Below are 144,179 nucleotides of genomic sequence, written 5' to 3' on the forward strand. Positions count from 1 at the left end.
TATTATCCTTCAGTGACTACAACCTAATTAGAATAATTTTCGCATATTTTTTTAATCTAATATTTATCCATTATTGTCTTTGCTGAAGGCACATACTATTGCAATCACTTGAGCATAACTAGTGATTAATTCTTCCTACTTCAACTAATGAAATGTAAGTATTTTTATAATTAAGTTAATCATTTGATTTTTTCTAATGTTTATAAGTCAAATCTTAATTTCTAAAATAATGAAAAATATTTTACTTTAGTTTGATTGGCTCATATCATTTGAGTCTTATAGGAGCGAATTTCTAGGAACCACTACTATAGGATGAAATATATAAAATATGAAACACCTAAGACTTATATCAAACTCATAAAACTTATCAATTTTTTTTTGGCTATAATAGTTACATATTATAAATTCAAAAATATTTTTATATTAGAAACTATTATTTAATAGATGTAGTTTGAATGATAATTGTTTTTAATCTTGACAATTTAACATTACACTTATATGATTTTTTTTTTTAATCATAATTTTTTTAGAAATTATTATTTTTCAAATATTTAAATATGTATGAAGATAGTTTTTTTTAATCTTAAAAAATATTGATTAAATTATATTAAATATCATTACAGCTTAGCTCACTATTAAATTTGTATTCTTAAACTATTATAACTTACCTCAACTCACTATTTTCTAACTATTAAATTTTTAATCTTAAACCATTAAAATTTTTGGATAATACAAGCCACTAAGTGGCACTTGTTTTATATTAGAATTAATATTTTTTTTCAAATTATTATATTTAATTTTTAGATTCTAATTTCTAATTACATTAACACTATAATCACTACATGGCACTTGTTTGTAATTATTAACAAAATATATAGATGCATAATCATTTGTAGATAAATATTATTCTATAAATCTTAATTTATTTATAATTAAATTTTCAACATAAAATGTGAAAAATTAAGTGTAGTTTTTTTATGAATAGTCTTTTCTATTAATAAATAATAAATAATATACTTAGTTACAATTCACAAAAAATGGGGTCGAGATAGCCAAATCAACAACAATTCATTAAAAAGCCAATTATTTTCAAAAAAAATTTTATATATTTTACTAATGAATAGTTTTTATACTTTTTCTTATAAATCACAAACTCTAAGACCTTGCATATAAGAGTGTAATTTGATTTTTATAATTGAATTAAAAGTGTGATGAGAATAATTGTAATTTAGCTTGTAACATTTCTAATTCAAACTTATGACTAATCTAATGTTAAATTTAAATCACTATTTAATCAAAAGTCTAATTATGATTAGTTTGAATATTTAAGAACTTATAAAATACACAAATATTCTATCTTTAGGAAAGGAAGAAAAATTTTACAAATATGAAAATGTTGATAGATAATTGATTAAAACTAGTTTAAAACAAAGAATTTAATCACTAGATAAGACTAACACAATATTATTTTACATCAAATATCTATAACTCAAAATAGATATAAAATGTAAAGATTCACATCAGAAAACTCTACTGGAAAAGAGCAGATTTCAAAAAGTATAAACCTATTGTTTTAAAAAAGTATTAATATAAGTTTCAATATTAATTTTTTGATAAATAATTAATTAAATAAACATTTTGAATCTTATAATGGACCAAATTGGATATATTTTTTCAAATATAACTAATCATCTTTCATTATAAAACATAAGATTGCGTATAAAACTATGTGGATGATAAGGAGGAGTAAAAAGTTATAATATTAGAATATAACATATAAATTATTGTCATTATAGTTCATTGTTATAGTTTATCAAAATTAATTTTTATATTTAATTAGTTGTTTATTGTTTGTAATTTATAGTGTTATATTATAGTTTTATATTGTGTATAATTTTTTCATATTTAATTAATAGTTTACGATATATCATTTAAAAAAGAAAAGTGAACTATTTTTTATTGTGAAAATAGAGTAGCTATTTGTAGTTTATCATATCTATCAATTAAAAGATAAAAATGAAATTTTTTTATTGCAAAAATATAAGATTATAATGTGAATTTAAAATAATGAATTTCTATAATTAGAAATTTCAAATTGTATATTAGACTTTCTTTCATCTAAAATATTAAATTTATTATAAAGTAACTATATGAATATAAATAAAATTTAATAGCATTTAATAGTAGCTGGCAAGTGAATATAATAGTATTGCCTACACAACAAGTACAATAATAAAGATGGATTTAAAATTTAAATTTAACTAAAGAAAAGGTTGGATCTATTAGAAAATACTTACTATTGTATGTAAAGTATAATGATCAAGATATATAACTATAAAAGAAATATTTTACTATTCATTATTTTTGAAATATTTTTTAAAAGGATATAATATTTCAAGACGTCATAATATTTCATTATTCCACATTTAGATTAAAAAAAGTTTTAAAAAATAAATATTAACTTTTTCTATTTATTAATTTATTTTCAAAACATATAGTTTGAATTTTGTTAATACAAATTGTATAATATTTTTAAAAATTATGTGAAATGATAAAATTACTCACATATCTATATAAAACTAATTAATAATATAAAATAATACTATTACATTTACAATGAATCTTATTTTTAATATTGAATGATATACAACATATTGTCATAAATTTAAAAAAAGTTTGACTTGAATGTAAGTTTTGTTTTCCAACCAGGCGTAAATTAAACGGCATGTACGTGTCAAACACTTTCCGTGATGAGAGGTACTCTCACAGCACAGTTTCTACATACCACAAAATTTGTAAGGTAGCTTGGAGAGCGTAAAAAACTTGAAGCAATAATAGACAAATTTGTTTTCGAGTGCGGAACATTTGTGGAAGTAATTCAAAACCTTTTAACACGGCGCTCGGGAAATTTCCACATTCGAATAGATATAATTAAATGTGTAAAGAGACATTGTTGGTTTTGGACGGCCATTATTCTTTTCTACAACATGCCGTGTCCGCGGTGCCTGTTCATTATTTTCCACGCTACGAAGGCTTTGGTTTTGGCCGGACTTTGAATATATTCTACAACGGGCACTGTCGTACTGCTAGGCTATCGCATCCGGATTCTATCATTTTGAATGGAATCTGTTTGTAATGGGCCCCTACCTACCTCTGCCTTGTTTGACGTGATTGTTGAAAATGAATTCGTCATCTCTTTTCATGACTGTCATTCTTACTTTCAACATCTGGAGAGAACCCATTTCACACTTCTATTATTTTGGAGAGAACCCATTTCACACTTCTATTATTTAGTCAAATTCAACAATAACTCTAGATAAGAAATATGGTAGCCCTTGAATATGCGAACAGAGCTCTTCGGAGTCTGACCATTTCTCCTTTTCAGCTATTATCTTATTATCTTATATCTATTAAACTTAGAAATTATTAAATTTATTATTAACTAGCAATCGCACCTTAGTGTGCAATAGGTACGCCGTAGAGGTAGGGAAGACCATTTAAATATTTCTCCTTTTTCAAGTCTCTTCCTGCCATACTCTTTATATCTCATTATCTCTTTATCAGTATATCTTACCATCTATATCTCTTCATCACCATCTCTCCCTCTTTATGTCACCCTCTATATCTCCCTACATCTATTTCTATCTTTACCTCTCAATATATCTCTATCTCTCTATATAGTTTTCTCCCATCCTCACAATGTATTCATCTATATCTCTATCTTCTTCTCCCCCTCCATATCAAGATGCATTTCCCTATCTTTATCCATCCACTCTTTGCATCATCCCTTCCCTTTACTTTTAAATCCCTTTATCTTTGTATTTCTCTCCCCATCTCTCCCCGAATATCTATCTCTATCTATATCGTGTTATCTATCCCTCTCTATCCTTATATGTCTCCCCCTTTCTACATTTCTCTATATTACTTTCTACCTCTCTCATTCTCTCTTCTTTATATGTTTATATTTTCCATCTATACTCACTCCCACTATCTAGCTCTTTCTCCCTTTGATATCACTCTTATTCTCAATCTCTATCTCCTTACTCTCTCCTGCTCTTCCCTCTACACCTCTTGCTCTTTCTACAACTCTCTCTCTCTCTCTCTCTCTCTCTCTCTCTCTCACACACACACACACACACACACACACACACAATACCATCTTTCTTTGTCCCTATAACCCTCCCTCTCTATCTCCCTTTATATATATCACTTCCCATCTCTATTTTCATCTTTCACTCTCTACTACCTCTCTTCAACCCTTACCCCTCTCTTTATCATTCTTTTCTTCTCTCTGTATCCCTCTCTTTTATATCCATTCATATTCTTACCTACCAAATATATGTATTTATTATACATGTCATTGTTACAACATAATAAACATCTTACACCCACTATATAATTATATTATATAAAACTGAATTCAAAGACTCATTAAAAAAAGAATTTAGAAAGATACCCCTAAATCAAAATGACAAATTATTACAATGAACTCTAACCAAACAAAATGAAGAGAAATCTCCAGATGCTCGAATTGTGAAAATGTCTAATAGAAATCCTAAAACCTAATAATGTCTCAAATGACAAATCACATGAAAATTACATGTAGATACACTTTTGCTCTACTAGGCAAAATAAAAGTAAGCAAATGCAGCAAACCCAATATCAATATCATCATAAAGATAATCATCGATATTGCCTTCATGACCTAGAAGTAGCTCTCGATGAAATCCCTTTTCTACTTTCATTTGGTTCAAATCTTAACCCACCTAGTTGAAAAGCATCTAGAAGTATGCATCATGTCTTGCAATATTCTCCTTCAATACATAGAAACCTCAGGTTTCCGACCTTTTTTTACTCAATTGAAAAATTCCACTAAATTGGTATCTATAGGATGGTCAATACACCATTGGATCCATATATAATCATATCTTCCTTTTTCAGGAATATAAATATAAATTCACAGCCCTTTGTGCCTCTATTGTGGAATGCTTGTCAATCTTCAAGTTTTCCTAGGGACTCTCTAGAAAGTGTGAAAGTGGCTCAACCAGGTCGACCTTGTGAAATGAATGAGAAGAAGATGCACCTTGATAGGAGGTTATGCGAATCACTAGAATTAAAATTGATGGCATGTGATCTTCAGTATCAAGAAATTATGAAGCTCGTGACTATTCATTTACACTAATCGGCCCCCTGATATATCCTCTGCACATTTGTTAGCCACTTCTGTTGGTTTAGCAGCTTCTAGTGCATTCCTGCACTATTTCCACATAAGAAATTGTCCATTGGAAATGTTTGCAGTAGGTGTTACAAAGTGAGTTCCATTCTCATTGGATCCTTTAACAACATCCTGTGGCAACCCCATTCTTGTGTTTTAATTCTGGAGACACTTACACCGCCAACTCCACAATCGATGGCACTTAGATGGGCTTCATCTCATCTCTTCGTATTTTGGGGAGAAGGAAGAAATTTGTTGTTGTTTTGCACGTCCTTGTGGTGAATGTGTCCATAGTCTCCCAAAATACCATCTACAAGTGCTTCCACATTTACTCCTTTCTTATATCAATCTTATTTTACATTTTCCCCTCTGGTCTCCTCTTGCCACATTTTTTGCGCGCTGAAGAGTGTTCTATCATCTAAATCCAATTCTGTCCCTTCCCCTTCAAATTCCATTTCAATACAACACATCAAAATGAACTCCAGAGCATGAACATTACTGACTTCTCTTGAGTGTCTGGGCATCTCGTTTAATTGTCATAGTGAGGACAAGTTGTATTCACGATATCCAGTGGATATCATGAATAGTAATAAAAAAGTTGTCTTGACAGCTGCCAATCCACACTTCTCTAAAAAAAAAAAATTGTGAACAACAATAATTTGAACGGGCTAGATGATTTCAATGGTCGTCTACCCTTATCGAAGGCTTTGATTCATTGATCCTCCATGTGAATTTTTTTTGTACTCCAATCCATGATTTGGGTTCATCACTTTTTAACTACAATTGAACCCTTTGAAGATATGCCATTTTGACTACTGATCTTCCTCTGGTTCCATGCTTGTCATCAGGTTTATGACCATATTGGATTTTTGAACAATTCATAATGTGTCTCTTTCCACCATGACTGAGCTCATGCTTGGTTGTGTGACTATCACAGTGAACAGCTACACATAGATCCTGCAATTCACTTATTATTTGATTATGAATGGCATCGTGTTGCATCATTGGATGTCCAAACTATGTTGACATTTTGTCAAACAGTCTACCTCTATCCTTTTAGGGACTATTTCTTAGATTGATCTATACACATATTCTAATCCATGGATGATAGACTAAGTGTCATAGTATTCAATTGGGAATTGTGATAGTTGAGAACTATCCTTTCTCGGGACATGTAGCTCCTTTTTTGCGATAGTGCCCACCCGCTACTTTATTTGACTTTAGCAAGTGAGAGTTGTACATTCACATGTTTAAAACTATGGGACACCCTTGTGGAGCTTGCAATATAAAGAAAACGTCCAATAGAATCTGATCAGATATGAATCGACTAGATTAATTATTATTTTTCAACAGTCATGTGTCAAATCAAATCAATCAACGCTTAACAATACTTCAATGGTAGTCATTTTGTCTCTAGGATTCTCCACTGTTGGATGAAAATTTTGGCTCCTCAACTTCATATAAGGGAATGCCTTCGGCGTAAAAATAATATAATTATTAGTCCCACCTATAAATAGGCTGAGACTATAGTTTTCCTGCCTATAAATAGGTCGAGACTATAGTTTTCATATGCTTCTTTACAATTAATCAATATTTTGAAATCTGTGCTCAAATCCTTTAACCTATGGTCTCATGAAATAATTCTATTAAAATATATTTGTATGTGTTTATTTCTATTTTATAATTGGTTGTGACTAATTTTGTCATAGTATTTTATGTTTTTAGCTTAAAAAAATTGGGAAAAAGATTAATAGTCCATGTACCTAAAAATTATGGACAAGTGGAAACTTCAACATTAAATAGATGTAAACCTAAAATTAATGTGGCTGGATATGCTTCATCATTTTCCATGTATGCTTGTTTGTGTTTTTCAAGTTATTTAGAGTCAAGGATACATAATATTAATAGATGGCATGAATAAGGAAAAAATAAAGCTTAGAAATTATAGATTAAACTTATGAGAGTATGAGCGATAGCACTTCTTATTGAATGCTTAGTGTGATAGAGTCTCCATTTTGATATCAGGTTGGATCACCTTCTTAGTAGTAGAAAGATGATAGTGTGAAATGGTGAAGTTTGTAGTGGGAGTTGGGCATGTCATAAATGTAGTTTTCTTTTGATGATTTTAGTCTAAGATAGAGTGGAAGGCAACATATTCCAGAGTTACTGTAACTTTGTCATAGGTATGTTTCCATTACACTCACTCAATGTTATTACTGCCAAGTTGGAAGTTACTAATAGTCAATACACTACATAAATTTTGTATTCTCAATAGAGAAGAGAAACATGCACAAAAAATTATTCCAAAATAACTTTTACTCGTGAGAGACCATTAGATGGGACATGATATAAGTAGTACCTAAGGATTAAGGAATAAACAATAGTGTCAAGTTTAAGTAGAATTTTATACTGTCATTTGCGTAAATAATACAGCTTCTAAAAGCACCGAGAGAGCTACTAGGAATGCAGATAATTTGAATCCCGCCAATTTGATATAATTATGTTCAAAGGAGAAATTGTAGGTGACAAAGGTGGACAAAGGGAAGATAGAAGGAATGAAGATTGATTAACTCTTTTAATGCTAATGGAGTACTTTGAGCTTATTTAAACAAAGTTCCTTTCAAATGCATCATATTTTGTGCTTCTCCACTTCCTTCTTTCTACTACTCATTTTGTGGTTGTATACTTTTCCATCATTTGGTATCAATTTTATTAACCCAACTCAAGAGCACTCGTGCAACATTTATGGATCTTTGTTGATGCTCTATTATCAGATCTCAACATTGTAGAGATATGGGTAATTTTAAAATCATTTGTCGAATATGTCTCTAGATCCCAAAATTGTTGATAGAAATGAGAAATGTGAAACTTTTGGACATCTAAGAAAAGTGACAAAGGGAAGGTAGTGCAACACCAAGAGCTAATAGATGTAGCATTCATTATGAGACACTTGAGGAAACACTTTATTTTACAATAGTGAAGCAATGAATACTTGTATGATCATCTAAGGAATTAGATATTCAATTATTATGGTAATAGAAGAGAAAAGGAGCTGAGACAATATTATTTGTATAAAAAGAATAAGTATACTAAGTATAGCCAAATAAAACACCAAGTGGAGTGTCCAACATATAGAAGTTTTAATTGATTGTTTTGTAATTTAGGCAAAAAATTTGGGCAATATTATTGGTTTCTTTCAAATAAACTATAAAGTTATTTTTGAACATAATAATATTTATTATTCTAATTTTTACCTTGTATCTAGGAAGGGAATTAATTATGTAGCTTTCAAACAAAAAAGGTTTTTTGTTTGACCAAATGAAGGTTATCTTTGTTCACATTTAATTGTTGCAATGGTTAAATGGATTTTTCAAATTGTGGAGAATGAAATTATCCAGCATTTATTGTTATCCTAACTACAAAATTTTGTTGGCAAAAACTAATCTATAGGCTTTTTATGTGTTGTAAATTTTATATAGAGTATATCAAAACAAAAAATTCAACTATTGAATTTTTATTATAGATAAATATCAAAATTAAATATCAAATTATCTATAGCCATAAGTGCTTAGCATTTGAAAAATATTTTTTGTTGGATTTCTTTCTAATTTATATTTTCAGTTTAAGACCGTAGTGATAAATTAGTATCCAATGAAATGTCAGCAAATGTTCAAGATCTATTTGCATTGATGATGTATAGTTCAATATCTTCTTTGAATCCATTTTTGAGTCCATGTGCTTGATTGTGGAAATGTAATAGCTTGAATGTCAAAAGATCAATATTCCATGATATTAAAACCATTATTTTGCATTCAAAAAATAGATTAAGAAATGTTTCAAATCCATAATACTAGGTGTGTTTTACAAGTGCATACAACATGTGTCAAAAAAGATGGGAAGTCATCATGTAAAAATCCCTCTAGAAACATTATTGTGAATCTAGTATGGCAAAATTAATTTTTGCATGTGAGTGAATGGGGACAGTTTAAGAGTTTCTTTGTATTCAAGAAAAGAATGCTTCATGAAGTATGGAATGGAGGATGAAGTGAAGGACAAAAGACCACTGATAATACCTTTGTGATGTATTTTGGTAGATTATGAATAAAGAAGTTGTAGGTTATTAGCAAATTGTTTAACTCTTATCATTTTTTTGAGCGGTCCTTATTTTTTTAGCAGTCCTATTCTTGAAATGTTTACTACGTAGGCTGCAAGTTTACATGTATTGGCTAATATTAGTAGTCCTTACATCATATTTATTAAGAATTTTGGTTCATGGTCTATGTGCCTATACTTGTATCTCCTAGAAACAATAATTCACAAGTCCAGGTTATAGTGCATGTAATAGAGCCATAGCCTTGTTTATGCTCATACATTCTGTTTATAAAACAATATCTCTATTCCTTTGAAAAATTTCATAGTTGCAGGTGAGACTATTGTTCTAGCATCCGAAATTACAAAAGTAGCTTCTATATTATTTTGATTGTCTCCTACCAATCTTGCACAAATTTCATGAAGTCACACCTCATTTGTGTGCTTCCATACTTTTTTGTCAAAAAATTTATATCAAGTTGTGTTTAAAAAAAAATCTCTCTATTCCTTTGAAAAATTTCATAGTTGTAGGCGACACTATTGTAAAGGTTCTAACATTCAAAATTACAAAAGTAGCTTCTATATTATTTTCATTATCTCCTGCCAATCTTGCACAAATTTAACAAAGTCACACCTCATTTGTGTGCTTCTATACCTTTAAAAAAAAAATGATATTTTTGTCCCTTTATGCATGTGCCATGTTACCAAATGACTCTACTGTAAAGTTATTGCTGGGAACTACTGAAATTATATACATTGCCTCTACTTTTTGTTGGTCTCAAATTGGTTTTGACATTTTAGTGTCAACACACTTAACCAAATTCTCAAGATGATGACAAGTATAGTAAAAAATCCAAGCTATAGTGTGTATATGTGAAAATGTGGCCTATACTAACACACCACTTCAACATGGTCCTTATTTGCAGGTTCATCTCTGAATGAACATTGGATTGTTCATCCAAAAATCAGCTAGCAAGGCGACCTATTGCCTTCTATCTAAAGGGATTTTTCTTGTTATATATCCTCATATTTGAGGTGTTAAGCAACTAGACCCTCTAAGAATGAAGGATTTAAGAAATGAAATTAATCTATATGATTGTGCAAAGTAGTCTAGAATGAAAGATGCATTCTAATCTAAGAACATATAAAGTAAATTAATCTAAATGTATGCAAGATTAAATCTAAATGAGAACTAAGCTAACAATGAAAATCTATGAGAATGTAATAAGCTTAAATGAGTATGCAATTCGGCAGCAATTCAATAGCAATTCAATTCATCCTCTAAAATGAAGAGATGAGGGTCTCTTAAATAGATTTTCCTAGAATCCATCAACAGTTGATATCAATTTCAATCAGTGGTCAGGATTAAAGGTGAAGTTCAGTCATAAAGGAAGATTCCCAAATTAAAGGGAGTTAACTAACTCAGATCTGAGTGTAAGAGTTAGTCAGCTCAAATAGACTTTAGTGTAAAAGCAAGTGATCTGGGTCATTTCTAATTTGACCAGCAGTGAACTAGAAATTTCTCTTTTTCGAACTGAAGAGAGATTTTGGAGAGATATTTAATTTAATAAAATGAAATATGCTCTCATAATTACCTTTTCTTATTTATTAAATAATTCTATTTAATAAATTAGAGACACTTTTCTTATTTAATTAAATAACTTCATTTAATTAATTAGGAATGGCTTCCCATTTAATTAAATAATTTTGCTTAATTAATTATAAGTAGCTTATCCATTTAATTAAATAATTTTGTTTAATTAACTAAAATAGCCATATTTATTAAATTAAATAAATTTAATTCCATAGTACATTAGCCTTAGGACATAATTTAATTTAATTAAAGTGTAAATACTTTAAATCAAATTAAATCATAATTAGTAGGTTTAATGTAACTAATATGACTCAATACTTTAGGAAATAAATAAAAGATATGATGAATGCAAATTATGGTTTTCTGCATTTGACAATTAAGTTAAGTAGCGAATATGAGAATAAGAATTGCCTAGTGACATAGGACTTAGAAATCGATCAGAAATAGACCAGAATTGGTTGAGATGGCAATGAGCCAATTTTGGGGTATTACATTTTTTCCCTCTTTGAATGAATGTGTGAGTAGCACGTTCAACTCAAAGAAAATTACAAAGCATGATGCGAGGATCAAGAAATGAGATTGGTTCCAAAATTGATGATACGAAGACCAATTGATAAGCTTTTAAGGACTATCTTTGGAATAGAGCTTAATCCCAAGGAATCCAAGCAGAATACCTCGATACCTAAAATTGATAAGCATTTAAAAGGTTTCTTCATAATGAAGTTTGACCTTTAAGGATCTAGATAGAACACCTAGATACCTGAGATTGATAGCATTTAGAAGATTATCCCCAGAACGGAGCTTAACCAAGTCAAGGATCCAGATAAACACCTAGATACCTGAAATTGATAGCATTTAGAAGACCATCTCCAGAACAGAGCTTAACCTTCAAGGATCTAGATAGAACACCTAGATACCCGATATTGAAAGCATTTAGAAGATTATCTCTAGAATGGAGCTTAACCTTCAAGGATCCAGATAAAACACCTAGATACCTGAGATTGATAAAAGATAACAAGGTCCAATCATGAGTCATAGAATCATCCCCAGAACAAGGCTTGATCCTCAAGAGTCGGGGTTTAGATTGTCCCAATACCTATCCATCAAACTTTGAGAAGAGCTATTATAAGGTTGATCAATTTGATGAAAAGATAAGATAGATGGAAAAGATGCCAGATAAGAGGGAGCAAGATGCCCTGAATGATGAGATGCCCCAAGTGATGAGGACATAAGATAGGAACAAGATGCCCCAAGGAATGAACATTCAAATTGATTTGAAATTCAAGTTCAATGATGTAATCATCCTACCCCCTCGGGAGCAAAATCAAAAGATGACACACCAGAAATATGATATGTAGCAAAATATCATGAGATATAGAAGAAATAATATGAAGAGATCAGAACAACCTGAAGAAATTTGAAAGTTGATCTGAAGTGATTTTGAGGTCCAAAAGACCAAGTTTGACCAATAGTTGACTAGAATTAAGCAAAGTGGACTTGAGTTGAAGATTTTCAAGATGAACTTTGAACATATGAAGAATTTAGAATTGAAAGGGTTTCAGGAATCCCAAGATATCAGATAAATTTAGACTACACAAGCATTTGATCGCGTCGATCCCCAAAACTTTAAAACGTATTTTTGAGGTACTTAGGTGTGTTAGATTTTGAATTCGATCCCGAAAAATGGATTTAGAGTGACCAAAGTAGCCAAGAGGGTGATTAATCAATCATTTGTGTAGTTCGTGAAAGAACATGATTCTTTGAAGAGATCAACAATCCCTCATCAGAGAAGGTGAAAGTAGATTTGCAATTGAATTGCATGCTTATGCAAGTGAAGAATGTAATGCAAGACTAGTTGAAATACAACCCTAGGTCTGGTTACCAAGCCTCGACATTTTAATCATCACCAGATATAGAACAAAGCTCGTAGGTCATACAATTTCCACTGACATTGCAATCATGGAAATATGAATATAACATACGTTATTGGTTTGTTGGGATTAAATGTAAACATTCGAGGCACAAGAAGCTAGAATGACCAGAACATTTGTCCCTTTTAATGTAGCAAGTTAACATAAGCATAAACACTAGGATGACCTGAATGTTGCTTGCATAACAGACACACCAAACACATGGGAGATCCATCTTATGCTAAGTATTCAGTATTCATTCTGTCCGCAATGACCCTTGCATTCGTAACCTGAGACAGAAGTGTGCTAGATATACTCGTAGTGACCCATGCGTTCAGTTAATAGGATGAGTATCAGTATTTACTGTAGCATGAAGAGTTCACTCCAAAAAAAAAGGAGAAGAACCAATGTTATTGATGTATTCATATAAAAGGAGTCGAGGTACACCTGGTCATCCAATGCGAGATGGAGGCTCTTATAATGGACACCCCTTTTATAGGAATGTATCAACTTGTTGGAACTAAACCACAGATAGAAAGCAAAGAAAAGATCATGCCTCTAGTCATTACTTCTATAGTCGAAGATGACATCATCGAGTTGCTCGAGGAGACATGATGAAAGCAAAAATATAAAGAAAACAAAGAAAATGCTCAGCATATCCAAACAACATGTCATTTTAAGTTCAATGTTTTGGGATTGATGTCAAGTGTCAGTGTCTAGAATACATTCGAAAGAAATCTCTTCAGTAGGGTGACAACAGTAGGAAGACGTAGTCAGAACGATTGGTGATTGAGGTCAAAGAGGAATCTTCACGATGAAGAACCTAAGAAGGACTGAGCGATAGTAGGCAGACACAACCAAGATGACTAGTGACTAATGCAAGAGAGATCTTCCATAAAGGAATCTAGAGACATAACCCGAGCAACAGTAGGCAGACAGAGTTGAAACAACTGGTGACTACTGCGAAGGGGATTCTATGAGGAGAATCTTTGAAAAGAGTGACACTAGCGATAGTAGGCAGACGCAGTGAGGACCATTGGTGACTCTCGCGAAGGAGATTCTATGAGAAGAATCTCAAAAAGAGTGACACTGGCAATAGTAGGCAGACACAGTGAGGACCATTGGTGACTGTCGCAAAGGAGATTCTATGAGGAGAATCTCAAAAAGAGTGATACTAAGAGGGAATGCCCCTGAGCTGTGAGAAGACTCAATCTACGGATACATGAGCAGAAAGTAGGAAAAGCAAGAAAGAAAAAGCATGAAAGAGACTGTACAGAGAGTCAGAAGATGCGCTACAAGATGGAGCATTGGGAACAAGAGGCGCCTGTTTACTAGGTTTTCACCGTCTTGGCAGGATCTTCCTTTTTTGCTACCATGATGCTTGTTTCCAGGTTTTCACCAACGGTACTTTTCTTGTTTTTCAATTTTTTTGTATTTTTCTCTTTTTGATTTTTTTTTTGTATTTTTGAGATTTCACTCTTTTTTTTTTTTGGGTGTTACCAAGGAGCCCATTTGCTAGGTTTTCACCAGGGAAACGATTTTTTCAAGGCTTTTTCTGATTTTTAGATTTTTTCAAATTTTTAGAACTTTGTTAGAGATTACTAGCTCAAAGATTCCTACTAGCTCAGAGATTACTAGCTCAAAGATTACTAAATATTCAATGTACAATTTATTTTAGTGATGTTTTAGAACATTCCTAAAAGAGTTGTTTGGCTAGGGGTATACACAAATTTTAAATATGATAAGGAATGCACTTAATTTTAGATTCAAATTAGTGAAATGAGTGAAGAAGAGATCGTAGGCCAATATTGATTGTAAATTGAGGGGCATAAGATCTCTTAAACAAAATGAGTTAATGTGCATCTCATCATTGATATTTTAATCTCTTTTGATTTTCTCCAACATAATGAGTTTATTGAACATCATTATGATTAGTTCATGGACATTAGATCTTAGGTGGATTTTTTTATTTATAAGAAAACTTGAGATTTAATTAGCTGCTCAAAAATAGTTGTAAGAGAATGAAATTAAACGTGTGCTGGTAAATAATAATCTAAACACTAAACAAGATTTTGAGCTTGATTGGTACAAAAAGAAAGTGTAAGACATCAATTGAACAAGACTGATATTACAAATTAGAAGAAATTATGGAGATGCTTAGAACATTGAACATCTTCAACACATATTTGCATAAACTTATTATTAATTTATATATATGAATATTTAAATATTTTAATTTTCGTTGCATATCCAATTTTTTTTAATCATTGCTATGATATCATAAACAATCAAACATCTATCTATATGTGAACAATAATGTTATTCTAAAATATGATCATTTAATAGACATTAATGAGAAATAATATTTACCAACTAAAGTTGAACAAAAAAATGCTTGAAATGAATATATATAAATCAAATTAATTTTAATATCTATTTAATTTCATGTCATACATAGATGTCCTGTATAATTTACACTATTTAAAGTAACAATTCCAATAAATGAGTAGAAATCAAGAACACAAATTAAATCCACATGCAACCACACTTGACAAGTGAAGGGGAGGGTATCTTATGGGGGGGGGGGGGGAAAGAAGAATAAAACAACTTTATTAAAATTTAATTTTCAGAACATTTTGATCAAGAATGAAAATAATTTCATCCATGATCTTGAAGTAGTGAACACGACATTTTTTTTGGAAACATAATATTGCAATAACAATTGCAAACCCAAGTCCAAAGCTCAATCCAATTCCCACTTCCCACCATGCATCATCATACTCTTCAACAATCACACCTTCATTGTGAGTAAAATTTGGAGAAATAGAAGAGGAACAACTTGTGTTGATTTGAAGTCCACAAAGATGTACATTGTTTGAAAATGAAGTACCACTAAATGTAAGAAATTGACCTCCTACTAGTATCCTACCAGATAAATTATTATAAGATAGATTGAAATAGCTCAAATATGTAAGAAATTGTAGCTCTTCAAGAATATCTCCAATAATATTGTTCCTTGAGATATCAAGTGACTCCAATTTCACAAGATTTCCAAAAGAAGTAGGAATTTTGCCACCCAAATAATTTCTTGATAAATTAAGAGATTTTAGACCAATGAGTAACCCAATGCCTTTAGGAATATTACCCGAGAAGTTATTGCTAGAGAGGTCAAGACATCTAACCATTGCCAAAGCTTTTGCATACTGTAGTTTTTGGCCTTTGTTAACTATTTCCATTTTGTCCACATAAGGCATTGAACTAGAATTTGAAAATTGAAGGACATCTGAGCTTTCCATTTGATTTGTCATTGCTTTCAAGTTACTCAAACTATTTGGAATAGCTCCAAACAAATTGTTATTTGAAAAAACCAAGACTTGAAGGTGTTGCAACTTTGCCAATTGTAATGGTATTTCACCCATGAATTTATTTGATCCCAGTACTAGAATTCGGAGGTCAGACAACTTGTCTAACCAATTTGGGATTTTTCCTTGCATGTTATTATATCCCAAATCTAAAATCTGCAAAGACGTACACTTTTGAAGTGAAGATGGAATTGGCCCTTGTAGTTTGTTGTATCCTAACTTTAATGTTTGAAGACAAACCATGCTCTTAATTTCACCTTCGAAATGATTCTTTTCTAGATCCAAAACCTTTAATGTTGATGAACAATTACCAAAGCTTGCAAACAAGTTACCTATAAACTTGTTGTTTGACACATCCAGAACCTCTAAAGTAGGACCTTCACAAATAGAATGTGGAAAGACACCCTTAATGGTATTATTTGCAAGTAACAAATAAATGAGTTGGCTAGAGCTGTATTTGTTTGTGCTTCTTTGACTAATCCTCTCGAACTGATTCTCTGACATGTCCATAAATTGTACATTTGGATGTGGCACAAGAATATTCCCTTGCAACTTATTTCTATGTAAGTCCACATATTGAACACCAAATGCACTAAACTTTGAGGGCAATGCTCCTTCAAATTGATTGTATGAGAGATTGAGTCTCTCCAAGAGTGTTAGGTCCAACAACCATTCTGAAATATTTCCACTCAATGAATTATTGGATAGGTCTATATTGCGTATGTTGTATTGAGTGGATATGAAGGATGGAAAACTGCCATTCATATTACATGAAGTCAAATATAGATCTTGGAGCTGAAATTTAGGGATCCAATTGAAATTGATTCCTATCATCAAGAAATTGTTGGAGAGATCCAATCATTTAATTTTTGTCAAACCATATAGGGGAGAGGACCCAGTACTTGAACACGTTCCAATAGTTGTGAATGGAGTTGTTCACTTGATACCTACACTTGTTGACTTAATGTCCAATTTTTTTGACAACATTGTACTAATACTTGTGACTTTAAAGTTGTTAGTACAATGCTAACTACCTAAAATTGAATAAAATGTACCTTTAGTTATAAAAATTGACCAATGATGTGATGCCACATCAGCTGTTCAACTATGGGTACCCTTTATGCACGATCATTGGTCTCACTTTTTTTTTGGGCTATTTTGGAAAACTTGGCAAAAAGCATTCTGATGTGGCATCATAACAGGTGATGTGGACTTGAAACCTTAGTTATAAGTAGGTGACTCACCAAGTAAGCTACTGTAAAAAATTGGGAGTGATTTGAAATTTTTACATGGGGTTTTGATAAGCGTGAAGTTAGGGTGTTCAAGTACTGGGTCCTCTCCCCTGATTGAGAAAGTAAAAAAGTGCCACTTAAATGATTATTGCTGAGATAAATTCCCTCTAGGGAAGAGAGATTACTAATAATAGATGTCAGGCTTCCATTTAATTGGTTTGACTGAAGGTGAAGACTTGACAACTTGGATAGTCCACATAAAGAGCTCCATGGAATATTGCCTCTAAGCGAGTTATAAGAAAGATCCAAGACGGCCAATGACGACATATTCCCAATAGCAGAAGGGATAATGCCTTCAATTTTATTGCCCCTGAAACTCAATCGTGTCAATGATGACATATACCCAATAGAGTTTGGAATCACTCCTCCCACATTTGAATGGCCAATTGAAAGGCTTTTGAGTTGGGGAGCATGCTGCACAATGGAGGAGATGTTTACTCTGAGATCAGGGTTGTAGGGCAAGTAAAGGTTTCTCATGTGGGGAAGAGCTAACACGGTGGAAGGGATGGAACCATGGAGACTGTAGTTGTAGAGATAGAGGGTAACCAAAGATGTAAGGTTTGAAATCCACATGGGAATGGCTGGTGGGCGACGTCACTATCATCAAGGTAGAGATGGGAGAGGGAGGTGAGGTTTACAAGAGGAGAGAGAGTTGTACCTGACACCCCAGACAGCCTCAGTGATGTAAGGTTGGCGAGGGACGCAATATTCTCGACCAGTGCACCATCAGCTCCAGTTGATGTAACATTCACATCGTACATGTAGAGCTCCTCCAAGCCTTGTAAATTTCGAAGCCAGGAGCCCGATTGACTCAATTTTAGATGAGGATTGTGTTGGGTGATGTGACGCGCTCCCCTGCCCACAGGTGGTTAATTATGTGGTGTTCCATGTTCACTAACAGTCATGGCTTTTGGTGCAACGGCAAATGGGCCCAATAATTGGTATCAGAGCACGAGGTGTGCAGGTTGGAAAATCAGTGTTGAATTTTTCGAAAAGATGGAGGATTTGAAAATAGAGAAATTTACAAGCAAGAATTACAACCTGTGGAAAGTGCAGATGCGTTCCTTGCTGGTTAAGCAAGACTTGGCTCTCGCAATCGAAGGAAAGTCTAAGAAACCGTCTACAATGACCAATGAAGATTGGCAAAAGATGGATGACAAGGCGATGGCATCCATTTTTCTCTCACTAGCGAAAAATGTCTTGTTCAATGTCTCAAATGAGACGTCAACAAAAGATGTTTGGAACAAACTTCAGAATATGTATCAAACGGTGTCGGCTGCAAACAAAATCTTCATTATGAAGAAACTCAATGCTGACCATAGTGAGAGCATCACCGGATGAGGAGTCTTTGTTACTCCTTCTCATGTCTTCACTTAATAAAGTGGCAACAACTTCATCATAGGCCAGCTTTGACTTCGTAGAGCTTGAAGTACTTACAGATGTAACTACGGGATCCCAACTATCAGGTAAAGAACATAACAAGATGATTGCTTTGGATTCACTATGCTCTCACTATGTCATGAATCACTAGATTTTGTAAATTGTATTCACTTTTTCCTATTAAAAATTTATTTATTTATTTATAATTTTTCTGTTATAGAAATTATTTTTCTCAAATGAATTAATTTATAGTTTTTACTTTTCTAATATAGTTTTTTTTAATATAGTTGATGAAATCAAAATATATAAAAACTAATAATTATACTTATTTTTTCAAAATTTATTTCAAAATAATCAATAATTTGATGAATTAGAATTAATTTTTTTTTTTTCAAATTATTATAAAGATATAAAATATTAAATTTATTATTTAAATTCTATTTTCTAATTACATAAAAAACTATAATGACAATTTCATGATTTCATAAGTTTTAAATCCTAATTATAATTTTAAGAGTCTTTTGACTAGTTAATTGACTATTTTAATTTATGACTTGTTTATGAAAAATAAAAATAAAAATGCAATTATTTAAATGATTATTAGTTTATTCAAGAACTCTTTTCATTCTAAGAAAAGATTAGTGAGAGATGGTTATATGTAGTATACATAATTTTATAACATTAACACCTTATGTAAGAAATTGGTATGAATGGAGGACTTTGGTAAGATTAACCATAGGTAGAAGTAACCCTTACAATAAAGTGCACAAATGAGAATATACCTACGTCCACCAACAAACGTCCAATATTATTATCCTTCAGTGATTACAACCTAATTAGAATAATTTTCGCATATTTTTTTAATCTAATATTTATCCATTATTGTCTTTGTCGGAGGCACATACTAGAATAATTTTCGCATATTTTTTTAATCTAATATTTATCCATTATTGTCTTTGCTAGAGGCACATACTATTGCAATCACTTGTGCATAACTAGTGATTAATTCTTCCTACTTCAACCAATGAAATGTAAGTATTTTTATAATTAAGTTAATGATTTGATTTTTTCTAATGTTTATAAGTCAAATCTTAATTTCTAAAATAATGAAAAATATTTTACTTTAGTTTGATTGGCTCATATCATTTGAGTCTTATAGGAGCAGATTTCTAGGAACCACTACCCTATATTTAAGGATGAAATATATAAAATATGAAACACCTAAGACTTATATCAAACTCATAAAACTTATCAATTTTTTTTTGGCTATAATAGTTACATATTATAAATTCAAAAATATTTTTATATTAAAAACTATTATTTGATATATGTAGTTTGAATGATAATTGTTTTTAATCTTGACAATTTAACATTACACTTATATGATTTTTTTTTTTTAAATCATAATTTTTTTAGAAATTGTTATTTTTCAAATATTTAAATATGTATGAAGATAGTTTTTTTTTAAATCTTAAAAAATATTGATTAAATTATATTAAATATCATTACAGCTTAGCTCACTATTAAATTTGTATTCTTAAACTATTATAACTTACCTCAACTCACTATTAAATTTTTAATCTTAAACCATTACAATTTATGGATAATACAAGCCACTACGTGGCACTTGTTTTATATTAGAATTAATATTTTTTTTCAAATTATTATATTTATTTTTTAAATTCTAATTTCTAATTACATTAACACTATAATCACTACGAGGCACTTGTTTGTAATTATTAACAAAATATATAGATGCATAATCATTTGTAGATAAATATTATTCTATAAATCTTAATTTATTTATAACTAAATTTTCAACATAAAATGTGAAAAATTAAGTGTAGCTTTTTTATGAATAGTCTTTTCTATTAATAAATAATAAATAGTATACTTAGTTAAAATTCACAAAAAATGGGGTCGAGATAGCCGAAATCAACAACTATTCATTAAAAAGCCAATTATTTTTTTAAAAAAATATTTAATATATTTTACTAATGAATAGTTTTTATACTTTTTCTTATAAATCACAAACTCTAAGACCTTGCATATAAGAGTGTAATTTGATTTTTATAATTGAATTAAAAGTGTGATGACAATAATTGTAATTTATCTTGTAACATTTCTAATTCAAACTTATGACTAATCTAATGTTAAATTTAAATCTCTATTTAATCAAAAGTCTAATTATGATTAGTTTGAATATTTAAGAACTTATAAAATACACAAGTATTTTAGTTTTTATTATTATTAGAAATAAGAGTTTGAGAACGAGAAAAAAACACCAGAGTATCAATACGAATATTTTATTTTAGGAAAGGGAGGACAATTTTACAAATATGAAGAAAATGCTGATAGATAATTGATTAAAACTAGTTAAAAACAAAGTATTTAATTAGTAGATAAGACCAACACAATATTATTTTACATCAAATATCTATAATTCAAAATAGATATAAAATGTAAAGATTCACATTAGAAAACTCTACTGGAAAAGAGCAGATTTCAGAAAAGTATAAACCTATTGTTTTAAAAAAGTATTAATATAAGTTTCAATATTAATTTTTTGATAAATAATTAGTTTCAATATAATTAATTAAATAAACATTTTGAATCTTATAATGGACCAAATTCAATATATTTTTTCAAATATAAGTAATCATCTTTCATTATAAAACATAAGATTGCGTATAAAACTATGTGGATGATAAGGAGGAGTAAAAGGTTATAATATTAGAATATAACATATAAATTATTGTCATTATAGTTCATTGTTATAGTTTATCAAAATTAATTTTTATATTTAATTAGTTGTTTATTGTTTGTAATTTATAGTGTTATATTGTAGTTCTATATTGTGTATAGTTTTTTCATATTTAATTAATAGTTTACGATATATCATTTAAAAAAGAAAAGTGAACTATTTTTTATTGTGAAAATAGAGTAGCTATTTGTAGTTTATCATATCTATCAATTAAAAGATAAAAATGAAATATTTTTTAGTACAAAAATATAAGATTATAATGTGAATTTAAAATAATGAATTTCTATAATTAGAAATTAGAAATTGTATATTAGACTTTCTTTCATCTAAAACTATTAAATTTATTATAAAGTAACTATATGAATATAAATAAAATTTAATAGTATTTAATAGTAGTTGGCAAGTGAATATAATAGTATTGCCTACACAACAAGTACAATAATAAAGATGGATTTAAAATTTAAATTTAACTAAAGAAAATGTTGGATCTATTAGAAAATACTTACTATTGTATGTAAAATATAATGATCAAGATATATAACTATAAAAGAAATATTTTACTATTCATTATTTTTGAAATATTTTTTAAAAGAATATAATATCTCAAGGCGTCATAATATTTCATTATTCTACATTTAGATTAAAAAAAGTTTTAAAAAATAAATATTAACTTTTTCTATTTATTAATTTATTTTCAAAACATATAGTTTGAATTTTGTTAGTACAAATTGTATAATATTTTTAAAAATTATGTTAAATGATAAAATTACTCACATATCTATATAAAACTAATTAATAATATAAAATAATACTATTACATTTACAATGAATCTTATTTTTAATATTGAATGATATACAACATATTGTCATAAATTTTTTAAAAGTTTGACTTGAATGTAAGTTTTGTTTTCCAACCACGCGTAAATTAAATGGCACGTACGTGTCAAACACTTTCCGTGATGAGAGGTACTCCCACAACATAGTTTTCGAGTGCGGAACCTTTGAACACGGCGCTGGGGAAATTTTGACATTTGAATAGACAATTACATGTGTAAAGAGACATGATTGGTTTTGGATGGCCATATTATTCTTTGGTACAACATGCCGTGTAATTTATGAAAATTCTCACCATTGAGTAGACTGGTCATTGTTTTCCACACTACGAAGGCTTTGGTTTTGGTCCTTGGCTAAATAGCCGAATATATGCATCTGATTTGACAGTTTAAATAATTTATTAATTAATTTTAAAATGATAGATCATTGGTTTTGTGATTTTAAAATTAATTAATAAATTAGATAAATTGTCAAATCGGGTGCAAATTTTCTGCTGTATAGACACCTCCTTAATTTTGGCCGGACTTTGAATATATTCTACAATGGGCACTGTCATACTGCTAGGCTATCACATCCGGATTCTATCATTTTGAATGGAATCTGTTTGTAATGGGCCCCTACCTACCTATGCCTTGTTTGACGTGATTGTTTGAAATTGAATTCGTCATCTCTTTTCATGACTTGCATTCTTAGAGAGAACCCATTTCACACTCCATTATTTAGTCAAATTCAACAATAACTCTAGATGAGAAATATGGTAGCCCTTGAATATGTGAACAGAGCTCTTCAAGAGTCTGACCATTTCTCCTTTTCAACTATTATCTTATTATCTTATATTTATTAAACTTAGAAATTATTAAATTTATTACTAAAAATAATATAATTATTAGTCTCGCCTATAAATAGGCTGAGACTATAGTTTTCATATGCTTCTTTACAATTAATCAGTATTTTGAAATCTGTGCTCAAATCCTTTAACCTATGCTCTCATGAAATAATTCTATTAAAATGTATTTGTATGTGTTTATTTCTATTTTATAATTGGTTGTGACTAATTTTGTCCTATTATTTTATGTTTTTAGCTTAACAAAATTGGGAAAATGATTAATAGTCCACGTACCTAAAAATTATGGACAGCTGGAAACTTCAACATTAAACAGATGTAAACCTAAAACTAATGTGGCTGGATATGCTTCATCATTTTGCATGTATGCATGTCTGTGTTTTTCAAGTTATTTAGAGACACGGATACATAATATTAATAGATGGCATGAATAAGGAAAAAATAAAGCTTAGAAATTATAGATTAAACTTATGAGAGTATGAGCGATAGCAGTTCTTATTGAATGCTTAGTGTGACAGAGTCTCCATTCTAATATCAGGTCGGATCACCTTCTTAGCAATAGAAAGATGATAGTGTGGAATGGTGAAGTTTGCAGTGGAAGTTGGGCATGTCATAAATGTAGTTTTCTTCTGATGATTTCAGTCTGAGACAGAGTGGAAGGCAACATATTCCAGAGTCACTGTAACTTTGTCACAGGTATGTTTCCATTACACTCACTTAGTGTTATTACTGCCAAGTTGGAAGTTACTAACATCCAATACACTACATATTTTTTTTATTCTCAATAGAGAAGAGAAACATGCACAAAAAATTATTCCAAAATAACTTTTACTCGTGAGAGACCATTAGATGGGACATGATATAAGTAGTATCTAAGGAATAAGGAATAAACAATAGTGTCAAATTTAAGTAGAATTTTATACTGTCATTTTCCTAAATAATACAACTTCTAAAAGCACCGAGAGAGTTGCTAGGAATGCGGATAATTTGAATCCCACCAATTTGATATAATCATGTTCAAAGGAGAAATTGTAGGTGACAAAGGTGGACAAAGGGAAGATAGTAGGAATGAACATTGGTTAACTCTTTAAATGCTAATGGAGTACTTTGAGCTTATTTAAACAAAGTTCCTTTCAAATGCATCATATTTTGCAAAAGCATGTTCTCCACTTCCTTCTTTCTACTACTCATTTTGTGGTAGTATACTTTTCCATCATTTGGTATCAATTTTATTAACCCAACTCAAGAGCACTCACAACATTTATGGATATTTGTTGATGCTCCTTTATTAGATCTCAACATTGTAGAGATGTGGGCAATTTCAAAATCATTTGTCAGATATGTCTCTAGATCCCAAAATTGTTGATAGAAATGAGAAATGTGAAACTTTTGGACATCTAAGAAATGTGACAAAGGGAAGGTAGTGCAACACCAAGAGCTGATAATTGTAGCATTCACTATGAGACACTTGAGGAAACACTTTATTTTACAAAACTGGAGCAGTGAATACTTGTATGATCATCTAAGGAATTAGATATTCAATTATTATGGTAATAGAAGAGAAAAGGAGCTGAGACAATATTATTTGTATAAAAAGAATAAGTATACTAAGTATAGCCAAATACAACACCAAGTGGAGTGTCCAACATATAGAAGTTTTACTTGATTGTTTCATAATTTAGGCAAAAATTTTGGGCAATATTATTGGTTTCTTTCAAATAAACTATAAAGTTATTTTTGAAACTAATAATATTTATTATTCTAATTTTTACCTTATATCCAGGAAGGGATTTAATTACGTAGCTTTCAAACAAAAAAGGTTTTTTGTTTGACCAAATGAAGGTTATCTTTTTCACATTTAATTGTTACAATGGTTAAATGGATTTTTCAAATTGTGGAGAATGAAATTATCCAGCATCTATTGTTATCCTAACTACAAAATTTTGTTGGCGAAAACTAATCTATAGGCTTTTTATGTGTTGTAAATTTTATATAGAGTATATCAAAACAAAAAATTCAACTATTGAATTTATATTATAGATAAATATAAAAATTAAATATCAAATTATCTATAGCCATAAGTGCTTAGCATTTAAAAAATATTTTTTGTTGGATTTATTTCTAATTTATATTTTCATTTTAAGACCATCATGATAAATTAGTATCCAATGAAACATCAACAAATGTTCAAGATCTATTTGCATTAATGATGTACAGTTCAATATCTTCTTTGAATCCATTTTTGAGTCCACATGCTTGATTGTGGAAACGTAATAGCTTGAATGTCAAAAGATTGATATTCCATGATATTAAAAGCATTATTTTGCATTCAAAAAATAGATTAAGAAATGTTTCAAATCCATAATACTAGGTGTGTTTTACAAGTGCATACAACATGTCTCAACGGAGATGGGAAGTCATCATGTAAAAATCCCTCTAGAAACATTATTTTGGTTTTATTTTGGAATATGTTAGAGCTGACATGTATACCTAGTGCACCAAAAAAGAAAAATTGAAATTCGGCTAATATTTTTGAAGTTATAACTGGTCAAAGTCAAAGTTATCAGAAATTGATAGTTTTTTTCTCCCATCAAACTTTTTCCATCAAATCTACATTTTTTTTTTTTTTAAATTACATATTCTTGAAGAAGAATCTCTCCTTTAGTGCAGCATTAAAAATAATAATTTTTTAAAATGATTTACTATTTGTTTCTTATTTTTGAATAGACATCTTCCTAAATCTTAAGATACCTACTTGTAATATTTTTAAATTATAACATATTATCCTTAATCAAAATAATAATAAAATTATATGATCATAATCGTGACTCCGAGACCTACAAAAGTATATTTTTAGTTTTTAAAAAAACTTCAATTTAGTAGGTCAAATTGGCCTTCAAAGTGAGATGTTTACAGAAGTTTTGATTTTTGCTTGTTTGGCTGCCACATAAGATGCCACATAGACAATTTTGACCGAAACATTTTTTGCCGTAACTGTTACAGCCGAAACAGTTCTGGTTGAAACCCCCGTCGGCCAATTAAACCGCCAATGGTTAATGTCGCTATTTGATATAAAATAAAGTTTTTTTTCTTTTAAAAAAAAAATAATATACAAAACAGTGAAAATTGGAAGAGGATTTTCGAAAGACAATTAATTTTGAAACAATTTTTAGCAACTATTCTGTGGATTTAATCAATATTGCAAAGGATCAAATATTTTGAAGGTGTTTTTTTTCTCGTCTACTTATTTTTATTTTTATGTATTCTATATTGAACCATTTTTTATTTTTATGTATTCTATATTGAACCATTAGCTAATATTTAGTGAAATCTAAATTTATTTAATTTTGTTTCTATAGATTAAAGTATTCAATGGGCAGTAAAAGGAAAAGATCAAGGAAATATTATAGAATAAGAGATGACAAAATGAAAGGTCATACAAAACATAATGAAAACCAACCTACTGAAATTCCTGAATAGGATGAGATTCGTGAAGAAAATGAAAATAATGAAGAGGAAGAAATTAGTAGTTCTACTAATAAAGACAAATTAGAAGGCATAAAAAATTTGATGGATTTGGATGAAGAACTACTTTTAAACCAAATTCCATCTAAAGATATGATAAATGATAACACTATCAGAAAGCATTGTCAGAACATGTGGGATAAATATTTCAAGGATAAAAGTATATTTGGACAAGCACAATTATTTGTCAAGTTATTTAGGAGAAAAGACATGAGACCTGTTTTGGAGTTGTTGGGTGTTAATAACAGGAAAAGTCATGCACATAATATTAATAAAACAATAGTTGGAAACTTGCAAAATGCTTATAACAAAATTGACAACACAACTTAAGGAGGTGATTTGAGTAATGCACATAGAGCATTGATGACTACTATATCTAGTAGAAAATTGACACATAGAAAATAGGTATGTGCAATTTCTAATGTACTACATATATCTAGAAGAACTATCTAGAGATACATCAAGAGGAGAAATATGCTAGATGATAGCATTGAGAATAACTGGATGAATATTTGTAGAGTTCTTCAAAAAGACAGGATTTCTGAAGATGTAAAAAGACAAGTTATTGAATTTTGGACCACACATTCTCGTGTTTCTTCCAATAGGCGTGATACTATACAAATTAAAGATCAAGAAACAAGGGCCAAAATTGAACATCCAAAACATTTCATAGATATAACTCAAAGTGAATTATAAATTTCAAACATTCAAACAAGAGAATGTTTGAGAGTTTATGTCCTTCCTTTGTACACATAAATAAGATGTGTGAAACTTGTTGTAGAAATCATGTTGAATTTGGTCTACACTTGCAATCATTTATAAAAGTTATGGCAGTACTTGATCCTGATTTAGTCATCCCTAGCAGTACAACACAATTTGTGAGGTCCATATTATGTGCTAAATTAGAAGATTCAGATGAATTCAAAGTATAATGCATCAAAAATCAATGTAAAGATTGTGGAGATTTATGCAAATTTTCTAAAATTATACAAGTTGAGAATATTAATGAATCCACACCAGTTTCATGGAAGAGATATGAATATGAGACATACGAAAATAAGAGAGGAGATGAATCCAAAAAAATGTATTGAAGGAGAGTGAATTGCATTATGACGAGTTCATGACCAAGTTTCGTCCATTGATATATCCACATATCCAACATTGTCATGGTGCATGATGGCAAGCTAAATAGTTTTATGATTCCAAAAATTATTTTCCACCTGGTTGTATACTTTCAGTTGTAGATTTTTCTGAGAATTATACATTTGCACCTCATATAGATCTTCAAGGCCAATATTATCATTCTGAAAAAGTTGCAATATTTGTGCAAGTGACTTATAGACATGCACAATTTGAGATGGATGAGATAGAAAGGTTGGATAAAAATGAATGCATCATCATCAAAGAGGCTCATTTCTATATTAGTGATAATAGAGTTCATGATAGGAGTTATGTGGTTCATTGTTTTGCAATGTTCTCTAAAGATCTTTAAAATCGTGGAATAAATGTTTCAGAGCACTGGATTTGGTCTGATGGATGTGCAAGTTAGTATGTACATGAAGTAACACATTTATTTAACTTTATTTTAACTTATATTTATTTGGACATGTCTATTTTGATTTGATATATGTACACGGATAATTGTAGATACTTATCATGTTTCATGTTCACAGGACAATTCAAATCTGCAAAAGCATTTAATTGGTTAGCAATGCAACATGCTAGAACCAATGTTAGGTATTTATGGAATTTCTTTGAAAGTGGACACAGAAAAGGGGAGCATGATGGAGCAGGAGCATGTATAAAATGTGTGCTTCGACAACATGAACTTCCAGGTAAATATATGCATTTTTTATGTGCATGTTTAATACTCTAGTAGGATATATTTTAAATTTTATATATACATGCATAATAGGATAGACAGTGCAAATCAAAATTTTGAATGGTGCAAAGTTCATTTTGCTACTTGAGTTACTGAATACAATAAGCATTATTTTTGGGAGGTGAAAGGTGAACTAAGTTATATTTATTTTTAATGTATTTTTCAAATCAAGGTGAGTTTTTAATTAAATATTTATTTTGAAATATGAAAATTATTTTTTGTATTTGTAATAGATATAGATCGATCTAATCCTTACAATTGTCAAATGATTCCTAGTATTAGAAGTTTACATCAAGTGATGACTACAGGAAACCATAAACCTCCAGTAATTAAAGTAAGAGAGAAAACATGTTTTTGTGATGATTGCATTAAGGAAAATCTAGTGAGTGCATGTGAAAATATTGTGAATGGATATGTTTCACATTGGGATTTGAAGGAGATAGTTAGAAAGCCTCCTTTTGAAGATGATGACATTGACATTGACATTCATGATCCTGTATATTCAGCTGATTATCAACACATTTCTGATTTAGTTATGGCAGGTTTTTGTGCATATATACATATATATATAAATTAATATACATGTATATTTATTTTTAAATTAATTTATATTTATCTATATTTTTATATACATGCAGGAGATATTTTTACAGTTCAAGCCTTACCAGATAATGTGAAAAATGTGGGCTATTATCTTTTAAGATGCACAAAAGAAAAACATAAGTTGCTAGAAGGAACTATAGATGTTGATCAACAGTCATATCCAATTGGATCAATTGTTATTGAAGGAACATATTATCAGCAAACAAGGGTAATTGATAGTGGTATTGAATTTATTGAGTACAAGCCTGTAGGAAAGGTTTTACATTATAGTAACCATGTTATAGCAACCACATTACAATTTGAAGCAATACAAATAAGAGGATGTCATGGAAATTAAAAGTGGAAATTGCCTATTGAAGAACATGAAAAAATTCTAGAGATAATAAAAAGTAGAGAGGATCCTAACAATACATTGTTTGTGGAGCTCTAGTTTACCTATGCACTTATTATGGAGCTCTAGTTGAGCTATGCTTGTATAGCTCTTATACTTTCATATTTAATTTTGACAGGTTGTTTTTTTTAATAAATTTGTGTACATTGGATCATTTATCTTGGATGTGCAAAATTAGACATGTTTTGTTATTTTTATTTAAATTTGACATGGATATCTCATTTAAGACCACCTCTTAGGACCTCCCCTTAAGACAATCTCTTATGACCTCCCCTTAAGACCACCTATTAGAACATCCCCTTAGTACCACTTTTTAACTGACCTCTCCTTAAGACAACCCCTTTAGTATTTGTATGTATTTATATGTACATTTTTTATGTTTTCTTACATATGATTGTTAATGTTGTTATGTATTTATGTACATATAATCTTTATATGTTCTGATATGATACATTCTTTATGTTTGTATATAATCGCTATGTTCTTGTATGTATTAACTTTTATTAATTAAATATTGTAACATGCATTCTTTAGGTCATAATCTTTAATATGTTCTTACATGTATATGTTATATGAACTATGTTACATATTACATACATTATATTTTGTTAATTAAATGTTGTTAATTATAGTTAATTAAGAATGTATGTCATTAAATATAGTTAATTATACTTAGATTAAGGCATGTCATTAAATATAGTTAATTATATTATAAATAGTTAATTATAGTTAGATTAAATATATAGAACTTAATTATACTTATATTAAGACATGTCATTAAGTATACTTAATTAAACTTAAATTAAGGCATTAAAAATAGTAACATGTACATAAAGATGAATAACATATATAGAAACATGTTCATAACACATACATAAGTTATATAAAAGATTAAGACATTAAAAGATCAATAAGATACACATGTGGACATTAAAAGATCAATAACATACATGTACATATATCTAGAGAATATAATGTACCCATATCAAATTTATAAAAATAGATCATGTATCAAATGTCTGGAAATAACATATATAAAACATCAAAATCTCCATATAAACATGTATCTAGAAATAACATATAAAACATCATTTAGTGTCCATGATATAAACATGTATCTGGAAATAACATATAAAACATCAAAGTGTCCATATAAACATGTATCTGAAAATAACATATAAAACATCAAAGTGTCCATATAAAATGTATGTATCTGGAAATAACATATAACACATCAAAGTGTCCATATAAACATGTATTTGGACATAACATGTGTGTAATAAAATAAAATGCCACATATGATAATCAGCTACATCCCCCCTCCTGATCCTGGACCCTATCCCCAAAAGGGTCTATCAACTGCATTTGAACCTGGTGTCAAATGATAACTTGGACCATTTAATTATGTGTATAGACAAATCATATCAAGATCTACATGTGTGTGTGTGTGTGTGTGTGTGTGTGTGTGTGTAGTAACATACCTAGGACTCACGACGTGTAGGATATTTCGGTGTTTGCAGATCAACAAAATGTAACATACTATCACTCAAACCCTATAACACATACACAACCACACACATATATATAAATTTAAACATATAGACATATTATTTACCATAATAAAAATAAATTTAAACATATAAAGATATTTACCATAGCATTATGTAATGCTCTGCCGATTTGACTAGTATCTGAATCATGCAATGAAAAAATAGTATCAACGTCCAAGTCAATAGTGTGACCCTGATCTAAAAGCATGGAGGTAAATAGACTAGGCTATCTAGCACTAACATTCTAAGTAGGGGGGGGGTGGGTGTGGGTGTTGTAGGGTCCTAAGTCGTTGGGGCTAGTGCTGTAGCTTGGGCTTGTGTAGCAACAAGAGTAGTAGAAGGTGCAGGAATGTGCTCCTGCCTTTATGAATCCTATGGGACTATTGTACGTGACAAAATATGACTAATCTGAGAGCTCATGTCATGAAGTGGAATCCCTGTGAGTGTAGATAATTCTTGATGTGCATCTAAAAGATTAGATGCTAAATATGATCCCAAACAATGCAATGCATTCACCTCTAAGACTGTAGAAATGTCTACTAGAGAAGGTATGTTTACAACTCCATAATCATCATCAATAGGTGTGCTAGATGATGCAGCTATGGAAGCGATACCTTGAGACCATAGCATATATCTACCACACCGATCAGAAGAAATCTCGTGTAACTGTGTGGTGACAGTGGCGATGCTCAAAAAAATATGTGTCCTAATTATGTCATCAAGAACACTCTCACCTACAACAGCCATCTGTGGAGCTCTCGGCATAACCAAAAGGTTTGGTCCCACCATTGCCCATTTGTTAACAGGCGTAGGAGTATCTGCAAGTCTAAATCTATTAGAAAGTCTCCCCTAACCCTTCCCAACATGCCTTGGATAATCTGTATAGTCAACATCGTATTGTAAATGAAATTTTGCAAACAATTATTTGTAAAAATATAGAGGGAACTCATCCTTTTGTGGCCATCTATGATGAGTGGCCAACCAATGAGGATACATGAATGGTGTGACGAGTGGATCAATACACTTTGTTGCTAAGTAGCCTCTGACTCTGTGATGATCTGCATAAGATGGAAACATGGATTTCACCATGCTGGTGGAAACCTCAGTGTCAATCTATCTATACTTCATAGTGCTTGTGACACTGTGAGATAAAGAAGAATAAAATGTTTTAATGCTCATATCATCAAAAGGGTTGTATGGTTCAATGGTCTGAATTATATGAAATAACTCCTCTAGCATCGCTATTACCTTCTCCCTATTAGGGAGGGTGGTAGAAGAGGAAAGCGAGGTATCCAAAACCTACATAGCACGAGATAATCTTGCAACTGTATTTCTAAATAACTATTGTCTATCCTGAGTGGAGGAGGTTGATCTGCGTGCTGTACCAGACTCAACACTCTAACCACCACCATGGACACTAGCATCCCCTAAGGATGCAAGAGCACGATCCCCAAAACTACATGCCATAATGTATATATGAATACAAATATGAGGATATGAATGTGAAGCTACAAGAGTGATAAATATCTAGAGATCTGCACATGCATATATATACAAATATAAACATACAAGTGTATTTAAATTAAAATAATTATAAGTTAAATTTAATTTGAAACACACGTACATATAAATACACAACATTAAATGTATGGTGCTATTCAATCATGTAACATGTATGTATTTTAAAACAAATTATCTTAGAGAACATAAAAAAATTAAAATTTCTTGATTAAATGATAACTAAGTGTACACATGTATATGCAATAAAAAAATATAATTTTTGACTAAATTCTAGATTTTGATGTAAATGCTTTGATGATTATGGGGAGTGTAGATGAGAGTTAGGACATAGGGATAGAAAAATTAGTAAGCTTAAACAAATAAACTACATTGATTAAGTATAAGTTATTAGGGAGTATGTTAATTAGTATTGTAGTTCTTACTTAATCAAAACTATATTTGTTACTAGATAAGTAAATGAGTTTAGTTAGCAAATGTTAGTTTACAATTTAGAACTCATGACTTAATTTAGTAGTTTTAATTAGAGTTAAGAATGTTAATAAAGTAAATGGGATATAGTTTTATTAAGGTTGATAGTAAGTAAGGTCTATTATGTGCTAGTAAACATATGAATACCTATTAGAACCTACAACAGACATAATGACCTAGTAGGAGTCCCCAGGTCCCCTTAACATATCTATGGATAAAAATACCTAGAAATGTATCATAAGAGGTCATTATGTGTCATTTGGTAATGTAAGAATCATCATTACCTAATAAGACCTATTATATCCTAATAATACATATTAAGACTTATTATAACTTATAAAAAATAGTATGACCTATTACAACTCCTATGTCCCCTTAAGACACACATGTATGGATAACGTACCTAAAAACATATCATAAGTGATCTTAATGTATTTTTTGGTAATGTAACACTCATTATTACCTAACAATACCCATTATGTGCTAGTAAACATATGAATACCTATTAGAATCTATAACAAGCATAATGCCCTAGTAGGAGTCCCTAGGTCCCCTTAACATATATATGGATAAAAATACCTAGAAATGTATCATAAGAGGTCGTTATGTGTCATTTGGTAATGTAAGAATAATTATTACCTAATAAGACCTATTATATCTTAATAATACATATTAAGACTTATTAGAACCTATAAAAAATAGTATGACCTATTACAACTCCTGTGTCCCCTCAAGACACACATGTATGGATAACATACCTAAAAACGTATCATAAGTGATCTTAATGTGTTGTTTGGTAATGTAAGACTCATTATTACCTAACAATACCTATTTTGTGCTAGTAAACATATGAATACCTATTAGAACCTATAACAAACATAATGACCTAGTAGGAGTCCCTAGGTCCCCTTAACATATATATGGATAAAAATACCTAGAAATGTATCATAAGAGGTCGTTATGTGTCATTTGATAATGTAAGAATCATCATTACCTAATAAGACCTATTATATCCTAATAATATATATTAAGACTTATTAGAACCTATAAAAAATAGTATGACCTATTACGACTCCTATGTCCCCTTAAGACACACATGTATGGATAACATACCTAAAAATGTATCATAAGTGATCTTAATGTGTTGTTTGGTAATGTAAGGCTCATTATTACCTAACAATAACTACTTGTTAAAATGAACATCATGAATATCTAAGTGTGGTTCATTCAATTAGTAAAGTGCCTATGTTATGGTTAGAATGTGGTATAGGTTATGATTGTAGTTGATAGAGGGTTATGTTAGAAGGTGTATTTAATGTCAAAATTAATTTCACCATAAGAGATTATTGTTTCACCTAGACCCATCAGGTTATGTTAGAAATTGAACAATGTGCCCTAAAGTTTTGCTACATTTTTACCTCATGTTTTTCTACATTTTAAACTAATTTTTTTGACATTTTTACGTAATGTTTTTCTATATTTTTACCTAATGTTTTTCTACACTTTTAACTAATGTTTTTCTACGTTTTTACCTCAGGTTTAACTACATTATTGCTAACAAATTAATTAATACAAACAATTTTAATATATTAAAAAATAAACAATTCTAAATATTTCACTCACAAAATAGGTAAAAAACAAATACTTTAACTATGATTAACATTTACTAATCAAAAAACATGTTAAAAAAAAATTTAAAATGAGGAGGAAAAAACCACTAACTAGTTATAGTCGAAACACCTGAATTGCTCTCCAAGAACTTTGGAACCGCAACAGTGAAAATGATAGCCGCAAGAGTGTTGAGATAATGGGTATTGCACACATTGCATAATATTGTTATTTTATTATTTTATTTTATTATGTAACGTTGTACCTAGATGGACGTGCAACATGTAAATATTTCCATGGAATATTCTTGATGAGTTGTATTGTAACATTGTGATAATATTTCATGTAATTATTTAATATTGGGGAAAAGAATTAAATGCCCAATATTAAATGTGGGGTCAGCGGGTTAGGTAGCACATGGTTTTAGCACATGGTTTATGTAATACCACTTGGTGGTTTTGTGGGACTTGCTACTATATAAGTAGCCAAAAGGGTAGTTGTTGTATATAGAGAGTGACAAGGAGAAGACAAAAGGCAAGAGTCGAGCGGGACAAGGCTTGACAGGTTAGCCAAGGGAGCATTTGTGAAGGTTGGAAGCATGGCATGGGATGTGTGGATTCATGCTTGTTCACATAGTTTTCTCAGTTGTGGCTATGTCCATGAAGGCTTCCATGGATGTATGACAATGGTATTTTTTGCTAAATAATACATAGTGATGGATGCTTTTGGAGGCTGGGTTTTTCCCTCAATGAGGGTTTGCCAGGGTATATCTTGTGTGACAATTTTGTGGGTATGTTTTCTATTCTCTTGCATGTAGATTTTTAATTTCGTATTTATTTCAAATTTATGATGGGTTATGTGGAAACGGTTATATTCTTTATTACCAAGTTTCCTTACAAGTGGTATCAGAGCTATGGTTTTATTATTGTAACCCTAGATTAAATCCATGGGAATGCATGAGAGGATAAAAGAAAAGGGCAAGATATATGAATGATTTATTATAGATCTGAGGGTGTTGGGTTTGCTGTTATGATGGGATGTTAAAATATTTTGGGCATGTGAAATTGTTGGACAAAAAGAGTTTTTCGGATGTTTCATTTAAATGAGGGTTTTGGGGGGTAGCATGCAGAAATGACCTCCTGGGTAAAAATAGACCTCACCATTGGATCCGGGTTGACATTTTCATAAATTTTGATATATATTATGCCCTAGTTTGGCCATGTTCAGAGGAAATGAAAGAGTTTTTTAGTTTCAGCCCATGATGGCCGTCAAATTTAATCCTGTAGGAATTTTCGTCTTTGAAAAAAATAAAAAATGAAAAATCGTACTGAAAATGGTAAAAAGACTGTCTTAGTAAAATGACCATAACTTTCTCTCAGAATATCGGATTTCAGAGTTCTTATAGGCGTTGGAAAGCTAATTCAAAGCACTACAACATGGTATAGGTTTGATTCTATGATTTTGAGATTTTTTTAGGTTTTAAGAGCCCTAAAGTTAGATGTTATTTATTTTAAGCACGGATTAGGGCATAACTTGGGCATACGGAGTCGGATTTTGGACTTCGAGTAGTCAACGAAAAGATCTTGGAGAGCTCTACACATTGGTTCAGATTTGATGCAGGTTTGGCATGATTTATTTGTTGATACATTGATCTGAATAGTTTATAGATATATTTTGACTATGGTAACATTATGAGTTTATGGCATTGGAGATTTAAGATTTGATATCATTGTATACTCAGTTCATATTTCAGATTGGTCTCATGATGACTTGTTGGGTCTACAAGTTGTGCAGTGTTGTAAGGGGTCTATACTTACAGGTTGCATTTATAGCTTGGTTATGGGTTGTCTTTGCCCATTGATCTTTCATTATTGATGCATATTCAGATTGGTGGCTTGGATTTGGGTTGTCTATGCCCTGAGTCACATGATTTGTTGATTTTATTCTTCATGTAGAAGGGATGAGATGTTGTTACCAGGTACAGTCATGGCAGAGGATTGCGGTTGACTATTTTATGCTGACAGGTTAGACATATTGAGAGCTAGATGCTCGGTTCACGGATGTGATTATGGTGTCATGGATTTTGGCATGACATGATTGGATATACAGGTACACCCTTGATGTTTATTAGCTTGGATTTTTGATTTAGTTATGGTGGTATATCTTCTTGGTTGAGGATCATAGTTATTTGGTTTCTTTTGAGGAGCTCATGATGTGCACTTTGAGTTCTTTGATAGTTTGATGCCTTGGTTGATTCTCATGGTTAGAGGATGGTTTTTCATCATGATTTCATAGATAGCTTGGATACACGATTTAGTGGGAGCCTGTGACAGTGTAGGATTAGTTCCTGGTTTGGTTTGGATCTTCAAGTAGGAGATGGATTTTATGATGCCATAAGTGACTTGGTACCACAGTTGAGTGGGAGTTGTTGGCATTGATATATTTATTGAGTGTTTGCAGATGTTGGAGGTTTGTCTTAGATCCTGTTGCTGCAGAAGCATCTTTGACATTTGCATGGTGTACTTGTTATCTTCATGGTGTATGAGGATGGTTAGATCTTGAGGACTCATGGAGTTCTTGGTTATCTTCATGGTATGTGGAGATGGTTCTTCCTGGTATGTGGAGATGGTTTTCTTCATGGTGTGTGGAGATGGTTGCATCTTGAGGACTCACAGGGTTCTTGGCAAAGGTGTGGTTTATGCTTTTATTTGGCATGTTATCCTTGGTATGAGGATGGTTTCATTATTATGTCATGGTATACTCTTGATACGCATTTAGAGTTGTGACATGTTATGGTGTGTTCATATGAAGCATGTTATCTCTTTGGTTGAAATGGTTAGATCATGTTGTCATGTTTATGTTCCCGAGGCCATGGTTGGAACTTTGACATTGATCTTGGTTTAGTTTCTTGGTATTGAGTACACTGATCATAAGCTGGATACTTCATGATATTGCTATGTTGCATTTGGGGTTGGCATGGATTGATTGGTTACAGGTGCTCATGGATACTTATAGACGGTGGTGATGTTGATTTCTCTTGGATTAGAGAAGTATTTGTTGGGATGGTTGATGGTTTCAGCAGGAAGTTCGAGGGGTAGTCACCTGATATGGACTTGAGAGGAGATTTTTCTTAGATGAGTCTTGGTTGGAGACTTGGGTATCTTGATGAGCATTCTCATTCCCCACTCTTGGTCTACTCGGCGATTTGCTACTTGAGAGGTATAGCCCATTGTTTTCTCTTAGTTGCATTATATTTATGCTTGTCTTTCATGGATATGGATCTTGAGCTATGATACATGAGTTAGTTCTGGAGGGTTCATTTGAGAGATGGTTTAGCATTGGTTATCTCCATGTGCATATGTTGTTATGCTGGTTGAATTTGGGAGATGGTTTTATATTGGGCATTTTTCTTGGATTAGGAATGGTTATTCCTTGGTTTAGGAATGGTTTTATGAGTTTGATCTTCTTGTGAGAGGCTTACATCCATGATTAGTTATATGGTATGGTTTGGGTGTTGTTGAGGCTTCTTGTTGGGGTTTTATGGAGGAGATCATACTTGCACAGTTTACATCTAGAGGTGTGTGTAGAAGGACATGATACAGGTTATGATTTGCATGGTTTCTCTAGTCTTGGTTATCTTCTTGGATGTTCAATTTTGACTACATTGGATTTAAGATTGGTTGGAGATTGTGATCACTGGTTTGTACTCATGTATGTCATGTGAGAGATGACATGGTTATTACTTTATCTCTTTCCTCTGTTGGTTGTGGTGAACTTGGGAGAGCATTGGAGACTTGTTATGAGAGTTGTTCTTGTAGGATATTAGTTTATGTATTGTGGATGTCCTTGATACTACATGGATTCACTTCTTTGAGATGTGTTGAGTGGATTGGTTATAGATTTGACATTATCTTTTGCAGTGGGAGCTTCTTGGTATATATGTGGCAAGTATTGCTCTTGAGGCTTGTGATTGCAGGTTATAGATTGGATATGTCGATGATATGAGATTCACTTGTTATACTTTTGAGGTATGGATAGTTGGATGGGTTTGGCACTTGATGTGGGTGCTATTTCAGCTATGGATATTTTGACAACTAAAGATACATGTGATTACCTTTGGATCGGGTTATTTGTGCTTGGAATTTCAGTTGGTACAAGATTTTATGATCTTCTAATGTGACAGGTTGGGTGGTTTTCTCTTTGGATGGCTTCTATTTATGTCTAGTAGCAGTGGCATAATAGGAGGTGAGATCATTCATGTTTGAGATGCTGGATACTTTGATTTTGTTGCGGGTACCAGGATGGAGCACTTGGTGTATTTTGATCCATGATGGTGGATGTGCTGGGAGGGATTGTTCCCTTGTTCATTTTGTGTGGCTATGGATTGACCCTATGCAATGTATACAACAAGTGGGAGATTGTTGAGATAATGGGTGTTGCACACATTGCATAATATTGTTATTTTATTATTTTATTTTATTATGTAATGTTGTACCTAGATGGACGTGCAACATGTAAATATTTCCATGGAATATTCTTGATGAGTTGTATTGTAACATTGTGATAATATTTCATGTAATTATTTAATATTGGGGAAAAGAATTAAATGCCCAATATTAAATGTGGGGTCAGCGGGTTAGGTAGCACATGGTTTTAGCACATGATTTATGTAATACCACTTGGTGGTTTTGTGGGACTTGCTACTATATAAGCAGCCACAAGGGTAGTTGTTGTATATAGAGAGTGACAAGGAGAAGACAAAAGGCAAGAGTCAAGCGGGACAAGGCTTGATAGGTTAGCCAAGGGAGCATTTGTGAAGGTTGAAAGCATGGCATGGGATGTGTGGATTCATGCTTGTTCACATAGTTTGCTCGGTTGTGGCTATGGCCATGAAGGCTTCCATGGATGTATGGCAATGGTATTTTTTGCTGAATAATACATAGTGATGGATGATTTTGGAGGTTGGGTTTTTCCCTCAATGAGGGTTTGCCAGGGTATATCTTGTGTCACAATTTTGTGGGTATGTTTTCTATTCTCTTGCATGTGAATTTTTAATTTCGTATTTATTTCAAATTTATGATGGGTTATGTGGAAACAGTTATATTATTTATTGCCAAGTTTCTTTACAAAGAGGTTTATGATAGTTTTAATATGTCAGCGAGGTTCTAGTCAAAAATGTTCTGGCTGAAATGCTTCCAGCTGAAATGGTACGCACCACATCGGCATGGGAAACCGCCATGTATGTATGGCCGAAAGAGTTCCAGCCAGAATTGTTACGGCCAGAATTGTTACGGCTAAAATACCCTATGGTATCATTGAAGGTGACACAGGTTTTTGCTTTCACCCATATGAGTTTGTATCTTCACAAACTCAAATGTAAACCATTTTTGGAGCCGACATAGGATGAATCTCGAAGGATCTTGAAGATAAGATCGAATATTTTGCATTACCTATGCGAACAACATGAAACCAATAAAAAAAATGGAGAAGGCATGCAACCAATAAGAAAAGTGCAAGAGTTGAGCGGGAAATGAAGATTTAATATTGATCGTAGATTCATACCTAACCTTAAGTCTTCAAAATCTTTAAAAAAAGAGAATGAAACCCTATTGTATGTGTATGTGAGAGAAAAGTGTATGGGTGAATTATAGCGAAGTGCAAAAGGGTGAAAAGACTTAGTGAAGAACATAGCAACATTGCAGAATCTAGTTGATCCAAAATAGAGTATCAGAACCTCAAAGAGTGACATATCAGATCAAGCAAGGATCAGATTAGTCAGAGTAGAACAAGGATCTATAATCAACAATTGAGGATTGCAAGTTATCAAGTCAAAATCTTCTAATACTTTCTAGCAATTTTATTAGATATGTAAATCCTATGGACTTAGGTTGGTCTAGCAGCGATTTGTAAATCCTTTAATAGGGTGGCATTCCAAGTGAATTTATGAAAGTCCATTAACTAGACCTACTTTTAGCAAGGTAGTGAAATCTTTTAACCAGGTCACTTTTAACAGAGTGTAGAGTATTTAATAAGATAGGCCTTTCATAGGGTAGACCATTGGAAGTAGTCAAACATTGTAACCTTGAACAGTTACACATTGTTTTAGTGATATTTTGTGGGTGTCATCCCCACCCTGGTTTTACCTTCTCATTTTGGAGGGTTTTTGAGTTACCAAATTTGTGTGTTATCTATTTTCATGCATGTCTTTACTTTCACATTTATTAGATGAATTAGATGCATGTGGATGATATCAGTTAAAAGATTTTAAATGGTTAAAGTTAGTTGCTTCTGATTCACACCCCCCCCCCCCCCCTTGAGAAGTAAATCTTCCCAATTGTTAATCCCAACAATTGGTATCAGAGCTGAGTTACAAGAAAGAGAAGAACTAAAAAAATCCTAAAAAAGAAGAAGAGAGATTGCCATAGCTAAGAATGATACACAGTACAAGGAGATTGACACCTCACAAGTGTTTGCAAATGGAGATTCCAAAGAGTATGATGCAACAATAGTAGACCTAATGGAAAAGAATAGAGCTCAACTAGAAGAGATTAGAACTCTCAAGATTGAACTAGAATCATAAGCCATGATGCATTGTGAAGTCACTAAATAGAAGAAAAGAGCCATTGAGGATAAAGCTATGATTGAGGAAGAAAAGAGAAACTTTTCCAATAGATTGGAAGAGAAGTCAACTGAGCTTGCAAGAATTTCCAACATGTAGCTAGACACCTTAAGTTAGATGATGAATGCACATCATGAATTGAATGTCAAAGACATTGAGATCTCTACACTAAAGATGCAAAATGAACAACTAAAAAATGAAATGAAAAGAGAGAAGGAGATTACAGAGAGCTTCAACAAACCAAATGAGGCTATCAAATACTTTGAGTAGCTATTGAAATCACCAAGGGCCAGGAATGATACTACAGGACTATGATATATTAGCACTAAAGAAGGAGAGTCATCCAAGACTGCAAAAGAAAGGAGTAATAAAAGGTAAGAACACAAAACCTACTTGTCATTTCTATGGTAAGAAGGGACATACCTCTAATGTGTGCAGAAGCAAGAATGCCCATCAGCATGACAAACCTAAGAATGTGAGTCACTATCATAAGTGCAATAAACAAGGCCATCAAGCACATGAATGTAGAACTAGAATTGTAAAAACACCAAGATTTGAGGGTCACAGCTACAATTGCAAGAAGTATGGACATAGAGCTTTTTAGTGTAGATCAAAGTCTATGTGGACACCTAATAAACCAACAAAAGGAAATAATTATGGATATCACTATAATTGGGACTACAACACCAAGTATAGCTGTCATTACTATTGGGAATATGGACACATTCCTAAAAATTGCATAAGAACACATTTAAGAGGAAACTACAACAGATGGTTGAGACAAACCACATGTTTTGGTTACTGAAGACTGGTCATATCAGTAGGAATTCCCTAACAAGGTCAAAGGCACCCAAGTTAGAAGTCAACAAAGGTAAAGAGAAGGTAGATGTTGAACATATTAAGGGAGAAATGAATAAGACATAGAAGAAGAAAGAAGGGTGTAGCACAACAAATGAAAGTATCACTTCACCTAATAGGTCAAGTGATCACACTTCATCAAAATAAGAAAAGAAAAGGCATAAGGGACTGATTTACAAAGCTTTATCATACATCAATTCCTAAAACAAGTAATAATTGAAAAGAAGAAATTAGCATGAACAAAGATACAAAAGTTAATATCTCAAGATTTTACAAGTGTTGTCAAGTTGCCCTTAGAAGCCAAGTAAAATCCACTACATGTCGAGTTGATTGTGAAGACTGTGGGAGCCGAATGATTAGTAGGAACTGAGTTGGTAGAGGAAACTGAGTGAACAATAAATCTCAGTTGAAGCTGAGTAAAGAATACTCTTGTGGAAGCCAAGTAATGTAGAATCCTTTAGAAGCCAAGTGGATAGTTTTAGCCGCACTAAGCATTAAATGCAGTAAAAATAGGGTATATTATCGCATTTTCAATCATTTTTCTTCACTGTGAATGAAGAGCAAAGACAAAAAAGAGTGCAAAGCGACCTCATAGCAGAGAATCCAATGTTTTGGCAGATTTCAACAACATTTTAGCACAACTACATTGATCTCGAGGTATTTACGTTTGTGTCGAGCTATGCAGTTTTGTGTGCAAACCCTAGATTGTATAAAATGGCTTCTAGCTCTAGGAAAACTTAGGAGAAGGAACCTTTCGAAGTCTAGTTAGTGTCAAATGAGGTCAAACAACCTAATTTTCACCTAATCCTAGAGGTTGCATATAAGAATGACCCAGCTGGAGCCCTATCCATCATACCCCCTAAGGTTGTAATGGTTCAAGATGCTAGGAAATGCTATAATTGCAAGATTGGAGCCATAGGTGACATGGAGATGAGGGAGGCATATGAGAAATTGTGTGAAAGAGGAGTATAAAATTGTTGAAAACAAGGGTTTAACGCGTGCCCTAGAATTCCCTACACTGTTCAAGACATAATGGATTAGGCTAGTGCTCAGTAGAATGCATGATGGAAGCTTATGGTTGGAGGATGGCCCTATGAAAATCACAAAAATAATTATTCATAGAGTGATAGGGTACCCAACCCTAGATCGGTCGAGGACACTTAGGAGTGATGAAAATAAAGCAATTGAGAAGAATACTGGTGCAAAGTGGAATAAGAGAGGGATGAAAATTTATACCATCCAAGACCCTCTTGTTGATTTTGCTATCAGAGTCATAACACAAAATTTTTACCAATCCAACAGACTCAATAGTGTGCCTTGCATTATAGTGGATGTAGGCTACAAATTGGTTAAGAAAGATCATACCTATGGTCTTGTAGAACTGCAACTACAATAGATAAATGAGAATTTAGCAACAATCAAGAGAACTAAGGGAGCCCAATGTAAATTTGGTGCTATTTTGATATGTATATTCTTTTATGTTCAAGATGAATTTCCTTCTTTTGGTAAAGTGGCATGGAAAACTAATAGGTCTATTATAGGTCAAGTCAATGAATATATAGAGTAGATGGGAGCTAATTTTAAAACCCTAATGACTAGCTATTTTGAGAACTTTAAGAAGACAATGAAGCAAAGGCTAAGGATTCTAGTGTCATTAGTGGAGAAACATGTAAATGATGTATGTTTTCTTATAGATATAGATTATACATACATTCAAGCTACAATACCAAGAGTGAGATATTTAAGACCTCTTGGGTATGAAATTAACATAGATGAAGCATCAACAACAATAATTACATTATTGGCAGAGGAAATAGACAAGGATGCACCACATTTTGGAACTTATGATGTGGTTAGATCAAAAGTGGATATGGATTTGAAGACTGCCTCCACTTTGACAAAGAAGGATAAGCTTGTTAAGAAGCTAAAAGATAAATTTGGAGAAGGCATTGCAGACGAAGCAGAAGAAGAAGGTGAAGATTTCGAGGGTGATGAAGAAGAACAAGATTAGGGGCCACTTTCCTTAACCCAGGTATGGGGGAGGATGCAAATAAAGAGGATGATGCCAAACAAGAAGCATCCAAGCCTGAGACAAAGAAAAGAAAAGCTCAAAAACAACCAATTTCCCAACTAAAGGAAAGAAGAAGAAACCTACAAAGCTAAGCCCAGCCAAGCCAACTACAAGGGTTGACACCACGGCTACAACCTAAGTGGCTAAGGAACATGGGAAATAGAAGGCAATAGAACAAGGAGGACTTACAGTGAAAAATAAAAGAAGAAAGTATGTTGCACCTCCTGAATCAGACGAAGAAAGGATAGAGTCTGATGAAGATCAATTCAGATTGGTAAGATGTTCTACCACATCTAAATTGGAAAATATTTGCAATAATATTAGAGATAATGTTGATTTAACTGGTCTAAAGACCATAGATTTTAATAAGTTTTCAAAGGAACAATAGAACATAGTAGAAGAGTCCATCTACACTATGATGGCTAAGTTCAAGACTACCCCACTTGAATTAGATAACTCAATACCTAAGGAGCTAAGCTCATTAGTTGGGAATAAATGACATTACTATCTCAAAATGGAGAAAGAAATAAGAGAGTCAACATTGACTCATGTAATGCCAGACCTTACAAAAGGTCAAATAACAAAGGCCAGTAAAAAGCATGGGAGCAAGTTTGCACCTAAATATAGAGCCTTTAAAATTTTGTAGAACCAAATAGAAGATGTTGTTCAAAAGTCCACACAAATGTGGAAATCAATATATGGTTTGACAACTATGAAGGAAGGACAGGAAGACCCATTTGAGGGTGGAAATGATGAATAAGAAGAAGAAAAAGAGAAAGACGAGGAAGGAGAGAAAGAAAAAGATGAGGTTGAGGAAAAAGAAACAAAAGAAGAGACAGTGGAGAAGACATATGGTGAAAAGGCAACAACTAAAGAGCAACAAACTGAACAGAATGTCCAAGACACCCAACTGCCACCACCAAGTCCTCCACATACAATACCTATAGAAATAGTTATTATAAAGGATGTTCCTGACACTTCAAGTTAGAACATCAATCCATGCACTGCAGAGGATCTAAGGAAGATTCTTCACTAAACTATATTGCAGTCACAATTGTGTACAAATCTAGTTTTGGTGAGTGTTGATGAATTTTAAAAAGTTTTAGTAGAGATAAAAAGGGAGAAAGAAAGAACACAAGAAAAATCTACACAACCTCCCACAACTACAACAGATCAACCCAAAGAGCAAGAAAAACAAGACAAATTTGCTAAGGTTGATAGTATAGTTACAACAACAACTATCGAGGAGCAAGAAAAGGAACAAATAGGGCAAGATGTTCCTACAACATAAACCCAAGGTGCACCTCCTCAAATTATCATTATTGATCAAGGTAGTAGAGAACAGGAGAAAGAAGAGGAGAAAACCCCTAAGGGGTAGGAGGTAATATAGACATTGGTAAACTTGCCTACCTTAGGGACACCTACTAAGTAGCTAAGCACTGATGTAGTACCATTGTAGATTTCAGCACCAGGCTCAAGCTCCACCAAGGTTGCAAGGGTACTTTACTATGGAGACCCTGCACTTGATAAAGAAATAGTCATGCTTAGTTATGACTCAAGGACCATGTACCTATAATAGATAAATGAAGTGCAAGAGGAACTTGAGAGAAGAAAGAGACAAGAGATACTCAGAAATGAGTATAAGTAGAAGCAAGCACTGGTGGAAATTAAAGATATATTTCTTGATGCTTTTAGCTTGCAAGTAATTGATAAAATCCATCCCATCATGGAGCAATTGTCCAACATAGTGGATCAGGTACAAAATGAGGACCTTGACACTAATGTTAAGTTATTAGAATGGTCAGAAAAGAAATTTTAGATGAAAGTGAATGAGAAGATGTCAAGTGAAATAACACTTTCACAAGTAGAATTGGATAAGAAGATTGAAAAAGTGAAGAAAGTAGTTGAGAATGTATTCTCATTTTTGTGTGCTTCATCTTATTTCACACAAGAAACTAGCCAAAGGATATTGAGCTTGGAATGAAATCTCAAAATTTCCAGCACTCAACTACCCAAAGATCTAGCTCAAAGCGAGATGCATTTTGTAGCTACGCTTCACACACAAAAAGAGTTAGCTGTATTGACAGTAGAAGAGGAAAATATCAAGGCCAAATTGATGCAAATTCAATCTTCCATTACCCCACATCTTGAAGTACTCCATAAGGAACAAGCCTGTGCAGAGAATGTTCTAAAGAAAGATCCTAATCTTTCTACTTTAGAAGGTCTTCTTCATCTTGTAGTAGAGACAACCATCCAGCTCAAGTCATTTGCAATTTCTTTAGATAATTGGGATGCTTCTCTCAAGATGATTATGGAGGTAAATGAAACATTTTTCGCAAATTATTCTATTAATCCTTAGGACCCTTTGACATAAGTGTCAAAAACGGGGAGATGTAATGTTTTGGATATAGTGTGTAAATAGAAAGGGGGAGATATAATGTTTTGGGGGAGATGTGAATAAGAATGGGAGATAATACATTCTTAATAATGAATATCCAAAGGGGGAGATATTCACATTCACATTTTGAAACCAAGAAGGATGGAAAATTGCAAGAAGATGTGAAAGGGAAATAGATACAGAGTACAAGAAGTAGAAACAGGGTACACAGACATAGAAACAAAGGTAGACAAGGAAAAGAGTATTAGGGACATCAATATGAGACACATTCAACATAAGAATTTTGGTTACAGGAATAGAAATGGCACATTAGCTCTAAAGGAGTCACAAAATTTTGATCAAGTTTTTGAAGTCTTGTATATATACAAACAAATCAGATTCATAATGTTTAGTTAAGTGTTTTCGCCACTCATGTCAAAGAGGGAGATTTTTGGTCTCAGACTGGTTTTGACATTTGAGTGTCAACACACTTAACCAAATTCTCAAGATGATATACAACTAAATTAAGTCTACACATTCTGGGTACAGGCTCAAAGCCCTCAAAAGTGATGGTTCCCCATGTCTTGCTACCTTCTAAGCCTATGCATAGACACCTCTTCCATGTCCATCTACACAATGAGAAAATATAAACACAACAAGATAATATAAACTATCTCCAATAATGACATCCCACTCAAGCAACACATTTCTCACTTGAATTTAATTTTGGGTAAAGCATAAAATCCTTCAAATCCAAATTTGGCTATTGAATTCAATCCTCCAAACTCAAACTTACAAGTTCTTAAAATCACGTGAATTCAAAAAAGTGAGAGTGTAGGGAATCCTTTGTTTTAAATCTTTAGTATGTCTATTACCATGCAAATTCCAGATTGGGTTCATCCAAAATCCTTCAAATTCTAATTTTTTTATGCATGAAACTATTTAGTGAATAGATTGAGAAGCGCATGTCCTCTTCCATATTTCACATTTTGGAGAATTGATTCTACAAATGAACACCCATAACAAAATAGTTTGGGCTCTTTAAAGTTAACTCATCTCCCCTTAAGAAAACTAATTACAATGAAATGTTTGCTATGTCTACTATTCAAAATGTAAAACTTTAGCAAAAAAAAAATCAACAGTGAATGCAAAATAGTCACGAGAATGCAAAACTAAGTAATTGATGCTCAGAGGCGATGTTTTCTATAAGCAATGTGAATGACACATTCCAATGATGTGCTTGGCTATGGAATGACATGTTCTAAATAGGCGCTTGCCTCTCTCTTCTCTATGTTATTTCCTATCACCTATCATTTTCAATCTGGTTAAAGCATATAAAAAGATGTTATATGTCTGGAAGATGCTAAACACAAAAATTAAAGGCTAACATTGCTCCTACCATCTTGTAAGCCCAATTGCAATTTTCAACCATCAATATGAAAACTGAACCAATTTTTTTCATAGAGGGTAGGCCTTCGATGTAAATATAGGATTTTTAATAATAAAACTAATAGAAAAACATTGGCAACCTCATGATGATTCGATGGTAAGACATTAGGTTTATATAGCTTATGTTGTATTGAGTGCATATGAAGGAAGGGAAATGACCACTCATATTACATGAAGTCAAATATAGAGATTGGAGCTGAAATTTAGGGATCCAATTGGAATTGATTCCTATCATCAAGAAATTTTTGGAGAGATCCAACCATCGAATTTTTGTCAAACCATCTAATTGAGAAAGTAAAAAAGTGCCACTTAAATAATTATTGCTGAGATGAAGAATATCTAGAGAAGAGAGATTACTAATAGTAGATGATAGAGTTCCATTTAATTGGTTTGACACAAGGGAAAGAATTGACAACTTGGATAATCCACCTAAATAGCTCCATGGAATGTTGTCTCTTAGGGAGTTATAAAAAAGAATCAAGTTGGTCAGGGAGGACATATTTCCAATAGCAGGAGGGATACTGCCTTCAATTTTATTATAAGAAAGATCCAAGCTAATCAGTGAGGACATATTTCCAATAGAAGGAGGGATAATGCCTTCAATTTTATTATAAGAAAGATCCAAGAAGGTCAATGAGGACATATTTCCCATAGCATAAGGGATAATGCCTTCAATTTTGTTATGAGAAAGATTCAACTCAGTCAATGAGGACATATTCCCAATAGAGTTTAGAATCAATCCACCCACATTTGAATCGACAATATGAAGCATGCTGAGTTGGCAAGCATGGTGCACAATGGAGGAGAGGTTTACTCTGAGATCAAGGTTCTCGGACAAGTCAAGGTTTCTCAAGTGATGAAGATCTAACACAATGGGAGGAATGGAACCATGGAGACTATAGTTTTAGAGGTCAAGGGTAACCAAAGATGTAAGGTTTGAAATCCAGATGGGAAATGGCTAGTGGACGACGTCACTATCAATAAGGTTGAGAAAGGAGAGTGAGGTGATTATATGCCATATCAACATATTCTCACAAAACAAAATAGAAAAACTAAATGGCTACCACTTTGCCTCTATATCAAGATATTCCAAGGAGGAATTATATACCATATCAAAAAAATAGACAAACTAAATGGCCACCCTAGCCAACACCAAGATTAGCCATTGAATGCCCCACATCATCTAGTAAACAAGTTTCTAGGTGTGATTTTCACCTAACGATAGATCATGATGGTGCAAGTTTTCTTGAGATGGCCAAATTCATGCAAATGCATTTGACAACAGAGAAAATAGAAGAATATGTGGCTCCTAAAGATGTAACAAAAGCTACTATTGGGATCTCTTCCATAAACTTTCTAGAATATGAATCTAATGATGATAAAGCTAAAGATATTAACAATCATTCTTGCAATGCAGCTACACCAAATTAGGGATAGAGATTAGAAGAGAAGTGGAGTAAAGAAGAAAAGGAGAAAGGTTCTGATGAGACTGCTACGAGAATTCTATCTTGTAAGAATACTTTGGAAGAACCTTCACAAGCCAAGGAGATAGATAAAGGTAAAACCTCTCCTTGTTGAGGACTCTTTTGATTTTATTAATCATTGTAAGAAGACCAAAGTACAAATTTCTCAGTTGAACAACCTAAAAGCCAACCCACATTAATTAGAAAGGTTGACTCAATGTGTTGGTAAAGGAAAAGTTTCACCTAAGATCACTATCAACCATGAGTCAGGAGTTTCTCTGGAAGAAGAAGATAATTTGGAAGGGCCCATGACTGAGAAAGAATTGTTTGTTGTAGCTTCTTTGTTAGATAAACCTAACCCATTCTATGTTTCTCTCTATATAGTTGGATGCAAGTTAAGTAATTGTATCATTGATACTAGTGCATCTGATAATGTTATGCCTTCAAAGGTAGCCCATGCCTTAGGTCTCTCATTAAACAAACCATTAGGAAAGGTGTATTCTATTGAGATGAAACAAGTTCTACTAGTTGGCCAGTTAAAAGATGCTTGAGTAGCACTTGTAGCACATCCTGAGAAGAAGTTAAAATTGAATATCTTGGTCACTAATATTCCAGCCAATTATAGGATGCTATTGAGCATAACTTTTTGCAAAGATCTCAATAGTGAAATCAAGATGGACATGTCTCATGCCCTTATCCTGATTGGAGATAAAAAGGTTAAACTCAATCCTAAACCTAAAGCTAAATATACGGTCTTGAAATTAGATGATCCAAGAGCTAAAATATTATATATTGATACCAGACATGGGACATATATGAAGAAATTTACTAAAGAAGATGTAACTAAGCTTCTTATGCCTAATATAACCAATGAATTATGGTCAATAAAGTTTGATGGAAGTTCTTCTTCTTCTAGTTCAGGTGCTGGGATAGTGTTGATATCACCGAAAGGAGAGAAGTTCCTAAAAGCTTATAAGTTGGCTTTTGAAACCACTAATAATACCTCAGAATATGAAGCTCTTCTACTCAGCCTAGAGTATGCAAGAGAAAAAGGAATCAAACAACTCAAGGTATCGAGAGATGTAGAATTAGTTGTCAATCAGGTATGAAGACAATATCAAACAAAGAATGCAAAGCTAAAGGCATATATAAATAGAGTGTGCGATGAGATTTAACATTTCAATGCTTTTTCTTTATCTACTATCCCTTGTGAACAAAATTCCAAAGAAAATTGTCTCACAGTCTCTGCCTCTCTCCTTATTCCTCACCCTGAGTTTAACAAAGATGTTTACATAGTAGAGATGATTCATAGACCCAGTGTGCCTAATAATGATTGACACTGGCAAGTTTTTGATGATGATGGGAAAATCATTGAATTTCTTGAGGGCAGACCTCCATTTTCATATTTAAAATTTGAAGGATCACATAATTGTGATGGAAAATGAGGAGATAATCCCGAGTTCATTCAATTGCAAGGTAATGTTATTCCAAGAGGGTTAGTCACCCTTGAGAGTCTTTTTGATAAAGAAGATAAGAGGAAAGAGAAAGTCAAAGATACTAAATCTTCTAATTCTTTGGGTTATGAGAAGGTAAACATTAGTTCTAAGGAAATTCCAAAGATGATCCTTATAGGGAAAGATTTTTCATCAGAAGAGAAAGAAGAATTCTTGAATTTGTTGAAAGGTTACTAAGACATTTTTGCTTGGGGTTATGAAGATCTAAAGGAATTCATGAACAAGAAATTTAAACATCTAATTCCTTTGAAACCTGGTTCAACTCCCTTCTGGCAAAAATAAAGGCATTTCAATCTAAAGGTCGTTGATGCTATATTCAATGAAGTTGTTATCTATCCTCTCCACCATTCAACATGGGTAGCCAATATTGTCCCAGTAAGGAAGAAGAATGGTGAGATAAGAATATGTGTTGACTTTCAAAATCTAAATCGGGCATTACTTAAGGATAATTATGGGCTCACTATCATGGATCATATTTTTTAGTTAGTATCTGGTTTTAAGCTCATTTCAATGTAAGATGGTTTCTCTCGTTATAAATAGATTAGTGTTGCACTAGAAGATCAACATAAAATAGATTTTACCACTCCATGGGATACGTTTGCCTACAATCGTATGTCTTTTTGTTTGATAAATGTGAGAGCCACTTTTCAATGGACAATGGATCATTCATTTGTGGATCTCAAGAATAAGATAATTGTCATGTACCTTGATGATCTTATGGTGTTTTTAAAACATAGAAGAGATCATGTGCATCATCTGGAATCTATTTTGCATCAATGTCAAACTCATGGCATCTCACTAAATCCTAAGAAGTCTATATTTGGAGTGACCAAAGAAAAATTACTTGGACATATTGTTTCCAAAAAAGGTATTTGGATAGACCCTAAAAGAGTGAAATCTATCCAATAGTTATCACCTCCCATGAGTAAACAAGGGGGTAGGTCTTTCTTTGGGCAAATAAACTTCATAAGGAGGTTTGTACTAGACTTCTTTGAGATTACAAAGTCAATTGTGGATATGATGAAAGGGAATACAAATTTTAAATGGACAAAGGAAGGTAAAGCTTCTTTTGAACAAATCAAGACTATGATTGCTAATGCCCCTACCCTTTCTTATCTAGAATTTTCTAAAAAAATTCATTTGTATTGCTATGCATCTGAGAACACCTTATCTGCTATACTCACTCAACTTGACAAAGACAATGCTAAGGCCCCAATAGCATTCATGAGTGTCCCTCTTAAGAAACATGAATTGAAATATTATTTGATCAAGAAGAATACATATGCTCTAGTCAGAGAAATGGAACAATTTAGGTTTTACATCCTAAACTCTCACTCCAAAGTATTTGTTCCTAATTCGGCAGTGAAGACTCTTCTAACACAATAAGATATTGGTGTGAACAAAAGGGCCTCCTAGATAGCTAAAGTATAAGAATATGATCTTGATATCAAACCTATAAAGCTTTTTAGAGGAAAAGGTTTGTGTAAAGCTATCTCCGAAGGATCTTCCAGAGATGAAGAAGAGACAGAGAAAGAAATACCATTAGTTTTATTCATTGGTGATGTTGATGATTGGTTTTCCAATATTGCTTATTTTTTGACATATGGAGAATGCCCAACTCATTTATCACCCAAAGAAAAGAGGACCTTACAACTAAAATCTATGAAGTACATTATCTGGGGTGACATGTTGTACAAGAAGGGGATAGATGGTACCTTCCTGAGATGTGTAGACCCTAAGAAAAGGAAGTAGTTGCTTCAATTGTTTCATAATGAAGCATCTAGAGTTCATTACTCAACATCGATAATAGCTTATAAAATCTTGAGAAACTATTTCTATTGGCCCAAAATGTTCAAAGATGCAGAGGAGCGGGCCAAGAGATTCGACTCTTGTCAATATTTCAAAGAAAGTGTGGATCAGTTCAGCTATTTTGAGTTGAATTCTAAATTGTTAACCAAATATACTCCTCGATAGTACATAGATCTTCTCATTTCCACCTTGAAAGCTCATTACAAAGGATATAGAATCTGAGAGCGTAGGGAATTGTTAGTGTTGGAGTGGGAATAGTTGGCTACTGCCCATCTCAATGTAGTCAATAGAGCAAATCAAAACATGTGAGCAAACCCATATGAAGAAAGTTTAGATCATATTTTGTGTTCCAAATGTTTGACAAAATGTGTTGATGCATTGGAAAGTATAGAAGCATCCATTACGAAAAAATTCTAAACCATCAAACGCAAGTAGAAGGCAAAGAACTAAGTTTTATCAACACTCCATCATGCACAAAACTGAAGAAAATGCAGTGACAAAAGCATAGTAGCATTTCCAGGAAGTCCCAAACATAGACAAAGCACAGAAAGCTGCACACGTGACCATGAATATGATTTGTTTGACTTAATATCATTGCCAACTCAATAATACAAACAGAGTCACTACAAGGAACAACGAAAGTCTTATGTGCTAATAGGAGAAATTTTATGAGAGCTCAAGTCCTTGAGAAACTTCACTCAGCCAAAGTAATAAGGAGATGACTCATTTTTGAGTGCATACCCAATGTAACTTGGGTGATAAGCTTGATGAATAGCAAAAAGTTTGGTGCTTAGTCTTTTTGAGATTGGGTGTGGGTTTAAAGCCGATAATTATAAGAAGAGAAAAATAAGAAATGAGTTGCTTTATCAAGGCGTCACCATGCGCATGATTCGTTAAATCAAATGTGTCAAGCCATGTGTGCAACTTAATGAAGCACAAATTCCCAAATGTAAACCAAGTACATCAATTTTTTGACAGAATGTTGAATCTTAGTGTACCCACATTCATCTAGCAGAGTTGTTGAATTGTTTGATGAAATGCCTCTATTGCATATGAAATGTGTGCATTGTTTAGAAGAAGTAAATGGGCCAAAATGGTATTGGTAGGGGATTTAAAAATTCTAGTGAATGTTCTAGATAAATGTTGGATCTTTCAGGTGAAATAGAGATTTTGATAAAGTTTCACAACTGCTTGAAGAAAATGGAACACAGAGTTTGATACAAGGCAAAGCGAATATTGACTTCACATTCGACATTGCACCAGGATAGGGATTTGGTAAGTGATACTATGAGGTACAAGTTTCAAGGTAAAGAGCCTCTCATGATATTAAAAAGAATTCTTTCTGAGATATCAAATACAAAGATAGGACATATGGAAGTTGTAGACTTTTGGAAAATGATGAGTAGAGAAGATAAATCACCCCTAGCACAATGAACATTGGAAAGTGGTCTAGCCCGTGCAGGAGGACACCCACTTGCAGTTCAATGTGTGGAATTGGTTTTAGAATGTATCAAGACATATGATTAGAATTCTAGGGACATCAAGTCCTCAAGAGGCAGTGTTGTGGTCAGGCTAGACCCAATATCTATCTCCATCACATTTAGATTGCTAGTAAGAGAGGAATTCACAGAAATCTCTAAAGAAGGTGCCTAAGGATACCTCCATTAAAATAAGAAAACATCTCTGAATGCCATTGCTAGGAGTTGGCTGGACCAACCCAAATGAGGACAGTCACAATTGCCAAGAGTGTTACGCAAGAATATCTTTAATGAAGACATTTCTAATATGATAATTCTTCTCAATAGAGTGGTGGGAAATTAGATGGCTGAGGATTTTCAAGATTGGATGTTTTTGTACATTAGTACCATCACCACTAGAAAAAAATTTATAGATTGGGGAGAAATGATTAGCGATGCCCTTCATCACCAATTAACAGGATTCAATGTGAGTCAAGGGTTTTACATGTCCTCATACCTAATGTACACAATCACTAGTATGAAGCCATGGCCCGATCTTAATACTTATGGGGAGTATAGCTTAACCATGAAAATTTATAATTATTACCCATAGTTGCAATTAAAACACAAAAATGCACACTTTCACAGGGTGAATAATGCTTTTTCTATGCTCATTGCTAGGGAGCTACAGGGAGATATAGGACTCTTGATTTCGCCTGAAGCAGCCAGTCTCATCAGTACTTATGGTAGCTTCTTTATACAGTACCCCTGATTCACTTACATCCACATTCGAGGTTTTGAAGATTGTCCTCTCATGTTGCCTCACTTCATAGATGATAAGTTGGTACTTTCAAAAGTTTACAAGAAGATTCGCCAAGTAAACAAAAAGTGCAGGAACAAAAGATCAATTCCTTTCCCAATCGGCATTGGACACTAAAGTTGTCTTTTTTCTTTGGATGCTCAAAATATTGAGAGATCCATGCTGAACATAACTTTACACTCTTTCCACAATCGATTCCCAGTTGATGGTAGTGGGTATGTTAAACATAACTTGGCACTTGGATCCAACTATCTCCATTTCCATAGAATGGAATATTATTGGGCGAACTATGAAAATGACTTTGAAGTGAGAAGAAGGGACTGGATGAGATTCATAGCACAAAAAATTATTTATTACAAAATGGGATGGGATGTGACAGCCATAATAGAGGATGGTTCAGACTTGATTGATCCTTTCTTCTTTGAGTGGATACAATTATTAGAATTGCCATATATTATTTGGTCTCTGCCAGAATTGAAAGATCTCAAGGAAAGGACCTTCTTTGTGATTCAACGAACTGAAAACTGGTTAAAGAATAAAGTCAAAGATGTCACTGCTACTATATCAACATGAAGAGGTAGTGCAAAGAATAATAATAATTCTTAGGAAGGTACATCAATTTCAGCCATTCTGTCTTCTATCCCTACTTCCTTAGGCTCTTTACATAGCACAAAAGGGGGAGATGATGGTGAAGATCTGGATAAAGGAGTTGATCTAATTTCAGCATGTGAAATCAATGCAGTCACCAAGAAGAAGAGATCAAAACCCAAGGAGAAGATTTTAAAACCAATTCAACAGATGATAGATGAAGCTCCTAAAATGAACACTTTACCATCATTTGTAGATTAGATGATTCAATCCATACCATCTCCTACATGCTCATTGTCTCCTGAAAGCACAGAAGCAACTCAAGAGGAGCCAATTGTAGAAAATGTACATAACTTGGATTTATCATCTACAGTCCTACAAGTTCCTTCAGTAATCAGCCCATCTGCCAATATTTCAACATCTTGGTTACAACAAAGTTTAGAGAGTAAGAAAAAAAGGATTATTCAATTGGAAGCACCAAATCTGGATGCTATAGTTGATTTAATGCATAAAGGTACAAAAATAAAGAAGACTATAATGGATTCTAGACTGGTAGTGAATCCTACCTCAGGAAACTTATTTGTTGAAATCACACAACCAGTCATAGAGAAGGACATAAATGAGGCAAATGAATATGATTTTAGCATCACTAAAGTGGATCTAGGATGGACTAGCTATGAGGGAGGAGAACACAATTTCAAAGTGTCAGCTGCTATCCTGATGGAATAGTCAAGGAGAGATAAGCAAGCTAAGAATCAACTCAAGTGTCAAGTTCACACACTTTCTTCATGCATCCGACTGATGGCTAATGATTCCTTTTCGGATCCTAGCCCATCTATTGAAATCATAGGAGATCCCAAGAAGATGTTTGATGAAGAAACCATTCAAGACATAGGAGAATGTCAAACTTATGGTAAGATGGTGAAAGCATGGGTAAAAAGCATGAAATAATGAGCATCAAGCTTATTTCAAGAGGTTAAAGTTGCATTTGCCAAAGTAGATCATATACAACAAAATATTGAAAAGGAGTTAATAATGCTCAAGGAACAACAAACATTTTGGAGAGAAATTGATGCTAATTTAGTAGAGATTAAAGGAATGGACAACAATATAATCAAATCATTGAAGTTAATCACCTGTTGAGAAGAAGAGCAAATTGGCATATGGCTGGAAAACATTAGATGGAAGAATGATAGCATGAATCAACAATTGGGTGAAGGAGAGCAACTCTTAAACTCATGCAAGTTACTGAAAAAGAAGGCCTTGGGGGATATACCGATGATCGTAGAAAGTATTCCTATTAGTGAACACACTCAAAATCCAGAGATATCTTCCATTTTGGAATGCATAGAGGAAAAAATCAGCACCGAACTTGGTAGTAAACAAAGTTCAGATGCTAGTATTATGACAAGATTGAGCAGTCTCTCAGCAGCATTGGACTCCTATACTCAAAACTTGCCAAGTTACATCATAGAATTGGATGAAGTTAGAAAGAGACATGAACTATGCAAGTTGAAGATTTAGATTTTAATCATCATTAAAAGAAAAACTTTGGCTTAGGTCATCAAATCGTTTAGAGCATACAAGGAAAACTTGACTTAGCTACTCACAACACCTACAGATCAAAGAGCAAGCTCAAGAAACATCAGTGATCATAGCTAAAAGTTAGAAGTGCAAAGTTGTCTCGGGTTTTTATTTATGTATTTTTTAAAAAGGTCAACTTTAGAATTAACTTTGGTTTTAGTCAGTGTCTTAACTTTTTCTAACTATAGTTAAGAATTGAAAGTTAGAGTTGGTAATGAACTATCTTCAGAGAAGTCCAAAATCTAACTTTTTGAGTAGCTACGAACCCGAAAGGTTAGTTATTCTAGAATAGCTATAAATTCTTGAAAATCAATGTAATAAGGGACTTTTTGGACTTAGAAATAGGGAACACTTATGTTCTGATAACAAAGCAATTTTTGGAAAGTGTGTACAATTGTTGTTCTTGTAAACAATCATTTATTACGTTCTTGGTGCTAAGAAATAAAAGAAAGTACATTTGGTGTTCTCTTTCTAATGAATCTAAATTGTTGAAGTGTTCATTCATCATATGAGTATTTTCATGGTATGGTGTGAGTATTCGTGAATCATTGAATTAGCATTGTGTCAGTGATAGCTCTCAAGCGTAGTTCTTGATTGCTTTCATTAATAGTTTAAATTTTTTTTATGGAAACATTGAAGTTGTGTGGTGCATTCACTATCGATGGTTTCCTTTTTATTTTCTAAGTTCTATTCATCTTTATTGAAAAATCCAAAATTTTATCTTACAAGGGAGTTGCCCCTCTAAATGCAGAGGAAGGTCGAATATCAAGGGCCTATCCAACTATTGTGAATGGTTTGCCACAAACACTTTGTTGGGCCATTTCTACAGTGACAAATCTATTTACCAACAAGTTCATTTTCTTCAATACAACTTTAATATTATTAGTTTTGGTATGGTGAAGTCAACATTTAAAAAACATATAAATTCTAACCATGTCGAATTCGGTAACATTTTTTAATCTAATTTTTATCCATTATTTTATAATAGAATTAATATTTACAATCACTATCTAATCATAATTGAATTAAAAAAAAAAAAGTTGTATAATAAAAAATTGTTGAAAATTGCTACTTTGTTTAATAATTATTTTTAATTTTGAACTATTTAGTTTTATTATATAAAATAAAAGATTTATGAAGTGCAAATTATGATTAGTTTGAATCTTTAAGAACTTATAAAATACACGAGTATTCTATCCCTAAGAAAACATGGTAAATTTTACAAATATGAAGAAAATGCGATAGAATTTTACAATCTATATGTGAATTGTTGGAATTGGATTGAATACTTTGAGGTAAGATAGTTACTCAAATTGATTTGAGTGTATCACTTTTTCCATATAAAATAATGTTTGATGTTATAATTTAAATTATATTATTTTAGTATTTCATTTTCATTTTATATAATTATGACGTGGTTTGTTTATAGTTTTTGAGGGAAATAATTTTATTAATAAATATTTTAGCGTTCAATTTTTTTTTTAAAAAAAACATCAGAATGCATAAACAAAAAAAATTAAAAAATAGAAATAAGAACTTTATAAAAATTATGATCATTTTAAATATAAAATAAAATAAGTATTTTGATTGAGGTATAATTTATTAAGTAGTTAGACAAGTGAATGCAATAGTATTGTGTACACAGGTACAATAATAAAGATGGATTTAAAATTTAATTTAACTAAAGAAAATGATGGATCTATTAGAAAATACTTACTATTGATTATGCAAAGTATGATGATCAAGATATGTAACTTTAAAAAATAAAAATTACTATTTCTTATTTTTGAAATATTTTAGAAAAGATTATAATATCTCTAAATGTCTTCATATTTTATTATTCCACATATAGATTAAAAGAAATGAAGAAAATACATATTAAGTTTCCTATTTATTTATTTTCCAAACATACTATAATTTTTATATTAGAAACAAGGAGATCAAAATTACAAGAGATCACAGAGTATCAAAGTTCAGAGGCCAAGCCTCACACCATCAAAATGAAGTATATACAATGAAACAACAGAACAAAATAATTTGAATTTTATTAATACAAATTATATAACAATCAAAAAATTTATATAAAAAAGTGATATAAATATATATATATATATAACATTTACAATGAATCTTTTTGTTAATTAGGTTGAAGGCATTCCTATAATGAAGTTGTTCAACTTCAAAATTTAATCTATGGCCAAAAATCCCTTGTGCTGGATGCAAAAGATTGAATCAAATCCATCTGAGGATTAAAAAGCCGGCTCCTATTATCTTCCTGGAACGTTTAAAATCCTTAAAAAATATTTGTCATTTACAACCCATAGGGTTTAATAGATAAATTAGTAAATTTATATAGTTTACAATTTGATATGGGAATTTGGTTGTCTCAATTTAGTTTAGAGTAAGGGTTAAGGTGATTAGATTTAATATTAAGTTTATAATTAGAGTTGAATATTTCTTATAATTATAATTAATATTTAATTTAGATATTTTTAATTAGGATTATAAATTCTAAGATTTAACATTTATTAGTTACAAAATATAAAAAAAAATTGTTAAAATTTTATATATAGATGAAAAGTTTACTATATTTTAATTTTTTTAAATATTTATAGGTTAAAAGTATGTTATTTAAAAAAAAAAATTAAATTAGAATTTATAATATATAGACTAATATAAATAAATATAAATTTTTTGTAGTTCTTATTTTACATTGATGCAAATTTATATTATTATGTTATTTTGAATTAAATCATAATGATATTATTATATTATTTTAAATTATATTATATCTATAGTATAAATATATAAGAACAAATGTACATAAAGATGAATAACATTTATAACATAATTAAATTTGAAAATGATTTATTTATTTAAGCTTACAAATATTTATAGTTTTAACTATAATGCTAATTTGATTGAAATCTAAGTTTAACAAAAATCATTAAATTTTAAAAAGTAAACTATTTCAAAGTTATAATATTAGGTATGTTGACAATGAAAATTGGTTTGATAGACATCTAAAGATTCAAAAGCCTTTAAATTTTGAGGTATATTTTTATTAGCATAATACTTTCTCTTTTTTTTTCTCTTTTTCATATTTGATTTATCATATATTCTTCAATATTTTTATTATTATAAAATCAAGTGGATTTTATAGATTATAGAGTTAATTTTTAAGTTTAAGTTAAGATGCATAGTTATTTTAATAGCTATCATTTCTCTATTTAGACATATTTTGTACAAATATCATTTCCGAAATAGTTAGCTTACTCACCTTATTAACTCTATAAACATGTGCAAAATAAATCTAATTTTATTTATCCTAATTGACCTTATATATCTATTTGGCATACCCATTGCACCTTAAGATGCGATTGCTAGTTTTTAACGATATACCATGCGTAAATTAAATGGCATCTACGTGTCAAACACATTGTAAGGTAGCGTATTTGTTTTTGAGTGCGGACCATTTGTGGAAGTAATTCAATGTGCTACGTAATCGATGTGAGTTGAAAGAGGAATTCGTACTCAAAATCCTTTCAACACGGCACTGGGAAATTTCCACAATTGAATAGACATGAGAGGTTTTGGATGGACGTTATCCTATTCTTCAACATGCCGTGCACGCAGTGCCTATAATTTATGACTGATCATTATTTTCTTTGCTACGAAGACTTTGGTTTTGGCCGAACTTGAATATATTCTACGACAGGCCATATGCCATGTTTGACGTGATTGTTTAGAGTGAATTCGTCATCTCTTTACTGATTGCCATTTACTGTAAACATAAGAAATGTGGCAGCCCTTGTATATAAGAAAAATAAAGTTATTTTATTTTCACAGCTCCTCGAGTGTTTGACCAATTCTCCTTTTCAGCTATTATCTTATTATCTTATATTTATTAAACTTAAAAATTATTAAATTTATTATTAAAACTAATATAAATATTTTATGATAATAATAGTAAAAATATTTATTCTATTATAAACATTTCGAAAGTATACGACCTATTTTATGAAATCAATGGTGGAAACAATTAGAAAAGAAATGGACAATTTTGAAGATTTAAAAATAAATAAAATATTTCATTGGTTTTAGTAAAAAAAAGTGGAAATAATAAAAAAACCATTTAAAAAGATATCTCAATTGTCTTTGTGTTCTATTTTGAAAGACATTTTTAAATTTGTTTTATAGTTCTTCTACAACCCACCTCATATTTCTTACATTCACGAGGATACAACATACACACATTCCAAATACTGCTGCCATAATGGAGGTCATTTTTTCCTTTTTCAAACAACTTGTTGTCCTCTAATTACTCGAAATATGATGAGGCAGAAGTGTTTTATGAAGAATCTATTGTCAATTTTCCTAAAATTTCCAAGATTACTCATCAATTAACAGTATGGGATAAGCCAATCCAAATTCCATAAAATATTTAGAACTTAAAGTTCATGAGCTTTCAGAGAATTGGCTAGAGAATTTGGCTAAAGAAATTTTAATGTCCCTAGCATCTACCATGATCAATGAAATTGCTATGGAGGAAGGTGTTTGTATTGCCATAGAGGAGTGTCCATGCATGGATTCTAATCATTCTCATTCCCAAATTCTTGAGATTCAAGATACAAAACGGGCATAGTTTTGACCCTCATAATATCACATTATTCAATGGGAAAAAAAATGTGGGTTCCTCGACATAGTATATGGATTTGGATAGGACTGAATAGTCTTTTCATTCATCTATAAAAACAAGAAAGGTTAATTCTAATGCAAATGTTAATACTTTTTGTATGACAGTGATTCCTCTAGAAATAGAAAGCTCTACAATGTTGGATGTGCAGGGATGTTACAGGGTTGATAATTTGGATAAAGTCTTTTGGTGTGAAAGTATTCATGAGAAGAGCCTTTCTTTTCATCAACAACTTAGTCATATGGAAGGGGATGTGCAGACTTTAACTCATCGTCATGTTGCAACATCATCTGGTTAGGAAAATGTGGGGACTTGACATAATATAAGGTCTCTACTCATTCACCATCAGAGATGGAAATTCATGTTATGAGGCTATCCTCTTCTCTACAAATCAGTCTTATGGAGAGAAGTATTCTTAAATTTTGAGACAGATGTTTGCAATTAATGTAACTCAAGGTAAAATAATTTTTGACCCATCATAATCTTATTCAATCTTTCAATACCCATCTCAGAAAGAAAAGATAAACAAGACTCCTAAGCAATGTGGTAGGAAGCCAAAATCTTTCAAAACTTTAGTTGAAGTGGTAGTAGGTTTACAAAGTATTACTGTGGATAAATTTTCTCCTATTAAGTCAAAGACAAGGAGGACAAAAGGTTCTCCTTGTCAGGCATGAGGATTCTCTCATGGAATGTTAGAGGCATTAATGCCTCTAACAATTGATACAAGATCAAGCAAGTGTTTGATTTTGTCAAGGTTGATGTCATCCTTTTGCAAGAAACTAAATCATCACATGATACATTTTTTAAAACCTTAGATAAATGGCCTTCTTGGAATACAATTCACAATCAAGGAGTTTGTGCATCTGGGGGGTAGCTACACTTTGGAATCTTAAAGTGGTTCAAGGCTTTCTGTTGCAATAGTCCCTGAACTATCAGGATGTTAAAATTGTTTGGTTTAATGTGATCTTCTTCATCATTATTATTTATGGTCCTTCTTCACCTCAAGATAAAAAGAATTTGTGGAATACTTTAACACAAATTATTCAAGGTTAGGATGAGGCTAGTTGCTTTATAATAGTAGGGAACTGTAATGCTATCTTGTGTCACTTAGAGAAATGTGGGGTTATTTCTCCTACAATGAGGACTATGAAATATTTTGTTTCATATAATTATTTGTGGGATATCGAACATTGCAATGGTTCCATTATTTGGGCTAATAAGAGATTAGGTTTCACTCAAATTGTAGAAAGATTAGATAGATTTCTTGTTTCTGATATTGGGAAAGTCAATATGTTTTCTTTTTCTTCTAAGATCCTTACTTTTTTTAAAATTAGACCTTTTCATAATCATTTTGAAGTTATCCAAGAATTGTAATTCTTTTGATACTTTGGAGGCAAAAATCTAGGGAGTTATGGCTTAGAGAAAGTGATAAAAATACTAGTTATTTCCATGCCACGACTAAATTTTAAAAGGCCACCAACGCTATATTTTTAATGAACAAAAATCACCAATAGATCAAACATTGTTCTATTGGAAATCCTTCAAATCACCTATAGAAATTATTCTAAATTTGAATAATTTGAAGATATTTGGAATGTTATTCTACAAATTATTTTAGACAAGAATAATGAGGTTTTGATGGCCCCCTTTTCCATTGAGGAATTGGAAAAAGTAGTTTTTTCTTTCTCTCGATAAATCTTTGGGTCTAGATAGGTTCATGCAGACCCTATTTTATCAAAGATGTTGGAATGTCATATGCTAGAATTTTCTTGTAGCATTGGAAGAATCTAGGAGAAATAAGTCAATACTAATATATTTTAATACTACCAACGTTACCATCATCCCATAAGTACATAATCCTTTTCAATGTTTATAGATTTTTGGCCTATATCTCTCTACAATACTATTTATAAGATCATTAACAAGGCATTTTATGGTAGGCTGATGTACACCATTCTTAGAATTATTTCTCAAGAGCAGGGTGGTTTTGTGCATGGTAGAGACGTTATGGAGGGGGCTTGAATGGCTCATGAGACCTTACATCCTATCAATGAAAATCCAATACCTAGTTTTATTAATAAATTAGATATAATGAAATAATATGATAGAGTGAGTTGGTCATTTAAATCAATGTTCATTGAAAATTTACGTTCTCAAATATTTTTTGCAAGTGGATTAAAGCTTGTCTATCATGTGTTTGGTTTTCTATTATTATTAATGCTTCTCCAAAAAAAAATTTCCAAGTCTCCCTGGGGGATTAGACAAGGTGACCATCTATCTCCTTTTCTTTTTATTATTATGACGAAAGTTCTTAGTAGGTCTATCTCACATATGCATATCTTGCATTAGTGGAAGGGAATTCACATTTTTGGCACAAAAAATTATGATACTCATTCTATCTTTGTTGATGGCACTTTACTTTTCAATTTGGCATCTATTCTTGAAGCTCAAAAAATTAGTAGCAAAAAATCAAACATCTTCTTGTTGATTGTTGATAAGTGTGTTGGAGATAGACTGGTGAATATTTTGGGATTACCAATAGAACACTTTTTATCTACCCATCTTGGCGTCCCTTTTTTCTATGGTTGTGAGCAAGATTTTCTACTAGAATGCTATTATTGATCAAATCAAATCTAGAATTGTATCTTGGAAAGCTAGATAGATTTCTCTTGCAGGCATAATTTAATTAGTTAAGGTGGTTGTTTCAGCGATTCAAAATTATTATGTTTCTATTCTAAAGGCCACACCTTCTATCATTAAGAAGATTGAATATTTGGTTAGAGAGCTTTTATGGAAAGTTGATATTTCTTATGAGAAGAAAATCCCATTAGTTTCCTTACAGGATATGGCTCAGACAAAGGCAATAGAGGGTGTTGGTATTCATGATCTTGAACTATGTAACAAGGCCTTTAGTGGGAAGTTAGTTTGGAAAATGTGTTCTAACTTAAAAAAGAAATGTAAGTTGATGCAATAGAAATACTTAGACAACGAGGATCCAAAGCAGATTATAAAAAACTTGGACCCTCCTAAGGGCTTGACTACATGGGATTTCAGGATTCATTATAGGGATTTAATGCATAATTATATTTCTTGGAAAGCTCAAAGTGGTGACGAGGTAAATTTTTGGAAATATTTGTAGAATGGTTTTCCTACTCTCTCCACTAAAGTGAAAGATATTGATATAATTAATGTAACCTCAGCCCATTAGGGTATAAATTTAGTAGATTACATTGACTCTATTGAGTTATTTTTAGGTAAGGTTAATTGGAAATATCCTTTAATATTGCCCCTTGATGACACACAAAAAGACACTCTTAATAAGATTTTCATTGACTGAACTATGTTTTTGTCTAACAAAGCAGATCTTCATGTTTGGTTTCCTACCAAAGAGGATATGTTTTCTATTAAGGAAGGATATTGTTCTCTTAAATAGGTCCATTTTGTGATACCACCTCAACATTCTTTCTCTTTCAACTGGAATAATATTGTTTTTCCTAATTTTGGTTGTTTTGCTTGGATGGCTTTGAAGAACAAGATTCTTACTAGTGATAGACTCATCAAACTTTCTATGTAATTTCCTTTTTCATGTTTTCTTTGTAATAAATAAAATCTATTGATAAACTCATATTAAATTTTTCATTTTATTATGAATGTTTCTTTTTATTGTTGTAGAAAACTAGACTACCACATGCTTCTTCCATCGAAGTTGTGGGACTAATTCAAGTCTTGGCCTATCCCTCATTTTTCCTCACTTTTTAATTATATTTTGAAATGTATTCCATCTTTAGTTTTTGGGCTCTTTGGTGGGAAAGAAACAAGTGGATATTTTAAAATGAAGTTAATTAGATTAATGTTGTGTTGCAAGGCATTGAGAAATCAGCGACAGATGTTGTTAATTCTAATTTGCTAAACATTAAGTGCAATTTATTTTTCTCATCATAGGATGCTAAGGCCATAAAATCTTGGAGGGGGGGTATTATTCCTTTTGGATCAATTCCACAATGGAACATAACTACTTGTGGGGATAGGGAAAAAATAAAATGGTGTTTTCTAGCTATGGATTGTGTCCAAATTAACTTTAATGGTGTTTAACAAGGCAATCCAAGATTGTTTAGGATTGATGTTTGTATTCATGATCATGTGGGTAACTCTTGTGCACTTAAAGCTCTTTCTATCTTACTAGACACTAATAATATTGCTCAAGAAGCTACCTTACTACATGGTTTAGTCTTGGCCAAACAAGGGGGCTATCATAAGATAAATATTGAAGGATAATTTATAGTTACTATCAATGCATGCATTGATAGAAGTATTCATAATTGGAGACTAAAATACTTTTTGGCTCAGATTTGAAATTATTGGATTCTTTCTCAAATGTGTGCATACCTCACATATTGCGTGAAGGCAACTGTGTAGAAAAATTAATTGCAAAATGGGGTTGTGATCAAGTTTTTATTGATACATTATCCCCTTCTTATTGTATTAGTAATCATGCAGAATCAAGTAAATTGGTTGAACATGGTGTTTTTCTTTCTCACTAATCTATTTAGAATTACAACAATGTGAGTTATTTAGTGGAAGTATGGTGGTGTCTGATCATTCCAAGTATGGTCTATGTTATGATGGTGAACACAAAGGCATTTTCCATATGTGATCCTTATTTTGTAGTCGTGTTCTACTATAGTAGTTGTAGGTCCAAGTTGTTGTTACTGTTGGGTGTTTGTAGGCATGATTAATTACTGTGTGAGATATCAGATGAGTAATGCATATATCACACATATGCATATCTAGTAGTCAAATTACATCAGCCTATATATTCTACTATGATGAGATTCTTGACTATTACCTAGATTTGGCAAGCTGATTTAGGTGTCTTTGTCCTTTCTTAATTTTTATTCATATTGTATCTAGGTGATGAATTAGAGTTTTCTTACTAATTATTTCTCTAAGGATCCTTCATAACTAGTTTATACTATTAATAAATTATATAAGTGATCTATCACTTTTTGCTTTAAAAACATACACACTCTCAAGAGAAAAGTAAAATGGTAGACTAAAATTTTAAAATGTAATTTATTTTATATATTTATATCTAATATAATAGCTAATTATAATAAAAATACTATAATAACATATATATTTAACAATGGAGTATATTTTTCCAAGTTGGTGAAGACTTTGCAAAAGTATGAATTCACATTTTTGAATCCTAGCTAAAGTGGATGGAGGGAGTCAACTAGTATTGTAAAATACAAATTTGGATCAAGGTAGTAATTATACTAATAATAGGAACTTATAGAAAAATATTGGCAATGATTGTGGATGGTTATATGCTTCCTCTAATGATGGTCATGATAATCACAAAGCTATTGTGACATCACATAAGTGTTGACCTTCATTTTGTCCTTGATGACAAGTCATCATTAGGTGACAGGTTGGTTTGGTGAATTGTAAAGTTGTATGACCAAACACTTTTGTTAGCATTTAAGTGGGAAAGATATGTGATGTTTTGAATATATCATTTTAAATGGTGGAAATTATGAGATATATTAAAATGTGATACAAATGTGAAGCCGTGATAATTTTTTTACACAAGCATTACAAAATCATGTAGACTCTATTAATTATTGGCAAATTTGACACAAGGAGAGATTAAAAAGCTAGGACCAGTGGCTCGCCTAACTATCCAATCACCTTGCCGAGTAACAAAATGGAAGAAAACAACAACCAAAAAAATACCAAGGAGAGAAGCAATTTCAAAATACTTTATTAATTCATCAAATTATTTGCATACATGTACAGTTGTAAGGCCTTCAAGTTTATGACCGACAAATAGAACTTCAAAATTCATGATCTAGCTTCAAATTCACTATTCTAGAAATGTTTTCTCTCGAAACTCTAAGCCATTTTCTAACCCATGTCTAAACACCCCTATTTATACTTGCCAAAATTCCTCTTTACTATATTCACTGATATGATTTCCTAATTGGATAACTCTATCTAGTCTTTCACTGCTCTAATTGCTCGTTGTTTGCTCTATTTTCAGACTTCTCCTTCAATTCTTCACATGCACATAAGGATTCTTGTCCTCATCTCTTCTTTCATCTTTGCTCCTTGAAACCTTTGATTCTAGGGTTAGAATCCTCCCTAAATAGAAATTTTGTGAAGGTTCTAGATCTTGATTGATGACTTACTCTTCACCATCTTTTTTTGTTTCTATCCATTTTTTTAATTGGTTGAATTGCATGCCTAGGGATCATCACATTTTGCAATGATGTGTGATCAACATCTTAGCTAGCTCTTCAAATATTAAATGTCATAGAAAAATCAGCCAAAACAATTTACACATGAGTTTGTGCCATTACAAACTCTAATATCAAAATTGAACTACTTAACACTTGAATGCTCTAATGCTTAGTCATGTATAAACCTTTGTGTTGTTACTTGGCTTCTATATAACTATTTTCTCAGGTCTTGATAACTTGTCAACATACTCAGTCTCTATTATATTTCTTAGCTCATTCATCTTCTTAGTCGCTATTGAATACTTGACAATCACTATCCTGCTTGGTATAAGCTTCATGTGCTTGACCTTTACTAGATAACTTGGTTTTAGTGATGACCTTGTAATCTTACCTAGTAAATGACTAAGTTTTTGGACACTAATAGACAACATAGGCTTAGAGATAAACAATTTCTCCATTTGACATTAGTGGCAAAAATACTTTGTCACAAAATCATTTCGTTAAAGAATGAGTACTCCCCCTAAGACCATAATGTGATCCTGTAAAATCTAATATCTAATCTTTGATTTAGATGTTGAATCTTCTTGTCTTTATTCTTTCATATCCTCACATTTCCCTTTTTATTATCTTCATTTCTCATCATATTCATTCTCATTCCCCCTTGATTTTGTCGCTGATGGAAGTTGTGACTATTGGGGTGAGTTGATACTTATCAAAGAATTGTTGATGACTTTCCACAATATTGATATAGCCTTTATTCCATCTCTCCTATGCCTATTCCAAAATTTGAAACAAAATTTTGAGCTCGACAACTAGTTCAATGAATCCTGCAACGTGTGAAAATTTTGTTTCTTTCTTCAATAAATCTCTAGCAATAGAGATTACCTTCTAAATTATCTCGCAATAATTGAAGTTGAATCAATGTTAACTTATGCCTTATCTATGTATCTCTATCCATGAGTTTGGCTTAGCTCTTATGATTGAATGTTAGTTCACTATAAGAGGATGAGCTTGAACTTGCATTATTGTCCAATGTGATAACATTTTCTCTTATATCCTCATGCAATAGCTCTAATGACTATGTAATGTATTCTATAAAGAAATCCATGTCACACAATTTCAAGTGTAAAGAATTGATGGTCTTGAAAAAAAATTCCAACTGTGTGTTGGGTAAAAGCACAAACCTGTGTCACCTTTTTATAAAGAAAAGTGATATCAGAATGTGACAGTTAAACATTAATGACAAAAAAAATGGTATTTGCATTTAAAATATGAAGATGATGTAAATTGATGAAATGTGTAGAATTGTATGAATTTTATGCCTATAATTTTTATTATTTTTTTGACTAAGAATTTATTCATTTTATTTTATTTTAAAGTCCCTTTTTCAACTATAAAAAATATAGGATGTAGTTCCCGTCAAACAAGTATGTGCAAATCATCTTTTTTTGTTATGATTTGAAAATATTTTATAGATGACATGTATAGCTAGTGCACAAAAAAATAAATAATTATTTTTGATGTATATTTTCTTTGTTATAAGCACTCAAATTCAACCTTGTCAGAATCCAACAGTTTTTTCCTCCCATCAAAACTTCCCTATCAAATCTATACCTTGTTGAAAAAAAATTACATATTCATGAAGAGGATTCTCTCCTCTAGTGATATATATATATATATATATTTGATATGATTTACTATTTTTTTTCATTTTTTGAGAGAGCATCTTCTGAAATGTTGAAATATCGACTTATAATATTTTTAGATTATAGCATATTATTACTAATCAAAACACTCAAAAATTTATATAATGATGATATTGAATCTGAAATCTATAAAAGGGTAGTTTTAGTTTTTTTTTAAAATTGAGTTTTGATAGAGAAATGAGATTTGACCAAAACAGGTTTTTGTATCACAAATGGTGACACAGATCTATGCTTTTACCCTGTTAGATGTAGAAATCTTAGCTTGTCTATGTATAGGTTCTTGTGATACTTTCTATAAAACCTTATGCTCCATTCTTCTTTCAGACCCTTGTAACAACTTCTCATTGGTCTCTATGTCATCTGTTTGGATTTTATCAACTAAATATACTAGTTGATCTTTAATTTTATGTTGATTGCTTACATCTATGATTCTAAATGTATATGTAAAAATATCTTTGATAGTATGAAGTACCTGTCTTCTCTTCTGCTCTCTTCTTAGTTCCTTTTTGCCTTATGACTCAACAAGATTTGCAATTCTTGCATCTATTCTAATGTAAGATTATTCTAATCATACTTAAGTAATGTAATTACCTCATCAAGGTTCATTGACTTGTTGTCTTCTTCTTTTGCATTAGTCATATCCTACGATCTTGAGGGTGCATCATTGGGTAGTAACAATTGCAATTGTTTCCCCTTTTCACTTGACCTCACCTTTGGCTGTTGCACTGGTGTATAAATCACCTATTGCATAGGTATCGCATTTTTTGATTTTATAGCCTTTGCACTTGCCAGTTGATTGATAATTTGAGTAGCCTCTTTCTCTTTATGTGTGACTTCTCCCTCTACCAATTGAGTGCATGAATCTTTATCAAAATTTGTATCCTTTTGCAAAATTGGCATACAATTTAATGGTGTATATACAATTACAAATTCCTTACCAAGTTTCTCAACACTTGTAGCCACTGTAGCTGATGTGACAGTAACATAATTAGACTTATTGACTTCAAGATTTGGATATTCAACTATCTGTAACAAACTTGGATTAGTATAGAGTTTGCTTGAGTCTTTCATTAAACCTTGAATTTCTTCTTCTGTCAGTATATTTGGATTGTGTGGAGGGGTGTCAGTTCCATCTTCAATTGTTATAGTGTCTTTTATCTCATACTTACTGAGCAATTGTTGAGTCTCCTCTATTAGCTTGGCCATTTCTTTCTTGTATTCATCTTCTAATTCAATAGCATCTTGACATTCCCTTACCTCTATAGATGGAGTAAGAAATCCAAATTCATCTTTCCATACTCTAATGCTATCTTGCTCAACTTCATGAGCTTTATTTTTCAAAACTTTATATGTCCTATCCCTTGGCATAAACTTCTTAACAAAATCTTTAAGGGCTATAGACATATGCATCTTTCCTAAATATGGCATAACTTGTTCCAATGTTGTTTCTCTTATTTTCTTTTCAGTGGAAAATTCCAATTTCCACTTGACATCCACTCTTTTGTGCAACCCCACTAGAAATCTAGTTCTTGATTCTAGGTGTGTGCACCTAAACTTGATCATCATATCAATCATTGCACTTTCAAGCTTAACTTGATCATCAATGTTCAAAGAATCATATTGAATGTCTTTGAATCTCATTATGCTTTCAGATTCTATCAATTTTACACATACTTGATCCATAGTCATTTGATGGAGTCTCTTACCTACTTGAAGTTTGGTAGTCTCATCAGACTCAATCTTTTCTTTATCATTCTCCTCCTCTTATGCAATGGTCAAATTTATCCTCGGCTTTACTTGATCTTCTTCCAGTTTCCTCTTTTTTGATGGACTTCCTATTAAAAATTTGGCAATAGGTTGTGCTAACCTTGTTTTGGTGATGATCAACTTGTTGTTTGGATTTTGTGGTGTCATCATATGTTGCATGTCCTTCTTTAGATCAACTTGCACTTTAGGTTCTATTATAACAACATTCTTCTATTTGGTGGCCTTGGCTTGACAACAAAAATCTCTTTTCCTTAGCCTTCCTCATCCTCTATGGGTTGTCCACACCCTTCTCCTTATTCCTTCTTTCTAGCTTCATCAATATTCCTTTTCCTTTGGTTTCCTACCTTAGGTGTGCCAAATCTAGTAGTCAGCTCAAAAATAATAGTCTTGTATGTGCCAAATTTCTTGACACTAGCATCAATATCTTCTACTAAGAGTGTAGTCACTATTGCAGTTACATCATCAACATTTACTTCATAGGGCATTGATCTTAGCCATGCTACCCTCAGTAATACTACCTGTGAATATACAAAGTCTATGTCCATAATAAAACATCTATCCACAACTCACAAGTACATTTTGGGGTCATTTTTGACCTAAATTTTTGATGGCAAGCCAATTTGTCTTGTGAAATTATTTTTTCTAAAAAAATGATCTCGATAACATCAAAATTTTGAAGGTAGTTAAGTTGAGCGTCAAAATTTTGATGTTATCAAGGATATTAACAAAAAAAGAAAGAAAGTGAAACTTCATTTTTTTACATGGCAAAGTGCAGGTGTGTAGGAGGGAGGCTTGAAGAAGAGTTTTATAGTGACACATAAAGGTGAGGGTTTTCTAAAAAATCTGATAGTTCTCTAGCTGAGACAAGTAGGTGCATTTTTTTTAAAAAGAAACCTTACTTTTTCCATTGTTGGAGTTTATGTACTATCAGATTAGGAAGATATTACATTTGTTTCATTTCCTATTCCACCGTGGTGGCCATATTTGGGTTTTGGTCAAGCATTTATCATGTGGTGGTGAGTTTTGTGCTATGAGCATTTTATCCATGTCATTTTGTCAAAATGTTGGATGGAAAGAATTAGAAAATACCCTGATGCACAATGGCCTACAAATCTCCACTAACATATTTGATAAGAGGCTACATTAGGTTCCATTAATTCATTTTCAAGAGAATAATGAACTAGAACTTCAAAAACTTGATAGATTCATTGTGCAAAAATATATGGATATCTGGTAGCCAACAACTATCAACCAACCATTTTCTCCTATTTATAATTTTAATTTACCCTTAAGAGATTGAAAATAGTTTTAAGATACAATTATCTATTATCTTTGGAAAAAAAACCATTTGAATTGCAACAGATTTAGGAATGAAGTACTTTTTGCACCTCCTCTCTATTTAGATAAGTCATTATCTTATCTCTAATGCAAAGATCAATTTCATTTATTTTTTGCAAATTTTGATGAGAAATAGTAACCAACCAAATTGAGGTGAAAAAATAGTGTCAAACAAAATATATGTTAAAATGCCTAATTAGGTTAGGTGCATTTAGATTATTTATGAATCTTCCCCTTATCTCTTGATGGCATTTCCTGAGTTGAAATGTCAGCTAAGTATTCACCTAATGTGACATCATGTATATCCACTACATCTCCTATATTAGTTTTTATATTGTTGTTCATGCCATTACAAGCTTTTGACCATTTATCATGGTAGTATTCATTCAAATATCCTGAGTTGTTACACACAATTTGATTCATTAAGTATGAGCTATCTAATATTAAACCATGTGACCACAAGTATTCTCCATTGTCTACACTTATCTCCAAATCTAGAAGGGGATTCCCTATTTTCAAACATCAATTTTAGAGTCCATGATATCAGTTTTACATAAAGTTGCATGCATATAGGTATAATTGAAAAAAACTAGATGAATGATTCTATAGCTTCATAGATTCTTAAGAAAACTACTAGTGTAACCTTCCTTTTAAGTGCCAAATGGATTATCTAAGCTCATGACTGATGGGTTCTTAAAATGCACCACTCATGGTAGATGGTTCATTTATGTAATTCATGTTCATAGGTGATGTATTCTTATGAATGACTAGTTATATGAATCATCTAATCTCAAAGAAAGATACCTAATTATAATGTATTACACAAATTAGACCTTATTAGTAAGGCCATGTAGCTCAGAATGCTTGGATATATACAATGAAAGAAGATAGGTGCATACAAGCAAAGCTCTCTCCTAGTAAGTAAATGTCTACATCTTTTAGCTTAGGAAAATTCTCCAACCAACCAATAAGGAAATTCAAATTGTTTTGAGCTATAACATGATACATGTCATTGATTTGTTTTAAGCATATTTTTACAATCAGTACTATCATACTACTACTAGGTATGTAATCAAAACATGTAGTATAATAGCAAGGTGAAAATCACCCATACTAGATTGTGTCTCATTGGAATTATTGCCTGCAATAGTATTGGAATATGAGAATCCCAATCTAGCAGGACTCTCTACATACAACATGTTTCATTCTGCCCACAAAAAAATTTATATATCAGCTACAAGATTCTTGCTAGGAGAATAGAAGGTAAATGCAAATAATTTTCAATGTCACCACCAAAAGGCTAGACATAATAGTTATGCATTGAACCATGCCAATTTCTTTTGCATCTTTATTATATGTGAATGTTTTAATTGATTGAACCTATTAGATTTGAGAGATTGGTTCTAATTTGGATGCTTCCTCAATTGTATTTCTAACATCAAGTATAAATCCCTATAACCAACCATTTATTTTGAAGAAAAACCTTACAATATGCTATACATAACCTTGATTATTATAGGCTATGGAACTTGCCTACACATTGGAACCATGAACTTTCAATTTACAATTCAAGCGTAAACATCAGAATCATGATTTCCAAAATGAAAATTCTATAGAAATGCATGAAAGACAACTTTGAAAAAGAAAAATTCAATGAAATTTATTCAAAACCCTATTAAGGAGCAAGTGACCTACAGATACTATTGTGTTACTTCTTTGATACCTTTGACACTTTTACTTTTACATGTATGATAAGGTGTGGACAAGATTTTGAATAATGTCTACACCAAACTCTTTTTCATCAAGTAGCACATGGTAATGTGTACGTTTGCATGTCCCCTACAATCAAATCATCAAATGAGAGATTCTCTCATCTTAAGAAACAAAAAAAAACCTTTCTTATATAGGCATCAACAAGAGTAAGAATTTTATATGTGTATATGTATGTATATGTTATGGTGGGATGAGGACTGAATCAGAAAGAGTAAGGATTTTCCCACCAAAAGAATTTCTATTTCATTCCAAATTTGTACAGTACTATTCCAACCCCATACTAGGTTGAAGATAATCAATTTATAGGTCACAACTCTTGGCCTTACAACTTCATCCTTCCATGTTTGATCAAAATAATGATCTAACTATTACAATTCCAGATTGCAAGAAAAATTGCAAAATCAATGCCAATCTTTATAATGTATAATTCATTTGATTTGTTTTGATTCCATATATACCAAAGAGATAGTAATATTTAATTATTATCAATTATATACAACATACTACTAATGCTTGTGTGTTTATATTTGTTATAATTTTATAGCTTAAATATTTACTTCTGAAGAAAGTCCACGCCTAAAAATATGGACCCAGAACAAAATAAGGTGACAATTTATAGATTTTAGTCTCAATTCAAAACAAATGGTAATGGAACATGTTATTGTGCTTGCAAAAAATCAAAGGGCTTAAGGAATCAAAGAATTCTAATCACAATAGCTAAGAGACTTGTAGGCAACATGATCACATTGAAGGAGGAAAGGATTATCATCCTTTGGTTAATGTGAATTTTGAACTAGTAGAACATGGAGGTGAGAATATCAAAGAAGAAGGTAATTATCCCATGGAATAAGATGATCATGAGGTAGAGAGCACAATTGAAAATGTTGGTATTGGTGTAACTAATAATAAACTAGAGAATAGGATTGAAGAAGATGTTACTGGCACAACTGATGAAGATGATGATAGTCATGCATCTAATGATGATGATGAAGATAACCTTGATATTCTTGTAATTGAAAAGGTATATGATCCCTTTTACCAAGGATCCCAAACAACACTTCTTTCTGTTGTATTATTACTGGTAAACTTCAAGGTTGTGAATGGTATATCCAATTTAGCAATGTCATGTATGGTAAGTTATAGTTTCATTTTTTTCATCTTCTATGTTAGTCTACCATTAATGTTCTATATATTAATATCAATTTTTTTCCATAGCTTGATAGGTGAGTGTTTCAAATATTCTACATCACTCTTACTGGGAATTATCAACCATTAGGAAAGATATTGGAATGGAGTATCAAACAATACATACATGTCCCAATGATCATATTATATATCATAAACAACATGAATTTTCAAAAAAAATGCCCTAATTGTCATATAGTAGATATTGATTAGATAAAATAACAAAAAATGGGCCTCACAATGTTCTTCAGTACATTCCCATTATTCCACATCTGCAACGATTATTTAGGTGTACTAGCTTGGCAAAATTTATGGATTACCATGCATGCAATAGAAGTCAAGATGACATTATGTGAATTCCTATGGATGGTTCTGCATTTAAGGACATAGAAGATAGGTGGCCAATATTTAAATAAGAACCTAATAATTTGAAGCTTTCATTAGTACCAGGCAGTGTCAATCCATTTGGAAAGATGAGATTTGTTTACTCAGTCTGGCTTGTTTTTGTTATTAACAATAACTTTCCTCCTTGGATGTCTATAAAGAGGGAGCACATAATGTTAGAAATGATTGTACCAGGTATTTTTCCATTTAGTATCAAAATGGTCGTAATACTTATGTTTTGTTAATGTTCATTCAACTAGGTAAGTACCAAGTGAAAGATATGAAAGTATATATTGAACCCTTGCTTGATGAGTTGTTGGAGTTATGGAATGGGGTCACTATGTATGAGATCTCTAGACTAATTGGTGAAAGGCAATTTCAATTCTGTGCAATTCTTATATGGACTATACATGATGCCCCTAGACTAACACATTTTAGTGGTATGTAAAACTATTAACAAATATTTTTCACTGTATGTTTAAGTTTCATGTGATAATTGTAAATATGAATCTTATAGTACACGTGTAATCCAATTATACACAATCTTGTAGGTCTTTAGAAAAAGGGAAAATTTTCATGTCCAATTTGAGGTTCAAAGATGAAATCTTGCCATTCAAAAAGTTTAGAAAAGTAGGTGTTCAATGAGCATGGACACTTTCTCCACAAAAATCGTAAGTATCCAATTGCCAAAAAACATCTTTTCAATGGGAAAGAAGAGACAACATCAAAGTCACGAAGAATGACACCTCACATGTGGAAGTTAAAATACAATAGAATGAATCATCGAGGTAATATCATTCTATCTGATGCAGGTTTTTGTATGAAATTTAAATTTAGATACTATCTCTTTTTACTAATGATATAATTGATATTCGTGAAGGTTGTCAAGGCATCGATGAGAAACTTCTAAAAGGACTTAAAAGCTATCCTAGACAATTTAGTAGGTTGTCGTACTACAACCACCTTCCAATCATGCATTTATTTGATGCTATGCATATTGGAAAGAATTTAACAGACACTATGGAAAATATTGGATGGAAAGCATGACAAACAAAAATTGGTCAAAATTTGCAATGACAGTGATGAATACAATCATGCATTGAAGTTTTTTGTTGAATCAAATAGAGATGGAAACTAGATTAATATGAGCACCATTCCTTGGTTATTAATGCAACAACAAATTTATGCCATTAAAAAAAAAAAATCCCCATAGGATTTGCTACAAACATAAGCAGTCTCATATCAAAGAAAGGTGATTTTGGTTCAGAGTTGAAAATACATGATTGGCATACCTTCATGAAGGTAAGTCATGTTCTTCTCTATTTACAAAAAAATTGTAAAACATCACACATTTTTGATTGTTCTATTTTATGATATATTGAAAAGATCATTTTATTATTACTGTAGTACATTCTACCTCTATCTCTCCCACACAACTTTAACAACATGAGTGTCAAACATGTTATATATGATCTTGGGAAATACATGAGGTTAGAAGTGCTATTTGTTAGATTTTTTGTATACAAGTGTTATCAGTCTTGTTAATATATTTCTACATGATCAATATCTTCTAGGTGGTTGTCATCTAAAGAAATTGATAAAAAAGCCATAAATAAATGGAAGAGAAAAATTTATTAGCTTTTGTGATTCTTTCAATTGTTCTACATCCTCCTCATTGGTGTTTCTTTTGCTGGATGCATATTTGATCTTTCTCTTCTTATTCTTTGGCTTCACCTCTTCAGTGTCCTTTATCATTAGCTTGGTCTTGAAAGTAGATTCAAGGTTCTCAGGTTTGTAGTTATCAAAGTTAGATAACTCAAATGCAGTAACCCTACCTACTATTCCTTCAAGAGAGAGCTTGATCCTTGGTACACATCTCAATTCTTGTATGGCTAATACTCTATTATCATAAATGGGGAGCAGAGTTCTCAAGACTTTTCTATTGATAGTTTAGTCATCTAGAGTACCATTAGCACTTTTTAGTGCACTCACTACCTCTTTTATCCTAGAGGCATATTGGGCAATATTCTTACCTTCCTCCATTCTCATTTCATCAAATTTTACTCTGAGGATTTCTCTTTTTTTCTCTTTTGACATTCTCATCTCCTCCATAGATATTTGACAAGGCTACCCACATCTAGTGTGCATATTTGCATCTTTTGATGTCATCAAACTTGACATAACTAAGGGTAGAGGCTATCTCTATCATAGCCTAATTGTGCTCCTTCTTTTTCTTCATATCTTTGGCAGTACGAACACCAAGTGGATCAACATGTTCTACCATGATTGTTGTTTGCGCACGATCACCTATAGATCCAAGGTACAACTTTATCAAACTTTTCCATGTTGCAAAGTTATCTCTATTGAGCTTGGGAGCTTCTCTTTTAGTCATCTTGATCTTTCCTAATTCTAGTACCTTAAAACCAAATCAGAAGATGGCTTTGATACCATTTGTTAGAAATGTATTAGAATAACTAAGAGGGGGGTGGGGAGGTGAATCAGTTATTCAAGGTCCAAAATTAACTAATCAATTTTTTTACTAACTATAGTGAGCCCATTGAAACTACCATACATCCAACCTTAAACCTTAAGCTTGGTTAGAGGACTTTAGAACATTCAAGTTGGAATGTCACCATGTTAAAGTATTTCTCAATGGCTGGTAGGCCAACCTAAGTCTATAGGATTTTTCCTCAACTAATACAATTGTAAGAGAGTAACAATTAAGGGCTTTTGACATGATACAACTTACAACTTAACCTCGTAGATTTCAAATCACCATTTACCTTATGAATTTGCTTGGTTTTCTATCTGTATAGCTCTAATAACTTGTCCACCCTTCAATCTTTGTCTCCTTAAGTCTTCATTCTCATTGTGCTAATCCAATCTCCTCTCTATGGTCACTTAATTGAATAAGAGTCTTTGTGCTCTATTCTTTCTCACTGTGTCTTCTTCTTGACACTTTACACTCTAGTAGCATCACACACTTACCACGTTTTGCTACACTTTAATCATCTAACCTATAAATTCTTAAGTAGAAGTTTGGAATACATTTCTCATTTAGTTCTTCCTACTCATAATTGGATTTGAATTTATTTGGAAAGATATGTTGTAGCTTTCCCTCCAATTTGTTTCTTCTAGAAACGTCATGTGAAATCCACCTGTATTTTCCTAAAAATAGTTAATATGAAATTCTATGACACTAGCTCATCGTCCTTATCTTCCACTTGGTTCACAAAGTTTAATGTAACAACCTTATTGGCTAAGATCTAGTGAATCTTTGACTTTTCAAATAATGCAGTGGCTCAACACTATTGAAATACTGGTGCTTGGCACATACTGTGTTAATTAGCACCTTCTATGAATTCACTTAGCATCTATTGAATTTTATTGATGCTCAACACATACTACATTTTCTTTGCTTGGCACCTGAAGTTTGCTCGACTCCAACTGATTGCTTGGCACCTAAACACTTTTACTCAGCACACACTAGGTTTGGCATTTGCTTGGCATTGACTGAAAAATTTGCTTGGCATGAACTAACTTTCTTGTCATCCACTAATGAATTTAGTCAAGCTTTGCAGAAATCCTTGTTACAACTTATTCTTCTAATGTTTCTAAGTGTGACCAACCTCTGTATCTTCAAGTATATTAACAATACATCATTTTACCAATGTCTCAGCTAATCCTTATACTTCATTACAACATCATTCCTCAACCTTTCCCTTAGGTGCTTTAGTTACATCTAATTGATGAACTCCTGCTCATTAATCAACTAAGCGATAGTACTTGGATCATACAAGCAATTGTCATTCTAGAAAATAGTAGGTTTGACATTAGTGAATAAACAATGATTGAAAACATTCATGAACTTCATTATTCTTGAACAATGATCTTTTTGATTATATTCCAAATTTTTTTTCCATTTAATAGCATGACTATGTGTTCAGGCTTTTTATTATCAATTTGTAAGGACCAAAGAGTGGTGATGGTTCCAATGTTGTGAATGTTGATAATGTATTAATGGTATTTCCTTACTATCAATGACTAGAGTGGAGTGATCACCTAACTCACGACCTCTCATTCTTGAACTATATTAGTTACATTTTGGAATGTTGAATAACATTGAAAAAATAGGTTGAACTTAGTTACTCTCTCCTCTACTCACTATTATCAAGAGTTGAGATTCATGTGATTGAATTATAGACATGTTTACTTCAAACAAAAATATTAACTATCACCATATTGTTCTTGTATGATATATATTGGGGTTAGGAGTGAATGCAAATTTTTTTGAAACCTAAATGCATAGTGAGAATGTGGTTGAAATTTAGTCACAATACATCCTTACCACAAGTAGCTCTATTTTTTATTCAATGATTAACCTTATTTCATAGTTCAAGAACATATATTAGAAAGAACTCTATGCTAGAAGGCATTGTAGAGTGTATGCATTGAGATCTATTGCAAAAATTTGTGGGCTATAGCTTTGAAATGCATTGACATTGAATACTTTAATGGTAACAATATATGATAATGTCTATGATAGGGCATCATGATCAAATCTAGATTTGTGTTATAATGTATCTTAAAATCCATGGTTCATTGTGATTTCAAATGAGTGTATTAAGGAAATTTTTGTAGTTTTATGGTTTCTTTTGCCCAAATCCATGACTATGTATTAAATAGAAATAAGAAAACAACACTAAGGAAAACCTATAATTAGGTAAGGGTAGCTAATTAAAAAGATATGTGTACTTTGTCTTACTACCTATTAGTGTTTTGTATTTCGTACTACTAAATTTACTTGGCCAAGCATGTTTATGCATATGTTTGAAATGCATGGTTAATGTTTTATTTATTCTTCCCACATCTATGTTTAGTTTCTACTTAGGCACATGCTTTCATAGTAGATTATTCACATCATTACACCAAACCCATCTGATCAATCTATCCCAAGTTGCTAGGTTCCTCAAATAGGGTTGGGGAGTTGTTCGTGTTAGCATGAACCTTTGGGGAGATAACCATTCTCTGGTTGGGTAGTAGAAACTCTTGGGCTACACTCTCATCTTGTGATAAGGGCTTCTAAGATAGGGATTCATATAGATGGATAGAGCTCTAATAGCATATTAATCTTATGTATTTTGTTATTTCATGATCTTTTACCCATGTAATGTACTCATTGTGTAATGTTCAATATGCAGGTTAACATTTTTGTATAGTGATTTTTGATGTATGAAAAAATTGATATAAGTATATTTTGTATACATTTTATTTTAATGAAGATGAAATGAAATTGAACTTCTTAGATATATTATTTATTTATTTAGTCATGTGATGACAAGTTGTGCTTGACAGTTTGGTCAATACTTGACATTTGAGATGTAAATGTTATTATATTTGTATGTTGTGACATGTAGCTTGAAATATTACATTATTTATTTATTTATTTATGGAAAAGTAAATTAATTTTATTGGCTCAACAAACATATTGTAGTTTAGAAACTAGATTCAATTTTCTAGAGATTCTTTTCTCTCAACTTTTTGATATAAAGTTAAGAACAAGTAGAAAATTGCACGTCGAGTTGACATAACTCTAATTTTTTGATTTTTTATTGCAACTTAATAGAATAGTTTGGTTGAACATGATCCTACACATACCCTCCTATGGAAACATATTTCCTTGTCTAAAATGTTACAAGAAAATGAAGGGCAATATAGGCCATTTTTAGCTAGTTAGAGAAGCATTCATTTGGTAGGAGAATGCAATGGTTGAGAAGAAGATACAACATGGTGAGATATCATGGGAGAATTCCCTACAACATTTCCATAAGAGGTGGTTTCCTATGTTGTTTTGTGATAAAAAGGTAGTGGAGCTCTACAAGTTGATATAAAGAGTTATGATAGTTACTAAGTACCATGAGTAATTCTTCCATTTGGTCAAGTATGTACCTCAATATCAGAATGACAAGTTTTTAAGGACTCATCAAATTTTTATGGGATTGTATCAAGAGATCTACAACAAGGTAGAGATGCATGAGCCAAAATCTATAGATTTTGTACTTAGGAAAGCTCTTAAAGAAGAATAGAGGCTAAATGATGTAGCCCCAGTGAAGTCATATAACAACCATGGTTTGAAAAGGAAATTTGAAGATGATAAAGAAGAAAGTCATGAGTGTTCACTAAATTAGAATAGAAGTGAGGAAATTTGACAAAATTCGATAAGGAATTCCAACCAAAATTCTTAGAATGAGAATTGGCATTATGATAGGAACATGAATAGTAGAGTTAGACCTGGGGGATGGTAGGGAAGTCACGATGGTTTTTTCATGTGTGGGCGCAATCATTTTGCTTTATTTTTTTGCAACATTTATATTATGGAGAAGGGAAGAAGACATAAATAGATGGTCTAGGATTCTGGGACAATGAACACAGAGCATATTTGAATTGATGATTAGAATTCTTGTGAGAATACAAAGGCGCACATTGATCTTCTCTTATATGTTTTTAGTAGATATTTTGTATTTTCATACATGCATATAAATTTGTATGTGTGATGAGAATTTTTTTTGTTGTGGTTGTTCTTGTGACATTGGGATGATATCTTTCCCTAGTGGGAAAGGGCATCTCAACCCACTTAGTGTGATTCCTTTTTTGTAAGAAGTCATCAATGTACTTTGAATCAATCAACTAGGTCAATGGACCTGAATTAGAATTTTGCATGTTGTTAGCATGAAATCAATATGTGATATGTTGTCTAAGGTAGACTCTAGTCAAAGTGTATTTTGACTATGTGAGTGTATGATTTGATATTCATGAGTACTTCTTTTTGTCTTATATTTTTTTCTATAAGAGAGAATACTTGATCTGTCTTTGTCTTAAGAAAGGAGATGTGTTCTATATATAATAGAGAACACAAGTATTTTTTTTTTTCTTGGACTTGTTATGTTGATGTGTGATTGATTGTGACCATTATGTTTTTTCCATTTATCATGTTAGATTGATACATAATAATAATGATGGTTTTCTACTTAAATGATGCATTATGTTGTATTTAAGTACTTTATGGTGTCATTATATTTAATGATGATTTGATATGGGACAATGTTATAATTGATGCATATATTATGATGTTATGTTATGTTTATCACTTTTGATAATTTCGTGACCTTGATTAGGGTGGTATATTATGTTTTTGATTAAGTAAAATAGGTTTTACAGGTATCCTAAAACCCAAAATTTTTTACAACATATTTGAAATAAAAATATAAAATAAAGTCCAACTACCATGCATCTGCTTTAAAAAACCAAAATCCAACAGTAGGCCTATGACCAGGAGACAAAAAGAAAACTACCCTATAAAGAGATAAAACAAAAAGAGGACACTAACAATTAATTCTCCTTATCAAGAACATGCAAGATCTTTGTAGCTTCATTGGCCTTTTTGTTGTCCACTCCCTCTTGGTCCTGGTTCTGGATGTTTGCCTGATCTGTGGTCTCTTTCAAAACATCCTTAGCCTGCCCAATGTCCAAGCTAGCCTTCTCCATCATATCCCCACCAAATCAACCACTCATCAAAGATTCCCCCAGACTGCTAATATTCTTGTTTAAGGTATTCCATGTAGCAATCATTTGATTAGTCAAATTATGATGGGTGGATTCCAACCTTTGGACTTTTTGTTCAACTATGGTGATTCTATCCTCCTGGTCTACATTGTGTCCCTAGACACTATTGTGGCATTGGCTTCCATATTGGTCTCTCTTCTCTTCATTGTGCCCCTAGTCATTGCTATTTTTCTGGTTTCCTTCTTGACTTTTTTTTTCCTTAATGTCTTCAATTTCATGAAATAACCATTTGATAGATCAAAAATTATCTATCATGTTGTTCTTTGCATTATTTAGAATGTTAAACCCAATTTACTAGACACTATTAGAGATTACAACTAGAGCAGGATCAATCAGATTATCAAAGTGGGCTTTGCCATCTTTTAATTCCATCACCTGGATATTCATCATCTCCTTGACAATCCCCAATTTTCCAATGTTCATGTTAAATTCCTCCACACCCTCCTCATGTTCTTTATTATCCCCTCCCTACTTTTTTCCAATATAATTTCTATCATCTCCTTAGGTAGAGAAATAGTAGGGCTAAAGCCAGGGGTCTCTGGAATTAGGACATTAGTTTCTTCCTACAATGAGGCCTCATCACCTTTTCTTTTCTGGGGTTCCCTGACATGTCAGCTAAAAACTCCTCCTCCTTTTCACTTTCCCTCCCCTTCACCTCCTACTTCACATTTTCCTCCCCCTTCTCCTCTTCCTCTGATTTTGTGTCCTCTTCTTCATCAACATCCTCCTCCTCCTCCTGAGGTTCAGACTTGGTTTGAATTGGGGGAAGGCTTCCAGGGATCTTTCTACAGGGAATGCAAGTAGAAGGGGTGACATTCCTTTCTTCCTTAAGGGTTTTACCTTTAAAGCAAGTATTATTCTTGTCATCAGATTTTATACTATGCACTTCCTTATAGTCTAAACTCCTAGTTTCCTCAGATGCACACCAAGTATCACCAAGGGATTTTCTGCTTGTTTGAGTCCTCAGATACTCATAGACAAGGAGGAGTAATCCTTCATGGAGGGACAAATTTGTGATAGGTTTCCTCTTAAGACCCTCTATACCCTTGTTCATGGAGGTAAAATGATACTCAAAAATATGTGTCACATCCAGGCATGAGTCTAATACTTATATCTTGAATATTATTAAAAAATATTATCATTTGATTTTGATTGAGGTGGTAAGACATATGTTTCCTTCTTATTTTTGTTCTAAAATATTTGTAATATTGCATTAAAATTCAAAATTTTGACCAATTAGTTTTTATTTTTTTGAAATAAGTCCTAGCAATTTAGAAACTAGATTCAATTCACTAGATATTATTTTCTCTCAACTTTTTGATATAAAATTAATAAAAAGTAGAAAATTGCATGTCAAGTTGACATAACTCTGATTTTCTAATTTATTATTGCCAGTTAAGAGCATAGTTTGGTTGACCATGATCCTACACATACACATTTTCCCCTTGTCCAAGTCTTTCGATACTCATAGACAAGGAGGAGTAATCCTTCGTGAAGGGCTAGATTTGCAGTGGGTTTCCTCTTAAAACCCACTATACCCTTTCTCATGGAGGTTAAAAGATACTTAAAAATATGTGTCACATCCAGGCATGAGTCTAATACTTATATCTATATTATTTAAAAATATTATCATTTGATTTTGATTGAGGTGGTCAGACATACGTCTCCTTCTTATTTTTGTCTTGAAATATTTGTAATATTGCATTAAAATTCAAAATTTTGGCCAATCAGTTTTTTATTTTTTTGAGATAAGTCCTAGTAGTATAGAAATTAGATTCAATTTGCTAGAGATTCTTTTCTCTCAACTTTTTGATATAAAGTTAATAAAAAGTAGAAAATTGGACATCAAGTTGACATAACTTTGATTTTATAATTTTTTATTGCCACTTAAGAGCATAGTTTGGTTGACCATGATCTTCCACATACCCTCCTATGGAAACATATTTCCTTGTCTAAAATGTTACAAGAAAATTGAGGGCAATGTAGGCCATTTTTAGCTAGTTAGAGACACATTGATTTGGTAGGAGAATGCAATGGTTGAGAAGAAGATAAAACATGGTGAGATATCATGGGAGGATTTCCTACAACCTTTCCATAAGAGGTGTCTTCATATGTTGTTTTGTGATAAGAAGGTAGTGGAGTTCTACAAGTTGATATAGAGAGTTATGATAGTTACTAAGTACCATGATCAATTCTTCCATTTGGTCAAGTATGTACCTCAATATCATAATGACAAGTTTTCAAGGACCCATCAAATTTTTATGGGATTGCATCTAGAGATCTACAACAAGGTAGAGATACATGAGCCAAAATATATAGATTTTGTACTTAGGAAAGCTCTTAAAGAGGAATAGAGGCTAAATGATGCAGCCCCAGTGAAGTCATATAACAACCATGGATTGAAAAGGAAATTTGAAGAGGATAAAGAAGAAAGTGGTGAGTGTTCACTACATTAGAATGGAAGTGAGGAAAATTGACAAATTTCGGTAAGGAATTTCAACCAAAATTCATAAAATGAGAATTGGTATTATAATAGGAACATGAATAGTAGAGTTAGACCTAAGGGATGGTAGGGACCTCATGATGGTTTTAACATGTGTGGGGTAATCATTTTGCTTTATTTTTTTGCAACATTCATATTATGGAGAAGGGAAGAAGACATAAATAGATGGTCTAGGATTTGGGGACAATGAACATAGAGCCTATAAGCATTGATGATTAGCATTCTTGTGAGAATACGAAGGTGCACATTCATCTTCTCTTATATGTTTTTAGCAGATATTTTGTATTTTAATATGTGCATATAAATCTATAGGTGTGATAAGAATTTTTGTTGTTGTTGTTGTTGTTCTTGTGACATTAGGATGATCTTTTTCCCTAGTGGGAAAGGACATCTCAACCCACTTATCATGATTCCTTTTTTGTAAGAAGCCATCAATGTACTTTGAATCGATTAACTAGGTGGATAGACCTTGATTGGAATTTTACATCTTGTTAGAGCAAAGTCAATATGTGATATGTTGTATAAGGTAGACTCTAGCCGAAGTGTATTTTGACTATGTGAGTATATCATTTGATATTCACAAGTCCTTCTTTTTGCCTTATATTTGTTCTATAAGAGAGAATACTTGATCTATCTTTGTCTTAAGAAAGGAGTTGTGTTCTATCTATAAGAGAGAAGACAAGTCTTTCTTTTTCTCTTAGACTTGTTATGTTGATGCGTGACTGATTATGACCACTATATCTTTTTCATTTACCATGTTAGATTGATACATAATAATAATGATGGTTTTCTACTTAAATGATGCATAATGTTGTATTTAATTACTTTATGGTGTCATTATATTTAATGATGATTTGATATGGGACAATGTTATAATTGATGCATATATTATGATGTTATTTTATGTTTATCACTTTTGATAATTTTGTGACCTTGATTAGGGTGGTATATTATGTTTTTGATTAAGTAAAATAGGTTTTACAAGTATCTTGAAACCCAAAAGTTTTTACAACATATCTAAAATATAAATATAAAATAAAGTCTAGCAACCATGCATTTTCTTTAAAATGTGAAAATCTAAGAATAGGCTCGTGGCTAAGAGACAAAAAGACAACTACCCTATAAAGAGATGAAAGAAAAAGAGGACACTACCTATTAATTCTCCTTATCAAGAACCTGCAGGGTCTCTATAGCTTCATTGGCCTTCCGATTGTCTGCTCCCTCCTGGTCCTTGTTCTAGATGTTTGCCTGATCTCTGGTCTCTTTTAGATCATCCTTAGCCTGCCTAATATCCAAGCTAGCCTTTTCCATCATGTCCCCACAAAATCTAGCACTCATCAAAGATTCCCATTAACTGAAAATATTCTTGTTCAAGGTTTCAATGTAGCAATCATTTGATTAGTCAGATTCTAAAAGTGGATTCCAACCTTTGGACTTTTTGTTCAACCTTGGTGATTTTGTCCTCCTGATTTGCATTGTGTGCCTAGAAACTGATGTGTCATTGGCTTCCATCCTGGTTTCTCTTCTCTTCATTGTACCCCTAGTCACTATCATTTTTCTAGTATCCTTCCTGGCTTTTTTTTCCCTTAATGTCTTCAGTTTCATGAAACAACCATTTGATAGACTAACAATTGTCTATCATGTTATTATTTGCATTGTTTAGAAGGTTAAACCCAATTTCCTGTGCACTATCAGAGATTACGACCAGAGCAAGATCAATGAGATCATCAAAGTGGGATTTTCCATCTTTGTCTTCCTTCACCTAGATATTCATCAACTCCTTTACAATCCCCAATTTTGTGGTGTTCATGTTAAAATTCCTCCACACCCTCCTCATGCTCTTCATTATCACCTCCCCACTTTTTTCCACTAGAATTTCTATCATCTCCTCAGATGGAGAAATAGCAGGGCTAGGGCTAGGGGTCTCTAGGATATGGCCATTGGTTTCTTCTTGTAGTGAGGCCTCATCAGCTTTTCTTTTCTTGGGGTTCCCCACCATGTCAGCTAAAACCTCCTCCTCCTTTCACTTTCCCTCCCCTTCACCTCCTTCACATTTTCCTCCCCCTTCTCCTCTTCCTCTAATTCTGTCTTTGCTTCTTCATCAACATCCTCCTCCTCCTCCTGAGGCTCAAACTTAGGAGGAATGCGGGGAACTCTTCTAGGGCTCTTTCTAAAGGGGATGCGAGCAGAAGGGGTGACATTCCTTTCTTCCTTACGAGTTTTACCTTTAAAGTAAGTATTATCCTCATCATTAGATTTTATACTATGTACTTCCTTAGAGTCCGAACTCCCTGTTTCCTCAGATGCACACCCAGTATCACCGAGGGATTTTCTGCTTGTTTGAGTCTTTAGATACTCATAGACAAGGAGGAGTAATCCTTCATCAAGGGATGGATTTGCAATGGGTTTCCTCTTAAGACCCTCTATACCCTTGTTCATGGAGGTAAAATGATACTAAAAAATATGTGTCACATCTAGGCATGAGTCTAATACTTATATCTAGAATATTATTAAAAAATATTATCATTTGATTTTGATTGACGTGGTTAGACATATGTCTGCTTCTTATTTTTTTTCTAAAATACTTGTAATATTGCATTAAAATTCAAAATTTTGACCAATTAATTTTTATTTTTTTGAAATAAGTCCTAGCAATTTAGAAACTAGATTCAATTCACTAGAGATTCTTTTCTCTCAACTTTTTGATATAAAATTAATAAAAAGTAGAAAATTGCATGTCAAGTTGACATAACTCTGATTTTCTAATTTATTATTGCCAGTTAAGAGCATAGTTTGGTTGACCATGATCCTACACATACCCTCCTATCGAAAAATATTTCCTTGTCTAAAATGTTACAAGAATATTGAGGGCAATGTAGACCATTTTTAGCTAGTTATAGAAGCATTCATTTGGTAGGAGAATACAATGGTTGAGAAGAAGATACAAAATGGTGAGATATCATGGAAGGATTTCCTACAAAATTTTTATAAGAGGTGTTTTCCTATGTTGTTTTGTGATAAGAAGGTAGTGGAGTTCTACAAGTTAATATAGAGAGTTATGATAGTTACTCAATACCATGAGCAATTCTTCCATTTGGTCAAGTATGTACCTCAATATTAGAATGAGAAGTTTATAAGGACCCATCAAATTTTTTTGGGATTGTATCCAGGGATCTACAATAAGGTAGAGATGCATGAGCCAAAATCTATAGATTTTGTACTTGGGAAAGCTCTTAAAGAAGAATAGAGGCTAAACAATGTACCCCCAGTGAAGTCATATAAAAATCATGGATCAAAAAGGAAAATTGAGGATGACAAAGTGGTGAGTGTTCACTAAATTAGAATAGAAGTGAGGAAAATTGACAAAATTGAGTAAGGAATTCCAACAAAAATTCTTAAAATGAGAATTGGCATTATAATAAGGCCATGAATAGTAGACTTAGACTTGAGGGATGGTAGGGACATAACAATGGTTTTTTCATGTGTGTGGGCAATCATTTTGCTTTATTTTTCTGCAATATTCATATTATGGAGAATGGAAGAAGACATAAATAGATGGTCTAGGATTTTGAGACAATGAACATAGAGCCTATTTGCATTGATGATTAGCATTCTTGTGAGAATAGAGAGGTCCACATTGATCTTCTCTTATATGTTTTTAGTAGATATTTTGTATTTTCATATGTGCATATAAATCTGTATGTGTGATGCAAGTTTTTGTTGTTGTGGTTGTTCTTATGACATCAAGATGATATATTTCCCTAGTGGGAAAGGGTATCTCAACCCACTTAGCATGATTCCTTTTTTTAATGAAGTCATCAATGTACTTTGAATTAGTCAACTAAGTTGATGGACCTTGATTGGAATTTTACGTGTTGTTAGCATGAAGTCAATATGTGATATGTTGTCTAAGGGAGACTCTAGTCAAAGTCTATGTCAACTATGTGATTATATGATTTGATATTCATGAGTCCTTCTTTTTGCTTTATATTTTTTCTATAAGAGAGAATACTTGATCTATATTTATGTTAAGAAAGGAGATGTGTTCTATCTATAAGAGAGAAGACAAGTCTTTCTTTTTGTCTTAGACTTGTTATGTTGATGCGTGATTGATTGTGACCATTATGTCTTTTTCATTTACCATGTTAGATTGAAACATAATAATAATGATGGTTTTCTACTTAAATGATGCATTATGTTGTATTTAATTACTTTATGGTGTCATTATATTTAATGATGATTTGATATGGGACAATGTTATAATTGATGCATATATTATGATGTTATGTTATGTTTATCACTTTTGATAATTTCGTGACCTTGATTAGGGTGGTATATTATGTTTTTGATTAAGTAAAATAGGTTTTACAAGTATCCTAAAACCCAAAAGTTTTTATAACATATCTAAAATATAAATATAAAATAAAGTCTAGGTACCATGCATCTACTTAAAAAAGCCAAAATCTAACAACAGGCTCGTGACCAGGAGAAAAAAAGCTAGGTACCCTATAAAGAGATGAAACAAAAAGAGGACACTAACTATTAATTCTCCTTATCAAGAACCTATAGGGCCTCTACAAATTCATTGGTCTTCTAATTTTTCACTCCCTCCTGGTCCTAGTTCTGGACGTTTGCTTGATCCCTGGTCTCTTTCCAATCATCCTTAACCTACCCAATGTCCAAGCTAGCCTTCTCCATCATATCCTTGCCAAATCTAGCACTCATCAGAGATTCCCCTAGACTGACAATATTCTTGTTCAAGGTATTCAATGTAGCAATCATTTGGTTAGTCAGATTTTGATGGGTGGATTCCAACCTTTGGAATTTTTGTTTAACTGTGGTGATTCTATCCTCCTAGTCTACATTGTGTCCCTAGACACTGCTGTGGCATTGGCTTCCATCCTATTTTCTCTTCTCTTTATTGTGCCCCTAGTTGCTACTATTGTTCTGGTTTCCTTTCTTGCTATTTTCCCCCTTAATGTCTTCAATTTCATGTAACAACCATTTGATAGACTAAAACTTGACTATTATGTTGTTCTTTGCATTGTTTAGAAGGTTAAACCTAGTTTCCCACACACTATCAAATATTATGACTAGAGCAGGACCAATGAGATCATCAAAGTGGGCTTTTCCATCTTTGACTTCCGTCACTTGGATATTCATCAATTCCCTGACCATCCCCAATTTGGTGGTATTCATGTTAAAATTCCTCCACGCCCTCCTCCTATTCTTCGTTATCACCTCCCCATTTTTTCCACTAGAATTTCTATCATATCCTCAAGTGGAGAAATAGCAGGGCAAGGGGTTTCTAGAATTTAGACATTGGTTTCTTCCTATAGTGAGGGCTCATCAAATTTTCTTTTCTTGGGGTTCTTCAACATGTTAGCTAAAACCTCCTCCTCCTTTTGACTTTCCCTCAGCTTCATCTCCTCCACGTTCTCCTCTCCCTTCTTCTCTTCCTTTGATTTTGTCTCATCTTCTCCATCAATGTCCTCCTCCTCCTCTTGAGGCTTAGACTTGGGGGGAATGGGGGGAAGGCTTCTAGGGATCTTTCTATAGGGGATGCAAGCAATAAGGGTGACATTTCTTTCTGCCTTATGGGTTTTACCTTTAAAGGAAGTATTATCATCGTCATTAGATTTTATTCTATGCACTTCCTTAGAGTCCAAACTCCCAATTTTCTTAGATGCACACCTAGTATCACCAAGGGATTTTCACCTTCTTTGAGTCTTCAGATACTCATAGACGAGGAGGAGTAATCTTTCATGAAGGGTTGGATTTGCAGTGCGTTTCCTCTTGAAACCCTCTATATCCTTACTCATGGAGGGAAAAATATAAAAAGGAAAAGATATTTTGATTCCATGCCTAAAATGATTAAGCAAAAAAAAAATGATGCATTCTGATCCTATCAAATCTAGAGAGTAGAGAAATATATTCAATTATGACCCTTAGGATATATCTCCATAGCTTTTTAATGGACTCCATCTTGTAATACATCTCCACCTTGACAAGTTTTTTCCATTCATCTTCATCCTTCACAAATTCTTTGATAGCATTGACTAACATTTTCTTATCTCTGAAGAAGTTAATCCTTTCCAAAGGGATCTCCATAACCTAGGCAATCAATTCCACATTGACATGGTGAGAGACCCCATCTATTTTTACTCTCCCATTTTTCCATGAATCCACCATTAACCTTGTGATCTCCACAAAAAGTCCATGGAGCTTCTCCATAAATTTAGCGATACCACCCTTTTCCAGCTTGTGCCAAACCTTCATTTTATTCTTCCAATTCTCTACTTCCCTCGATGACTCCCTTCTACTTGTCTTCCTTACCATGGTTTCCTTTAATTCAAAAAACCCCCCTCTGCTCACAAATTTATAGACTTTGGCCTTCTTCAAAATGCAAAACTCAAAAATGTTTTTGCAAATTTTAGTGGTTTTCTTCATGATAGCCCATAAAGTGTGCCGAACGTGCATGCTATTATTATTTGAAAAGATCTTTGCATGATTTTTATTAACTCCCAGTCTAACGTGCAATTATTAAATTGGGATTATTTTGGTACTTCCCTAGATTCGGTCTTGCCAAATTAAATCAATCACCGCTACTCAAAGCCATCATTGATATGCCATGTTATCGCCAAAATTCTATTAACCACTTCATTTGTGAACCAATCTACTGCTGAATTGGCCTCCCTATACATGTGGTTTATATATATATGGGTCTTTTTGAATTTACCGAAGTCAGACTTTAGCTCCTGGATCACATTGACTATAGTCTAGGAAGGCATAGTATGACCTTTAAGGCAATTTATGATATTTAAAGAGTCCCCCTCTAGCCAAAGGTTCCCGATCCCAAAGGCTAGGGCTAGCTTAACAATGTGACTAGCCGCACTGGCTTCTACAAAATGATTAGTCTAGTATCCAAGAGGGTAGGAAAATGCTGTTACACCTCCTCCTTAACTATTTATGATGATGTCACCATTGCCAGCAGGACCAGGGTTCCCTTTGGCCATGCCATCAAAATTGGCTTTGTACCAATTTTTAAATGGGGAAAACCACCTAGCCTCCTATCTTTTCCCATCCTTGACCTTTTTCCTTTCTTTTGAGTTCTCCTTCATTACACCATCAATTTTCTTAGTAATGACAAACTCGAGAGATTCTCTGTCTTTGAAGATTCTATTGTTATGTTCTTTCTAAATTCCCCAACAAAAGTGTGGAAGGGACCATGAGCTAATTAATTATGTTATCAAACCAAGGTGTGATCTCTTCCATTGGCTGAAGAATGTGTGGATGTTAGCCGAGGGACACCAGGTGAGCCCAAAATCCCTGGTCAGAAGGTTCCAAACCTTGGAGGAATAGCGGCAATGAATAAATAAGTGATTGACCATCTCCAAATCATGCTTACATAGACAAAACCTATTGGGGATAATCTGGCCTCTCTTAGCCAAATTGTCCAAAGTGAGTATTTTGTCTTGGAGAAGAAGCTAGAAAAAGATATTAATTTTTGGAAAGACTAGGAGTCCAAGCCTTAGCCTAGATGGGTTTCTTCATTCTATCCCACAAAGAGAAGTATCTAGAGGCAATAGAGTATTTCCCATTCGAGTTATTAATGATTATCATCCCTCTTGTTATTAATGATTATAGCATTTAGGCTAATCATCAAAGAATTAAGGTTTGGGAATATCATAGATAGGTCTTGCCAACCTTGGCTAGATCTATATTTATTGACTTTCAGACCATATCTTCTTATGCATAGCTCTGCCCATCTTACATAACTATGGTGATCAATAAGAGGTCCTTGGCTAGTCTAATTGTCCTACCAAAATAAAATATTTTCACCTTTTCCACCTTTCCATTTAGCCTTTGACTTAGCTAGAAATTTTTCCTTTATATTATGTTACTCTTCATAATGATCATTAATATAAATGATATGTTTTAATGTACATTTGATGTATTTATTTGAGCATTTTGATTATACTAACTCATTTTTTGGTTGTGAGTGTTTGAGATTTTGCAAGGATGAAGGAAAGAGTGTGGTTGAGATAGAGCAGGCTAACTCCTTAGTAGGGTTGGATTTGGATCCTCTGGTGTTCACACACACTTTAGAATTATTGTGTGCATCATTTTGCATATGACTTTACTTTGTCTTTAAATATTAAAAAGAAGATTAAATTACTATGTGATTGTTGAAGATTTTATGAGGATTTCTTATACATTTAGTAAATCTTTGTTCTATTTAAAAATGTTATCTTATATATATATAACTTCTTTTTGTCTGAGTGTAATGATGGAAATTTGATGGTCATTTATGTGTTAGTTTTTTTATTTCCATTTTTTAAGGGGAGACTTCATCTCCTTTCTAACAACACAATCTAGAGTTGATTCCTTAATCGATGGGAATGAAAACAATAATCACAGATTCATGCTTAATACCATATGAGTAGTTGGGAAAGTGTGGTAGTATTTGGGGATGGTTATTTAAGAAAAAAACCACTCTTGGGTACTCATCATGGAAGACAAAAGAGCAAACAATTTTCTTAGTTTTTCTGAAGGTTTGGAATTTGGGAGTGGGGTAGAAAGCTTTTTATGAAATTAGGGTAGAAAACTAGGAAGTCTAGTTGATAAATCTATAGGAGCTAGTACTAAAGACTTTTATTAAATAAGAAAAATAAAATAGCATTAAGTAGAGCACATCTAAAGAGATAAATCATAGTCAACCTCATGGTGGTAGATACCTTGTTCCATCAATAGAAAGGAATCATTATTCTTGGTCTTTTAATCTCTAGCTCTCACTTTCAAATCACTAAGATAGAAAAATTCAAATTTTCATATCTTAATGAGTTAATTTTCATTACATTTTAAAGTTTTTAAAAGATAAAAAAATGTCTTAAAGGTTCTTAACACTTTGGTGTAATTAAGTTTCTAGGTTGGACAACTACTTGGTGGCTACCATCCTTGGTTTATAGAATAAAACCATGTCTCAAAATTATTAAGAAATGAATCAAAGTATCTTTTTTATAGGAAACTTAAATAAATAAATAGCATATGACACATTGTGATTTGATTAGAAGAATCTCTTTTAGCATTGAGTAGTCTTGTATTTTTGCTTCTATGAGAGTTTATGTCTACCTCTTTTCTACATTATATTATTTAATGTGTACCCTATGAGAAGTAACTATTTTCTTTCAAGAAATGCAATGCAATAGGATAGAAGCCAAAACTTGTGGGGGATCTTAGTATTGCTAACTCATTTTATTTGAATTCATAGTTATAAAGAGCAGTTGTGACTACTCTTAAATATCACACACTAAGCTTTGACTAAATAGGTGGATGTGAGCTCAATTCTACTTACCCTTTTACTCCTATTTAGTTTTGTATAGTTTTCTATCAGTTGTTCCATTCCCCTTAAGAATTGGCATTGAATGAATTTGGCTATCATAGAAAGTCTTTTTTTCTCATTTGACAAGTGCAATGTATTTTTGTGCTTGTGCAACATTGCAAGTCAAATCAATGAGATAGAAAATTTTGGTGCAATGTTACGTAGGCCAAAAAATGTTGTACATTTTTGGGCATTGTAGGTGCTCACATTGAATGTGTTCAAGCATCATAGGAAGCCTTCTTTTCTAATTTTACATGTCTTGTTCATTTGATGTGCACGAGGGCACAAAAGACCTATGAGGTTGGATAAAAAAGGAAAACATCCTACAATGCAATATTATAGCTGTTATAATTCTTTAGAATAACTGAGAAGGCCGGGGGGGGGGGGGTGAATCAGTTATTCAAGGTCCAAATCGCCTAATAATACTTTTTCTACAAATCCTTAATGGTGCATAACTGAACTTATCATGCATGCAATTTTAATATTGAAACAACTATGAAAATTAAACATGCATCACACCATAACACTGAGAATTTGATAACCCAGAAAACATCTAGGAATAAGAAAGTAAAACTAGGGTGGGGATGCTACCCACAAAATAACTACATAATTGATTTCAACCAATTCTGATGGTCTTCCCTGTTAAAGGCTACAACACATTGTTAAATGTGACCTTGTTAGAGGATTTCACCATACTGTTAGGAATGGGCCTGGTTAAAGGACTTTGGAACATTCACTTGGAATGTCACGTTGTTAAAGGATTTATAACATGGCTATTAAACCAACCTAAGTCCATAGGATTTATCTTAACCGCTACAATTGCTAGAGAGTAACAATAATGGCTTTTGATTTGATACAACTTACAACATAGTTTGCAGATTACAGATCATACTTTGATTCAAACCTTTGCTTGTCTTTAATCACTTCAACTCTGACAGCTTGTCATCTCAAGCTTCGTCTCCTTGAGTCTTCTTTCTCATCATACCAATGCAATCATATATGTGGTCATCCAGCAAAACTGAGTATCTGTGCTCTCTTTCTCCTTATCACCTTCTTTAGCACTTCATGTTTTCATGCTTGACCACCTCTCCTCTTCTTCATGACCTTATGACTCCTTAAATAGAAATCTAAAATAACTTTCCCGCTTGATTCACCCTCTCCAACTTTAGGGTTTCAATGTATTAGGTAAAATACAATGTATCTATTCCACATTTTGCTCTTATCTAGAAACTTCATCTAGGATCCAGTTGTATTTGCCAAAAATGTTTTACATGGTGTTCTGTGCCACCAGCTCAACAATATTATCTTCTATCTGGTTCAAAAAATTATAGGTAAAAACCTTGTTGGCTCGGACCTGACGAATCTTTGATTTTCAAAATAATGCAGCAATTTGGCATTATTGTTTTATTGATGCTGGGCTTCTTCTGTGTTACTCGGCACTTTGTATCCTGCTCGGCATCTGTATCTTCACTCAACACCTATTTCTTTCTTGACATCTATTTCTTCACTCGACACTTTTTTCTTGCTTGGTACCTGATATTTTCTCGTCACTTGAAGATCACTCGACACACTCTAAAGGTGAACTTGCTCGACTTCAACCGAGAATCTATTCAGCACTAACTAGCTTGCTTAGCTCTCTCTCTTTAATAAACTTAGTTAGGCTTTACAAATAACTTAGCTAAACCCTTACATCTTTGATATGTTTTAGTGTGTCCATTCTCTGTGTCTTAGAGTGTGTCAACAATACACTATTTCATCAATGGCTTAGCTGTTCCTTATACTTCATTACAACATCATAACTTCAACCTTTCTCTAGGTACTCTAGTTACATCTTATTGATTGCCACCTCCTTGTTAATCAACCAATTGATAGTATTTGGATTACTAAAGAAATTGTCATTCCTGCAAGTAGCAAGTTTGACATCAATGACAAAACAATGATTGAAAACATTCTTTGCCAATTGCATCACTCTTCATTCATGATCTTATTCAATCATTTCCAACAATCTCCCTCTTTGGCATTGATGGCAAACTGAACTGATCACTTGATCAACTTAGTTACCACCAAAATTATATTTGTTTCATGCTACATTCTGCTTCCTTCTTGACTGCTACATCCTTTACTACTGATCTCATATATCTCCATATCTTTACCTTTCAGTTTCTCATAAATCTCCCTCTTTCATATATATCTCCCTCTGTGTCTTTTTCTTACTTTGTATTGATCAGTTTTCTGCATATATCTCCCTCTTTGACATAAATGCCAAAGATGCAGCATCTTTAACATGTGAACTATAAGCTTTCTATCTCATTTTTTCTCCCTCTATCACCATGCTTGTGATTGATTTGGAGTTTCTTGTTTCTGCTATCATCCGCTGCATCATTCTTTTGATATATCAATGATTTGCTCCAATTGATGCAGGGTAGCTTCTTTGCTTTTAAACTGCTTGAGTTAGGGGAATTACCCCCAAATTGCCTCTTAGATATTCATAAGCATTGTTGGGAAATGGTTTGGTGAAGATATCTGTGATTTGTTCCTTTGTGTGAATGTACTCCATCTTCACTTGTTTGTCTTCTACCAGTTCTTTGACATAGTGATACTTGATTGCAATATGCTTGGTTTTTGCATGCATTATTTTATTCTTGGATATGTTTATGGCACTTGTATTATCACAATACAATATCACAGCTTTGGTTACCTCTTCTTTCATTCCTTTCAATAGATGTGTGAGCCACACAATGTTTATGTAATTGACTACTATTGCCACATATTCTGATTCTGTAGTGGACTGAGATGTGCATGTTTACTTCTTGCTAGTCCAAGTAACTAGTCTTTTTCCTAAAAATAGTCCTCCTCCACTTGTGCTCTTTCTGTCATCAATGTTACTTCCCCAATCTGCATCTGTGTATGCATTGAGCTCAAATTTTTCATTCTTTTTATAATATAGGCCATAGTCATCAGTTCCTTGAAGATACCCCATTATTCTTTTTACTACTATGAGATGGTTCTCTTTAGGATTAGAAGAGAATCTAGCCACTATTCCAACTGCTAATGCTATGTCTGGTCTACTATGTACAACATATTGTAGCTTTCCAATCATGGATCTGTACATTTTTTGATTAACTTCAGCTGATACATCATTTTTGGATAGCTTATGTCCTGTTGCCATTGGTGTGCTAATTGGTTTGGAGTCTTCTAATCCAAAGGTTTTAAGTATATCTTTGATGTACCCTTATTGTGTCATAAATATACCATGTTTTAGTTCATGTACTTGCAAACCAACAAAAAATTTGAGTTCTCCAAACATAGACATCTTAATCTCATGTTTCATTTTGTCTGCAAAAATTTTGCAAAGCACTTCCTTTCCTCCAAACACTATGTCATGCACAAAGATTTCAGATACAATAATATCTTTACCTTCTTTTGATTCGATGTACATGTTGCTATTATCATAAGTTCTTTCAAATCCTATTTGCACTAGATACTTGTGAAGTCTCTCATACCATGCTCTAGGTGCTTATTTCAGACCATAGAGTGCTTTATGTAGTTTACAAACCATATCCTTATTATTTTCATCAACAAATCCCTCTAGTTGTTCAATATAGACTTCCTCTTCCAATATACCATTCAGAAAGGTAGACTTTACATCCATCTGATAGACTTTAAAACCTTTATATGTAGCATATGCAAGTAAAGTTCTTACTCCTTCCATTCTTGCAACAAGGGCAAATGTTTCCCCATAGTCTAATCCTTCTTCTTGAGCATAACCCTTACATACTAGTTTGGCTTTGTTTCTAGTAATCTCACCATTCTCATCTAGCTTATTTCTGAATACCCATTTGGTGCAAATCACATTTTTGTCAACTGGTCTGGGAACTAAATTCTAGATTTTGTTCTTCTTTATTTGTTCTTCCATAGCTTTATACCAGTCACCGTCTTGTAATGCATCATAAACTGTCTTAGGTTCAAATTTTCTTAACAGACATGATTCATTTCTTAGTCTATTCCTTGTCATTGGTCTTGCATCTTTGTCACTAATTATCTGTTCAATAGGGTGATGCCTCTTCACATATATTGGACAATCTTGGTTCTGTCCTTGTTTCCATATTTGATCTTTCAGATTGAGGATCACTATGTGCTTCATTTTTAGGTAGTTCTACATCTCTATCATGTGTACTAACTTTAGAGTCAGAATGAGCATTTCCTTCATTTTGTAGCTTGGCTTTTGAATGTAGCTCGACATTCACTGGTTGTGACTCAGCTGAAATTGAAACTTGTTGTTGAATCCCAATTTGGTTGGTAGTATCTTCATCAATAGGAATTCCTTCATAAGAATACACAAAGGTTCTGTAGTCATCCATTTTCTTCAGTTTTTCATCTTGGACATCTGTATGCTCATCAAAGTTTACATTTGTACTTTCCACAATTTTTTCAGTGTTAGTATTTAAACATTTGTAAACTTTACTTCTAGTGGAGTAACCAAGGAATATGCCTTCATCACTTTTTGCATCAAATTTTCCATTTCTAGCATCTTTAAGTATAAAGCATTTGCAACCAAATACTTTGAAATGCTTTACATTGGGTGAGTGACCATACCATAATTCAAAAGGTGTTGCACTTGTACCTTTCTTGACTTGTACTCAGTTTAGTGTATGAACAGCCACACTTACAGCTTCTCTCCAATATTTTAGAGCAACAATCTTTTTCATCATTAATGTTCTGGCATAGTCAATCACAAATCTATTTCTTCTCTCAGCAATTCCATTTTTTGGGGGAGTTCTATGGGCTGATGTTTGTCTCTTGATTCCTTTGTCATTGCAAAATATCTCAAATTCATTTGATGTGAATTCACCACCTCTGTCCGATCTCAAGCATTTCAAACTCTTTCCTGTTTCCTTTTCAACTCTAGCCACATACCACTTAAACATTTGAAAAGCATCAATTTTTTTCTTTAAGAACATAACAGTCATCATCCTAGAATAATCATCAACAAAAAACATTATATATTTATCTCCTTTGTAACTTTGTACTTCTATTGGACCACATAAGTCAGTATAGACTAACTCAAGTACTTCTTTAGATGTATATTTTTTACTCTTGAAACTTGATTTGGTCATCTTCCCTAGCTGACATTGTTTGCATATGATATTGTTAGGTTTCTTCAATTTAGGTAAACCTCTGACTTTCTTCATTTTACTGATATTGACCAGATTATCAAAGTTGACATGACATAGCCTTCTATGCCATAACCACACATCATCAAATTTCGCAATAAGACAAGAAGTATTGTCTAGATCAAGATAAAATAGATTACTTCTTGTTTGATCTCCTTTTCCTATCAATCTACCATCAGTATCATAGATTTTTGCAGTTTTATTTCCAAATTCTACTTTGCAACCTACATTGCCTAACTGTGAGACACTTAGCAAATTGTAGTTCATTCCTTCGACATAGTATGCATTATCATATGAGATTTGCACTGTAAGCTTAATGGAAACTTTTCCTTTGATTTGATATGGAGCATCATTACAAAATCTAACAGTATTTCCATCATACTGAGTAAAGTTAGCAAACTTACTTTTGTCTCCTATCATGTGATGTGAGCATCTGCTATCTATGATCCATCTATCATTCTTGTTCATGCATGTTACAAAACCTGTAGGTTCTTCTTCATCAGATTGGTCCTTCATGGCCACATAGACAACTTCATCATCATTATCATCAGAATCCTCTTCAACAATATATCATTTCTTGCCTTTGTCTTTGTAATCTATCTTATCATCTTCTCTTCTATTTTTGTATTTGTTGCCTTCCTTGTATTCTTTTTTTCTGTGTACACCTTGCAGCAATATGTCCTACTTCATTGCAATTAAAACAAATGATAGGCAACTTACCTTTGAATTTTTCTTTGCCTCTGTAAAATCTTCTAGCTAGTAATGCTTCCAATTGTTCCACATCTTCCTCATCAGTGCTACTATCATTGGATACATATTTCATATTTCTTCCCTTCTTTGATTTCACCTGATCAACATCTTTTAATGATAGCTTTGCTTTGAAAGAAGATTCAACATTCTTAGGTCTATAGTTGTCAAAGTTAGATAACTCAAATGCAGTGAGTCTACCCACTATACCTTCAAAACTTAGATTGTTTCTTGGCACACATCTTAGCTCTTGTATAGCTAATACTCTAATAGCATAGATAGGGAGCAAGGTTCTTAAAAACTTACTATTAATAGTATCACCATCTAATTGACCACTCAAGCATCTTATTGCACTTACCACTTCCTTTATTCTAGCGGCATACTGAACAACATTCTCACCTTCTTCCATTTTCATATCATCAAACTTTCCTCTGAGACTTTTTCTCTTTTTGCTCTTTGGACATTTTGATCTCCTCCATAAATGTCTAATAGGGCTTTCCACATCTTGAGTGCAGTGTCACATCCTTTGATATCATCGAATTCAACATAGTTGAGTGCAGAAGCAATTTCCAGCATTGTCTGATTGTGTTCTTGTTTGTTTTTTAAATCTTCTGTAGTTAGAGTACCAGTTGGATCAACATGTTAAGTAACAATTGAATTTTGAGCATAATCTCATATGGATCCAAGATGTAGCTTCATCAAGCTTTTCCATGCAACAAAGTTGTCTTTGTTGAGCTTGAGAACTTCTCTCTTAGGCATTTTGATCTTTTCTGCTTCTAGTCCCTTTAAACTAAGTCAGCAGCTAAGCTCTGATACCAATTGTTATAATTCTTTAGAATAATTGAGGGGGGGGGGTGTGAATTAGTTATTCAAGGTCCAAATTCCCTAATAATACTTTTTCTACAAATCCTTAATGGTGCATAACTAAACTTATCATGCATGCAATTTTAAAATTGAAACAACTATGAAAAGTAAACATGCATCTCACCATAACACTGAGAATTTGATAACCCAGAAACCCTCTAGGAATAAGAAGGTAAAACTAGGGTGGGGATGCTACCCACAAAATAACTGTATAATTGATTTCAACCACTTCTGATGGTCTGCCCTGTTAAAGGCTAAAACACATTGTTAAATGTGACCTTGTTAAAGGATTTCACCATACTGTTAGGAATGGGCCTAGTTAAAAGACTTTGGAACATTCACTTGGAATGTCACCCTATTATAGGATTTATAAAATGGATATTAAACCAACCTAAGTCCATAGGATTTATCTTAACTGTTACAATTGCTAGAGAGTACAAATAATGGCTTTTGATCTGATACAACTTACAACATATTTTGCAGATTACAGATCATACTTTGGTTCAATCCTTTGCTTGGCTTTAATCACTTCAGCTCTGATAGCTTGTCATCTCAAGCTTTGTCTCCTTGAGTCTTCTTTCTCATCATACTAATGCAATCATATCTATGGTCATCTAGCGAAACTGAGTATTTGTGCTCTCTTTCTCCTTAGCACCTTCTTCAACACTTCATGCTTTCATGCTTGACCACCTCTCCTCTGCTTCATGACCTTATGAGTCCTTAAATAGAAATCTAAAATACCTTTCCCACTCTATTCACCCTCTCCAACTTTAGGGTTTCAATGTATTAGGTAAGATACAATGTATCTATTCCACATTTTTCTCTTATCCAGAAACTTTGTCTAGAATCTAGTTGTATTCGCCAAAAATGTTTTACATGGTTTTCTATGCCACCAGCTCAACAATCTTATCTTCTATTTGGTTCACAAAATTTTAGGTAACAACCTTGTTGGCTCGGATCTGCCGAATCTTCGATTTTCAAAATAATGCAGCAACTTGGCATTATTGTTTTACTGATGCTTGGCTTCTTCTTTGTTACTCAGCACTTTGTATCTTGCTCAACATCTGTATCTTCACTCGGCACCTATTTCTTACTTAGCAACTGTTTCTTTACTCGGCACCTATTTCTTGCTCGGCACCTGATATTTTCTCGGCACTTGAAGATCACTCGACACACTCTAAAGGTGAACTTGCTCAGCTTCAACTAAGAATCTGTTCAGCACTAACTAGCTTGCTCAACTCTCTCTCTTTAATGAACTTAGTTAGGTTTTACAAATAACTTAGCTAAACCCTTACATCTTTGATATGTTTTAGTGTGTCCATTCTCTATGTCTTAGGGTATGTCAACAATACACTATTTCATCAATGGCTTAGCTGTTCCTTATACTTCATTACAACATCATAACTTCAACCTTTCTCTAGGTACTCTAGTTACATCTTATTGATTGCCACCTCCTTGTCAATCAACCAATTGATAGTATTTGGATTACTAAAGAAATTGTCATTCCTGCAAGTAGCAAGTTTGACATCAATGACAAGACAATGATTGAAAACATTCTTTTCCAATTCCATCACTCTTCATTCATGATCTTATTCAATCATTTCCAACAATAGCCTCAAATTCCCTCTTCATCGCAAACCTTACCATAAACTAGAATAGCATGTTGTACTTTGTTTAAAAATAAATTGAGTTAAGAGGAATTTATCACTTAAATATTGTTGCCCTTTCTATTGGACATATTAATGGAGTTAATTTCTTGAATGGAATTACCGTTCTTATGTATTTGAATGTTTTCTTTTACATTAATATTGTCTCCTTATTCTATTTCTTTGAGAAATATTGTACTTTGGAAGATTTGAACAAGTAAATATGTTTTCAATGCTCATTTCCGAAGACATTAAGCTAACATGATCACGAATGTCTGGAAATGAGATTTACCTTATGTCTATCAGTATTTTATTTTATTTATTTTTTTGGATGTATTCCGAATAGAGATAAATTTTATTGAAGTTGTTTTTTATGATGACTTAAACTCAATATTTTGCAGTTAGCTGAAGAAGTAGATAGAGCTTTTCTGATAGTTGTTAGCCGATATTTTTCTTATTATTTATAAATGAAATTTGTCATCTCTTATTCAAATGTATCCTCTAAGTAAAATCTTTATCAGTATTTTATTTATTTAATTCGTACCACTTTTTATATTTTGTTTTTTTGGATGTTTTCCGAATAGAGATAAATTTTATCAAAGTTGTTTTTTTATGATGACTTAAATTCAATAATTTGCTGTTAGCTGAAGAAGTAGATAGAGCTTTTCTGATAGTTGTTAGCAGATATTTTCCTTATTGTTTATAAATGAAATTCGTCATCTCTTATTCAAATGTATCCTCTGAGTAAAATATTTATCTTTATAGTTCTTGGTAAGCTATGAGTTTTTCTCTTTAAGCATGTACTATATGTAAATAGAAATTATGTGAGCCTTTGTTTTGCAAAAGATAAATCATTAGATTGGATATTTCCTTTAGATTTTCTCAGTTGTAGCATAAGAGCTTGAATTTCATTAAAGCACATGGGTAGTACATAATTAGTAAATTTTATTATCTCTTATTGAAAGATTTGACTTGGGAGTTAAAATTTCTTCTTTGGACATTATTTATTTTTATGCTTATTTTCTCACAATAATGAATGTTGAGGTAACCTATGCTATTAGTGTGCTCATTTTTGTTTTTCATTCTTTAGAAAGTTCAAAGCGAAGTAACCAAATAATAGGATGGTCAATGAATAAGATGTTTGAACTTATTTGAACATATAGTTATTGATATGAATTTCGGAAGGGTGTTCAATGTGTTGAGAATTGTGTCTCAGCCTTGCAAGCTTTTTCTTGAAAATTCTAGAATTTGTTTGTGTTAATTTTCCACATGTTCATGAGTTGGAAAAAGGTGTACGAGTTGTTTAAAATGTGTCTTGTCCCTAGAACAATATATGAAGGCTATTTTTAGAGTATAAATAACTCATTATATGAATTTTATAGAGGTTTAAATTAGAGGACAACATTATGGATGAAAATATCAAGTTGCTAGGTTCCTTTGACAGGGTAGAGGAGTTCTTCATTCTAGAAAGAACCCCAAGGGAACTAACTACTCTATGGTTGAGTGGTGAAAGTGGTAGGGCTAAACTCTCATCTCGTAATAGAAGATTGACTCTGATCCAAGGGATTTGAAGATAGGGATTCATGTAGATGGATAAAGGTCCAATAGCATATTACTTTTACATATTTCTATTATTTCCTGATCTTGAACTCATGTAATGACTTATTCTCTAATGTATGATGTGCAGGTCAACATTTTTGTATATTGGTGAGTCCTGATGTATGACAAGCTTGATATAAGTATAATTTCTATTCTCTTAATTTTAATGAAGTTGACATGAAGGTCATATTCTTGGATATATTATTTATTTATTTAGTCATTCAATGACAAGTTGTGCTCGATAGATTGGTCCATACTCAGCATTTGAGACGTAAGTGTTATTACATATTTATATTGTGATGTGTAGATCAATATCTTGTTTTATTTATTTATTTAAAAGAAAATTATTTTGTAGAACTAAAAAATATGTTGGCAAACTTTTACTTTTCAAATCAACAATTTCCACATTTTTTTGAAGCAATTTCTTATGTGGCACTCTATGTGAATTTCGGTCCTTACACAAAGTGCAAGTCTACACAAAACAAACAAAAAAAGAAAAAAATTGATTGTACAACTAGTAAAATATAAAAATTCAATAAGCAAAATAACTTTTTCTTCTATGTAATTATAATAATAATGGTATCCAAACTTTCTATGTTGATAGATTTTGGAGAAGATTCATTCCATGAGTGTTAGAAGAGCATCATTAGCATAACAAAGTGCAAACAATGAAAGGTGAGAATGCTATCTAAGATTGAATCATAACCTTTTGAGCAATGATCAATTTTGGCAAGGGAATTGTCTTAGTTATCTAGTTGGCTTCTTTTATCTAGTTATGGTGTAAATGTGAAATTTGGCCTTATAACTTATTTGAATATGTTGGAGCCTTCTCATCAATTTTAATGGGCAACAATGGTGATCTCTTTTGTTAATTTTATTCAAGCTATCTATTTAGGTATGTATGTAAAGAAAATATATATCATATAAATCCAAATATGGATGTGAACTATTATTAAACATATGAATGCTCAAAATTGAGCAGTAGAGGCTCAAAATTGCAAAAATTGCTCAAACTTGCAAAAGTTGTCATTGACAACATTTTGAAAATTTTTTGCAAACAGACAAATTTTTTAGTTAGAGACTTCCAATTGTCTCAAACAGTTGGGTGAGCTCTTAGGAAGCCTTTAGAAGGCCATTCTCACCCTATCCAAGGGGTTGGAGAAAGTAGGTTTTTCTTTTGTACAAACTGAGCAAGCAAAATTTCAATAATAGTTTTGTGTTTTTCAAGTTATTGGCATGTAAATGGATTAGTTATAGAACTTCTTCTATTGGAGTAATTAGTGTTGATTATTTCTAGGTTTTGTATAGTTCAAGTTTTTTATTTTACCAAGTTTTGAGTTCTTAGAATAATTATTTTGTTTTACACCAATCTGTTATCTCGAGACAGATAGTTTGGACAAATGGAGTCATAGGGCCACTTCCCAACGTAGGTCAACATCATCTCTAGAAATTTTGAACTTGACTCCATATACAATATGTATAGGGAAGATGGGTCCCTATAAGGATGAAGAGAAAATATTGCAATGATGCCTTAGGCAAGTCAAAGCCACCTAGTTAGGGATTACAATCCTTTTCAAAGATGATAGGTGTGGTTGAATGTATGGATACTTTAACCTAAGCAAGGAAAGTGTTAAAGGAGTGAGTAATGAATCCCCAAATTATATGGGAGCCTTTGGAATGAAGTTTGTGAAGATTAAAGAATTATTGTTTGTAGACAACTAGTAAACCCTTGAAACACTTTAATTTAGGATGAAGTGGTGGTCATATAGTACAGATAGTTTGGAAAGCCCAGACCTTCAAAATATTCAAGAAATATGAAAATGGTATTGGGAATGGTAGTTTTTTTGGGCACTTGTTAAGGGTTTAGCAAGCTATCCTTGTTTTAGAGCATTTGGAGGGCTAATCCTTATGGCCTTTTCCAAGCATTTGAATGCATTTACTCTTGTGGATTGTAGCTCGATTAGGATTGTGATACTATTTTGGGATTGGAATCTTGGAGAGAGACCTAAAATATTCCTAGATGTCCATTAATTAACTTTTTGAGAAGATTCAAAAAGGAATATTGGGCTATGTCTTTTGATAGGAGTTAATGAGTAAGCTTGTACTATCTAATTGATGTGCACTAGTTAAAGGAGTAGAATCTATTGCAAAGAATTGTTACAGGAATAGGGTGTATAGAAACCCTATTTGTTCAAGTGAAAGACCTATTCAAGACCCTTGACAACTTGGGGGCTCTAGAGAAAGATTGGTTGTCACATCATAGTGGTATCAGAGTGGTTAAAGAATTGGGAAAGGTGTATGTTTGTAGCTACAGGATAGTCAATATGTGAAACTAGTATGGTGACTAATGTAGAACTAGCAAAGGAAGTTGATGAGTAGAGGGAGAAGAATAGATTTCTTGAACTAGCCTTGGAAGAGGTGAAGAAAAAATCAAAGGAACTTGCTGATGCAAAAAAAAGGAAGGAAGAAGAAGACAATGAATATGGTAAGGAGGTAGTAGAGGAGTATGTTGTACCTACACCTAACCTTGTCTTGAATGAAGAGCCCTTCTTGAAGGCTATCCAAGCCCTAGGAGGAATAGCTTTGGAAGGTGTGCCACTTTTTAGTGAGAAGATGGACATAGATGCAATTATGGATTGGATAGATGGTGTGGAGAACCATTTTGAGTGTAAAGGGGTTTTAGAGGAACAAAAGGTTAAGATGGCTAAGTTAAGGCTTAGATGTTTAGCGTTAACCTAGTGGAAATACCTACAAGATTAAAGAGTCACCATGGGCAATACTCCGATAGCTAATTGGAATGCTATGGTTACTAAAGTGAAGGAAAACTTCCTACCTAAAGAGTTTGAGATCCAACTCCACAAAATAAGACAAGGAATAAAGAAAAAAGAATTAAATTTAACCTCTTATATTGAAGAATTCTAGAGGCTATGTCTGAGATCCAAAATGAAAGAAGAGGAGCCAATCAAGGTGGCTAGATATTTAAGTGGTTTGAAGTGGAATATACAAGAGTAGATTAGTTTGTGAGAACCTACCATTTTCTAAAGGTGTCACCACCTAGCTCTAAAGGTGGAAGGAAAGCACAAGAGGAAAGAGGATTCCAACTTAAAAGATAGGGGAAAGGGCATAAATTAGAGAGTACAAAGAGGAGGCTACCAAGGAAGAGGTAATGAGCAGAAGAATCAAGGTGAGAGCAAGCTCATAGAGAAAAATAGTGACAACTCCTCAAGATGTGTTTATAATAGAGGGAGAGGCTATTGGAAATATAAGAGGAGTAACTAAGAGGGGAGTGGTGAATCAGTTACAAATAAAATAAATCCAAAATGCATTAGAATTCAGTTAAAATATAAACTCTGAAAACTGAACAATACTAATGCTCGATAAATAAATGTAAAATGTTGTAATTTGATAAATATTGAATATACTTAACAAATACTTAACATGAGAACTTTAGATGTTATCTATGATTTCCATTACTTTAACTTAGTTGCAACCACATAAAAGTAAATAGAATGAACATATTTGAAACTAAGATTTAACATGGGTCCTAATTTGGGAAAAACTACCAATTGCAACTAGGTACTATTTTTCACTCTTCTAAAGTGGGCCCTATTAGGAGCCAACCCTGTTAAAGGTTACAAAACAAACTATTAGGTTTGACCCTATTAGAGGATTTAATCACCCTATTAGGAGTGGCCTTGTTAGAGTTTTTTAGAAAAATCAATAGAATTGCCACCTTGTTATATGATTTACAAATAGCTGTTATGCTAACTCTATTAAGGGATTTAGATAAGTAATACAATGGTTAGAGAGTAACAATGAGATGACTTGATTTGAATGAAACTAAATTTTTTATTACAAATCTCAATTCTAGCTTTTATACTTGATCCTTCCTGATCGAATATATCTTTTAAGCTCCACAAGATATTCTTCTTATCCTTCTAATTTTCTTCCTCTTTCCATCATCAAATTTGCAATTCATTCACAAATACTTCTAATCATCAACTTGACCTTATACTTATATATTTCATATTGTCAAGTCAGCTCAAATACAATTTTGAATAATTAATATTCATCTTCTTAGTTAGCCAGAACCAATGAGATCAAATAAATTATACTCAATATTCCAAATCAAGAAAATCCTTTGTTGGCTGACCTTACTTGATGGACACTAACTTAGAGATGATTTTCTTGTGTTAACTAGCTAAACTCAATTAACACTTCATATTTTCAAAGTTCCTTTGGTAACTAAATGAGCTTAGTTAACATTGGTTCCATCCAACATTTCATTCATTAACTAAGTGAGCTTGGTTAACACACATCTTCTACAAACTTTCCTTTGGTGCTTGAGTGAACTTGGTGGACACTTCCATCTAAACTAGGCAAACTCTAGAATGCTTAATAGACAAAGAAAAATTTCTTCACTGCTTAAGTGAGCTTGGCATACACAGACTAGTAATGATATTACATTTTGTGTAACATTAAAGATAATATACAATTAATAAATTATTTTAACAATCTCCCTCTTTGGCATTGATGGAAACACAAAATGTCATAATACATTTTTTTTTTTTGAGAAAGAATAACATAAGGAACATATCCTTAGTTTCATTCTAATTCTTGTCCATGAGAACTCCCTATGTCAGTGTGAACTCTTTTTTCCTTTAGTTTCTCACTCTGTCAAAAAACTTATGTCTACTAGAACTTGTGCTAAGTTCATTCTCCTATTATGACAACAAACTTCTCCTTCTTTCCAACAAAATTTCCATGAGATATGATAGTAAACTTCTCCCTCTTTGACATCTGAAGCCAAAGTCATTGTTTAGTAAATCTTGTATAAGAGGATTAGTAATGCAAAGAACACTAAATATCAAATCAAAAGTATTCACAAAACTAAATAAATGTAACTTCAAGATAGACTAAGATGAGCTCTCAATTGAGAATATGAGCCATTAATGGGCTCTCTCAATGAGAAGGTCTCTTGTTGAATAGCTTTGTCTAATTAGATAGGATGTATGCTCAATTCTCCAAAGGCTTCAATGGTGTTTTTGATGGATTTTGGCTTGGGTGAATGGATTTGATGTAAAATGGCTTCTCAAAAATGGCATTATGGCTTTACTTCATGATCAAAATGGCATTACAATGTTACTATGGGTGATTGTGTTAAAATGGCTTGGGAGAGGACTCCTTAAATAGGCAAAGGGCTTGAGGGATCAAGGGCTAGGATTCAAGGATGGGAGAAAGCTTATGGAAGGTTTAGATTGACTCAGAGGAGAGCACATGGATTGTGCTTCCTTACAGCCAATCAAGGAGTGACACATGTCATAAGGTCATTGGTTAGAGAAAGAAGGGTTGAGGGGTCAACAAAGGAGGATCAAAGCTCATAAAGACCCTCATAATGGCTTGTAAAAGCGATGAATGGGCTTGTAAGAGTCATTTATGGCTTTGTGGGCTTCATAAAGTTTTATGGTTGGGATATTTGTGAGAGAGTTGAGATATTTTGACTTGGGTTGGATTAAGAAAGTCTTAAGCTTGACTTAGAAATGTGCAAATGATTAAGGCTTGGATTAGGCTTGGGTTAAGATTAGATTAGGCTTGTTAGAGATGGGCAAGTGGATGGCATTTAATGAGGGTGGGTGAAGGAGGAGATATTTGTTGGCTTTGGCTTGGGTTAGCAAGTTTTAATCCATGTTTAGGGAATGTGAGAAGGTTGGGGGGGGATTAGGATTAGGGTCAAAGATAAGGATTGACATCTTCTAGAAGAGTCTAGGCTTTGGATGAGGATGAAGACTTTCTAGAAGAGTCTAGAACTTCCTAGGATGAGGATAAATAAAGTTTTTAAGAAATAAATAAAGTTTTATTTATTTCAAGGGTTTGGTTAAGGAGATATTTATTAAAGTATTTCTAATAAACATGAGGATTAATATTTAATATTAATTAAATATTTTGAGTTGGGATTAGGAGTAGGAAATGATGGGATTAGCCTTTAATCGAAATTAAAGAAGGATTAGCAGATTTTGGAAGAGGTTAGTGGTCTTAAGGAAATTGGCCAAGTTTTGGGCAAAAAATAAATAAATAATTTATTTTGGGATTTTTGGTCAATTTATTAATTAAATAATTAATAAATAAGGAAATAATGTTTAAATAAGATTTAAACATTTTCGGGAGGGATTCCTTAATTAAATATTTTAAGTTAAGATAAAGGGATTTAATGACATAAAAATTAATTAATTAATAAATGATGATGTCATCAGGGACTTTTTCAGAGAATAAAAATACTTTATTTTCTAAAGGATTTAGGTGTCTACATTTTGCCCCTCTTTTACATAGTGTTGAGATAAAACTATTTCAAAGAAGTTTGAATATAAATGACACGAGGAAGATGTTTTAGCAACAAAGTTGCCACAGTCTTGGATAAGAAGAAGAGACTAGACTATGAGATGCCCCCTCAAGAAGATAGCGGGGAGAGAAAATGAGGCTCAATGACTTCTTGAAAAATACAAGAATCTAGGATAAGCAAGGAGACTCAGATTGGCAAAGAGAAGGGGCTGAATTAGCTCAAGCTCTCACTATGGGAGAATGATAAAAGAGAATCAGATGCACAAGAGGAAGCAAGCTTAAGACCTAAGGGAAGGCGGAGGATGAAGGAGTAGAGCACTATAAAAAGGAATCCAGGATAGGGAGAAGGATGATGGGATGAGATAAAGCTGAGGCAACATGATTTCAAAGAGTCAGATTGGTGGAAGATGGGTTTTGGAGATCCCTAGGACTAGGATTGTGGATCTTGAAAGATGAGGCTTGGTGGATTGATTGGATTGGTGGATCCCTAAGACTAAGATTGTGGATCCCTAAAGCTAAAAGTGAAGATTGATTCAAAAAGATATTGATGCATAAGCTGGGGTAGGAGAGACATATGCTGGATATGGATGGGGGATAATGGAGATGAAGGGAATCCATTGAAGCTTTTTGAGTAGGGGATACTTCAAAGAGGAGTACCACCATGTAGTTGAGCACTAGATTTGCTATAGGACTATTGGTTAATTGCCAAGGTTACCAAGAACATCAAGGCTATGTCACCAATCATCCAAGGGATTGATGGACTGACTCAAAATAGACACACAAGGATTTCCCCAGCATCACACATGAAACTCAGAGAAAATAATGTGGAACCGACACTAGATAACCCACAAGTTAAAAAGAAACAAATGAAAGACTTGATCAAAATTGTACGCTTAGAGTGCCCCATTCGTAACATACCATGATATGGAAGGTCATGGAAACCTTGAGGAGGGAACAAAAATATTGCTTGGAAAAGATACTTCAAGACCCAAAAGGGAAGATTCCAAATCGAAAGAAAGAAAAAATCCAAAAGAGAACCGTTTGCCAATGAGATGGGTAGGACAAGGTACTAACGGACCAGGAGCAGACATGAGCAAAGCTATATCCTACAAGGATCTATTGGAGAGCACCTAAGCTGGTGGATTTGGATGAGTGATGCATTTGGCAAGCTAAACTAAGAAGAATAACACTTTGGTGACAGGAGAGCTAGCTAAAGGATGCATTGGAATAGCTGACCAAGATTTTTACGATATGGGCAAGATGTTGATCAAGGATGAACTAACACAAAAGCTAGATAGATATAATGGCACTAAGCTAAAGAGGATGTACATGCTAATGGACCAAGATATGGTACAAATGTACAAGGTGTTTTGGACAAGATGGGATATACAAGCTATGATACAAGCGTTGGATACAAGATTATTTACAAGCTGTACAGGAGCTCTGGATGATAAGATAGCAGGATGGCTCAAGTTGGTGCAAGATGCAAAAGCTAAGGATGAGATGATAGTGGAAGATATGGATTTTTAAAGATGCATCCAATGATGATGATAGATGTGTGACCAAGGATTGGGACAATGCTAAGGGTTGTGGTAGCTGAGCTGATAGATGGTCTAGAGTGAATGGCTAATGAGAGGATGACATTAGATTTGCATGAGGATAGCCTAGAGAAAGATACCAATGACAAGGGAGGATGGGCAAGACAAGATCTCCAAGGAATACAATGCCCCCAGTCAGAAGATGACATGTAGAAGGAGGTCTTACGATGGATGTGATAGGATTGAAGCTAGGATGGAAAAGCTGAAGGCACTAGGGAGATGGATGAGAGCTGGCATGATGGGGTGAGGTTGCAAAAGATAAGTGGATAGTGATAGATAAAAGCTAGAGGATGAAAGATAGGTGGATAAATTGGAAGATGGAGCTGGATGGCAAGATGTGACCAAAAGCATGAGGATGATAGGCTAAGCTGGGGATGGCTGGATTATGCATGATGCTTGTTTGCCAAGTTTTCATCATGGTACTTGTCTAAGGCACTTGAATTGCCAAGTTTTCACTAGTGGACACTTTATTTTTCTTTTCTTTTTTTTGATTTTTTGACTTTGGACTTAGCTGGAATGATTTTGGCTTTCTTAAGCTATTTTTGGCTTTTTTTGGATTTTTTCACTGGCTGTTGGAATGTTCAATTTTGTTGCTAGCTGTTGGTACATTGGATGTGTGATTTATGCAATAGATAAGATTAGATGGGATTGATGGTAGGAGATGAAGGGATGAAAAGGCTAGAAAGGAGCATGAGATGGGGATTCTTGCAGGATCAACATTGGCACATGTTGGGATGGGTGTGAAAAGAGCATATGGGGATAGATGGTAGATGTGGGCTTGATGGAGGATTTGTGGAAGCATGCTTGGGGATATAGGTACCCAAGATGGAGTTAGGAGATGGGGGACACGAATCACTAGATGGGGGATTAGCAATGGTGGATGCCATTATGCATTGGGTTTCAACTTTTTTCTTTGGGATCCACATGCTTTTGGATTTTCTTTTTAGAGGCTTTTGCATTGTTTTGCATTCTTTGATTGGATTTTTTCTTTTTGGAGTATGTCTTTTAGAATAGACATATGATTTCCTAGGATGTGGACTTTTAGCTTTATGCATTTTGAAGTTGGCATTCACATTGGTGTGGTAAGCTTTGGGAAGATGGTTAGGAGAATCTTTGTGAGATGGAGAGGATATGGAAGAGCATGTAGGGGGATAACGATGGATGATGTGCCCTGATATGTGCCTTTTTTGATCATGCGTAGGAATGGAGGGAATATGATATAAGATTTTTTGAAGGAGTGATGGGAGGCTGGCATGGTGGGCCTAGAGATAGGCTTGGTTTGGGGATGGCATGTACCAAAACTTTTAGATGGTGAGCCTTTGGATACATATCCAAGACCATGAAATCTTGGATTCTTTTGTGCAATAATAGGCTTGCTGATTCCTTGCTCTTGTGGTCCTAAACCTTGACCTTGATAATGCCATCGGTTGAGCATTGGAACAAGCAGAGGAAAATTTTTGCTTGTAGAAAATGGTAGAAGTGCTTTATTAGATGTACTGCATTGGGGAGATACTGTTCTTAATTCTTCTACTGAGAGGGGGCCACCATGGATGAATGTAAGTGAACCAAGAGGGTAGATTATAGATGGTAGAATAGCTTGGATAGGTGGTAAGATGGAAGCATGGAGCGGAGGAGATGGTAGGATAGGATCTTGATTTAGCTGATGGGATGAAAAGATATCCTGTAGTAGAGGAGGTATGGCTTGAGGTTTTGGAGATGGAGGGGATGGTGATTGCACTATGGATGGAAGACATGGTACGATGATATATTCATTTATTCTTTGGGGGATGTCAACATGCTTTTGGGTAGGAGCTTAATAGGATTGGATTGGAGTTTATGGTGCAATAGGAGGTGAAGGGATGGATTCTTCAAAGGCAGCGAATGGATAGATGGGAGATTCGGTAGTGGAGATGAGTGAGTAGAAGATGGATGCATAAGGGTCATTATGGGAGATTTTGGAAATGCTTGGAGGTGATGTGGATATGATTTGGAGGGATTTGACAAGTGGTGGGATTTTGATGCTTGCAAGAAGTGGAAGGATTTTAAGAAATTTGATGCATGGTATGGGGATGATAGCTATGGGAGATGGAGGTGATATTATAGATGGGGAAGCTTCATCACTGACTACTTCACATGGTTGGATTAGATGAATGGCTTATTGACTGTTGGAGGCAGCTTTTCTTGTATTTCCTCTAGGGGATTCCTAGGAGACTCGTGTGTTGGAGGTGGAGGTGGTGGATTGACAAGAATAGCTAGTGTGATGGGGGTGGAAGATTGGAAGCTTGGTTGATTGGGTGATGGAGGAGAAGCTAGGATATGAGATGGCATGACTAGATAGTTTGGAAGAATGCTTGGATTTTGGGGGATTGTTGGTGGAAGGCATCTAAGGCTCTCAAGATACCTGTCATAGTCAACAAGATTTTCATCATCATTGGAATAGGATGTAGTGGGAGAAAGGAAAATGCAACCAAACTCATCATGATAGGGTTGGAATTTCATGTTTTGATGATGAGATGGATGGGGATGGGGTCTTGCATATGGATGAACATAGAAGCTCATGGTTGGATTTGGATTAAGCATAAATTTTAGATTGGCTGATGAAAGATTTCCTAGGGAGAGTGAAGGTTGCTTTATAGACCTAAGGAGGATTGGCTAGAGATTTTTGACTTTCTATGGATGGAAGACTTCAAGGGTATGCTGTCAAAAAGTGAGAGTTTTGCTTTCCTATGTGCAAGATTGGTGGCTTTTGGTGTCAACTTAAGGATAAACAAATGATCCTATGGGCATGACACAAGATTGACCACTTGTGGATCCCAACCTTTAGCTTAAGGTGATGAGGGATGACAAGTGACAAGGCTAGATTACCCTAGACAAAGCTTTGTCAAAGGGATAAACTTGGGGAGATTGAGGGATTTGGACAGATTGATTGGATAGAAAACTCTGGCAGAGTAACAACAATTCCTTAAAGGCTTGGGTGATTTTGGATTTGGTTGCTGGCTAGTTGGGGGGATGATTTGGATGGACTTTGGATTTGGGATTGTTCTAAAGCAAACAACTAGATAGATTCAGTTGCGGTGGGGGAGCTTGGATGATTTTTTGATGAGGTAGTGACTACACTAAGTATGCCTTGAGTTGGGAGATTTCTACTTTTTTGGGATTTTGACCAAAGTTGGGAAACATTCATTCACAAGCTATGAACAAACAAGTAGACAAAAGTTTGGAGCAAGCACGTCAAACACACCAACATCCTAGGAAGCTTTCTACAAGGATGAAATTTGGTCTAGCTAGGGAGTCCTTGATATACACAAGGTACGTGAGGCCCAAATCTGTAGATGAAACCAAAAAGATTTCACATAGGCAAAAGGAGCAGTAACCCACTTGTCCTCTTTCACTTCTCAAGGGTATAAAGTTCCTTGAGGCTTAGCTCGAGTGACAGAATTTTGATCCCAAGAGAGGTGTCTTTGGATTCACCTCCTGATCTTTATACTCTGTTGGAATGTTGGAGTTGAGGTCGTCCCAAGGAGTGATGAAATCTCTGAGTAGGCCTCCTAAATAGAGAAACAAGGTTTTGGATCCTAGTCTTATGCACCCAAGATGGCCTCAAAAGATGACAAGGGGAGAGAAGACTTGGATGATCTTGGGCTAAAAGACAGAGTTCTTTTCCAACTGATGCTTAAGTTTTCTAATCTAGACTTTTTGAAAATACATGTGATTAAGATCCAAAGGTTCAATTCCAATTTGAAATGCTCCAACAAAAGAGAAGTAATCAAAGAATGAATACACAAAGGAGAGTTAGGGTCAATAAGAAAGTAAAGTTACGTGCTTGAAGGCCCTCCATGTCAACTATCGATTAATTTTCTTTAAGGCATTCAAGAGTTGGTGTTTGTTCATTTTAAGGCCAAAACAAAGATGTGTGTAAAGCTCAATTTCAAGCATGCGCCCAGAGGCCCTCCAAGTCAAGATTTGTTCAATTTTTATGCCCAAATGAAGTGTTAGCGAGACTAATGTGCATTCAAGAAATTTTCTATTTTAGAAAAACTAATAAAAACTCAAGTGAGTGGAGTTTGATTTTTTTGGAGCATTTAACACCTTCTTAGGTAGACCCATCCTCATATATGGTACTAATATTACAACCAATGGTTAGAATGATGGGTGATTAAAGAGGGTGAGTCCAACAAAAAACTCACTCAAAGTATCTTTATTTGTTTTTATAACTTAGAAAGTTTCTAAAATGTGGATTTTTTTAATGCCCCAAAAGATGAAGTGTGATGTATGATAATGATTATTTGATCTGTGGCATTCAAGATTGGATTTGTTATGCATTCCAATGAAAAAATAACTTGATTTTAATCCATGGCATTCAAGAGTGATTTTAGCAACATGCATTCAAAGACGAGTTTTTAAATATTCAAGTTCTTTCCTTCGAGCATTCAAGATTGAGATTTTGCGTGTTGTTTTAAGAACTTTGAAGTTCTTTCTTTTAACCTTAGATCATTCAAGATTGAGTTTCTTTGAACTAAAATTCAAAGAGGAAGGAATAGGGATGCTTTTCTTTCCAATTTAGATCATTCAAGATTGTTTTTGACTCAAAAAAAAATGACTCTTTGGACTTTGGTTTTCATTCAAGATTTTGTGTTCTAGTTTGCATGTTTTAAGCCCAAAAATGATATTCCTAGATTGTTTTGATGCATGAAAAACCTAGGAAACATTCAATATTTTGCAACAAGACATTTGTTTGGAACAAATAACAAAGCTTTTAGGATAATTTTGGCCACCATTTAGGACTCTTAGTTTTCATAAGATTTTAAAAGAACTTTAAAATATTTGCAAATGAAGTTCATTTAATCCCTGATTGATGCTTTGAGTTTGACTTAGAATTTTGTGTGCACTTAGTGTTGATTTTGAACCTTTTGAAATAGAAACTTGAAGTTCTTTTTAAGTTTTCAAAAATGAAGTGTTCCTAACTTTGCATGAATGCATCTAAAACTTTGATGTTGCAAAGATGCAAATGATTGGATTGATTTAGTTTCATTTGTTAAAAGATTTTTTTGCAAATTTTTAAAGTTTTAATGGATTTAAGCATGACTTGGGGGTTCATTTTAAGCACTAAAACAAGGTGTGTATGATTTTGCTCCCTTGAAATTTTTTTTGGCCAAGATCCCACAAGAAGAAGAAGAAGAAGTAGAGGAAATAGAAGAAGAATATAGACAAGAAGAGGAAGAAGAATTCCAAGTGCTCCATCCACCTATAAGCTTGAAAAATCTGAAAACACTCTAAATCCCATCAGAATGTTTGCAAAGAACTCTTGCTTCATCTTCTTCTTGCTTCCTTGGACCTGCAAAACCTGATTAAATGCCCCTACCAATCACCAAAACATGAAAATTAGCCAAAGTTAGTATAAAAAATTCAATTTTGACTACAAATGATAACAAGCATGACCCATGCAGGCTCCCATCAGGTGTGCTAGAATGTATACGAGGATTAGTAATGCAAAGAACACTAAATATCAAATCAAAAGTATTCAAAAAACTAAATAAATGTAACTTCAAGATAGACTAAGATGAGCTCTCAATTGAGAATATGAGCCATTAATGGGCTCTCTCAATGAGAAGCTCTCTTGTTGAGTAGCTTTGTCGAATTAGATAGGATGTATGCTCAAATCTCCAAAGGCTTCAATGGTGTTCTTGATGGATTATGGCTTCGGTGAAGATTTGATGTAAAAAGGCTTCTCAAAAATGGCATTATGGCTTTACTTCATGATCGAAATGGCATTACCTTGTTACTATGGGTGATTGTGTTCAAATGGCTTGGGAGAGGATTCCTTAAACAGGCAAAGGGCTTGAGGGATCAAGGGCTAGGATGCAAGGATGGGAGAAAGCTTATGGAAGGTTTAGATTGAATCAAAGGAGAGCACATGGATTGTGCTTCTTTACAGCCAATCAGGGAGTGACACATGTCACAAGGTCATTGGTTAGAGCAAGAGGGGTTGAGGGGTCAACAAAGGAGGCTCAAAGCTCATAAAGACCCTCATAATGGCTTGTAAGAGGAATGAATATGCTTGTAAGAGTCGTTTATGGCTTTGTGCACTTCATAAAGTTTTATGGTTGGGATATTTGTGAGAGAGTTGAGATATTTTGACTTAGGTTGGATTAAGAAAGTCTTAAGCTTGACTTAGGAATGTGCAAATGATTAAGGCTTGGATTAGGCTTGGGTTAAGATTAGATTAGGCTTGTTAGAGATGGGCAAGTGGATGGCATTTAATGAGGGTGGGTGAAGGAGGAGATATTTGTTGGCTTTGGCTTGGGTTAGCAAGTCTTAACCCATGTTTAGGGAATGTGACAAGGTTATGGGGGGGGGGGGGGGGATTAGGATTAGGGTCAATGATAAGAATTGACATCTTCTAGAAGAGTCTAGGCTTTGGATGACGATGAAGACTTTCTAGAAGAGTCTAGAACTTCCTAGGATGAGGATAAATAAAGTTTTTAGGAAATAAATAAAGTTTTATTTATTTCAAAGGTTTGGGTTGAGGAGATATTTATTAAAGTATTTTTAATAAACATGAGGATTAATATTTAATCTTAATTAAATATTTTGAGTTGGGATTAGGGGTAGGAAATGATGGGATTAGCCTTTAATCAAAATTAAAGAAGGATTAGAAGATTTTGGAAGAGGTTAGTGGTTTTAAGAAAATTGGCCAAGTTTTGGGCAAAAAATAAATAAATTATTTATTTTGGAATTTTTGGTCAATTTATTAATTAAATAATTAATAAATAAGGAAATAATGTTTAAATAAGATTTAAACATTTTTGGGAGGGATTCCTTAATTAAATATTTTTAATTAAGATAAAGGGATATAATGACCTAAAAATAAATAAATAAATTAATTAATTAATAAATGATGATGTCATCAGGGACTTTTTGAGAAAATAAAAATATTTTATTTTCTAAAGGATTTAGGTGTCTACAAATGTCAAGGTAACTCAAGTACAAATTCATTTGCAATATGCCTTGTGTAACTTTTAGACAATGTCCTTTTTCCTAGGATCTACAAAACCTTATGGTTGTTCAATGTAGACTTCCTCATTAATAATTCCATTCAAGAATGTAGATTGAAGATCCATTTGATAAACTTTAAATTCTCTTTGTGCTACATATGCTAGTAAATTTCTAACACCTTCTAATCTTGCGACAAAAGAAAAATTTTCACCATAATCAGTACATTTTTCTTAAGAATAGCCTTTACATACTAATCTTGCTTCATTTCTCAAAACTTCTCCATCTTCAATCAGCTTATTTATGAATACCCACTCTGTGCCAATTACATTTTTATCCTTAGGTCTAGGAACAAGAGTCCAAGTTTTGTTCTTCTCTATTTCTTCTATTTTTTGATTCATTTTTTCAATCCAAATTTCATTATTCAATGCATCTTTAACATTTCTAGGTTCAAGTTTAGCAAGTAAACATGTACCTTTCAATTTTCTTCTTGTCATTGTTCCATCATATTTGTCTCCAATGATCTGATTAGGTGCATGATGTCTTCTAACATATCTTTCTAACATAGGTTCTTTGGATTTGGAATAGTTATGAACTTTAGTATCAAGCTTGGGTCCCACTATTTGTGACTTGGGTCCATTAGACTCAGTTTGAACTAGCTCATTAGCCTCTGACTGCAATTTGGGTCCTTTAGACTGTGACTTAGGTTGCATTGTCTGCAAGTCAATAACTATTGGAGATTTTGGGGACTTGAGAGGTGAATCCTCTTTTCTTCTAGATATATTTGGTATGGCATCAAGTTCATAGTAAACAAATCTTCTATAATCCTCAGGCTCTTTGCTTTTTTTTCTTCACTCTTTTCTATAAACTCATCAATTCTTGCATGTGCACTTTCTATGATTTTATGAGCAAACAAATTCAAAAATTTGCATGCTTTACTTCTACATGAGTTTCCTAAAAATATTTCTTCATCACCTTTGACATCAAATTTTCCATTTTGAGATTCTTTCAAGATATAACATTTTCTACCAAATACTTTCAAGTAACTTACATTATTTTTGTAGCCATACCATAGTTCATAAGGAGTTTGATTTGAATCTTTCTTTAGTTATACTCTATTCAAGGTATGAACTATAGTTCTAATAGCTTCATTCCAGTATTTGATAACAACATTCTTTTCTATCATCAATGTTCTTGCACAATCCATGATAGATCTATTCCTTCTTTCAGCTATGGCTTTTTGTTGAGGTGTACCAAGGGTTGATACTTGTCTTTTAATTCCTCTTTTAATGTAGAATTCATTGAATTCATTGGAGATGAATTCACCATCTCTATCTGATCTCAAGAATTTCAACTTCTTTCTAGTTTCTTTTTCTACTCTTGCCAGATACCACTTGAACTTTTGAAAAGCTTTTAATTTTTTTCTTTTAGATACATTATAGACATCATTCTAGAATAGTCATCAACAAAAATAATGAAAAAAAAAAATCCACTATAAGTCTCTATTCCAATAAGGCCACATAGTTCTATGTGCACGAGCTCTAAGACTTCTTCTGAATGATAGTTCTTGCTTTTGAAACTAGTCTTTCCCATAATACCAATTTGGCAATTTTTGCATAGACCCATATCAGGTTTTCTCAAACTAGGAATACCTCTCACTCTTCTATGTTTTCTTATCTTAACCAAATTAGCAAAGTTTACATGAGAAAATATTTTGTACTATAGCCATATTTCTTCTATTTGAGCAATAAAATACAAAATTTCATTGAGATCAACATAAAATAGACTACCTTCTATTTGTTTGCTAGATCTAACTAGATTTCCTTTTCCATGCAATATTTTGGCCTTACCATCCATGAATTCTACCTTGAATCCAATGTTATTCAACTATGCCACACTGAGTATATTATGCTTTAATCCTTCAACCTAATAATCAATATCACATACAAGTTATTTAGTCAAATAAATACATCACTTTTCTATTGTACAACAAGGTTCATTGTTTCCAAATCTCACACTACCACCATCATAATATTCTATGTGCTCAAACTTTGTTTTATCTCCAATCATATGACATGGACAACCACTATCAATAACCCACATATCATTTTTTCTAATGTGAGAGATAAGTGTCATCTTATCTCCTTCATCATCAAATTCATCTTTTACAATAATATATACCATTTCATCTTCACTATTATCAGAATCCTTAGCCATAAAAAAAGATTTGTTACATTTCTCATTGTAGTTCTTGTAGTTCTTGAAATCCTTCTTACCTTTGCAATTTATTTTTTTCTCTTCCTTATTTTCTCCATTTGGGAACCTAGCAACAATGTGGCCAACTTCTTCATAGGAAAAACACATCAAGGAACCTTACTTTTATATTTTCCTTTGCCTTTGGAATATTTCCTTCTAAGTAGGGCTTCAAAAACTTCAAGATCATTTTTAGAACTTTATTCTATTTCTTCTTCTTCACTTCCTGATTGATTTTCCTTTAATTTCTTTTTCCTTTTCTTTAGTGAGAGTTTGGCTTCAAATGTAGACTAAATAACTTTTGAACTAGGAACATAGTTGTCATAATTAACCAACTCAAAAGTTGTCATTCTTCCAACTACAACATCCAAAGTTATTTTATTATTTGGATCACATCTCATCTCTTTAATAGAAGAGACTCTAATTTTATAAATAGGAAGTAGGGTTCTTAGTACATTTCTTACAATAGTTTTGTCATCAATGTCTCCTCTAGATGCTTTCATTGTGCTCACACTTGCTTTGATTCTTTCCACATATTTTGCAATATTTTCATCTTTTATCATTTTCATCTAAACAAAATGACCTCTAAGACTTTCTTCTTTGGATCTTCTTACATTTTCATCTCCTCGATAAATGTCTTTCAGTTTGGTCCACATTTCATGAGTTGTTTTGCAATCTTTTACTTCATCAAATTTAGCATAACTAAGAGTAGATACAATATGAATCATCATGATGTTATGATTCTTATTTTTAGCAATATCTTCAACTGATAATGTTCTAGGAGGATTCTTGTGTTCAATATCAATATATTTACAACTTGAATCACTTATAGTTGCCAGATGTAATTTCGTAAGTCCTTGCCATGCTACAAAATTATCTCTATTCAACTTGGGAATCTCTTTTCTGTAAGACATCCTAATCTTTAGCTTAGGTCCTTGAAACTTTCTCTACAAGAACCAAAAAAATCTAATAGCAATTTTTGAAAATATAAGAGGAGCAACTAAGAGGTGAGGGGTGAATTAGTTACCACTAAAATTATTCCTAGATCCCTTAGATGTCAATATAAAAATAAACTCTAAAAACTAAACATTGTTGATGCTCATAAAACACACATAAAATGTTGCAACTTTGTAAATATTAAATATGCTCATAAGATACTTAACATGAAAACTACAGATGTTATATGTGATTGCTATTACTTAACTTAGCTGCAAACACATAAAAATAAATAGCATGAACACATTTGACACCAAGTTTTAATGTGGAAACCCAATTTGGGAAAAACCACCAATTGCAACTAGTTACAAATTTTCACTCTTCTAAAGTGAGCCCTATTAGTAGCCAAACTTGTTAAATTTTAGAAAACACACTATTAGGTTTGACCCTATTAGATGATTTACTTGCCCTATTAGGAGTGGCCTTGTTAGAGGTCTTTAGATAATTCAATAGAATTGTCACATTGTTAGAGGATTTACAAATAGCTATTAATCCAACTCTGTTAAGAGATTTAGATCACTGCTAGAATGGTTAGAGAATAACAATGAGATAACCTAATTTGAATGCAACTAAATTGATGATTATAGATCTCAAATATAGCTTGTATACTTGATCCTTCCTGATTAAATATTCTTTCCAACTCCATGTGATATTTTTCTTATCCTTTGATTCACTTGCTCTTTCCATCATCAAATCTTAAATCCATTCACACGTACTTCTAATCCTCAACTTGACCTTATACTTATACCTTTCATATTGTCAAGTTGGCATAAATACAACTTGGAATAATTAATATTCATCTTCTTAGTTAGCTAGAAATAACAATCAAATCAATTGTACTCAACATGCCAAAATAAGAAAATCTTTCATTAGCCAAACCTGCTTGGTAGATACTAATTTAGAAATGATTTTCATGTAACCAAGTGAACTTGGTTAACACTACATATTTGCAAAGTTCCTTTGGTAACTTAGTGAGCTTAGTTAACACTAGTTCCATCCAACATTTCTTTCATTAATTGAGTGAGCTTAGTTAACTCATCTTTTATAAAATTTCCTTTCATGCCTGAGGGAACTTGGTAGACAGTACCATTTAAACTAAGAAAACTCTCAAACACTCAATAGACATAGAAAACTATCTTCACTGCCCAAATGAGCTCAACATACACTAATTGGTAATGATATGAAATTTTGTGTAACATCAAAGATAATACACAATTAATCAATTATTTCAATAGATGTAAACAAGGAGGATCAAATAGGGGAAGAGGATCAGGTAGAAACAACTCATACCTTTCAATTATGAAATGTTATAATTGTGGTAAATTGGGACATCTAGCCTATAGGTTCCCATAGAAGCTTTCTTCCTCACACCAAGATAAAAGGGTAGCATATTCTTAAGAAGATAATTCAAGTGGAAAGGATGTAGATATAGACCATATTGAGTCTGAAAAAGGTGACAACCTCATGTATAGGAGAGTACTAATCAAACAAATAGTTCTTAATGAACCTAGACATAGAAGGGCCTTGTTTAGGACAAAATGCAAAATCCTAGGAAAAGTGTACAAAGTGGTGGTGGATTTAGGGTCCACTGATAATGTGATATCAGAAGAGTTTGTTGCTAAGCTACAACTAAAGAAGATTACCCATGAGAACCCCTACAAGGTCACTTGCTTAACAAAGTGAAGAGCATCTAAGTTAATGAGTAGTCTTGGGTGGATTTCTCCATAGCCAAGTATAGGGATAGATTGTTGTGTGACGTTTTGCTAGGTAGACCTTGGAAATTTGATAGGGAGATTGTGCATGATGGCAGGACTAATTCCATAACCTTCAAAAAGGGAGGCAAGACCTTTAAAATTTAGTCTTTTTTGGAAGGGGAGGAATCATAGTATAAGGTACCTAATGCATTGTTATCTAGTGAAAAGGAGTTTGTGAAGGATGTCAAACATGGTATGGCCTAGCCTAGCCTATAATTTTATACGTATGGGTATGGGTATCACCCCTCTATCCCTAGCCCTATAATTTTATGGTATGGTATGGCTCTATGAGGTAGATTATTCACAGTAATCTGCCCTTAAAATATAGTGGTGGGGGGGTGCTATTTTCCTCTACACAAATTATTGTGAGAGCTATAGGTAAATCCTAAAATTTGACAGGCCACATCTTCTAGCACACTTATCAAATTTTAGGGCCTATATTTCAAAGGAGGCCCAAAAAGGTGAACCAATAATATATATATATATATATATATATATATATATATATATATATATATATATATATATATATATATATATATATATATAAAATTGGTAGTGCAGAGGTGGATTAGTAGGATAAGGGTTGTACTCACTAATCAAAGCTAGAAAGAATGAGTATCCCATAAATTCACAGCCAATGGCCCCACTATTTTAAGATGGTAGTAATGTTCTAGCCAATAGCAAGTTGTGGTTAGTTGAGTAGGATACCTCCTCAAGAAAGGAGCATAGGGGCTGCCCATCAGAATAGTAGAGGAATGAAAGCCAAGGATATCCAATGATATTTAAGTCCATAGATGAAGAAAAGTCACTCAAGAAACCCTTACAAGTTGAAGTCCAAAGTTTGTTTGAAATTTAGAAGGACATAGTGAGTGATGGTATTCCATATACCCTACCTCCTAGGAGAGTTATAGGTCATCAAATTGACTTTGTTCCAAGTGCCTCCCTGCCAAATAAAGTATCTTACAAGCTCACTCTAGACCAGAAATTGGAAGTGCAAGCCAAGCCAAAGAATTGTTAGACCATGGTCTAAGATAAAAGAGCATAAGACCATATGTAGTCCCTATGGCATTAGCATCCAAAAAGGGAAGAAAAAGGAGGTCATGCACTTCTTCAAGGGATATTAATTGAATTACAATTAGGTATATGATTCCCATACCAAGAATTAAAGACCTTATGAATTGTCATGGAGGTACCATGTATTTCACCAAGTTGGACTTGAAGAGTGGTTATCAAAAAAATTTAAGACTATTGATGGCCTTTACGAATGGCTTGTGAAGCCATTTGGTCTTTCCAATGCTCCTAGCACATTCATGAGGCTCATGAATGAAGTGCTTAAGGACTTCACAGGTAGATTTATGGTGGTGTACTTAGTTGACATACTCATATACAAAAAGACTAAGGAGGACCATATCAAGCATGTAGAGGTAGTTTTGAAGAGACTTCATGAAGAGAAGCTAGCCATTAACCTTGAAAAGTGTGACTTTTTCAAGAAATAATTGGTGTATTTGGGCTTTGTGGTATTTATGTGATCTTTGAAGAAGGTTGACTGCAAGGAGAAGGTTGTTGCTATACTAGATTTGCCAAGAAATACCACATCTATTGAGGTAAGAAGTTTTCATGGACTATCCCAGTTCTATAGGAAATTCATTAGGAATTCCAGTGGTATTTGTGCAACTTTTTTTGATATTATAAAGGGTGGAGTCAAGTCTAAGGTTAAGTGGAATTTAAAAGCTGAGAAGTCAATTGACATGCTAAAGAAACAAGTAGCTACTCACCTATCTAACAATTTCCTAGTTTTGAAACACTACTCACCATAGAATATGATGCAAATGGCTTACCAATAGGTGGAGTGTTGAGTCAAGAAGGTAGACTAGTAGCCTTATATTGTGAGAAACTTAATGAGGCTAAGGAGAAGTATTCATCCTATGACCTAGAGCTCTATACCTTAGTTCAATGTCTTAGGAAGTGGAGACACTATTTTTTGCCCAAAGAATATTTTGTGTTTACAAATAATCAAGCTCTTAGCTACATCAACACTAAAGAGAAGTTGAGAAACAAACATTTGAATTGGATGAAGTGTTTGCATGTCTTCAGCTTCGTAATCAAGCACAAGTAGGGGTAGTTGAACAAAGTGGCAGATGCACTATGTATAAGGGTCATGAAAACTCAAGAGATTTAGCTCCCTAGCATTGGGATAGAGAGTTTTAAAAACTTCTACAAAGAAGATGAGGACTTTGCTAAAACCTTCAAGGTATGCATTGATTTTGAGAATCATTCTCATAGAAAATTTTTAGAGTATACTTTGCAAAATGGATTTCTCTTCAAGGGTAACCAATTGTGTGTGCCAAGGGATTCAATAAGAGAGAACCTAATATAGGAGAAACACAATGGTAGCCTACGTGGATACTTTGGTGTGAGTGGAACCATAGAACACTGAAAAGCTTCTATTATTAGTCCAAACTAGCAAAGATGTAACTAAGTATATGTAGAAGTGTATGGTATGCATGAAAGCCAAGGGAGGAATGAGAAATGCAAGTACTTATCAGCCTTTACCAATTCCAAATAGGCCATGAAATTTTGTAAATATGGATTTTATTGTAGGTTTTCCCAAGACCAAGAAAGGGTATCATAGCATTTATTTTTTTGTTGATAGATTTAGCAAAATGGGGGATTTCATCCAATGCAGGACAACTAATCATTCACTTCATATTGCCCATCATTTTTTCAAAGAGGTTGTGAGGATTCATTGAATTCCATTAAGCATAGTGGTTGATAGGGATGTAAAATTTATGAACCACTTTTGGAAAACTTTTTTGACAAAACTTGGCACAAATATGTCTTTTGGTTTAGCTTACCATCCCCAAACTAATTGTCAAATTGAAGTGATCAATAGGACCCTAGGTAACCTTATAAGGTTCCTAACTAAAGAACAAGGTCAAACTTGTGATGTTATCATCTCACAAGCTGAATATGGCTATAATGATAGCAGGAATAGGACTACTGGAAAGAGTCTTTTTGAGATTAATTATGGAATGCATCCAAGGGTTGTATGAGAATTGAGTGATATTGGAGACATGGATCAAACAAGTGGCCAAGCTAAAGACTTTGTTCAAACCATGAAGGAGATTCAAGAGCAAGTTAAGAAGTGCATTTGAGCTAATACTTAAAAACTAAAAGCCAAAGTGGATGAAAATAGAAAAGATGTTTGGTTTGTTATTGGTGAGTAGGTTATGGTCCATTTAAATAGAGCAAGGCTACAAAAAGGTGTGCCTACCAAGCTATAGATGAAGAGGGTAGGGCCTTGCAAACTTCTGGAAAATTATGGAGAAAATTCCTATAAGGTATATTTACCATTAGATCTTGACATATCCCCTATTTTAAATATACAAGACTTGGTGGCATTCCAAGGCACAATAACTCTAGCTAGTCCAGGTGTTCAAGATGACATTGAACCTACTGTAGTGCCTAGTGTGAGCAAGTTGTAGGTGGAGCAGGTGTTAGATTCAAGAGTGAAGAAGTCTACAAGGAACAAGGTGTATATGGAGCACCTAATCAATGGAAGGGAAATCCAACTTTAGAAGCTACTTGGGTTGCTGATATAGAGTTCAAGAAGGTTGAGATTCCCCTAGACATGTTGCCATCAAGTACAACTTAGATTTTTTGATGGGGGGAGTATGATGTAGGAGCACCTATGCAGGCTAATGGTAGACCTAGGCTTCCATTTGAGATTTTGGCTTGTAGCGGTGCTATATGTACCACTATTTTAATAATAGGGCTAGTTTAGTCCTAAGTTAAGTTTGTGTAGGCAATGTTGCTCATAGTTGGTCAAAATTGCTCATTTGGCTTTATAGAGCATTTTTGGTTTTGGTGGCTAAAATTGTCAAATAAGTGTTTGAAGGACCTTCTTAATTATTTAGTAACCATCTAGGCATTTTTCATAGTTTGGTATCGATTGGAGAAAGTTTGAGGAATAGAGACTCAAAATTGCAAAAATTTCTCAAACTTGCAAAAGTTATCATTAACAACTTTTTGACAATTTCTTGCAAAAAAAGAAACCTTCTAGTTAGAGCCTTCCAAATTTCTAAAATAGTTGGGAGCACTCTTGGGAAGTCTTTATAAGGTCATTCTCCCTATGGCCAAGGGTTTGGAGAAAGTAGGTTTTGCTTTTGTATGAACTGAGCAAGCAACATTTCAATAACAATTTTGTGTTTTTCCAAGTATTGGCATGTTAATGGATTAGTTTGAGAACCTTTTGTGTTGGAGTAATTAGTATTTATTGTTTCCAAGTTTTGTTCAGTTCAATTTTTTATTTATTTTTACCAAGTTTTGAGTGCTTTGAATAATTATTTTGTTTTACACAAGTCTGTTGTCCTAAGATAGACTATTTGGACAAATGGAGTCATTGGACCAATTCCCACCATAGGTATAGTATGGTCTCTTGGAATTTTGAACTTGACTCCATGTAAAATATGTACAAGGGAGGTGGGGCAAGAGAAGGTGGAAGAGGTAATATTGCAGTGATGCCTTAGGCAAGTCAAAGCAACTTGGTTAGTGATCATAGTCCTTTACAAAGTTGATAGGTGTGGTTAAATGTATGGATACTTCAACCTAAGAATGGAAGGTGTTGAAGGAGTGAGTAATGAATCCTCACAATAGATGAGAGAATTTGGAATGAAGTTTATGAAGATTAAAGACTTCTTGTTTGTAGAAAACTAGTAAACCCTTGAAACCCTTGAATTTAGGATGAATTGGTGGTCATACAATACAGATAGTTTGGAAAGCCCAGACCCTTCAAAATATTCAAGAAATATGAAAATGGCATTGGGAATGGTAGTTTTTTTGGTTACTTGTTAAGGGATTTTTCAAGATATCTTAGTTTTAGAGCATTTGGAGGACTAATCATTACAACCTTTTCCAAGCATTTCAATGGTTTTACTCTTGCAGATTGCAACCCAATTAGGATTGTGATAAGATTCCTAGGTGTCCATTTAAACATGTGAGAATATTCAAAGAGAATTTGGGTTTTGATGGGAGTTAATGAGTAAGTGTGTACTATCTAATTGATGTTCACCAGTTGTAGGAGTAGGATCTATTAGATAAATTCCTCAAAGGCATAGGGTGTATAGAAACCCTATTTGGTCAAGTGAAATACCTATTGGAGACCTTGGAAACCTTGGGGTTCTAAGGAAATATTGGTTTTCACATCATTATTGTATCCCAAATCTAAAATGTGTAAAGGCCTACACTTTTGAAGTGAAGATGGAATTGACCCTTGTATTTTATTGCCTCCTAATTTTAATGTTTGAGGACAAACCATGTTGTTGATCTTACCTTTGAAATAATTTATTTTCTAGATTCAAAACTTTTAATGTTAATGAGAAATTTCCAAATCTTACAAACAAATATTCACTATCAACTTGTTCTTTGATGCATCTAAAACCTCTAAATATGGAGCTTAACAAATAGAATGTGGAAACACACCCTCAATATTATTATTTTCTAGTTAGAAATAAATGAGTTGGCTAGAGTTTTATTTATTAATGATTTTTTGACTAATCATATCAAACTAGTTCTCTAACATGTCAAGAAACTTTATATTAGGATGTGGCACAAGAATATTCCAAGTTGCAACTTATTTTTGTGAAAGTCAACATAGTGAGCACTAAATGCATTGAACTTATAGGGTAATGCTCCTTCAAATTGATTGTATAAGAGATTGATGGTCTAGAAGAAAGTCAAGTTTGACAACCATTTTGGAATATTTATACTCAATGCATTATTAGTTAAGTCTATGTTGTATTGAGTGGATATGAAAGTAGGAAAATCACCATGCATATTTTAGGAACCCAAATATATATATCAGAGCTAAATTTTTGAGATCCAATTGAGATTGGTTCCTATTTTTAAATAATTGTTGGAATGATCCAATCACCATATTTTTGTCAAGCCTTCTAATCTCAAAAAATAGAGGAAGTGCCACTCAAATAATTATTGTTGAGATCAAGGCTTCCCAGGGAAGAGAGATTACTTTAATAGTAAATGAAAAGCTCCCATTTAATTAATTTAACATGAGGAAAAGTGTTAACAACTTTGATAGTCCACCTAAAGATCTCCATGTAATAATTCTTCTTAGGGGGTTATAAGAAAGATTTGAGTACGTTAATAAGGACATGTCTCCAATAGTAGGAGGAATAATACCTTCAATTTTTTAATTCTCAAGACTTAGTCAAATAAATGAGGACATATTTGTAATAGAATTTGGAATGAATCCTACCATATATGAATGGACAATAAAAAGGTTTTTGATTTGGGAAGTATTTTGCACAATGAAGGAGAGGTTTGCTTTTAGATTGGAGTTGTAGGACAAGTTAAGGTTTCCCAAGTGGGAAGGACCTAACATGGTGGAAGGGATGAAACTATGGAGACTATAGTTGATGAGCTCAAGGGTAACCAAAGATGTAAGATTTGAAATCTGGTTCCAAAAGGGTTAATGGGAGACATCATTATCATCAAGGTGGAGATGAGATATGGAGTGAGGTTTACAAGAGAAGAGAGAGGTGTACATGATACCTATACATGCCAAGTGTTGTAAGGTTGGTGAGATACATAAAAATTCTACCAAACCATCACCCCATTGCTAAATTCACATCATTTACATTCACATCATACTTTTGGAACTCCTCCAATTCTCATAAATTTTGAATCCATGAACTCAGTTACCTCAACCTCAAATTGATAGAATTGCCAAATATATGAAGAATGCTAAAAGTGCAAAGTGAAAAGAAATATAACAAGAAGATACAATAAAACATAAAGAAACAAATTCATTGTGGTTAATCACAAATTGTGGTTACATCCACACTTCAGGGAAAATCTCTTATTAATGTTCAAATTTGGTTTTTACATCATAATTGTAGCTTCAACTCTTCAAATAAAATGATATTTAATATGTCTCCAATAACATATATTTATAGAGGCTCGAATGAAATGAAGAATCCATACAATTAGAGGGAAAAACATAATAAAATAAGAGAATAAAAATAATAGTTGTTTGGCTTCATACATATACCCAACAAACTCCCACTTGAAGTTCAATTGTTGTAATGTACAAGAGTCCCCTGATGTACCACTACTATTATATTTTTACAATGTGAAGAGAAGCTCAAAAAAACTCATACTTCTCTCATGGAACAAGATTTCTAAGTGCATCACTTTGATTGTGCTTGGTGTTAATCTTCAATACTTGAAGTTTGCCCTACTCATGTTTTCTTCAAATGAAGTGATAACGAACATCAATATGCTTCATTCTACTATGAAAAATTGCATTATTGTCTAATTCAATGGCACTTTTACTATTACAATAGAAGGTTGATCATTGTTGAGGACAATCAAAATCACCAATCAAATACTACAACCAAATCAACTCTTTTTCCCCTTTAGTGATAGAAATATAGTTAGCCTTGGTAGATGAAAGTGAGACCACTTGTTGCAACTTTGATGTCCAATTGATCATTACTTCACCAAATGTAAAAATATAACCAATAGTGGAACTTCTATTATCTGAATTTCCAGTCATATCCAAATTAGTATAACCTCTTAGTGAACTATCTTTTCCACCTGAACACAAAAAAAAATTAGAAGTACCCTTAAGATACCTCTAGATCCACTTGGCTGGATCCCAATGGTGTTTACCTAGATTACTCATAAATATTCTCACAACACCCATTCCCTCAACAATATCTGGATGAGTGCATACCACCACATACATATTGTTTCCCACTGCTAAAGAATATAGGATGTTCTTCATGTAGTTTTTCTCTTCTTGTGTCTTCAAACACATGGATGAAGATAAACTAAATTGATCAACAAGAGAAGTGTTGATAGGTTTGGCATTTTCCATGCCAAACCTTTTTAACACCTTGCAAACATAGTATTTTTTAGAAAGTTTGATTTCTCTCGTGTTTGTCATGAATAATGTTCATGGAAAGTATCCATTTGGCTGCCCCTAAGTCCCTCATAGATAACCTTTGTTACACCTTTTCTTTCAATTCTAAAATCAGCTTCATAGAGGAAACTAGTACAAGCATGTCATCAACATAGGAAAATAAATGAACAAGGGAACTATCAAACAACTTCTTATAGTAGACACACTGGACTAATTCACAACTAAATAAATTTATTTTCAGCCATGAATCATTCAAACTTGAGGTACTACTACGTCAATACTTGCTTGAGACCATACAATGTCTTCTTCAATCTGCAATAAATGTTTTTCTTTCCATGTTTAATGAATCCCTCAGGTTGCATCATGCAATTTTGTTCATTCAAGTCATCATGGAGAAATGTTTTTACAACCAATTGTTAAAGTTCAATATTATGAACAAAAAATAAACCAAGTATAGCCCACATTGTAGTAATCTTGACCACACATGAGATGATTTCCTTGAAATCTATTCATTTTTGTTGAGCAGGCTCCTTAACAACCAGCCTAACATTGTATTGCCTCTAACCTTAGCCTTCATTATTCAACTAAAAAATATGTCGATTGTTGAGTGCTTTCAGATTTGGTGGCTATAGAACTAAATCCAAACTATATTAATGAATAGAGAGTCATTCTCGTCTTACATCACTACCTCCCATTTGTGAGAATTTGATACTTTACAAGCTTCTTTAAAGCTTGTTGATTTAACTTGGTCTGAAAGAAATAGTTTTAGCTCTACTTCTTTGGAATATAAGAGTTCATAATTAGAGAATCTCTTAGGAAGCCTTCTCTATCTGGTAGATTTTCTCAATTCTTTGATATTATCCCCATTTTTATTTATCCAGATTTTTGTTGTTATCAACATGTCCTCTGTTGGTATTTTCCTGAAAACTTTTTTTTTTAAAAATTCATAAGGGCTTCCTTAGGAAGATATGTTCTTATGAAAATGGGACCCTGAAGGATCCAAAGCATCACAATTTTGAATGTTAATATCATGCATACCATAATCCTGTGTGTTCATACTATGTATGTGCAAATAGTTGGTAGCTTCTTTATTAGCATGGACATACTGTATGATTTTTTCTCTTTCACTATGAAATTCACTTGAATAGAGGGATTGTCCATGTCAACATGTTGAAGGGGAGCATGAGTGACTTGCATGACATTCCCACCATGTGGCAAAGTGCGAGTTTGATGACAAGGGACCTACAAATGAAACACCCACATGAAATCACCCATGACTTGAGTGGAGCTTTGGGGCCACCCTTAAACATCACATGCTAAGGGAAGAATTAATCTTGGGAAAAAAAAGTCGACTTTGACTATTTAACACTTTTGGTCTAGGAATTAAGCTTAGTGTGTGATGTTTAAGCCATTCCAAGCTTTGGCTCACACATTGATTTTTTGTGGTCTCCTACATGGACTTCAAGATCATGATAATTAGGAAAAGATGATGTTCCTCGGTGCAGTAGGAGATTTCAATGCCCATTTTGGTCAAACTCTTGAAAAATTGGCATGGTAACGTAGTTATGATGAGTGTCTTGTGCAAGTTGAGGAAGGAAAGATAATTGTGGTTGAAAGCACAAACATACTATGCAAAAATAGAGGAGGTACACATTCATGTATTTGAAGTACCTTGATGAAAGTTGCAGCAGTTAATTAATTTTTCACCATGTGTCTCTCGTTCTTCCAATTTCACCATGTGATATCCCTCTATGCAGCAGAACCTGATATGTTCACCATGTTTAATAATTGGCCAGTTTGGAGTGGTCTTAGATTGACCTTGGACACCACTGTGTGTAACATTCTTACTAATGTAATTTGGGAATTATTAGACATGTCTGCTATTAGATATTATCTCCTTAGATTCATTATGTGATAGTAATTTATGACAATATATTTGATCTCTTAAATTTGATTGATTAAATAGAGAATTGTAACCACGATTACCAATACTCAGTTCATCATTATTGATCCACATAATTTTGGTGGATGAAAAATATATAGGAGCCAGTGCTAAAATAGAGGTAGGTGAGAAAATATGGAGAAGAAACTTGTACCTTTTTATTTTTTCTATTATCAAAGATAGAGAAAGAGCATATTCATATACTATTTTTTCATTCTTATAAAATCTTGGAAATACCTTTTCATTGAAGACTACATCTCTACTTCATATTATCTTTATTTCAACTTGATCCCAAATTGGTCTTCTCCAAAACCCACAAAGATACCTCTAAGTTGTGACTTCGGATCAAGCTTTGTTCTCTTCTCCTTTGGAACATGGACATATGCTTCACATCCAAACAATTTAATGTGAGAATATTAGATTCAATTTCCAACCACTCTTCCATTAATATGCTAATATCCAACTAAGAAGAGGGATTTTGGTTAAATAAATGAACTTCTATATTACATGCCTCTCCAAAAAACTCCTTGCCCAACCCAACATTAGAGAGCATACAATGAGCTCTCTAAAGGATTTTTTTTGTTCATCCTCTCCACTACATTTTCTTTAGGATTGAATGGAATAGTCTTGATTCTATGGATGTCAATTTCTACACAATATGAATCTAACTCTAATCAACAAAACTCTCTACCATTTTTTGTTTGCAAAAACTTCATTTTATGGCCAATTTGATTCTCAACCAAAGCTTTAAAGATTTTAAACTTTCTCAAAATATTAGACTTCTTATGCAATATGTAAATCCATACCTTTCTAGAGGAATCATCAAGGAAGATGTGAAAGTAATTTTCTCCTCCAATGGAGCCCACCTTTGTAGGTCCGAATACATTGGAGTAGACCAACTTTAAGTCAGTGCCCTTATTTCCATGCCCAATCCTCAAGAAGATAACCCTCTTTTGTTTTCCACAAAGGCAATGTTGAAAAAATTGTAAGTCAACTAGTTTCAACCATGGTAATTTATTCCTCTTGTGCATAATATAAAGGCCCTTTTTGCAATTATGACCAAACCTTTGATGCCATAATTCTAAATTTCTATCTATAACTATCATGGCTACCTTTGCTTCATGAATATTTTCTATAATTCACAAACTCTCAATCTTGTCTCATTTTGCAACCATCATGGATTCTTTTGTGACTTTCCATGGATTAGTTAGATAACTGAGGAAACCTTGTATATATAGATGACTTATGAAAATCAGATTTCTTTTCAAATTTGGAACATGATGCACATCTTTTAACAGCCATTTAACACCTCCTTTCAAAGAAAATAAAATACCACCTTTACACACAATTTTTAGATAATAGTAAGATGCCATCATCTTTGTCATAGGCTATGTTGGTTTCACTTTCTAGTAGTTTTTATTGTGCTCTTTTATAATGTCTGCAATATTCCTTCACGTGGTCATTTGTGCCACAAAATCAGCAATTTCCTCCTTTTATTTCCTTAGACTTTGTGCACGTAGCTTATTTTGATCTTCTATAGTGGTTGTTCTTCCCCTATTGTGGTTTCTTCCTCCACTTTTGGTCCTAATCACCATCAAGTCTTCACTAGATAAGGATTCGTTGTTGCTTCTTCTCATATCCTCACAAATTAGATTGGTATTAGAGCAATGGTTCTTGTAAAGAAAAGTTTGAAAGGGCTTAAAGGTAAAGATCAAGATGTATAGGAAGGAGATACCTAAGTTGAACAAGGAGAACTTCTCTACATGAATTTTTTTGATGAATTTGGACATTGGTAGAATTGGAGATTCAACAATATTCTACTTGGAAAATAAATATGTAACTATATATACACCTATGCTAGCCCAAAAGATAAAGGAGAAATAAAAACACAATCATCTAATGTTGGAGATTACATCTACCCTAAGCTATTCAAAATTTTATGACATAAAGGACTACAATACTTCTAGAAGATGTGGGAAAATTTGGCAAAGATCCATCAAGGAGATAAGGATGTACTAAGAGGGTATCTATAGGACCATGGTGGGCCAAAATATGGCCTTGAGTTTCAATGAAAGATTAGGGCATCAATGTCAGTCAACATGATGTGAAATCTTGAACTAGTTATGAACCTTATATCAAAAATTTGTAAGAGTAGAACTATAGTAAATTGAATATAGTTTCAAAAATACTAGCCCTTTTTAAATAAAAAAATAATGTTACTAGTCAATATTTAAAATTTAATGCAAAAGTATTAAAAAAATTCAAGAAAACATAAGAAGTAGGTGTATGTCTAGTCACCTTAATCACAATAAAATGATATATATATATATATATATATATATATATATATATATATATTACAAATTCTAGATACAAGTAGTAGAGTCATACCTAGATGTGATACTTTTTTTTTGTGTTTTCACTCCAACCAAATAATTAATTTTGAATATTTTTCTACAACATTTTTGCAATAAAAATGATCCTGTGTCTGACCATCTTAACTCATTCAATACTATACAAAATTAAAATTTTCTTTTATTTTCTTGATAGTAGGAAAAACATAGAATGTGACAAATCTTTCAGATTTTGAGAAGGGTGTACCATTTTAAAGTTATCAAAATTTTGAATCAATAAATAAATCAACAGTTTATATGTAATTCTATTTGAAAATAATAATAATTACATATTGAACTCATAATTTGATAAAAATTATATTGATGGAAAGATGATAATTTCCTTTAAAACCTTTTCATTTTATCAAATTTAGATGAAAGGTGAATTTTTTTATATCACCACTTTTAATTAGCCCATCATGATCCTATATATACCCAAGAGCCAAATCAAAAAGCTTAAGAGGAAACTTGATCACATGAAGATGGTAAATGATCAAAATATTTCTTAATATGTTGGAAGAATCAAAGAAGTTGTGAATGCTATTAGATGAGCTGATTGAAATATTAGTGATGAGACTATGACCAACAAGGTATTGAGAACCTCACTTCCTATTTATGCTATTAGAGTGTCTGCAATACAAGAATTGAGGTATACTCGTTGGTAGACTCACTACTTTTGAATTGTCAAATTTTGATAATTAAATTTAATGCTCCTATTGAATCTTCTTTCAAATGAAAATTGGTTTTACATAAGTATAAGAAGAATAAAATAAAGTACAAGGCTAATGAGAGAGAATCTTCTAATGATGATCTTGAGGATCTTAAAGCATTAATTGATAGGACACTGCCAAGAGGTAAAGTAAAATTCTAAGGTAAATTCCCTATAATATATTTGTCATGCAATAAAGTTGGTCATATTATTGCAAGATGTTCTGATAGTGATTGCAAGGATGAAAGCAAAGGATTAAAGTTAAAAAGAAGAAGAGGTGGAAAAGACAAAAAAGGATACAAAGACTACAAAGGAAAACATTAGAAGACTTGTTACATTGCTTAAGAATGGACTAGTGATGATTGTGGCAATAATGATGAAGGAGTTGTTTATGTTACTATAAAAGATGATTTTGATGAAAATGAGAAAACTATAATTATTTCATATATGAGTAAAGGTGATATATGCATAATTGATAGTGGTTTATCACATCAGATGACTAGTGATAAAAGTAAGTTTGAAACTTTAGAACATTATAAAGGTGGTAGTGTTAAATTTGGTAATGATGCAACATTTCTTTCAAAAGGTAAATGATTAATAAAATTGACTAATAAGATAATATGTGATAATGCTTATTGGGTTGAAGGAATTAATTAAAAAATTTTAAGTGTGGCATAGTTGAATAGTTGAGGCTTCAAAGTTGAATTTAAGAATAAGAAGGCAGCTAAAATCTACAATGGTTCAAGAGAATTGATTAGAAGTGCATACTGAACTAGAGGTAATTTTTTTCTATTTAGACCTATTTGATGATACATGCTTGTTTGCAAAATCTGATGATATATAGTTATGACATAAGAGGCTATATCATGTGAACTTTGACAATTTGGTAAGCATTAGTAAAATGAAAAAATTAAGAGGGTTACCGAGACTAAAGAAACCTAACAATGTGATGTGTAAATAATGTCAATTGGGAAAAATGATGAAGTCTAGTTTCAAGAACAATACCTATATTTCTAATGTTATTTTACAGTTGGTTCATACTGACCTTTATAGACCTATTGGTGTACAAAGCTGCTATGGTGACAAATGCTTTATTATATTTGTTGATGACTACTCTAAAATGATGCATGTGATGTTTCTTAAAGAAAAATATGATGTGTATCAAATGTTTAAGAAATATTTGACTAGAATAGAAAAGGAGATGGGTAAAAGCTTAAATTTTTTGAGATGAATTCATATCTAGGTAATTCAACACATTCTATAATGATACAAGAATCAAGAGATAAATGTCTGTACTAAAGACCTCTCCACAAAATGGTATAGCTAAAAGGAAGAATAGATAAATCATGGACTATTCTAGGACACTGATGATGGAGAAGAATATTGCAACTAAATACTAGAGAGAAGCTATAAGAATAATTTTTTATACCTTGAACAGAGTAAATGTCAAGAAAGGTACAAGTATTACTCCTTTTGATTTATGGTATAATTATACACCTAATATGAAATAATTAAAAATGTTTTTGGAAGAAAATGTTATATGCTAAAAGATAATAGAAATGGAAAACTTGAAGCAAAGAGTGATGAAGGCATATTTATAGGCTATTCCACTAAGAGAAAAACATATTTGTGTTTGAACTCTAACACTATCAAAGTTGTGGAAAGTGTAAATGCATAAGTTGATGAATATGCATAAAAGAATGAAGTTGAATGTAAGAGAGAACCTGAAGATTGCAAATTTTTTCATAGAAATTGATGAAGGTCAGCCCAACAACTTACCTAAACTTGAAAAGGAATATTTTTGAGGAGTAGCTAGTACATGTCAAGTTACATCAACAACATTCAGAGCATCAGACAATGTGTGTCAAGGGTTAAGAAGTACATGTTGAGTGTCAGGAAAAGCCTGCCAAGCATCAACAAGTAATTACCCAACAAATAGAAGCACAAGCAATAATATATGAAGTACTACCTAAAACTAATCTACAAGATGAATCTGAAGAAGAGGAAAGATGAAAGAAGAAAAGATCCAACATTAGAATAGTATCCAAGAAGACATCATACACCTGATCAAATCATTGGATACAAAAAAATATAAAGTTATGACAAGGAAAAGAATAAGGAGTGGTGCATGCCTAGTATGTGAACTTGAGCCTAAATCAGTAAAGGATGCTCTAGATAATGAACATTGGATCCAAGAAATGAATGAAGAGATTGAGAAAATAGAAAAGAATAAAAATTGGTTACTAGTACCTATACTAAAGCACTTGAATGTTATTGGAACAAAGTGGGTATTTAGAAACAAGATAAATGAGAAAGGTGAAGTAACAAGAAATAAAGAAGGATTAGTCTATAAGGGATATGCACAAGAAGAAGGTATTGACTATGGGGCTTGCATATGCTTCTTACAAAGTATTCTAAGTGTACTAGATAGATGTCAAATCTACATTTTTGAATAAAATTCTAGAGGAAGAAGTCCATATTGAACAACCTAAAGGATTTATCAACCCAAAAAACAATGATATGGTATGTAAGTTGCACAAAGCTTGGTACGGATTGAAACAAGACCTTGGAGCTTTATATCAAAGGTTGAACACTTGATGAAACAAGAAAAAATGATAATGCAAATCTACACTTAAAGAATCAATATAAAAAAGGGATACTTTTAGCTAAGATATTTTTTGGTGATATGATATTTGGAGGAAATGATGCATTTTTTGAAAGCAATTGTTCGACTATATGATTGTCATTAATTACACAAATGTCACTTCCAGTTGTAACTGACCTTAGAAGACTCCAATATCAATTGAGCAGAAGTTTAGAGGAATCCAAGTAATCAAGTGTCAACTGAGCTAGGTCAATCACCAAAGGAAATCCTATGTAAACCGAGTCAGTTTGATTACCAAAGGAGTTCAGTGTAAATTGATTCAAGTTGGTTGCTAAAGAAAACCAAGTGACCTAGTTTTAGATGAAGATGAGTGATAGTAGTTCATAGATTTGTTTATTATTTTGTTTTATGTTAGCCAACTCAATGGATGTTAATTATTTATTTTCAAGAGTATTCAAGCTTACTTGAAATTATATTTCATATATATGAAAGGTGAAGTTCTAGATTGAAAAATGGAAGTTGTGGAAGAAGATAAGATGTGAATAAAGAAGGATTTATGATTAAGGGCATAATATCCAAGGAGTTACAAAGAATATTTTGATCAAGGAGGATCCAGAGGATAAACCATAAAAAATATGTTAATCTACAAATTAGTTGCTTCATCAGTTAGTTCAATTATTGTTACTCTCTAACAATTTTAGCAATAAATAAATCTCCTAATAGAGTTGACTTAACAGTCATTTTGTAAATCCTCTAACAAGGCAAAATTTATAGATTGAAGTGTCTCAATACCTCTAAAAAGGCCACTCCTGATAGAGTGATCCAAATCCTTTGACAAGGTCACACCTAATAGTGTGGTTTGTAACCTTTAATAGGGTCGGCTCCTAACAAGGCTCACTTTAGAAGAGTGAAAATTAGTAACTAGTTGCATTGGTGGTTTTCCCAAATTGGGTTTCCACATTAAATCTTGGTGTCTCTTATGTTAATGTTATTTCTAGATTGCTTTATCTTTCTAAAAATAAGCTAATAAATATTAATACACATTAACATGTGAAGATTTCTTTTGTAACTGAGTTACAATGATTATCTAGTTCTAAGTAAGTTGTATAATGATTTGAGCATATAAGAAGTTTGTATTTACATCTAAGGGATCTAGAATTATTTTGGTGGTGATTAATTCACCGCTCTCCTCTTAGGTACTCCTCTTATATTTCCAAAAATTGGTATAAGAGCTTTTGGTGCTTGTAGAGAAGGTTTCAAGGGCCTAAGCTAAAGATCAATATTCTTATAGAAGAGAGATTCCTAAATTAAACAAAGATAACTTCAAAGATGCATTTGGGAACCATTGGAGATATAGACCTATATTTATTGGTGAATAGATATGTGGAACTTCGTAATCCTTTGACTATAGATCAGATGGAAAACATGAAGAATCACAACACAATGATGATTGGCATTGCTCCCAATCTCAATTATTTTGAATTTGATGAAGTCAAAGATTTTCCTATTGCCTTTGAGCTATGGGAAAAACTAGAAAAGATCTATGGAGGAGATGATAATTTGAAAAGAAGAAAAGTAGAAAGTCTAAGAGGTTGGTTTGATCATATGAGAATGAGATTAAATGAAAATATTACAAAATATAGTAAAATAATCAAAGAAAGTGTGAGTTTAATCAGAGCTACATGAGTAATAATAGATGATGTGGCAATAGTCAGAAAGTTATTGAGAACTCTTCTTCCTATTTATGCAATTATAGTTTTAGTTATTCAAGAGATGAGATATGATCCCAAAAATGATATAACTTTGGATGCACTAGTGGGAAGATTAACAACTTTTGAGTTGGATAACTTTGATAACTATCTTCCTAGATCTCACAACATAGAATCAACATTCAAAGAAAAACTAACACTTGAAAAAAGAAGAGGAAAATAAAAAAGAAAATAGTCTGACAGTGAAGAAGAAGAAGAAGAAGAATAAAATGATGACCTTGAAACTATTGAAGCCCAACTTGCAAGAAGGTTACTGAAAGGCAAAGGCAAATAGAAAGGAAAAATTCCATTAATTTTTTTTTCTTGTGAAGAAGTTGGTCACATCATAGAAATGTGTCCAAATAAAGAAAAAAAGATAATAGAAAAACCAACAAGTTCAAAAGCAAGAAAGATTTAAAGAGTTGTACAAAGACTAAAAAGACAAAGGTAAGAAGTTTTTTTATATTGCTAGAGATTCTAAAAGTGATGATTAAGATGAAATGGTATGCATTATTGTCAAAGATGATTTAGATGATGAGTATAATAAAAAGATCGCATTTATTTCTCATGTTAGAAAGAATGACACATGGATTATAGATAGTGGTTGTTCTCATCTCATGAGTGGTGACAAAACTAAGTTTGAACACTTGTAGCACTATGATGGTGGAAGTGTTAAATTTGGAAACAATGAACCTTGTTATGCAAAGGAAACAAGATGCATTACATTAACTAGTGAACTTAGATGTGATAATTCCTACTAGGTTGAAGGAATAAGACATGATCTTCTAAGTGTGGCACAACTAAAAAAAATTGGATTCAAGGTAGAATACA

At 32.8% G+C, this 144,179-nt stretch overlaps 1 pseudogene; it reads right to left on the reverse strand.

Annotated features, from left to right (window-relative positions):
• Positions 1 to 15,420: 15,420 nt before the first annotated feature.
• Positions 15,421 to 84,080, reverse strand: LOC149564978 (uncharacterized; annotated as a pseudogene).
• Positions 84,081 to 144,179: the final 60,099 nt, after the last annotated feature.

The sequence above is a fragment of the Cupressus sempervirens genome, chromosome 3 (genome assembly GCF_028749045.1).
Source record: "Cupressus sempervirens isolate cs-2001-9-10 chromosome 3, ASM2874904v1, whole genome shotgun sequence".
Taxonomy (NCBI): Eukaryota; Viridiplantae; Streptophyta; class Pinopsida; order Cupressales; family Cupressaceae; genus Cupressus; species Cupressus sempervirens.